Here is a 142,955-nt window from a genome sequence, read left to right on the forward strand (position 1 = left end):
AGTGCAGTCATGGGTCAGCAGAGTGAAGAGGAGGGGGCTCAGCACACATCCCTGCGGGGCCCCCGTGTTTAAAATGATGGTGCTGGATGTATTACTGCCGACCCGTACTGCTTGAGGTCTTCCGGTGAGGAAATCCAACAGCCAGTTGCACAGAGAGGTGTTAAGCCCCAACTGGACCAGTTTTTGAGTGAGCTGTTGGGGGATTATAGTGTTGAATGCTGAACTGAAATCTATGAACAGCATTCGAACATATGAGTCTTTTTTGTCCAGGTGTGTGAGTGCTGAGTGGAGTGCAGTGGAGATAGCATCATCGGTTGAGCGGTTGGGCCGATACGCAAACTGGAAGGGATCCAGGGAGGGGGGCAGGACAGTCTTGATGTGTTGCATGACTAGTCGTTCGAAGCACTTCATCAGGATGGGAGTAAGTGCAACAGGACGGTAGTCATTAAAGCAGGAGGGAGATGACTTTTTTGGAACCGGAATGATTGTGGTGGCTTTAAAACATGTGGGGACGACAGCCTGGATAAGTGATATATTGGATAAGTGATATATTGAAGATGTCTGTGAAGACATCAGTGAGTTCCACTGTGTGTGAATGGTATGGTAACTGTACCGTATCAGACAGGGGCGATTCTAGGATCAGAGCTTTGAGGGTGCTGAGCACCCAGAGAGCTGCCCAGCCAGGCAAGATAAACTTTACTCGTCACGATGAGACTTCTTCCCTGTCTCTGTCAGTCCCTGCATCCTTAAATGTCTCCAGTTGTCCCGAGTTTCCTCTGACTGTCTCTTTGGTGCATTTAAACCCCTGTTCCTCCCTGTCCTCATCGTCTGTTGTCTTCATCTCCATTATCAGTCATCATAATTTTACCAGTTCTGTGCAAGTCTGCAAATTTCTTTATTAAATCATAAGATTCTTAAACTCATCAAGTCTCTCTGTGCCTGGGTCCTCGTCACAAAACATGACATCATTGTTTTGTACATTTTAACACAATTTAATCCCCATATTTGTGAAAGAAAAGCAAAACACTTTTTTTTAAAGTCTGTAACAAAACCATCAAATCAGATAAAGGTTATTTAAATGCTGCAAACGAAGAATGGATTGGAATAATAATAAAAAAAATACATATCCTAACCTTAATTACTGGGGGAAAATGATGAATGATGCTCACAGTGAGTAACAAGTAAACTGAGTGCATTTTTTGGACAGAGATTCACTTTTAATGTGTATGTATAATACAATACAGATATATAAAAATACACTCCAAAAATTGAGTCCTTGAAATGTACAAAATATTGATGAAAAAATTATAAAAATGGAGGCAACTTTGCCTATGGTACAATGTATACAATGTATGAAAAGATCTTTACTGCAGATACTTCTACGGCTCTGCAGATTTTTTCTTTTAATTTAACCTATGTGCCTCACCTTGAGGTTGGCAAATCTGTCTATCACTTTTTGGTGGTCAACTCTCTCAAGCAGTTTAACAGTTTGTTTTGAATGTCACTGTTCCCTGTCTGTTTTCTTACCTGTTTCTTCCTGACCTTGTACTTTCTCCTCACGCTCCCCTCTTTCCTCTCTCCCTCTTTGGACTGACAATCATACACAAATAGATTGTATTCAATTAGATGAAAAAATTACATTAACATTAAAAAAATTATTATTATTAAGAACACTAATAAAAAAAAAGTCCCCTCTCAGTGTACTTTCAACCAAATGGCAAATAACCAAACTACATGTACATCTAATAAAAGATATAAATATTGAAACACTGATCCAACATTATCCTTTATTGACGGATCATTTAATCTTACAAGTTTACCTGAATGTGGCTCCTGGGTTTAATATTGGCACATGCACATATGACAAAATAACCAGCTTCTCTCATTCCACTTCAAACAGGACAGTGGCAACAACAGCAGGCTACGGACAATTTTCAGTTTTAGATTTTAAATAGGCTAAATTTCAATGGGAGCAACAGGACGGTCAAATGTCGCTGATTTTACTACAGAGTAGGATGGATTGTAGGGTAGCAAACATCGTTGGAAAACACGTTTCCAACACTGCAGGTTGCCTGGGTGTAATGTTTTTCAGTTAAAAAGAAACATGGCCTAACTCCTACCTAACTATATAAAGAGTAAGTGAAGGTTAAATGCAGCTAATATGTCCTGTTTTAAGCCAGCACTCACACCTCCGCTCCGCTGCGTGTCAGCCACCATCACTCTGGCAGCAACGGTGCTAGAGCCAGAGTAGGGGAGAGGCGAGCTGGAACAAACCATTTTGGGAGGGGGGGTATCTATACTTTTGTTGTTAAAATGTTACGTCTCAACCAAGTACTGAATGCTTTTTATATTTTTAGTAGTGTGGCACACAAACAGCAAATATTTTCCAAAAAAGTAAGAAATCTTTGGGGGTGCTTTGATCCATTTTTGGGGGTGCTTCAAAAAATGGGCTAAAATCGCCCCTGGTATCAGATCGCAACACCCTACAACAGATAGTGAGAGCAGCTGAGAAGATCATTGGAGCCTCTCTTTCCTCCATCACAGACACTTATAGAACCCGCTCCATCCGCAAAGCCAACAGCATTGTGGAGGACCCACACACACTCTCCACCCTGCTGCCTTCTGGAAAGAGGTACCGGAGCATCCGGTACCTCACTGCCAAACTACGGAACAGTTCTTCCCCCAAGCCGTCAGACTCCTGAACACCCAGTGACTGGAATGACAAAAAACACACACACACACACACACACACACACACACACACACACACACACACACACACACACACCTTCAGACACCAGGTTACTATTTGCACATTTTGCACATTTCCATTGCACTGTCTTGTGTTGTCTTGTGTCTGTATCGTCCTGTTCTGTCTAGAGTTACACTGTCTTGTTTTTTTGCATTTTTTGCACGTTGCACTTCAAGCAGTCCTGTGTTCGTCTGTTATATGTCATGTGTAGCACCAGAGTGTCGGAGGAACGCTGTTTCATTTCACAGGGTGTAGGTCTGTGGTGGCTGTAGCTCAGGCGGTAGAGCAGGTCATCTGCTGATCACAAGATTGGTGGTTCGATTCCTGGTTTCCTGGCTTCTTCCTCTAGTCTGCATGCTAAGCATCCTTGGGCAAGATCCTAACACAGGCTTTAGGTTTGAAATTATGCGGCTAAATGGGTTAAATGCAGAGAGGAATTTGCCCACAGGGATCAATAAAGTATGCATTGTTGTTGTTATTATTATTATATAACTTTGATTTTGTCAGTATTTTGTCAGTCTGTTCCATGGTTGCTCGGTCTCCCCTGTCAGCTGTATCCCCTTGTCAAGTCCGCGTCTGTGTGTTGTGTTTCCTGTTTTACTTTATAAGTCTGTCTCATGTCAGTGTCTCTAGTTTGGCTTCCCCTGGTCTGGTTGTGTTTGATTACTCCCAGGTGTGCTCTCCTCCTGTGTCCCATTCCCTTGTTATTCCTCTGTGTATTTTAGCCCTCTGTTTCTCTCAATCAGTGTCGCGTCGTATCCTCACGCTGTGTGTGTTCCCTGCTGTGCGCCTCCTCCCTAGTCTCTTGTCTCCAGGTTTCCTAGTGTTGTATTCCTGTGTATTAATCTCCAGTTTCTAGTTTTGGTTTGTTTTTTGCAAGTTTATCTTTTGAGAATTATGCTACTGCAAAGCAGCCTCTTTAAGTTCATTTCTGCGTTGAGTGTTTTGCATTTGGGTCCTACATGTTGCCTGCCACACAGCGCTATCACGACAGGAGCCACTAATTCACACTCTCGTGGGAGAATGCCAGTTTTTATTGAAGTGAACTGGCAGCATTATGCATATTATATTGATGGTTTTCACGAATGGTCAGACAGTCTGTCACAATAAATTGTGGGATGGCGTTTTCTCCTTCCTTCACAAAGGATGGCCCAGTGTATCCTTCGCTACAGGAAGCAATAAGGAGGCACTGAAGCTCCTTTCCTTTGTATTTGGTGAACTGGAACAGGTCTTATTATGGCCAACACACAGACACTTCCGGGTCATGTCTCAGTGAGGAACCTTCCCAAACAAAATGGACTGTTGGAATCACCAGACTTTCAGCCTTTCCTCAGTTCTAGCTGCAAGATCCCTTGTTGCATGGTTTCCATTAGAGTCTGAGTTTTCTTCATTTTTGACACCAGACTAAGAGTACTAATAGTTTATTTTGTTAAAATATCTTTACATGTCACCTGCACACAGCATATCATGACACCACGTTTCTTTTTCAGGGCCGAATACAATAACCTCAGTTTGATCTGAATTAAGAAGCAGAAAGTTAGCGGCCATCCAGGTCTTTATGTCTTTAAGACATTCCTGCAGTTTAACTAATTGGTGTGTGTTATCTGGCTTCATGGATAGATAGAGCTGGGTGTCATCTGCATAGCAGTAAAAATGTATGCTATGTCTTCTAATGATGCTGCCTAAGGGAAGCATGTATAATGTAAACAGAATTGGTCCTAGCACTGAACCCTGTGGAACTCCATAATTAACCTCAGCGTGTGGAGAGGACTCTGCATTTACATGTACAAATTGGAGTCTATTAGATAGATATGATACAAAACACTGCAGTGCAGTACCTGTAATACCTACAGCATGTTCTCATCGCTCTAATAGGATATTATGGTCGACAGTATTGAACGCTGCACTGAGGTCTAGCAGGACAAGCACAGAGACGAGTCCACTGTCAGAGGCCATAAGAGGATCATTTCTAAGCTGACATGTTCGAGTCAGTTTTTCTGCCATCGATATGGACCTCAGCTCACGTCAGCATGTGTTTCTGTGTAAGAAGTCACAGGATAGAGAATAAATTCTCCAAATAAATCAGAAAGAACAGACTCCACACATCAATGCAACACATTTATTTCACAGAATAACATTATTCCCGTTCACACCTTGCATCACAGTTATGTCAGAAAAACTTCTGATGTCACGATTACCACTGCTATTATTATCCTATTGCTAATGCTAACACATGTAAGCAGAGTTTGCCAACATGAGGGTGGGGCTACAGAGCACGTATCAGTATCAATATTAGGTGGAGCTACAGAGTGCAGTTTGCTTCTGGAGAGAGTCGACATTTAGCTACCGTCAGGTAGGTCTCCACCTGCAACAAAAATGTCATCTTCACCATCATTACATCATTGTCATCATCACAGTGACATCACCATTATCCACTACCTCACCTTGTGCATGTCCTTCTTGAAGCAAGCCAGCAATTCATAAGTTTGTCTCAGCGATTCGTTGCCTCCCAGACTTTGATAATAGTTTCCGTAAGGAGCGTGCTGGAGGGTGTCGGTGTCAGGATAATTCTCTGCTTCATCCTGATTGGCCTGTAGAGTCAGGTGGTTAGTCGCATTGGTACCATGCATGGAGCAATATGTTTGTGCAATTTATCTTCTCACCCTGATCAGCAGCAAGATTCCCGTTTTAAGCTCAGACAGCCTTGGTGAAATCTGGTTCCTCAGAGAGGAACCTCCAGACAGAGAGCGACTGGGAAACTCCCAGGACTCAACCAGTCCATAGGAGATCGACAGCAGCTTCAGGACCTGTGACCCATCAATAAGCAGACAACAGCTTCAGAAGATTATCGCATGGGCAGAGTACCTCTGGTACTGTGTAGTACTGTGTACTGCTGTGCAGTGTTGCGTAGTACTGTGTAGTTTAATGACCGAGCTGCGCTGCGTCTCGTGTTTGTCGATCGGGCTGATGATGTAATCAGAGTTGCAGAAGTCCTGCAGGAAGATTTTGTTGAGCTGACGTTGCTCCTCCGTCTGCAGAGAGCTCTCCTATGACATGTGTAGAATTAAAGAATGGTAACACACAAAAATACACAGGTGCATACAGAAATACACAAAATACACAGGAATACCTGTGTTTTATTGACTGACAGCAAATTTTAATATCGTTTCATAATTCTTAACTGAATATCCTGAGATTATAGCTGACTGTCATTAAAATGTAAAGTGTAAACGTCTGCTGTGTTTTTAGCAGTGACAGTCTACAAAGTGTCTCGGTTCCCTTGACATCAAATGTGAAATGTGTCCATATGTCTGTGTGCATCTAAACTCACTGCACACACTGAATATCCAGAACATTTTGTTGAACGTATTTTGAACCTAGTTTCTGTCCTGTGCATTAGCTTTGATTTAGGTAACATTTGGTCTTTTTCAGAAAGAAGAAAGATTGTTGAGCTGCTGCAGGCTTACAAAGTCCGAGAAGAGTCTCTGGGCGAGCAGGTGCAGGTGCGTGACTCTGTTGACTGCAATGGAGAACAAACGCTGGCTGTCTGTGATCTGCTGAGAGGAGACGCCCAAACACACAACCGACAGCAGGAGGACGACTGACAGACAGACAGACAGACAGACAGACAGTTTCAGACTTTGTTAAACATCATAAAGCAGTGGTCCCTTCTCGTGGGGGAGCCCAGATGTCTTACCTGAGTTCATGGCTGGCATCAGTTCAGGCTCTGTTTGCGGCTCAGATGATTATGATGTGAGTCGGTGGTTCTGATGTTTTCAGCTCAGAGTTTTTGCTTTTATAGTTGAAAACTAGATGTTTAAATTCATCAGGAGAAACGTGACATGAGCAAACACGTGTGTCTAAGTCTAATTAACATTAACACCTCAATCATCATATTGATGCTACATGAAAAACACACCGCTGGTGACTAAAGTGCTCTGACATCCAACATGTTTGTTAACATTTAAAAGGAGATCTAATGTAAAGTTTTCAAAAACTCCAAAATATTTACATCAAATCAAATTTTTCAGGTGAAAAGATTTTATTCGAGCTTTCATCCACAGAGAAGTCACTTTGAACGCACATGCTCACGAATGAGTCGGGACAGAAATGTTCACACCGACAGTTTGACATGTGTTCAGGTTTTCATGGTGACAGACAGTAGTGCTCGCTTTGATGACTCACAATCACCTTTTGTTGACTGAACATTCAGTCATTAAACTGAATTCTGAAATAAAGGTCGACACAATTTAACATTCATGCTTTATCAGTTGGACCTGCAAACACTTTAATGAAACTTACATTAAAGTGCAGCTATTTCATAATTCAAGGTTCCTTCTCCCCATACTTATTCTATTCCTCAGGTGTCATATCACACTGCGCCTAGCCATGGACACATTTACAGGTGAAATCAGTCACGTGTTGGAGAATCAAGTACACTAGAAATAATTAGAATAGAATAGAATAGAATAGAATAGAATAGAATAGAATGCCTTTATTGTCACTATACGGTTGTACAATGAGATACAGAGCATCTCCTACTCAGTGCAAACATGCTGGGGGGGGGGGGCGGGCACAGTTCTGCAGCACAATATACATATGGACAGTATTAACAGAGGGAAAAAAATATATATATAAAATGTACAAATATACAAGCCAGTTTTAAAAAAGTAATATGTAATAAATAAGTGTTGTGTATATACAGTTGGGTTATTGCACATAGAATTTGGTATTGTTATAGTGGTCCATAGAGGAAATGGGAAATGGGAAAAAAAAGAAATTGTGAGGGGGAGGGGGGGGGGGGGGTCTGTGTTATCGGTGCATGTGTGAGTTCAGGGTGGTTATGGCTTTAGGGAAGAAACTGTTTTTGAGTCTGTGGGTTTTTGTGCTGATGCACCTGTAGCGCTTCCCTGAGGGAAGCAGGCTGAACATGTTGAAGCCAGGGTGGGAGCTGTCCTTGATGATGTTCGCTGCTCTGCTGAGGCAGCAGGAGGAATAAATGTCCATCAGGGAGGGGAGAGGGCAGCCGATGATCTTTTGTGCTGTCTTGACCACACTCTGAAGCCTCGCTCTATCCGCCTTAGTGCAGCTGCCGTACCATACCGTGATGCAGTAGGTTAGCAGGCTCTCAATGGACGAGCGGTAGAAGGTCAGCAGCAGGTCGGAGTTCAGCTTGCACTTCCTGAGGACCCTCAGGAAGTGCAGCCGCTGTTGGGCCTTCTTGACGACCGCTGAGATGTTGTCTGTCCAGGAGATGTCAGCAGAGATGAGGACACCAAGGAACCGGAAGGTGTGGACTCTCTCCACACACTCCCCGTTGATGTAAAGGGGGGCTAAGTCAGTGCTGTCTCCCCTGAAGTCAACAATGAGCTCTTTGGTTTTCTTAGTGTTCAGTGCCAGGCTGTTTTCTGAACACCAGGCTGCCAACTTCAGGACTTCCTCTCTGTAGGCTGCCTCGTCTCCCTTTGAGATGAGTCCAACTACCGTGGTGACATCAGCAAACTTGATGATGAGAGTGTTGTTGTGGGTCGAACTGCAGTCATGGGTGTAGAGAGAATACAGGAGGGGGCTCAGCACACAGCCCTGTGGGGAGCCGGTGCTCAGTGTGTGAGTGGAGGAGAGATGAGGGCCGAGTCTTACAGTTTGGGGCCGGTTTGTGAGAAAGTCCTTTATCCAGGCACATGTGAGAGGGGGGAGGCCAAGAGTTACCAGTTTGGTGATGGGGATGTCCGGGATGATTGTATTAAAGGCTGAGCTGTAGTCCACGAAGAGCATTCGGACGTAGCTCTGCCACTGCTGACTCAGCACAGTGTGGAGGGCGATGGCGTCTTCTGTGGATCTGTTTGCACGGTATGCAAACTGGTGGGGGTCGAATTCTGGGGGGAGGTCATCCTTGATGCACTGAAGGACTAGTCTCTCAAAGCATTTCATGATTACCAGCGTGAGGGCCACAGGGCGGTAATCATTCAGGCTGGTGATGGGAGACTTCTTCGGCACTGGGATGATTGTGGCTGATTTTAGACAGGATGGGATGGCTGCCTGATCCAGTGAGAGGTTGATGATTCTGGTGAAGATGAGGGTGAGGTGGTGGACACATGCTCTTAGCACCTCCGTCTGGACCGGCCGCCTTCCTGGGGTTCACTGCTAGGAGCACACGTCTGACATCGTGCTCCGTTACAGTGAGTGGAGCGGTGCAGGAACCAGGTGAGGATGAGGATGGGAGCAGGGGTGAAGCAGATGAGTGCTGCTGTTCACTCTAAAAACTATTGTTTAAGCTCAACAAAAAAAATTAACGCAACAGTTTCCATTACTCTTTCTGAGTTACGATAACTTCTGTTGAAATTATATTGAACCAACAAACATTTTAGCTTTCCCTTATTTTTGTTATTGTAATAGCTTTTAAGAAATGAATTCATTCAACGTTTTTCTTTTAGAAATTTTGTATTTTTATTTTCTAACTGTAGGCATTTCAACACTTTATATTTAAAAAGTGAAAATAAATCAGAAATATAGATTCCACCCCCCCACCAAAAAAATATATAAACAAATTGGCCTTTGATAAATCATTTATACCATGGCTTTATGTATTTAAGACCACAGAAACAAATGTGTTCAACTGGTAAAAAAAAATCCACTTAGAAAACGTGTCTGTGAAGGTTCTCAGTCATCCAGGTCATTGTAGTCAAAGGAGTTTGCAAAGAAACTGGAAACTGTTCACCTCTCATCCGAGTAACTGAAGAAGCTTCTCGGATGAGAGGTGAAACGTCTTCAAGCAACTTAAAGAAGTCCAGACGCTTTTCTTTGCAAACTCCTTTGACCACTTAGTACTCTAACAAAATGTTTTCTACTTACAAGCAAGTGTTCAGTAAATTTTAACTTTCAATTTCTACCAAACTTTACAAGATCTTGCATCTTTCTTTTACACAATGCAGCAAACACCTTTAAGATCAATGTTACACATACAGGATTCAAAACAGTTAACAATTTTTGAAACAGAGTCAACATCTTTAACATAATGCTGGTTCATTTATCAGCACATCTCTCTGAGGATTAAATACAGGACAGGTGTTAAGGACAGTTGTAAAGGTAGTACAACAACTGTCAAGACACAATTTGTTAAATATAATATCAAAAACAACTAGATAGAAAAAAAACTTCCAAATACAAAGCAACACAATCTGAATAAAATCTCTTAGTTCTCTAAAACAAGTGACATCTTTAGAAAATACTGTTCTTGGGACTTATTACTGTTGCGCTGGCTCTCAGTCCATCAAGGTCAAGGAACAGCTTCTGAAAACTTCAAAAGTATATTTCAGATCCATGCAACAATTCAGACTGAGAGCATATATTATGCCCATGAATAACACGCAGCACCTTGGGAAATCCTGGTCCTCCAGGATTTTTGTTCCCTCCACCACAATGGTTGCAGTCTTATGGTCAGATCCAGGGGTGTACCGGTCACCAATGATGAAAATTTTCATCACCTGCCTTCCAAGGTGGGCCTTAAATTCTTTGGTGTCCTTGTAAAGCAAATTTAAAAAATAGGTTAGTGGATTATAAATTATACTTTTATACTTACTGAATCTTAATGAATTCAGATGATCAGTGGAATACACACACACACACACACACACACACACACACACACACACAAAATGCTGAATTACTTACACCAAACTCCATGAAAAGATCCTCTTCCTTCTCTCCAAGGTATGTGATAAGGCAGCAGATGGCTACTTCTCTGAGTATTTCAGTTGTATTGTGCTATTTAAGAAAAAGCAGATAGTATAAACTACATGGGTGACAGCCAACAAAGTGCATTTCAAAGCTACCTAAAGTCTAAATAGTTGACATACCTCAAGAACAATGTCCTTCATTTGCCTGATTCTCACTCCTTTAGCTCCTCCCCTTGATAAAACAACACCCATCAGTTTTGGGGTGCAATGGTCAAATGTAGCCATAAAGGTAGATTCAAGGCTTACAGTGGTTATTTTCTTGAACTCCTCCTTTATCTGTAGACCACACAAACAGAGTAATTGAATCTTACAGAGTATTAGCTATATTGCATTGTGATGGACCGAGCAGTGAAGGAAACTTAGGCACAGGTTAAAGTCCAAAAAAATGATTTTTTATTTAACCCAAAAACATAATTGGTTAAATCATGCAAAAAGAATCAAAATCTTGAGTCCATAAAAGAGGTCAAAATAACAGAACTCTACTCAAAGTTGACAACATTACTGATAACAAACAAACTGACCTAACTAACGAGACAAAGGGGAAACTTAAATAGTGGCTGATCAGCCCACAAAAAACACGAGAAGGGGTAAAACACACAAAACCTAACTAAACCTAACATAATAAATTCCAATTCCCCCCCATGGTCCCGAGTTATGGCATGAACCAATTTGCAGTCTTCCTTTAAAGCTCGCTCCGCCCCTTTTCCACCTCTTGGCACCTTAATCAAGGGACTGGAACAGCTGCCACTAAGGTAACTCAGAAAACAAAAGATACATAACAGTGTAAACTAAAATGTGCGCACTTATTTTAGAATGCAGTGTTATGTGGATATGTGAATTAATTCTAAACCAAAACCAGTTATTTATTGTCCTGTAAATTAATTCCTATATTTAAAGAAAGACAAATGTGAATGCAATGTTACTTATAAGCCTCTACACTAACATGGTGGGTATTACCACTGTGTGGCTGTAAGTGCAGCTATCACATGCATTAATGAATGCTCTAATACATTAGTTAAAGAGGATAGATGTGATCTAAGGCTACCCCAAGTTTTGAGGGAACAAAAACAATCTTGGTGAAGACAAGGGAGACATTCCCCACCATAACCATGGTGTAATCTGTAATGTTTCAGCAACCCTGTATTTGTAGAGGTTTCAAATTTACACATTGTTCACTCCCAGCCCATTTTGTAAAAAATGTGTCCCAACTTAACAAAGCACTAATGACCCTAGATTATCACACTATCTATATACTAACTGCTTACATAAAGTCTTAATGTTAAGTAGATTCACGTAGCCTATGCCAGAATGATGCTGTCAGAATCACATTAACAATATTTCACACAACCTGATGTGTTTAAAAAAAGAAATAAAGATAGCTACAGCTCTTAAGATCAAGAACAATACTTACTTTAAGCTGTATCACAATAGTAACCAAAATCATTTACAATGTAATATTATGTATAGGTCATGCAAGTTTTATAAAGACATAAAATAGGTGAGCCAGACAGAAAAAAGAAGCCTCTAGGTTATCCCTCTGACAAAACTATTCAGAGCTTAAAGGCTTCTAATTGTGGTCAAAAGAAAAACAAAATCAGCCTGTGATCGAAATTAGATTGCATTATGTAGCAAAACTTTAACCATGCTTTTCCTAGCCACAGCAGCACTCTCTAGCTGAAAACTTTTGTCAAATGAAACTTTATAAGTCTTATCCACTCCTGTGCTAAAGTTTAGAATGGCTAGCATCAGCTACACGTGGTATTGCAAAATATTTCCTGAACTGTATGAGCGTGACATCGTACACAAATCCACTACAAGTGACAAGCACAAATACTTTGCTTTGGTACAACTGCTATTTGTAAATGAAATGTTACTTACCTTGAAATGTCTTTTACATAAGCTTGCAAGTCCACCATGCAACGCACCATCTTAATATGTGAATTTGCCCGGGCAAGTTAAGTGGGTAGAGGAAAGGGAACTTGAAATCAGAAGTTACAGTGGAGAAAAAATAAGTAATCTATTCAATTTATTTAAGTAATTATGACTTGAATTTTTTTTTGAACCCACTAACATTGGGATTTAATTTCAGATTACATACAAAATTAATTTAATGTAATTATCAACATTATTAATTCAACACAACCCCAAAAAATTAAGTTTGCAACTTGGAAGGTCTATCTTAATCAATAAATTAGAATTTTTATCTTGCAGTCATGGATTTAATCAAGTGGTGGTAAAAGGCCTGATGAATTACTTTTTAGAGTGTTGTGGTGTTTCGAAGCGGGCGAAGAAGCTGTTTATTTCCTCTGCCAGCTGCACACTCAGGTTTTCTGTTTTCGCAGTGCTGCCTCTGTGGTTGATGATGTCTTGCATTCCCTGCCACACCTCCTGTGTGTTGTTGCTGGACAGGTGGGACTCGATGTTTCTTTTGTGGTCTGACTTGGCTTTTTTAATTCCCCTTTTCAGGTCAGCTCGAGCAGCCTTGTACAGAGCTCTGTCACCTGACCTGAAGGCGGCATCGCGGGCTTTGAGGAGTGAGCGGACCTCGCTGGTCATCCAGGGATTTTGGTTTGGGAAAACCCGAATGCTTTTGTTCACAGTCACACTTGCAGTACAGAACTTGAAGTAGTCCAGTACTGATCCTGTGAAAGTTTCTAGGTCCTGCTGTAAAATCTAATATTGTGTTTAATTAAAAATATTAAGTAGGCTGAAGTTAATATTTATCAATTTGTTATTAGAACTCGATTTAAATAAGTTACCAGTACTTTTTATGCAAAAACGCTGATAAACTCAATTTATTTGAGTTGTCTTAACTTAGAAAAACTAAGTAAGCTGGAAGTTTTGCTTCTCAGTGCGGAAGGATGAAAGATGTGTTTTGAAAATGCCACGTGACTACCGTCCTCCTCCCTCTCGGATCAGTCCGCATGTTCATGGTGTCAGCATTTTTTATGGAATATGTTGAGCAAACCTGGAGAAGCGTCAGCTCAAGATATTAATGTTGTCATTGCTGTGGATCTTTACCTGATACACTGACTTGGTGAATAAATGTTTACTCTCATTCAAACTGATTTTGTGGCTTCTCTTAGTTTAGCACCAGGTTTATAATCTTGCTAGTTAGTTAGTGTTAGCCTAGCGTTGCTGCTGCCGTTGTTCTAATGTTAGTTAAAAATTAACACCACAGCCTTAAACACCTTACATAAAACTATGTCTGTGAAATTTTCTGTTGATTGAAATAAAAAAGAGAGATAAGAACCCAGACAAAATTCTTCGGGAGGTGCAGCCGTTAATGTGGAATGGAGTGGGGTGTGGTGTGGGGGGTATTTTCAATCCATAGCCACAACTAACTAACTATTTATATCATGTTTAACCTGAGTAGCAAAAGACTGCTACTCAGGTTAAACCCTGGGGGTTGAAAACGATACACCAGCAGTTAGCTGCGCTCGCCGGCTCTATTGAGCCTTGACCTCCCGGTCAGCTATCGCAGTGGTGAATAACAGAGCTCTCCGAAAACGTGGAAGCACTTTTGCAAATATGTGATATTTTGATAAATTAAGTAGATATTTGAGCATTACACAGGTACATTCTCGCCTGAAAATATCTTAAAAGGTTATTTTGTGACCCAGAAAGGGTAGTCTGGGGAAAAGGAGGATTGCATTTGTCGCCGCGGTTGTCAGAGCCTGTGCGTACTTGTAAGCGCGGCAATGGTGGAGGAGCACGGCTAAAAAACTTTTAAATATTACTTTTTCTGGGTCACAAAATAAACGTTTAAGATATTTTCAGGCGAGAATGTAGCTGTGTAAAGTTCAAATATCTGCTCGATTTATCAAGACATCACATATTTGCAAAAATGCTCCAACGTTTTCGGAGACGTCTATTTTTTTAATGCTTTGTGGCAGCTTTTGAACATCTGGGGCATCTATTAATGTCAAATCTAGCTTTTCTTTAACAACATAAGCAAACTGCTTTTATATTTAACCACTTTTCTGTTTTATTACATTTTAAATAATAATAATAATGTAAATGCCGGCAAAGCCACTTTACTTTGCGCTTTTATTTTGAAGAGTACCTTAGCACTTCCTCTTTTATTGTGTCAGACTTCCTGTTCTGTTCTCAGTGAAACGACACAAACACGTTGCTTCAGACTGGCAAAGAGATATGCATGGAGGAGGTTGGCTAGCTGGTTCAGCATGATTAGCACCCTTGGAAGCAGAAAGAGGTTGGTTTAATGATTGCGAATGATTGTTTATGTATCTAAGAGACAGAAAGGTTGTTGTTAATTCATTTTATTAAATGCTGTAACATAAATTGTGTAAAAGCGATTGATTTATGTCAATGTCATGATTTGAGTTATCAAAATAATTTTCTATATAGTAAAATGTGAACATTTCTGCACTTTCTACTTGAATGTTATAATGGTATTTGTTTGTGCATCGTTATAGTTTTCACGGTGCCATATTGTCAGTGGTTTAAAGAGGAGAGAATAAAGTTGCATCAGTCGAAGCTCTCTGCGTTATGAGTGGTAATTCCAAGTGGGCAGCTACAGTGAAAACTCCTTGACTGCCAGAGACCTGCCATCCCTGCAGAGAACCTGACACCATTTCATCAGAGATCCAGCTACCAACCTGTTACCAGCCAGCTGATTCTGCTCGCATCCACAAAGTGCACTCGCAAGGTTAGAAAGAACAGCACACTAAAGCTCAGGACTCCAGATACTGAAAGAGACATTGACTACCAAGAAGAAACACGGGACTGCTTACACACATGCACAAGCTTAATGCATAACTAGAAACTCTTTAAATAATATTATGAAGCCAAAAATAATTCATGGACTTCCAACACATAATATTCCTGAATCTGGTTAATGTTTCTTGGAGAGCGAAATGTGGTTTTTTTTGTGGAATAATAATTCACAGGATGTCTGTTTATGAAAAGGTTTAAAGGGTGAAGCTCATTAGCTAATTTATGAACATTTGTTGTTGCTGTCTTACACTAAACATACCTTTGAATGTCCATAATAAGTAAATGTTTGACACAGCGTTACTCTGTGGTACAGATTAACTACAGCTTAAAAGTATAGTCAGACAGTAAGGCAATCAAAGCTACAATCGACTTAAGGCAGCTACGGAAACAAAATGTCACTACCAGAAGAGCAAACGGACAACCCCACAAGCGCACCATGCGAATCCAGCTCACCAGAAGAAGAAACAGGCAACCCTACAAACGCACCATGCAAATCTAGCTCACGTGAGAGAAAATTAACAGAGAAAGGCCTAGAGATGCAAAACCAGGATATCAGAAAACGTGAAAAATCATTCAACAGGACTTATGACTCTTGGAAGCTCGTAGCAAGGGAAACTAGAACAAAACTAAAATCCCTCTGCTCAGCAGAAGACCTCAATAAACTGCAGCAAAACATTGAAGCAAAGCACGACGCTGTAAGTTCACAGTATGAACCTATCCTGCGTAACAGTAACACCACACCTGACATTGTCAACAAAATGGACGCCTGTGTTACGCTAACAAAGGAGGTATGTAACCTCATAAGTGACCGTCTAAAGACTGTTCATGAGGAATATAATAACCATCTTGAGAAAGAAGGAGTAAGAGAGGTGTTAAGCAAGAACGAATATGGGTCTGTTTTTGGCGACAGCATAACGGAAACTGCAAGCTCTATAGAGTTGTCAGAGCAATTGAGCCATCACTCTGGCTCATACTGTACCTGCAGCAGTAGAGTAGATGCAGAAGCAGAGCTTGCTGCCAAGCTGGAGCAATCAAAGGCTATGGAAGAAATTCGAGCACAGCAAGCACATCTTCACAAGTTAGAAAGTGAATGGAAACTCAAAGAGGCAAAAATGTTGTCAGAAATTAAACTAAAAGAGGTGGAAATGCAACAACAGTTGGAACAAGAAAGAGCAAAACTACAGCAGTTACAAGCAGACAAAGAAGTTGCTATAGCAACAGCTCGCGTGAAGGCGTACAACAGCCTTGAAGGATTTGAGAACCACAACGGGGAAATTGACAGTAAAATTAGCTCTGCTTGCTACAGAAGGCAAATTGAACCTCAACTGAATCCAAACGCCGCATCATTCCAACCTCACCAAGCAATTCCAGAAATGACAATGACCCAGGAGTCTGTCAGCTTAGCACAAGCAATCGCTAGCTCATTAAGTATGAATCGCTTGCCAGTCCCTGAGCCTGCCACATTCAGTGGGGACCCTTTGCAGTTTACCGATTGGAAGATGTCATTCATGAATCTGATTGACCGAAAACCCCTTCCAGCAAGCGAGAAGATGTTTTATCTGAAAAATTATCTTGCAGGCGAAGCACGCAAAGCGGTAGAAGGTTTCTTTTACCAAGATTCAGAAAATGCATACAAGGGAGCATGGAAGGTTTTAGATGACAGATATGGGAACCCATTCATTATACAGAAAGCATTTCGTGATAAACTCATGAGATGGCCAAGAATCAGCGCAAATGACCCACTAGCGCTACGAGAGTTTGCCGATTTCCTCAAAGGATGCTCTGAAGCAATCCCACACGTCAAAGGACTAGCTATCCTAAACGATTGTGAAGAAAATCACAAATTGCTCAAAAAACTGCCAGAATGGATCGTGCGCAAGTGGAGTCGAATTGTTGTAGATGAACTTGACGAATCTGGCACCTATCCAAATCTTGCATGCTTCACAGACTTCCTGAGTAGAGAAGCACGGATAGCTTGCAACCCGATAGCTTCTCCACTGTTGATGAATTTCAAACCTGTAGATGATCGAATCCCAAAGAGAGCCAAAGTCTTCAACACAAACATGCAACCAAAGAGTTCCGCTCAAGAGAAACAAGACATAAACATTAGTAAACCAAAATCACCTTGTTCTGTTTGTAAAAATGAAACTCATGGAATCTCAAAGTGTCCCATCTTCGCAGCTAAGAGTGTTGAAGATAAAAAGGCATTCATCCATGAAAACCGGCTTTGCTTTGGATGTTTAAGAAAAGGTCATATCACCAAAGATTGCAAAAGGCGACACACGTGCAACATTTGTGAACGTCGTCATCCAACCTGCCTGCATGAAAACAGGAAGCAAAATCCTGCAGAAGCAGTAACAAATAGTTCCGCTCCCATGGAAGAACCTGCAAGCCAGGAAACACACAAGGTCATGTCTCATACATCAACACAACGTGTTTCAGCCACCTCAAGTATTGTCCCAGTCTTTGTGTCTTCTGTACAAGAACCACAGAGAGAAATACTCACCTATGCATTGCTAGACACACAAAGTGACTCAACATTTGTCTTGGACGACATACTTGATAAGCTGAATGTGGATGTCCAACCAGTAAGACTGAAACTCAGTACCATGACAGCTATTGACACAGTCATCTCGAGTAAGAGTGTTCATGGTTTACAAGTTAGAGGACTCCACTCTGAGAGTTGTATCCAACTACAACAGGCTTATAGCCGCGACTTTATCCCAGTGGACAAGTCGTACATCCCAACGAAGGAAACAGCATTACTGTGGCCTCATCTCAGAAGCTTGGCGGAAAAGTTGCCGCCTCTCCAAGATTGTGATGTAGGGCTCCTGATTGGATATGACTGTCCATCTGCGCTGGCTCCTCTTGAAGTCATCATAGGTGACAAGCATGAACCCTTCGCACAAAGGTCAGAACTAGGATGGAGTATAATTGGCTCATCAAACCCCCACCTAGACAGACAAGGAAACCAGAGCTTTGTGCATCGGCTCACAGTAAAAGAGTTGCCTGTTCCATCAGCGGCAGATGTTCTAAAAGCCCTGGAATCAGATTTTGCTGAGAGAACCTATGAGAACAAATATGTGTCCCAAGAAGATGTCCATTTCATACAGTTCCTCAGTAATCACATCACACAAAGGGAAGACGGACATTACGAAATGCCTCTCCCTTTCAAAGGCAACAGCCCACCCAACCTGCCAAACAACAAGAGGTTAGCCACAGTGCGTCTACAGTGTCTCAAGAAAAAACTAAAGGCTAACAAACAATACCACGATCAGTACCGAACATTCATGGAAGAAACCATCAACAGGGGTGATGCAGAGCCTGCTCCTACAGCATCTCAGGGGCAGACCGAGTGGTACCTGCCACATCATGGAATCTATCACCCCAGGAAGCCGGACAAGCTAAGAGTTGTTTTTGATTGTTCGGCCAAATCTCATGGTGTCTCTCTTAATGATACCCTATTAACTGGACCTGATCTCATCAACCCTCTGGTTGGGGTGCTTTGTAGATTTCGGAAAGAAGCCGTGGCCGTAATCTGTGACATTGAAAGAATGTTCTATCAATTCGCTGTCACCCCTGAATCCAGAAACTATCTGAAATTCCTCTGGTGGAAAGAAGGTGATTTGGAGAAAGAACCTCAGGAGTACAGAATGGCAGTTCATCTGTTTGGAGCTGCATCATCTCCAGGATGCGCCAATTTTGGTTTAAAGCATCTTGCACGACAACATCAAACCGATTATCCTCTAGCATCAGCCTTTGTGTTTAATTAATTTGGTTTTGGTTGTGTGTAATTTGGTTGTATGGGGTCTACATTGACCTGTGTTGTAAGTTATAATGATTGCACAGCCATTAAGGATCAAATCTGCTTCTAAAAATATGTCTGTTTTTTCTCCCTCTGCTTGCTTCTTACTGTCTTTGAGGCTCGGGACCAGCACTCCTGCTGTTGGACAGAAAGACATCAGTAAGTGTTTTGGTTTTCCAATATATTAGCAACTGTCAGTGATATTTATATTAATCAGGCTGAACTTTAATCATACTTTAGATCAGCCTGTTTTACATATTGTTTTATTTGTGTTTTGGTTTGGGGAAGTTGTTTCTTTACTGATCTTTTCCTGTCTTCTGTTATTAGACTTGAGATATGACTGCACTATGCTGTTGCTGGTGACCACAGTTAATTCTACAAGGCATGCTGTGTAAGTAAACAAACAACAACAGTTTGGTCTGCATTTCTTGAAAGATCACATCCCCCAAACTTAGTTTAGAGGGTCTACATTGTATATAGTGAAGTCTGCAAGTTTTCTAACAGCAACATTTGTTTTGTTCCCAAATCAAAATTTGCAAATCATTAGAATGAAAGTTATTGGCCATGTTTGCATAGCCCTTTTTAAAATGATGCTTTCATGACATTATTGTGTGTTGGGTGGTGGTCAGGGCTATCCAGACTGACAAGTGGGACATTGAATGTCACCTCTCCGGTGGGGAGGGAGCCTGAGATCGTCTAAATTGGAGTCTGTTCTATACCAAATGCACAAAAAATGTTTTAAGAAAGCAATTAAGTTCATGTTCCAAAAAATATGATTGTTTGCTTGCAGGACAGGAGGAGAGATGAGTCTTCCGTCACAGGTGGTGTGGTCAGTGAAGATGGTCGCCTGCAGGTTCAAGGTCATTGCATCTCCAACCCACATCCACTGCCACTGTACTTAAGGGAAGTTAAAGACTTTCTTCTGCACTTACATTTGGATCACCTCAATCAATGACAGTCATTCAGGCAGTGATGCCTGGACTGGAAACAAGCCGTCCTTAAAATATTACAACATTCCAGCTCCTGTGTTGGAATGAAAAACGTGTTGTTTAAATTAGAGACTGCACTTGTGACAGAATAATAAATATATTTTATTCTGATTTTCTAAGTAATGTAAGTACAAAACAAACTTGTGGTAGACCTAAACTTATTTTCAGAATAATTAAATCTGAGACTTTGTTTCATTGTAAGATTATAACAGTGATGGCAATATAATTGTTTGTCGTTCAGCAGAACAGTGTCCAGTATGTTGGCTGTTATACTTTTTTGAATTTGAAAATAAAAGTTGGGCTGATTTTAACATCATTACAAAAAGTGTCGTTAATTATTTTTAATCATATTCAGGTTACCACAAATTGTTTTTTCATTTAGTTGAATTTGAAATGTTTGTCAGTAGGTAAACAATTAGTATTGTACAGTCAGAAATATCAAGTTATTCTTAATAGTGCATACTTGCAATGAATAATTTGTCCTAACAGTCATCTTAAGTAAGCTTTACTCAGTTTTTTTGAGACAACAAGTTTGCATAGTTTTTTTGAGTTCTGGGAACTAATGAGGCTGTACAGTGTACTCAAAATGAGTAAGTTGCCCTAACTTAATCATCTTAAGTAAAACTTTACTCAATTTTTTTGAGGCAACGAGTTTGCATAGTTTTTTTGAGTTCTGTGAACTAATTAGATTTTACAGTGTGGTGTTCAAATTAAAACCAGAAAGTAAAACTTATGTGTGCTACGTTCAATCCATAGTTCCTGCTGATACTGATAAGCTTTTGTTATGTCCTGGACTAAAGTCTAAAGTCAGCAGTGTTACCCTTACAGCATTGTGATTTTGTTTAGTTAATGAGGATGACTCATTGGCAGACACCCCTCAGATGCCATTGTGATCATGAACGACTCTGTGATGAAGAATTTAGAATAGAATAGAATAGAATAATCCTTTAATTGTCCCACAAGGGGAAATTTGGTTTTAACAGCAGCCAGAAAGACACATATACAAACAAACAGTACACAGGACACAGAACAGAAACATACACAATTTTTCTTACATATTTACATTAAGGACAATGGTTACTATAAACAGAGTACTGTACAGTTATTAAATTAAATATAAATAACTACAGATAAGAGGCAAACCAGGTTGTAGTGCAAATCGGTTGATTAACTTATTGCAGTTACAGCACAGATGTAAACATCTATGATTGTTGGGAGCAGTTCTGATTGTACAGTCTGACAGCTGCAGGGAGGAAGGACCTGCGGAAACGCTCCTTCATGCATCGAGGATGCAGCAGTCTGTCACTGAAGGAGCTCTGCAGTTCAGCAACTTTTACATGCATGGGGTGGGCGACTCTGTCCATCAGAGATGTTATTATGGCCAGAGTCCTTCTGTCTCCCACCACCTGCACTGGGTCCAGGGTGCATCCCAGAACAGAGCTGGCCTTCCTGATGAGTTTATCCAACCTCTTCCTCTCAGCTGCCGATAAACTGCTGCTCCAACATACCACACTGTAAAAAATGACAGATGCCACCACAGAGTCATAGAAGGTCTTTAAAAGCGCTCCCTGTACTCCAAATGACCTCAGCCGCCTCAGCAGGTAGAGTCTGCTCTGACCCTTCCTGTAAAGAGCATCAGTGTTGTGGCTCCAGTCCAGTTTATTATTCAGGTGAACACCCAGGTACCTATAAGAGTCCACTATCTCAATGTCCACTCCCTGGATGTTCACCAGTGTCAGTGTGGTGGGTCTGCGTCTCCGGAAGTCCACCACCAACTCCTTGGTTTTCCCGGCGTTGATCAGCAGGTGGTTCTGCTGACACCAGTCTACAAAGTCCAGAGTCCACTGTCTGTACTCTGAGTCGTCCTCACCTGTGATGAGGCCGACTATGGCAGAGTCGTCAGAGAACTTCTGTAGGAGGCAGCGTGGGGAGTTGATGGAGAAGTCTGCAGTGGTGATTATGATATCAAATCTGAAAGTTCTAAAGATTTTTCAAACTAGCACAGCGACATCAGCAAGTATCAGCCTGCATCGAGGGTGAAGCACTGAAAACTTCGTATAGCACGATTCTGTCATGGTCCTGAGTCTGACCGTGACAGATTCTGTCTCCATACGGCCTGTGTCTGCTCCCATCATCTCAAAAAAAGAATAAAGAATAAAAAATCTGCACCAGATAGTAAAACAGTTACATGTAGACGATAAATTCGCTCTCTCGGGTGTGGGTTTCTGTCTGATCTGTGGCTTTCCTGCTCTTGTTTCCTCCTCCCTTGGCATGCCATCTACAGTGGCTTGCAAAAGTATTCGGCCCCCTTGAACTTTTCCACATTTTGTCACATTACAGCCACAAACATGAATCAATTTTATTGGAATTCCACGTGAAAGACCGATATAAAGTGGTGTACACGTGAGAAGTGGAACGAAAATCATACATGACTCCAAACATTTTTTACAAATAAATAACTGCAAAGTGGGGTGTGCGTAAGTATTCAGCCCCCTTTGGTCTGAGTGCAGTCAGTTCCCCATAGACATTGCCTGATGAGTGCTAATGACTAAATAGAGTGCACCTGTGTGTAATCTAATGTCAGTACAAATACAGCTGCTCTGTGACGGCCTCAGAGGTTGTCTAAGAGAATATTGGGAGCAACAACACCATGAAATCCAAAGAACACACCAGACAGGTCAGGGATAAAGTTATTGAGAAATTTAAAGCAGGCTTAGGCTACAAAAAGATTTCCCAAGCCTTGAACATCCCACGGAGCACTGTTCAAGCCATCATCCAGAAATGGAAGGAGTATGGCACAACTGTAAACCTACCAAGACAAGGCCGTCCACCTAAACTCACAGGCCGAACAAGGAGAGCGCTGATCAGAAATGCAGCCAAGAGGCCCATGGTGACTCTGGACGAGCTGCAGAGATCTACAGCTCAGGTGGGGGAATCTGTCCATAGGACAACTATTAGTTGTGCACTGCACAAAGTTGGCCTTTATGGAAGAGTGGCAAGAAGAAAGCCATTGTTAACAGAAAACCATAAGAAGTCCCATTTCCAGTTTGCCACAAGCCATGTGGGGGACACAGCAAACATGTGGAAGAAGGTGCTCTGGTCAGAAGAGACCAAAATGGAACTTTTTGGCCAAAATACAAAACGCTATGTGTGGCGGAAAACTAACACTGTCAGGGTCCTGGGTCTGAGCGACCCAGGGACCCTGAGCAGTTTTGGACTAATATTATAATATATGTATTTTGTATTGCTGTCCCTCGTTCTCCCTGCATATGTGTGTGTGTGTGGGTGTGGCCCTGGCAGGTGATTGGCCACAGCTGAAGACCATGTCACACCTGCAGCTGATCAGGCCTCGTCGGAGGAGCTACTTGAGAGTGTGGTGGAGCTCTCTCCGACGCTGGATCATTGCGTGGCTTCACGTTAGTCTCTCGACCAGTTCTTAGTTTGAGTCTCCTGCATTATTGTGTGTCTGACAGCTGCCTCTCTCTTATGTCCCCAGGAGTAGCGAGAGACGAGAGGGCAGCGAGCACGGGGTGCTCATAACGGAGAAGCGGAGACAGGAGCACTAACACTGGGAAGAGGACACGTCACGGGAGTCGGGAGAGCACGGGATTTATTGTCATGTTTTTCCATCAATGTAAATAAACGCACTGCTTGTACTAAGAGCACCGCGCCTGGGTCCTCCATTCCCCATATCCCCACAGTCTGCCATGTCAAACCGTGACAAACACTGCACATCACTCTGAACACACCATCCCCACTGTCAAATATGGTGGAGGCAGCATCATGCTCTGGGGGTGCTTCTCTTCAGCAGGGACAGGGAAGCTGGTCAGAGTTGATGGGAAGATGGATGCAGCCAAATACAGGGCAATCTTGGAAGAAAACCTCTTGGAGTCTGCAAAAGACTTGAGACTGGGGCGGAGGTTCACCTTCCAGCAAGACAACAACCCTAAACATAAAGCCAGGGCAACAATGGAATGGTTTAAAACAAAACATATCCATGTGTTAGAATGGCCCAGTCAAAGTCCAGATCTAAATCCAATCCAGAATCTGTGGCAAGATCTGAAAACTGCTGTTCACAAACGCTGTCCATCTAATCTGACTGAGCTGGAGCTGTTTTGCAAAGAATGGGCAAGGATTTCAGTCTGTAGGTGTGCAAAGCTGGTAGAGACATACCCTAAAAGACTGGCAGCTGTAATTGCAGCAAAAGGTGGTTCTACAAAGCATTGACTCAGGGGGCTGAATAATTACGCACACCCCACTTTTCAGTTATTTATTTGTAAAAAAGTTTGGAATCATGTATGATTTTCGTTCCACTTCTCAAGTGTACACCACTTTGTATTGGTCTTTCACGTGGAATTCCAATCAAATTGATTCATGTTTGTGGCTGTAATGTGACAAAATGTGGAAAAGTTCAAGGGGGCTGAATACTTTTGCAAGCCACTGTTTAATCCAGTTTGAGATCCTTCCCAGAAGCCTTAACGCCCACTCACATCCTGGGCCATTTGACCCCAGTAAGTCACATGACAGGCTAGGTCTCACAAACTTGGCTGATAGTGACCCACACCTGTTTTCACATCTTGGCTCCTGTGATTAGATAGATGATCAATAGTGGGTCAGCGACCCCTTAACGACTCTCCCAATGGGGCTAAAAAAATCTGTGAGTCTCCACCAGTTGGTGTTTGAACTGAAGAAGCTTCTCAGATGAAACATCTCCAAGAACCTTAAAGAAGTTCAGCCACTTTTCTTTCCAAGCTCCTTTGATAACCATGACCTGGATGACTGAGAACCTTCACAGACAGCTTCCTAGGACATTCAAAAGTAGATTGGGAGCCAGATATGCTGCAATAGGTTTAGGTGTCTGCAGGTTTCCCATTCTTCTTCTGCACCCAGCTTTTTCACTCCTGATGTGTTTAATCTAGACTTGTAGTCAAGACCGCCTAAACCAAGACCAAGACAATACCAAGACCAGAAGGTATCGAGACCAAGACAGACTGTTTTTCACATAATGATATTATCCTATATCCTCGCATGTGATTGGCCACAATATGGAGGGATTGGAGCATAGCTGAGCCACTGTGTGAGAGCTGAGCAGCGAAAGGAAATTAAGTGAGGTGCCGGCTCTCGCTCAATGGGAGTCGACTCTTCTGATTCACTACAAAGCACTCTCTAAGTACGGCTCTTAGAGCTGATGCTTTGGCTCATGACACATTATTGAACGTTACGTTGTGTGTCATGGATACTGTTGACTCCAAATCTCCCGACCACTATGTCAATCTGAGACCGCAAGACCGAGACAGCGAGACCAAGACAAGACCAAACCATGTAAAAGTGGTCTCGAGACCAAGACCGGTCTTGAGACATCCAACTCTAGTTTAATCATCAGTTATTAATACTCTCTGGCTCTCTTCCACAGCGTGTCTTTGTCCTTTCTTCCTCCTGTGCTTTTGTTCAGCAGCTGCATTGATGGTGGAAGATGATTTGACTTCCAGTGACTGGATATAAAAAGACGTAGAAAGGAGAAAATTTTGTGCAAATACTGTCTTTATATGAAATGTGCTTGAAGTTGTAAAAAGTCTTTCTTTACACTGGGAACCATGTGTGTACTGTGGTAAGAAACTCAGTGCTAGGTCACATTAGACATAATTCAGTTCAGTTCAGCTTTATTTACACAGCGCCAAATCACAACAGCAGTAGCCTCAAGGCGCTTTATATTGTAAGGTAGACCCTACAATAAAGTCAGAGCTCCGCTGAGCCAATCATTCCTTCAACATTAACTATTAATAACTTCATGAACTTCTTCACAAAAAACATTTTAACCATTAGAGAAAAAATTATTCATAATCATCTCACAGATGTAACATTAGCTACAGCTACTTTCAGTACCATTCATATTCATTTAGAGTCTTTTTCTCCAGTACAATGAATTACTGCAGTCCGTTTTTGAATCGCTACCTTATCATGGTGGAGGGGTTGGTGGGGCTGTGTTGTCGGGGGGCTTTTGCCCCAGCGTAGGGTCTCCCATGGCAAATAGGTCCTTCGTGGGACCAGTCACAGAGCCAATCAAACAGTTAACCCTGGTTACTGGGGTTACCGGGGCCCACCCTGGAGCCAGGTCTGGGGAGGGCAAGCGTCTGGTGGTTGGGCCTTAGTCCATGAGCCCCCGCAGGGCCCAGTTTTTCAGCATCACTCTGAGAGAGGATGTTTCTAACCTGCATATTTAATATTCGCATTGAAGGATATCCTGTTAAAAATGACTCCGATTTGTTCATGTAAAAGAAAAACAAAGAAAAACAAAACAAAACAATGAATGTTTGTGGGATTCATTTGGAAAAATAAGACAGGCTTTATTTATCTGTTGCACTTTTGATGCCGGGGGATACAAAATGTCCAAACTTCTTGTTTTAATATTGAGCTGGTCCTTTTTGTTTGATTATCTAACAGACGATGTTCCTGGACTCACACCGAGTCTGATGGTCCAAAACAGAAAAAATGATCAGATAAAATATTTAAAGATCCCAGCCCTCTGTGTCTATGAGGAAGCTAGTGTTTCAGATCTTTTTCTGTTGGTGCTCTCTTTAGGTTTCAGCACAGGGATAGGTTTTTAGTTTGTCAAATGCTGCATGTAAACTTCCTCTAAAGAAAAGACTGAAGATCTTTATTTTCCTTGAAGAACTGAGGCAGAACTTTAACCTGAACAGAAAACACTTTTAAAGTTTCTCAGGTCAGCCATTTACTGAATCATCATTAAAAAACATGAATGATGATTTTTTTTCTTTTTCTAGAAAAAAAATAATGAATGAAAATGCAACCCCTGTTTTGACTTTTAGATAAATCAATAAACGGACATTTGTTCAGCTGCTGGAAAGAGTGAAACAGCACAGAAACTAATAAATAGCTGACCTGAATAGTTATGTTATTACATGTACTGAGAACAAGATGTACCCGAGTGAAAAACACGGTCAGATGTTTGTAAATGTATTCACAGCGGTCGGCAATCACACAGGAAACTGAATTTATTCAACACTGCATGAAAGTGAGAAATCCAAGAGAAACTGGTCTGAGCCAGTGCGGGGACGTGTTTTCTCATTAATGATGTTTTTTATGGTGATCATCTGTTATTTAAAAAAAATCCCCATAAAGTTTCAATAACGTTTCTTCAAAAATCACCAAACTCTTTGATGTAAGTCTCTGTCTGGTGAGGAAGAGTTCATCCGAAGAGTTGACAGCAGCTCAGATTAGAGCCAACAACAGCAAAACCAGCCGAATATCAGCTGCAGGAGGTGACCAAGGGGAAGGACTCGCGCCTCTGTCCTTGATCGCCTTTCCTGCTTGTCAAACGAGATGAAGGCTGCTTCTTACTGTGATTTTGATGTAGCTGCAAAACATCTGAAAGCTGGACTACAAACAGATCATCTTACATACCTTACCCAATCTGTTGTATAAATTTACTGGTTCTTATATAGCGCTTTTCTACTCTCTCTGAGCACTCAAAGCGCTGCATACAACTAATTCATTCACACCCATTCACACAAACACTTCTTCTAAGCTCTTAAGTGCTCTATCTAACATTCATACACATTCACCATCCTATGGATGCATCAGAGAGCAACATGGGGTTAGTATCTTGCCCAAGGATATTTGACATGCAGACTGGGAACGAACCACTGACCTTCTGGTTAGTGGCTGACCTGCTCTGCTACCTGAGCTACAGCCACCCATGTGTCTGCTGGATGAGTAAAACCTGTCAGTTCATTAGATAATAACTGAAAATAAAGAGGAGAAAACAGCCTGTAAAGGAAGTCTTTTTCAAATGAGATTCTCTCCCTGTTGCAGAGATGATCCGGAGTAACTCCTCCTTCATTTGGGATTTCTGTGACTGCCGTCAGATTCATCCATGATCGTCCTAAAGGCCGAAACACACCTGACAGAGCTCCTGCAAACCGAGCTGAGAGCAACACTTTATTAAAACTCTTCATTTTTATTTAGAAATATTTTTCTTTTACAGGCCCGTCTTCAGATTTCAGTCAGTAGTTTATTAATGAACATTAACACCCCCAATTGTAATGGTGTTGGTTTATTGGGCTGGGACAGAAAGCAGTTCATGATTATTAACGATCTGTGTGTGTGTGTTATAAAACTGTGTCACTGTGTGACCTTCCTGCAGCTTCAATATTTAAACTGTCAGGAAATAAACTCATTCATCTTAATTAGCATCTTGTCTCCATGGTGATAGGGACGCAGTGAATCTGTAAGTGGCCTTGAGACCAGGGACCAGGTGTGCACTGGATTCATTCTGTAATCAGTCAGAAGATTATAATATCACACAATGCATTTTATTAACCACTGAACTGGTTGCTCATTCCTTTATTTAGAAGGGGCTGTAGCAGAGAAAGTCCAGCAGGGGGCGACAGATTAGAAACTTATTCTATCAACACTTTACTGCATGATTAAAATAGATTCGAAGTCATTATCGGGAAATGCAAACAGACTGACCTTAAATCGGTTTAATTAACAGTAAGTTGAAGACCCCACCCCTGGGCGATGTTTTAAAGGTTTAGACTGGGTTCAAGTTCAGGGTCAAGGTCCTCGTGTGTGTGTGTGTGTGTGTGTGTGTGTGTGTGTGTGTGTGAGAGATCCTTGGTCAGCTGTTGCTCTTCTTGTCTTCCTCTTTGAACTTTGGCCGTTTAGACTCAACAGCAGCTGTCACCTCTGAGCCAGACAGGAAGAGAAATCTGAAGGTGTGAATACTTAGCGTCCAGGTGGAAGTGCAGTTGCGAATTGGATAACTTTATTGATATGTACAGACATAAATGTCATGACAACACTTACAGAAGCTTTGTTTTACAGCAGGTCACAACTATCCTCCATCCAACTGACCACTCAGATGGCTGAGACTCATCCACCACATGAGGCAAAAGTTTCTTAACAACAAGAAGACAGTTTAACAAAGTTCACCTGCAAGTGAAGTCTGTAAAAAACAACAGAAATGTAATTTGAGAGGAGACCAAGGTTTTAGGACCACTGAAACTCACCAGTCCATAAAAAGAGAAAAAAGAAATTACTTCTCTTTATCTCAGGTGACTAAACACTCTTTCCTCTTCGTTTCCTTTCCAGGTACATGGACATGTTTTATTAAAAAGTTGTGCAGCAGTCTTTGAGGGGTGTTTGCTTTTATGTCATTAGTGTGTCAGAAATGTTCACCAATCAGGAGCAGTATCAGCACACAGCAAACAAGCTGCCTCAGCCAGTAAAACAAAACTTCCTGTTTTATCAGCTCTGCAGAAGCTTTGGTTTTGCATAAAGAAAGCACCTGCAGCTGCATTCAACAAATCGGAAGTATTAAGAACTGGGAATACAAACAACTTGTAGGTTGAGTCTTTTGTTTATGAAATGTTAATTAAATAGGTAAACATGTGGTTACATTTTAACTAGTTTAACCAGAACTTCTTCACCTGCTAACATGCTGTGTTCTCATTGGCTGTCAGCTCTTAGGTTCAGGTTTGTAGCACATGCCTGTTATGAGTTAATGAGTACTGTCTCGGGCAGTTTCAGAAACAATCTCAAACACATCCATCATTACATTGATCGGTCGATCGATGTGACACAGAAACAATCAATAATCAGGGTCACCTGCAAAGTTTGACGTCACACGGGGCATTAACCACGGTGGTAAACTCTGAACACACCGGAAAAACAGAGTCTCTGCTGAGTTTGCAGAAAGAATGCCAGCTGCAGCTTCCACAGGTAAGAGGAGAAACTGGAGGAACAGGTGAGCTGTCACACGACAGATTCCCTAAGGTTCTCATCTTGAACAAACTCGTGAGTTCTGCACGGCGGGGTGGCACGCAGAACAAACTCACTCTGAAGCTCTATCCGGGTAGGATGAACCTGACCTGAAGCCGTCTGCTCGTGGCTGCCGCTGTACGGCTGACTCAGTCCTTTAGAAAGAGTTGCTTCTGTTTGTGGTATCTTGTCCTGTCGTCCGTCCAGCTTCTCTCCGTATTTGTAGGATGCCCGTTTGACCTTGCCCCGCAGAAGAAGGTGCTTCCTGTATGCTCTCTGGATCACTGTCGCTGCTAAATCTTCCTGTTTCCTCCGCAGGGTACTGCTGATTGGTTCATATGACTCCTGTATGTCATAATAATCACAGCATCAGTGACAAATAATATTTCTGACAAGCTGTCAAAAATGTTTTTTACCAATTGACTCTTTTTCTTCATTAATTGAATATGAACAGATAAAAATGCTGCTCTATTACAAAAACACTGAGCTCAATCTGCAGCATGTTCACCGACACATGAAAAGCCCACGAATCATCTTCTAAATATGTCTCTTCATTTCCCATCAGGACAGAAATGTGTTGTGGCCATTTTTGCTGAATTCTTGTGAATCATAATTTTTATCCATTATAACATACTTAAGCTAGTTTGCTATTAAAATCTGTAATTAAATGCTTAATTTTGGAAAAGTTGTTTGGACCCTCGCATTAACTCAGAGCACACTGTGGTGGAAATGTTTTCCTTGTTTGTCAAATGTCAGCTGGTAAGATGGGAACGTTTTTAAAATGATTTTTTGACCACTCTGTGAACTTGTGGAATTAGATTAACTTTTGTTTTTAAGTTGTAAGAAATGATTTGGTTCATAATTTTGCAAGAAATAAACAGCATATATTTTTCTAAGAGTCACGTTGGAAGTGCATTGTGAAACAAACCACCTGATGCCACCTACGGCCTTTTCTTGGATTATTTTGTTTTGAACCTTAAAAGGCCGTGACACAGAGATTAATCATCTTAACCTCATCAGACACCAATCCTAACTCTAACTCTGGTTGCCAGAATATGTAAGTGTAAGTTTTGATTTTACGAGATTGTGTCTCTGGGTCTTTGGTCTGGCCAAAGAACATACTCATTCTGACTGACACATCAAACATACTTTTTTTGCAATTTTTTCTTTTCTCAAAAGATATCTCCACAGATTCATTTGTCACCTGTTTGTATTTACGTATAGAGAGCTTTGTGTGACTGTTAGACATCTCAACATGAAATAGAAATTTAGACAAGCTAAGCATGAAGCTAAACAGGTCTCAGATGTAATAGCAGCTTCTACACAAATTCAAAGTAGTACTGAAAGGAAACCAATTGCTGGTACTCAAATATGTCCATGCGCAAACTCTCCCAAGAACTGTAAATGACACTGGTAAAGACTTTATCATAGAATAGAACAGAACCTTGGATGGGTTGTTGGCTGTGAACTTGTCTTCCATGTTGCCTTTTAGAGCGTCCATGGCCCCGGAATCACCCAAAACCTATAAATGTAATATAATATAGTATAATATAATAAAGATCCAATATAATAAGCTGTAAATGTGAGCAGGTGAGGTTACCTGTGCAGTGAGCGCAAGCAGTATGTCCAGACAGTGCAGCTTTTCTCCGGGTACCAAAGGCAGGTCCATTTGGATCAGGGTGGCAGCGTTGGGTTTGGGAATCCTCAGAGGATCCTGTAGAGCATCGCAGAAGTCTGACAGCTCACTGAGGAACACATTAGAGTCCACAGAACTTAATTCTTACAGGTCTTTAGAGAACACCACATCTCAGATTAGAGCCAGGCTAAAACACAGGTGGACTCACCTGTAATGTATGAACTGTGAGGCGTCAGGGTCAAACTTCTCCCAGGTTTCATAAAACATCTCAAAGTCATCTTCACAAAGTGGGTCGCTGCTCTCCTCTGTGGCTACATTGAAGTTCTCCAGGATGATGGCAATGTACATGTTGACCACCACCAAAAAGGACATGATGATGTAGGTGGTGAAGAAAACGATGCCTACTGCTGGGCTGCCGCAGTTCCCTCTGACTGTCGTTCCTGGGTTTTCAAAGTCTGGGTCGCAGTCTGGGGGTGTGTTCATGATGGGATTTAGCAGACCATCCCATCCTGCTGAAGTGGTGATCATGAAGAGGCAGATCATGCTGTTTCCAAAGTTCTCAAAGTTAAATATGTCGTCAATCATCGCTTCCTTCTTCACATAGGCAAAGTTAGACATACCGAAGATGGAGAAGATAAACATGATGAGGAAGAGAAGGAGGCCAATGTTGAAGAGAGCAGGAAGGGACATCATCAAGGCAAAGAGCAGCGTCCGGATCCCTTTGGCTCCACGAATAAGACGAAGGATTCGGCCAATACGAGCCAATCGGATCACACGAAAGAGCGTAGGTGATACAAAGTACTTTTCTATTATGTCAGCAAGGAGAAGGCCTAAAGGAAGGAAGGAAGGAAAAGAAGAAAGAAGGCGGAAAGGGAAAAGAAAGTATGAGATTTTTCTATTAATGTATGGATGAAAAAAAGAAAATATTAAATATAGTCTGTTTCCTCAAACATGGATTCACCTGCAATGGAAAGTATAACCACCACAAAATCAAAGATGTTCCAGCCGACAGCAAAGTAGTGCTGCCGCAGAGCGATGATCTTTAGACTGCACTCTGTGGAGAAGATGATGATGAAAACAAGGTTGACCCAGTAAAGGATGATTTCTTTCTCCTTGCTCTGCTCATCTGTTTCCACCATCATAGTCACCATGTTGAGGCAGATCAACACCATGATGAGAACGTCAAAAAAACGTTGGGTCACCAGGTCAAAGACCAGACCCTGAAACTTATTCTGGACACAAAAAATAAAGGAACCATTTAAATCTTGCTCCATCACAAACGTTTAAATCCTGTTTTCTGCTCACAGGAAGTAATCAAACTGACCTCAGGCCGTGGGATAGGTTTCTGAGGTTTCTTAGAGCCCAGTTTCTTCATGGCGTTGTAATACTTCTTCTGCTCCTCTGTCATGAAAATATCACCTCCTCCCAAGTAAAGAAAAAACAACACACAGTCAGCTGGCAAATAAAAATCCAGTAATAAATGACTGATGTCAGTGAGTAAAAACCTATCTTAGCTTTCTGCTGGTTGAAGTTGTCTATAATGACTCCGATGAAAAGGTTGAGGGTGAAGAATGAGCCAAAGATGATAAAGCAGACGAAGTACAGGTATATGTACAGGTTGTCCTCATACATTGGCTGGGACTCCACCTACACTCGCAAGATTGTAACCATGGTAACCAAGATAAAGGTTAGGATGAGAATGAAGACTGTTGACTGATGTTATTCTCTGGGGACACTATTTCAGGGGTTAGGGTGTTGCCATCAGTGTTGGGAAGGTCACTTTTGAAATGTATTCTACAACAGATTACAGAACACATGCCCCAAAATGTATTTTGTAACGTATTCCGTTCTGTTACTCAATGAGAGTAACATATTCTGAACACTTTGGATTACTTAATATATTATCATGCTTTTTACAACATGAATGTACTATTGCTGTGTCATTTACTACTATTACTGAAGGTTACTCGCCATACCAATACCAACTAGATGTTTAACTCTTAATATAAATGAGTAACAGTAGGGTGGACATTAGGTAAGGCTGCACTTTTTGCAGCGATCTCGTATAGAAAACTATTCCGCACGTATATAAAACAGGTCCGCGGCTCCGTACCATTGTAAAGGGACCTCTGGCTAATACGCCGGGTTCGTGTCGGGCTCTAAGCCGAACACTAGCTTTACTTTGTTGTCTGGGCGAGAGACAGAGAGAGGCGTTGAAAGGCTGCTCCAACTGAACGTATTGTTTCGGAGGACAACACGAACACAGTGTACAGTCGAGTCTTAATAGCTTACTTACAACTGGGCTACACTGCCCATGAGGCAACATTCTTTAGGGCTATGCCTGTAACACTCTGCCTATTGCCTTCATATTAAATCATTTTTTGAACGATAATTTTTAAAAATAATTCTTCATGTCATTATGCATTAAGTAGGCGTGACATGAGCCGCAAGATTGAGACACAGGCATTAGAGCCCCTTAATGTTTTGTTTGGGTTTCCATCGGCGTGGAATTACCAAAATTAGAGAGGGCACAGCCTAACATATGAAACAGGAAAAGACCGCCGTGTAATCCATTTATTTCAACAAAGTAACTGTAACGGAAGCTGTAACTGTAACTGTAACAAAGTAACAGAATACAGTTACTCACATTTTGTATTTTAAATACGTAACGCCGGTACATGTATTCCATTACTCCCAAACACTGGTTGCCATTAGATATCTGATTTCCTTTCCTGTCTAATGGGCATTGTTTAGGAATCCAACAAAACAAAATAAGCTAAATTGTTGTGATGGCTTAAATGTTTTTCTTAGCTTTACCCGACTAACCAAAATTGCGCAGAAACACAGAAACCTTCTGACATGAAAAATTCTTGTCCGTTTCCATCAGACTTCATTTTCAAATACAGAAATCTGCTCACAAGTAGGAGAACTGTGCATCGGTATCAGCACAGTCCCACTAACAGTTTCAGTACAACTGACCTGTCTGGAGTCTACTGCTGCATACATGATATCCATCCAGCCTTTAAATGTGGCCTGAAAGACAAAAGTCCGGAACATCAGTTTCAGCGGTTCATCTACTGCAAGAATCAGCAGGTAAAAACCCACAAAACTTCATGACAGCAATATCTGATCAGTGAGGTCAGTACAATTATTCTGTATTGATCTATTGGGTTATTTCTCAGTGAATTCACAGGTGTTCAGACTAACCACTTGGAGCAGAGACAGGTAGCCCATTCCCACATTGTCGTAGTTGATCTTCAGGTTCTTCCAGCGGACCTCAGTGAAGTTTTCCTGAATCAAAGCCAAACACTGGGTCTTGTTGTCAACCTTGTCGGGGAGAAACAACTCCTCCGATGTCTCATTGAAGCAGTAATAAAACTTTCCTGCAAACAGGTTCACGCCCATGATGCTGAAAATCAGCCAGAAAATCAGACACACTAGGAGGACGTTGAAGATTGATGGGACTGCTCCAACCAGAGCATTAACCACCACCTGCAGTGAGAAAGCAACCAGTCAAACACAAATTTACTAGCACCCTGAGACCCTCTTGACAGGGTTGTAGACATGTGCTAGCCCCACCTTCATCCCCTCAAAGCGGGAGAGGGCCCTCAGGGGCCTCAGAGCTCTTAGGGTCCGCAAGGACTTGATGGCTCCCAGCTCAGAGTATCCCAGGATATTTGCTGTCAGCGACACCAGAGACACCTGAAAGACAAATGACACCGGTGGTGAAGTCAGAGTACAAATATCCTCCTAAAGTAGACTGTAACGCCACAGGGTGTGAGGACCCCAGAATAAACACTTTGTTCCTATTTAAAACAAGCTGTGCATGAACAGAAGTCTGTATGAAATTTTCAGATTTATTAGCAGTTTAGACATGAACCTGGAGGAATGGAAACCTGTCCTTATTACTGTGGTGGAGTCTCCCTAATGAAGCTTATGCACAAGTTCAATAGGGAAAATCTGTAGTCACATATCTGTCTGTTTTCCCAGTGTTGCGGCTAGTCTAGGCTTCCATTGACTTTCCCACGCTGTCCAGCTGATTTTGACATCACTGCTCTAGTGATGTCAAATCACTGACATCACTGACATCATTGACATCACTGCTCTAGTCCAGTCATCTTTTGTCCGACCTTCTTCTTGCTGTGGGTACTATAAATCTCACTGTGCACCTGTAGTTCTCCATTCCAGACCCCTTGATACAACCCTCTTCCTCCCCATCACCACCTCTCATGACTCAGCCACCGTTCAAGTCTCCATCTTCATTTCCACCACCAGCATCAAGATTCTGAGGGGTCCAGCCCTAATCCCTATCGCCACTGGGATTCTGTTCTGCTGTGATGGGCCATTGTAGTCTAACCACCAAATACCTCAAACTGAATTCTGAACATCAATAAATTATGTTCAAATCCTTCTAATGATCTCTCCTTATTGAACTACATGCAAGTGTCTGGGGAGACACCGGGGAGCCCACAGACATCCATGTTTGTGTCTGTAGAAACCCTTGTTGTGTTTAAAATATGTGGAGGTAAGGCAGACGTGTAACAGTGTGCAGGTCTGATCCGGGGTGAAGCTGGTTCTGTTGTAGTCGAATGAACAGATATTTACTGCAGAGCATCAAGATGTTAAAAGCTAAATAAAATATTTTATTCTTATGTGTCGTCACAGCAACACAAAACCTTTTAATCAACAGTGACAGACAGTTTATTTTTTGATCATTCTGCAACATCGGGTTAAAACAATAAATTGTCAGATGTTTTGCTACTAAAACAAAAATGTGCAATGAGGTTTCCATATCAGGTACATTTGTCAATAACTCTTGGTGTCTGCATCATCAGCCCAACTACCCCTGATGCTGACAGCAGTAAGCCCTCCCTGTCACCCCTGTTCCCAGAGGTAGTAATGCTGCTAAATGAAGCAACACAGAATGGTCATAAAACTGTCCCTATAATAAAGGCTGTGTGGCAGGGGGGGGGCTCCGCTTCAGTGGAGGGGTGGTGCCGCGGGCTCAAGGGGCAGTGCCAGGAAAGCTAAGGTCCAGGTGGCGGAAATTAGCCTGATGAACTCTTTTCCTTTTTTTAGTGACATCGGGGACCGGCAGGCGAATATGAAGTGCTGAGACAGCTGGGAAGCTGTCTGAACAGGAAGCATTGTGTGTTTAACATAACCTGTGAAAAAACGATTGAACAGTCACTGAACGCTGTGTGGGTCAAACAGGCAGACTGTTGTCTAAGGAGCTTGGAAAGAACAGGCAGACTGTTGTTGATCCAGTGAAATTTAAGTAGACTTTTTAACCTCCTGTGTTCACATTCCTGTTTATAGAAATTAGTGCACATTTAATGAGATGCAAAGTATGTATAAGTATACAATAATTTAAAACAAGCAAACAAAAACAATCTAATTTTTATCTGGGATGTTTCATAATGTCTCTCAGTTGTATCAAAGAAAAACAAAAGATAAACATCAGCAGCATCTTTGTTAATCATCCATTCTGTTCTTACATCTACAATGAGGAAGTCAAGCCAGCACCAGGCGTTGGTGAAGTAGGTCTTGAATCCATACGCGACCCACTTGAGAACCATCTCCACCACGAACACATAGGTGAACACCTGATCCGCATACTCCAGGATCGTCTTTATGACCCGACGCTGCTCCATATAGATATCTTCAAAAGCCTGTTTTCAAATCAGCTTTAGTCACCACATGGAAAGGAGTTCACTGTGTAGTGCATCCGCTTGTAGAGTGATATTTATTAAAACAAACCAACACAGGCATTTTCAACAAGATTAAACTGCTTTCTACACTTGATAGACACAGTTTATACTGCTTTGGTTTATTCCTCTGATAATTTTACCAAACTCATTTGCTAAAATACAAAAAAAGTGGCTCAACAGTAAAGGACTTGATTCTTTTTGTCTTAAACTCTGAGTTATTTTTTAAAAGGCCTCCATTCTGATCACACCAAAGAGCTCGCAGGTCACTTTGGATTGTAATTTGCAGGTATTTTCAGGTAGTTCCAGGTATTCCAGGTAAAGGTATTTTCAAGATTAAGATGGTATTTGTCTGCAGTTTCAGACATCAGCAAACTGATGGTGATGGCACCATCAGAGCACTTGTTAAAAACACTAAGAGTTTTTCATGTCACTCACTCAGGCATTCACACCTGACCTCTCAGTTAACCTGTCACTTAAATTCTGAGTTTATTTAAAGCCTAATCATCTCAAATGAAAAGGAGAAAGGAAGTGCAAAATAATCATTTTCTGAACAAGTTCCAGTTACACATTTTATATAGTGAAAAAATAAAGTTGAACCTTACCCATTTTTGTACACTGCTCATACAGGGAGTGCAGAATTATTAGGCAAATTGTATTTTTGAGGAATAATTTTATTATTGAACAACAACCATGTTCTCAATGAACCCAAAAAACACATTAATATCAAAGCTGAATGTTTTTGGAAGTAGTTTTTAGTTTTAGCTATTTTAGGGGGATATCTGTGTGTGCAGGTGACTATTACTGTGCATAATTATTAGGCAACTTAACAAAAAACAAATATATACCCATTTCAATTATTTATTTTTACCAGTGAAACCAATATAACATCTCCACATTCACATATATACATTTCTGACATTCAAAAACAAAACAAAAACAAATCAGTGACCAATATAGCCACCTTTCTTTGCAAGGACACTCAAAAGCCTGCCATCCATGGATTCTGTCAGTGTTTTGATCTGTTCACCATCAACATTGCGTGCAGCAGCAACCACAGCCTCCCAGACACTGTTCAGAGAGGTGTACTGTTTTCCCTCCTTGTAAATCTCACATTTGATGATGGACCACAGGTTCTCAATGGGGTTCGGATCAGGTGAACAAGGAGGCCATGTCATTAGTTTTTCTTCTTTTATACCCTTTCTTGCCAGCCACGCTGTGGAGTACTTGGACACGTGTGATGGAGCATTGTCCTGAATGAAAATCATGTTTTTCTTGAAGGATGCAGACTTCTTCCTGTACCACTGCTTGAAGAAGGTGTCTTCCAGAAACTGGCAGTAGGACTGGGAGTTGAGCTTGACTCCATCCTCAACCCGAAAAGGCCCCACAAGCTCATCTTTGATGATACCAGCCCAAACCAGTACTCCACCTCCACCTTGCTGGCGTCTGAGTTGGACTGGAGCTCTCTGCCCTTTACCAATCCAGCCACGGGCCCATCCATCTGGCCCATCAAGACTCACTCTCATTTCATCAGTCCATAAAACCTTAGAAAAATCAGTCTTGAGATATTTCTTGGCCCAGTCTTGACGTTTCAGCTTGTGTGTCTTGTTCAGTGGTGGTCGTCTTTCAGCCTTTCTTACCTTGGCCATGTCTCTGAGTATTGCACACCTTGTGCTTTTGGGCACTCCAGTGACGTTGCAGCTCTGAAATATGGCCTAACTGGTGGCAAGTGGCATCTTGGCAGCTGCACGCTTGACTTTTCTCAGTTCATGGGCAGTTATTTTGCGCCTTGGTTTTTCCACACGCTTCTTGCGACCCTGTTGACTATTTTGAATGAAACGCTTGATTGTTCGATGATCACGCTTCAGAAGCTTTGCAATTTTAAGACTGCTGCATCCCTCTGCAAGATATCTCACTATTTTTGACTTTTCTGAGCCTGTCAAGTCCTTCTTTTGACCCATTTTGCCAAAGGAAAGGAAGTTGCCTAATAATTATGCACACCTGATATAGGGTGTTGATGTCAATAGACCACACCCCTTCTCATTACAGAGATGCACATCACCTAATATGCTTAATTGGTAGTAGGCTTTCGAGCCTATACAGCTTGGAGTAAGACAACATGGATGAAGAGGATGATGTGGACAAAATACTCATTTGCCTAATAATTCTGCACTCCCTGTAAAAATTAAAGGACCGCTGTAAAAAACACATTTGTCCTCAGTTGGAAAAAAAAGTCACGCTGGACATCTGTACCGATAAGAGCTGCGTAATGTGTTAGGAGTGAAAGGATGCCACAATGTTTGATAGAAATTAAAATTATCAACCTACAGCAGGCGTGGCCAACTCCAGGCCTCTAGGGGCTGGTGTCCTGCAGGGTTTAGATCTCACCCTGGGTCAACACACCTGAATCAAATGATCAGTTCATTACCAGGCCTCTGGAGAACTTCAGGACATGCTGAGGAGGTCATTTAACCATTTGAATCAGCTGTGTTCGATCAAGGACACATCTAAAACCTGCAGGACACCGGCCCCCTAACCCTGGAGTTGCCCACCCCAGACCTACAGACAACATCCTGAAAATCTAACTCAGGGGTGGGCAATCTCAGTCCACGAGGGCTGGTGTCCCTGCAGGTTTTAGATCTCACTTTGGGTCAACACACCTGAATCACATGATTAGTTCATTACCAGGCCTCTGGAGAACTTCAGGACATGTTGAGGAGCTAATTTAGCCATTTAAATCAGCTGTGTTGGTTCGAGGACACATCTAAAACCTGCAGGGACACCGGCCCTCGTGGACTGAGATTGCCCACCCCAGACTGTCCAGGAGCATCATCATCTTATTAGAAAAAGGCTCTTGTCAGCCATGCATACAACACAAACTACAGAGTGCCATTGTTGGTTGCTGCAATGGAATTTCAGCAAAATAGACCAGCCTGCTGCATCCTTTTTCCAGTTAGATCAGGTGCAACCTGGCGGCGTTGGATGGATTGAAACATAACGTCCCAGTTGTGTTCTATCACATTTAGGTCAGGCAAGCATGTGGGCCAGTCAATTGTTGATCCTCTAGTGCTCCAGTAACAGCAATTTCAACAACACCAAAGCAGCTTGAAACTGAGCTTAATAAAAGTTTGACTTGATGCTGAATGCTGATTAAAAGGTGTTCCTTTAACTTGTCATGTGTTCATGAAGGGGTATTAGTTATATCTCACCTGTAAAACCTGAAGCAGACATATTAGTAGCCGACATGTGCTTGCCCACACTGTCTCCAAAGGTTAGTAATCACTGCACAAATACGAACCAGTCATTTCTGACCTGCTCAGTCACATGATCAAAACAAACCAATCAGCATTGAGAAAACTGAGCAGCAATAAGAATTATGAGGATTATTAAAACAAAAATATTACAAACAGAACAAAACATAAAAAACTCAGAAGAAGAAATGAAGGTTTTACCAGAGCACCGCTGCTCAGCAGGATCATGAATATGATGAATGTCTCAAAGTAGTTGTTCTCTACCATAGTGAAACAAGTTCTCCTGAAATTAAACCAGACTTTCCCGCGGCCCTGGGAAGTGTCTATGTCCAGGAGTGGACAGCCATTGTAAAACTCTGAAATATCAATTAAGAAACAAATGCAGTGTTTAAATAGGCCAATGAAATCCCAGCACACATTTAACTTTGCAGTCAGTCCACAAGGAACGCTTCACCTTATAATCACAATCGCTAATGTGTCTCTATGAGTGCATGCATGCACCTACTGTCGCTGCAGCAGTCCACAGGCGTGTTTGTTTCATCATCTTCCTCCTTTGGGACTTCAGGACGAAAATCTGCAGTACTGCAGACCGATGACATGTCGCCCTGAACAAAAAGAGCACAGTTAAACTTTGATAAAGACAACACTAATACATAATTACTAAAACTAATCCAACACTAATGACATTAATACAGGAGCAGAGCCTAAATTATCTGTGTTTACCTATACTAGCTACTGCATCATGCTGCTGTGAAAAAAAGGTCCATAGAATAGAAAGGAACAGTAACAGGGATTACTTGTGAGTACTTCTCTTCTCTATCCAGGTCATCTTCCTCTTCCTCTTCCTCTTCATTTTCAGGTATGTCAAAGTAGGACTCGGCCTCGGCTATTGGGACCCGCAGGGAGGCAATGTTATGGTAGTTACTGGTCAGATTGCCATGATTAAAGCTAGAGGCTTTGTCACGGGGCTCTGGCTCATCTGAAGTCACAAAGGTCAAAGGTAATACCTCCTTCATCGTTGTGTCGTCTTCCTCACAACTGACTGGTAAAGGAAATGGATATTAAATCCAATAAATTAAAGCTTTTGTTCTTTACACAAAACACTAATAAACAATAGACATCTGAAACATGTCTTGTACCACTGGACTGGTCTTGGCTGACTTGTTTCTTATTTCTCACTAAAGCCCAGATGTGTTCCAGGATCCAGAACTTGGTCCAGGCCACAGCCCGGTTAATCCGGTTTATGGCGATTTGTAAATTGTTTTCTCCTTCATCTTCTGGAGCTGCTAGATTATCACCACTGAAAGAACTCAGCAACAAGGCCAGGAACAGATTCAGGACCTGCAACAAAAGGGAAAAGCTTTAGAAGCAGATCCAGGGCCTAAAATAAGAAGAAACTAGTTTAGGAACACATTCAGAATGAAAAAATAACAGTTTTATCAGTGAATGCAAGACAGGCACTGCTTGCCCAGTAAAACCTATAATTCGATATCAATTAAACCAAAACATAAAAGCAAAGTCTCTCCTCACATCCTTCGATTTACTGACATCTTATGGGTGCATTTAGCTATCATCTCTGGAAGCAGATTTAAATCTACTTGGCCTGGGCCTGGCAAGCCTGTGGAGCTCCAAATGCAGCTTCAATGAAGTTGGACTCTGGCAGTGTCTGATGCAAAAAACTTGAGTGTGGTGAGAGCATGGAACAGCACTTTTGCACGGCCTCAAAGCAATGCTGGCAAGCTAACGAACAACTCATATTTGCACAACCAGTCTTTATGTGTTTTTGTGAATTTGGAGAAGGCATTTGACCTGTGACGGTGACCAGGACAAAAATGGCATTGTTCCTCCTGAACCCAAAATTCAACAAATGAACAGACTCACTCTCCAGTATCCTGACATCGACTGTCCCAGGGGGGTTGAGGAGTGTGGTCCCCTGGTAGTTGGAGCACACCCTCTTTTCCCCCTTGTCACAAATGGGAATGACCACAAGTCTGCCAGTTCAGAGGCACTGCCCCAGGACTCTACTCAACATTGCAAAGGCGTGTCAACCAAGACAGCCCCACAACATCCAGAGCCTTAAAGAACTTAGGGCAAATCTTGTCCACCTCAGGGGCAAAGCCACTGACCAGTTGTGTGAGTCATCAGATGGTTTATCAGAGTCGCTTTGAGGCCATCCAAAAGTGCTGTTCAATGGCCTCACCAAACTCGTCCCACGCCCAAGTTTTTGCATCAGCCACTGCCAGAGCCCAACTCGTTTAGCCTGCCACCACTTGCCAGCTGCCTCTGGAGTCCCACAGGCTAACCAAGCCCAATAAGACACCTCCTCGTAGCTCCTTGCAGTAGCCACAGCAATGGTGTGGAGGTGTGGAACATGGTCTAATGGAACTCAATGTCCCCAACTTCCATTAGAATGCCTTAAAAACTCTGCCAGAGGTGGGAGTTGAAGAGCTTTTGGATTTGGGCCTCTGTCAGACGTTCCTAGTGCACCCTCATGTTTGGGTACACCAGGTTTGTTCAGCATCTCACCACCAGTGCACCAATATGCACCAATCTGCATACCAAATATCCTTGGGCAAGATACTAACCTCAGGTTAATGTCTGGTGCATCAATGCATGTGAATGTTAGATAGAAAGAGCATGGAAAAACTGCTGTGAATGGGTGATGAGGCTTGTGTTAAAACAAAAATTCTGGGTTTATTGTCTTTGCTTGCCTTTCTGTAAATGTCACCACATACCTTTGACTTTCAAAACCTGAAACAATAAGAAACAGATTTAGGAAAAAGTACTTTCTAGTCAGATACTCACCACCAGGTTTCCTATAACCAGGACCATCATGAAGACAATCAGACACATGGTCTGACCCGACACTTCCATACAGTCCCACATGGTCTCGATCCACTCACCGCACAGGACCCTGAAGATGATGAGAAAGGAGTGGAAGAAGTCGTACATATGCCAGCGAGGAAGCTCACAGTCCTCTGCAATGCGACAGACGCAGTCCTTATAGTTCTTCCCAAACAGCTGCATGCCGACGACAGCAAAGATGAAGACAATGATGGCAAGAACCAGAGTCAGGTTCCCAAGAGCCCCCACCGAGTTCCCGATGATCTTTATCAGCATGTTCAGGGTTGGCCAGGACTTGGCCAGCTTAAATACTCGCATCTGGAAAGGTGAAGAGGCATGTGAGATAAGGGTGAGAAGACAGACTAACACTAATATCATTTTTCATTCACTTTCTGAGTAAGTGATGATGGTAATGACAATGATGATGATGCACTGACCAGTCGGAATGAGCGTAACACCGATAGGCCCTCAACGTTAGCTAATCCCAGTTCAACCAGACTCATGGTGACAATGATGCTGTCAAAGATGTTCCAGCCCACCTACAGCCATGACAAAAAGTTGGAAAATGTTACTATAGAAACAGCTGTAAGTCATCAGTAAACAAAGACAAAGTCTAACCTGGAAGTAGTAATACGGGTCCATGGCCAGAAGCTTAAGGACCATTTCAGCTGTAAAGATACCTGTGAAGACCTGAGGGTTCAGAGGTGAGGGGTCAGACATCCAAACATGTTAAGATCTTTACTGTGTTTAACACAGTGTAACATTCATGTGAGCTGAATGCATTTAATCAGGATCACATTGTGTGACTCTTTATCACTGACCAGATTCCCAACACTCAGCAGCTCCTCAAACTCCTCTGTCATTGGATAATGCTCCATAGCCATGAAGACAGTGTTGAGGACGATGCAGATGGTGATGGTGAGGTCCACAAACGGATCCATGACAATGATGAAGAGCCACTGCTTGAGCCATCGCCAACAGCCACAACAGTTCCACTTCAGGAAGATGTCAGCGAACACATACCAACATGGAGGACACGGCCTCTGGTCATCCTCAAATTCTGAAAGTCACAGCTGATTGGTGAAGCATGAGCTTTATCGAGATTTTCTCTAAAGGTCCTCACGTGCACATATCACATACAAATGTCATCAACCCTTTAAATGGGATTTATGCAGTGTTCATTGTAAGACAAAGACCTTCACAGAGGTTAGAAGTTCAGTGAAGGCTTTCTGTTTGTGTTATGCTTTTGCTCTGCGTACTGAGAGAAGCCAGAGGTCAAAGGTCAAGCGAGATTGTTTATAATTTTAGACTGAATTTCTATCTCCAGGTAAGGAAGGATAATTTTCATCTTGATCTTGTCCTTGCAGTAGCTATTACTCATTACCGCTGTGGTTTAAGTCTCTCCTATGGAGTCTTTGTTCATTTCACCTTCTGCTGCATAGCAGTAGCTCAAAGTGAAGTTCAACCTTTGGTTTAACATGTTTCTGCTGTTTGTGGGAAATACATGAAAGCTGCAATTGATTTGAGCTCATTAATGTGCCTGTAAACATTTTAGCCCAAATGTATTTGAAAGTAGCTGAACAACGACTATAAACATTTATGAATATGGAGATGATGCTATTTGGACACTGTAGGTTGGTATTTTCAGCTGCAGCAGCTGTGATTTGGGACAGATGGATGATTGAACCCTCATGTTTATCTGGGTTTATACTAACTTGGGACTCACTGAGGATGGATTTTGTGCCTCCTTTCAGTTTCAAGCCAAAGATCTTTCACGTATAAGGCCAGGTGTTAACCACTACACCACAGAGCCACTGAACATTGTTAGTATAGCATAGAGATTTTACCAGAGACTTCAGCATGCTTTCAAAAATGCTGTTACACAGAGACCATTCAAATTAACACGACCAGCTGTGTTTTTCCTGCAAGGTGCTCAATGTCTGCCTCTGAACAGTTTGATCTGGTTGGTCATAATGACAGGATGTCCCACATGCTCTGTGTTAGAGGTAATATGACACAGGTGTGTGTACCTTCCATGGCATTGTGCTCTAGCTTGTGGCTGTTTAAATCTGTAGATGAATTTTTCTTCTGCACTGTTGGGTCTTCATTTTCTAACAGCTCTGCCTTTCTGGCTGCCTGCTGTAATAAAACAAAGATTCAGCTGTGTTTAAATGATTCTGTGCAAGTTTTCATGCCTCTGATCAGACCTCCTCTTCTCTCCTCTTCAGCGCCTCCAGGATCTGAGCGTACTCCTCCTCCTTCTGTTTGGCTTCAGCGATGGTGGCTTGATTCTGCTCAGCATACGCCATGGCGACAACAGCCAGGATGAGGTTAATGAGGTAAAATGAGCCGAGGAAGATGACGACCACAAAGAAGATCATGTAGGTTTTACCGGCGGCTCGCAACGTCTGCATAGAAACAAAAGAAGGACAGGTGGGTGGAACCGCTGTATGTGCTTTGGCCGTGGTTTGTCTCATAATATATAAGATGTATGACACTGTTGCCCTGTTTATGTTCTCATTTAATTCTGCACTTATTTATTTTGTGTATGTCTTTGTGCTGACGTCACACAGGTGTATTTGTTCTCTTTGTGTTGGAGATTATGTATCGGAATTTCAGGAGCAGGACCACACCTCCAAACACGCTCCTTCCGGCTGTCATCTATATAGGTTCCCCCAGTTCTGCAAGCTGATCATTCTCGTTTACGTGCCCGACCCGCCCTCCTTGTTCTCTATTCTTTAACTTCTTCGCTTCTATTTAGTACAAACCTAAAATGAGGACGTGGGCCCAGCTAGTGAAATGTTTACATCTGCAGTCATGCTGTTTCCAGCTGTCAAATATTTCAAATGCCACACAAATATTTTTCATCCTAAATTCTGAGAAAGTTAGAAACCGAATGAAAAGTAACATGGAAATGCATCATGGGAAGTCAGGAAAAAGACTGTATCTCAAAAATGAATGTAATGTCCAAAAGCCATCCCTCAGTTCTCCATATGTTTCTTCCAAGGAGCCAGAGTGTCTTGTAATTTTAAAAATGCTCTTGACCAATAGTTTTCCACCTTTCTTCAAGCTCTTTCAAAGTTCTTCTTTGGACATTGGATGCTTTTTCATCCATTTTCAGTCCAGTCCTTGTCCCTGACCATTTTCAAATGAATGGGTTTTTTGTGTGTATTGAGCCTCTGAACTCTGACCTATAAATCAATAAAGCATAAAACGCTCTTTACTCAAGGGACAAACCAATGTTGCGGAAAACAGGGTGAAAGGCCTGAAGTATGCCAAATTACACAAGAACTGAAATGAAAATCAGTCGCGACAGGTCTGATGGAGCATCGTAATATTTTAAATCATTGTCAGTAGAGTAGTGAACGGTCAGAAGTTTCCGTCCACTCATCATGAGCATGAATCTCATAGTATTTTAGGGCTTTTGATGGTATCGGTGAGTGCAGTGAAGGATTGTATGTCACACATCATGAATCACTTTAAAAAACAAGAATTGGATGCAGAGGTTTGTGTACATACAGGCTTACACACACACACACACACACACACACACATTTGATTTGATTGTATTTGATGGTTTGGGCCCCAGGAAGACTAGCAACCACTGTTGTGGAAGCTAATGGGGTTCCTTATAAATAAACAAACAAACAATAAACACACACACAGACACATTATATTGATAAAGAGCAGATTTCTCCCATACTGGCTTCACTTCATTGGCTCCCTGTTAAATTCATTATGAATTCAAAATCCTGCTCCTCGCATACAAGGCCTTAAACAACCAGGCCCCATCTTATCTTAAAGGCCATAACACCATCCTAATAGAGCATTTTGCTGTTAGAGTGCTCTCTAATATTGTAGGGTGTCGATTTTCAAGCAACTTGAGATAATCGGTGTGAATTGCTTCTATCCAAACATCAGGTTTCATTAGGAAAGAGTTTAGTGAACTCAAAAGCCAGTTAACTAGTAGGTTTACTTTCTCGCAGAGACCAAATGGCTCCTGCTTTGATTGGAAAGAATGTAGCTTTTTCTACATGGATGATGTATCCATTTTTACAGTTTGTGGAAACAGCCTATAGTGGACCAGTGAGTTACTTACCAGCTGGAACAGATTTTCCCAGAAGTCCTGAGTCATGAGTCTGAAAAGAGCCAGGAACGCCCAACCGAAAGTGTCGTAGCTGGTGTAGCCATAGTTTGGGTTTCTCCCTGCCTTCATACAGACGTAACCATCCGGACAGACCCTGGACACATTGTCGTCATCATCTGTGCTCATCTTAACATTACTATTATTGCCATTTACTATTATTTGTATCAATATGTTGACATACCCAGCATCAGAGCTGTTTCCACACAGCAGAGCATCAGCATGACCGGGATAGTAGTAATGGTTCTCTGTGACAGACAGACTGGGGTTACAGCTATGTTCTTCAGAGAACCTTAATCCTAACCCTTAAAGTATTCCTACCTGGGTTGTTGATGTACTTGTAGAAGTCAAAGTCACTGCTTCCTGTGTTGTTGCTGTAAGTGTCATTGCCATAGAAACTGGTGTTAAGATTACTGTCTGACGTGTGGTTGCTAAGAAATGGTGGCGGCATCAGGACACATTTTTGCCTCAGGTTTCCCATGAAAAGCTGAAGACCAATCAGAGCGAAGACACTGAGGCAGAAAACTGTCAGAATCATGACATCAGCAAGCTTCTTCACTGATTGGATGAGAGCTCCAACAATTGTTTTCAGACCTGCGGATTGGATGGGTTAGATTAGGGTTAGGGTTAGGTTAAAGTCTAATCACAAACATCAAAGTCATTCCTACAGGGAGACTAAAATCGCTGCAGTTTGTTTGGTGGTTAAACACGTTTTTTGTTTTTTACAAAATCCAGTCATACACACACAAGCACACACACTGACCAGGGATGACGGTAATCGTTTTAAGAGCTCGAAGAACTCGGAATGTCCTCAATGCCGAGACATTTCCCAAATCCACAAATTCCGTCAAATATCTGGAATAGACACATCATCAACAGCTTCAGCTCTTATCATCGTCACTATTTTCACAATTTTTTTCACCTCTGTAATCATTGTAATCATCATCACTTGCATCATCTTCCTTTAATTACTGAACATTGTTTGAAATTTAACTATGAAGATGGAATATAAATAGCTTCCATCTAAAATAAAATATTTTGCTTTTACAGTTAAAGCTGCTTCTGAGGCTTCTTTATTTCATTTTACCAAATAAAATGAAATAAAATTACATCTTAATAAAAAAGCATCGTTTACAAAGCCAGTTATTTTATGAACCGTATGCTGTCTGATTAATACATCAAGTGTATGATTGATTATTACGCCATGCTGATGACCATGAAGTCCAGCCAATTCCATGGGTCTCTGAGGAAGGTGAAGTCTCCGATGCAGAATCCTCGAGACAAAACTTTGATAGATGCCTCAAATGTGTAGATGCCTGTGAACACATATCTGTTCAACAAGGAAACAGAGAAAATAAAAGACATAAAACTCATATCAGCAGGGTATTATAGCAGCCAACCAAAATCCCCAACTGGACTTAACATTGGATTTCTGACCATTACACGGGATATGTCTGTGTAGGTATCGGTCATCCAGGTCATGGTGGAGTTTGGAAAGAAAGCAACTGGACTCCTTAAGTTTTGTGAGGACATTTCACCTCTCATCACCTCACCATCTCACTCAGCTTATCAGGTTGGCTTGTATAGCAGGTACTAGTGATATTGTGTACATGATGGAAGCATCACGTCACCCACTTGTTTTCTTACTCTCATGTCTCCATCACTCTGGAACAAGGTAAACCTGTACTCATCAGATCAAGTGACCTTCAGCAACCAGCCCTTGTGCTTTGTTGCAAACTAAGAGTTGCCTTCACATATATGTGTGCTCTTACTTTCACAATTAAACAGGATTTCCTCTGCTGAAGTTTGACAACATGATCAGGACTTTTTTCCAATGACATTTCATGGAGGAAAATGAGAGTTTACATATATTCTTCCAGCAGATATCAGGTTGCAGAGTGAAACGAGGAAAGTAAAGGAGAGCTGTGACACTTAATTATGACTTAAATCAAACAAACTTTGATTCAGTTAGCTTAATGTTTAATTATTGTTTTCATGTGTCGTGTGACTTCAACATGGTACCATAACCACGTGCCTGGGGCGAACTAAGTAACCAAATGACCAAAGCTGCTGAGACAAAGAATCGCTGCTGGAATACAAGTCAAAAGAGGGAACGTGGGTATTCCAAGGGTTTTTTCCAAAACAACTGCGGGAAATGTTTTCCAAAACATGTCATGTCACTATGTCACGTGGTGTCATAGAGACATCTGCAGAGACCCACCCACGATTATACTCCAGGGTCATCTCTACAGACGGCCACAAAACATAAAAACCCCCACAATAACCTGAAACGTGATGTCACTATAGAGTGTGTGTATTTATGTAGACCAGGGGTCAGCAATCCTGGGCACGCGTGCCAGCTGTGACACGCAAAGGGTTAACTGATGGCACGACCATAGCTGGACTGGCTATCGGGCATATCGGGCATTTGGTGATTTTTTGTTTTTATGGGACGATGGGTTTTTTTGTTTTGTTTTGTTTTGTTTGTTTGTTTGTGTCACCATCCTGGGTCTTACGACCCAGTGTTTTGAGTTTAGTTTATTTGGATGTTTATATGATTAAGCTCATTAGTTTTTCTAGCTCTTTGTTATTAGATTCCCCTTGTGTCTTCCAACCCCTGTTAAGTCTCCCCTGCCCTTCATGTGTTTCATGTCTGTGTCTTACGTTGTCAAGTTCTGGTCTTCATGTCTGCGTCTCATTATGTTTCCTGTTTTATTTTGAAGAGATCTTGTGTTCCTGTGTTCATCGTGTTTAGTTTTACTCTTCCACTGTGAGGTCGTTATGTTCATGTGTGTCAGCTGTTCCCCATGTGTTTCCACTTCTCTCATTAGCCTCCTGTGTGTATTTAGTCTGTGTCTTCTCATTGAGTCTTTGTCGGTTCGTCTGTGTTGTTCCCATACCGTGTCCTGCATTCAGGTTTTCATATATCCTCATCATCATTGCCATGTTTGGAGTTTTGTTTGTTTTTCTGTTTGCCAGGGTTTTTCGTAGTTTGTGCTTCCTTTCTAGTTTACCCAGTTTAGGTTATTTCTTAGTTTGCATTGTTTTTGCCCTTTTATTTTGTACTGTTCTGTCTGCCTTAATAAACGGCTCATCATCAGTTAAGTTTGAGTTTTAGAATGTCTGCACCTAGGTCCACTCTTCACACTCCACGCAGTTTGCCGAGGCAAACTGCGACTGTTTGTTTGTTTGTTTGTAACGGTATAAGGGCTACAGGCTAAGCTAAAGCTAACACCACATCGGCTGCCTTTACCCAGTATTTTCCTCGCCAATGTCCGTTCTCTGGCAAACAAAATGGATGAGATACGGCTCTCCATCACTAACAACAGACGAATTATGGACTCAAATGTCATGTTTTTCACTGAAACATGGTTGAACAACAGCTGCTATCGAGTTAGCAGGACGCCACACATACCGAGCCGACAGGCTAGCAGATGACTCTGGCAAGACCAGAGGTGGAGGTTTGTGCATTTATATTAACAATGCTTGGTGCATGAACTCCACTACTACTGAGAGTCACTGCTCACCTAATGCGGAGTTTTTAATGGTCAAATGCAGACCTTATTATCTCCCCAGAGAGCTCACTTCGATCATACTCACTGCAGTATATATCCCCCCCGACGCTAATGCTAGGTTGGCCATGAAAGAACTTTCTGCAGCCATTAACAAACACCAGAATAAACACCCCGAGGCTGCTTTTATTGTTGCTGGTGACTTCAACCACACCAACTTAAAGACAGTTCTCCCCAGATTCCACCAACATGTCTCCTGCCACACCAGAGGAGACAAGACTTTAGACCATGTTTATTCCAACTTGGCTGGAGCCTACAAAGCAACACCCCTCCCCCACATTGGACAATCGGACCATCTCTCCCTGTTCCTCACACCTAGGTATTCACCACTCATCCAACGTGTGAAACCTGCTGTGAGGACAATTAAAGTGTGGCCAGAGGGGACAGACGCAGTGCTCCAGGACAGATTTAAAAACACAGACTGGAATATGTTCACCAACACAGACCTGGACCAGTACGCCTCATCTGTACTGGATTACATCTCTGAAACCACAGACAGTGTCACCACCCAGAAACGGATCACCATGTACCCCAACCAGAAGCCTTGGATGAACCGGGATGTTCGTTTCCTCCTGAAGGCCCGCAACACACGCCTACAGTACAGCCAGGGCTAATCTAAAGAAGGGCATCAAAAAAGCCAAACACCATTACAAAAAGAAGGTAGAAGAACACTTCTCCAACTCCAACCCCCGACGCATGTGGCAAGGACTCCAGACCATTACAGACTACAGGACCACCAAACCCTCCCCCACATCCTCTGATGCCTCCTTCCTCAACGAGCTCAACAACTTTTATGCTCGTTTTGAGCGAGGGAACCCCACAACCACAACCATAACAGACATGACGCCAGACCACCAACCTCTGACTCTCTCCCCCACCGATGTAGGAGCGGTGCTGAGCAGGATCAATGTCCACAAGGCTGCAGGTCCTGATGGTATCCCCGGGCGTGTTCTCAGAGCATGTTCTGGGGAGCTTGCAGGAGTGCTCACAGACATATTCAATCTGTCCTTGGCCCACGCTGTGGTACCAGCCTGCTTCAAATCCACCTCCATCGTCCCGATACCCAAAAACTCCAACCCATCTAGCCTCAATGACTACCGCCCAGTAGCACTCACCCCCATCATCACTAAGTGCTTAGAGCAGCTGGTCTTAGCACACTTCAAATCCTGTCTCCCCCCCACCAATTTGCATACCGCCAGAACAGGAGCACAGAGGATGCAGTCTCCATCGCACTGCACTCTGTCCTCTCACACCTGGACAACAACAACACCTACGCCAGAATGCTGTTTATAGACTTCAGTTCAGCATTCAATACAATCCACCCCTCACAACTCATCAGGAAACTGACAGACCTGGGCATCAGTTCCCTCATCTGCAAATGGTTACTGGACTTCCTGACCAACCGCCCCCAGCATGTCCGGCTGGATAACCGCTGCTCATCTACAATCACAATGAACACCGGTGTACCACAAGGCTGTGTGATGAGCCCTTTCCTCTACTCCCTCTTCACCCACGACTGCAGACCTGCTGATGGTTCCAACACCATTATTAAGTTTGCAGATGACACCACGGTGATTGGCCTCATCAGCGACAACAATGAGACAGCCTACAGGGAGGAGGTGGATCGTCTGGCTGAGTGGTGCGACACAAACAACCTGCTGCTTAACACTGAGAAGACTAAGGAGCTCATCGTGGACTACAGGAGGAATGCTGACCCACATCCACCCATCCACATTAAGGGGACGGCTGTGGAGCTTGTGAGCAGCTTCATCATCATCATCATCATCATTTATTTATATAGCACTTTAAAAACACACCTGGTAGACCAAAGTGCTGTACAATACTAATATGCACATTGTAATAAAAAAAATAAAAAAAATAAAAAATAAAAGATTAAAAAAAAAAAAAAATCAGTTACCCACAGAGTTAAAAGCCAAGGAATAAAAATAGGTTTTTAATAAAGACTTAAAAACTGGCACTGATGTAGCCTGTCTAATATGGAGAGGAAGGTTATTCCAAAGCATCGGCGCTGCAACAGAGAACGCTCTGTCTCCTCTAAGTTTCCGCCGTGACTTTGGGACAGAAAGCAGCGACTGCTCAGCTGACCGAAGGGAACGAGTGGGGACGTGGGGCTTCAACAAGTCAGCCAAATAAACAGGTGCCAGACCATTTAGAGATTTAAAAACCAATAAAAGGACTTTAAAACGGATCCTAAATTCAATTGGAAGCCAGTGTAGAGAGGCCAATATCGGAGTGATGTGATCAAATTTTCTTCTGCCAGTTAAAAATCGTGCCGCAGCATTTTGCACTAATTGCAAGCGTGACAAAGTGCCCTGCCCAACCCCTATTAAAAGAGAATTACAATAATCTAAACGTGAGGTAATAAAGGCATGAATAACACTTTCCAAGTCACGCTTGGAAAGAAAGGGCTTAACCTTTGATAAACATCTGAGGTGATAAAATGCTGATTTTACCACCCCGTTTACATGGTCATCAAAGGTAAGTGCAGAATCAATTTTAACTCCGAGATTTGTGATCAAACTCTTTAGTTGGGAAGTTAAAGCTGCAAGATCAACATCCGGAGTATGTGAAGAATGATTTGGGCCAAATAAAATTGCTTCTGTCTTCCGATCATTAAAATTTAAAAAGTTTTTTGCCATCCATGATTTGACATCAGTAAGGCAGTCAAGCAGAGGTCGAGTTGGGAGACTATCAGAAAGACTAAAGGGTAAGTAGAGCTGGCAGTCATCTGCGTATAGATGGAATGGCACTCCATGTTTCCGGAAAATCGCGCCAAGAGGCAAAAGGTACAATGAAAACAATAACGGCCCAAGAATAGATCCCTGTGGCACACCCCAAAGCAGAGGGGCCACAGAGGATGAAGCCGACCCCAACTTAACACAAAAGGTCCTATTTAAGAGATAGGACTTTAACCACAAAAGAGCCAAACCAGAAGTCTGTGAAGGTTCTCAGTCATCCAGGTCATCGTAGTCAAAGGAGTTTGCAAAGAAAAGCGTCTGGACTTCTTTGAGTTGCTTGAAGACGTTTCACCTCTCATCCGAGAAGCTTCTTCAGTTCTAAGGTCAAATGGCCGAGAGTCCCAGATTTAAACCCAGTGGGAGTATCCCCCCAAGGAGGGACAAAGGACCCCCTGGTGATCCTCTAATCACATGCGCCCAGGTGTGAAAGCGGGTGTGGGACCTAATCAGCCAGGGTTTCGGGTGAGCCCATTGTGAAACCTGGCCCCACCTTGTCATGTGAATTCCTGAGGTCAGATGGCCCAGGATGTGAGTGGGCCATCTGACCTCAGGAATTCATTAGGTCCCACACCCGCTTTCACACCTGGGCGCATGTGATTAGAGGATCACCAGGGGGTCCTTTGTCCCTCCTTGGGGGGATACTCCCACTGGGTTTAAATCTGGGACTCTCGGCCATTTGACCTTAGAACTGAAGAAGCTTCTCGGATGAGAGGTGAAACGTCTTCAAGCAACTCAAAGAAGTCCAGACGCTTTTCTTTGCAAACTCCTTTGACAGCCAAACCAGAAATTCCCACACAGTGCTGTAAGCGGGAGATCAACAAATCACGATCCACTGTGTCAAATGCAGCGGTCATGTCCAACAAGACCAGCACTGCATATTTACCATGGTCTGTGGCTATCAGGATGTCATTCATAACTTTTACGAGGGCTGTCTCCGTACTGTGAAATGGCTTAAAGCCGGACTGAAAGATTTCTGACAAATTAGAGTCATTCAAGTAGTCCATCAACTGAGTATAAACAATCCTTTCCAGAATCTTACTAAGAAAGGGAAGCTTAGAGATGGGTCTAAAATTGGATATGACTGAACTGTCTAAGCCCGGTTTCTTAAGTAAAGGATGTATGACTGCATGCTTAAATTCCCTAGGTACTTGACCAGACAAAAGACTAGTATTAATAATGTTCAGAATGTGTGGTCCAATGATAGGAAATACCTTTTTAAGAAAACGGGGAGGAACAACGTCATTAGGAGAGCCACACGGTTTAGCTTTCAACACAAGTTTCTCTAAGTCAGATAAAACAATTGGTAGAAAAGCAGAGAACAGACTTGAGCAAGAACCATGCATGGCTGGGTCAGCAGTAGGTAGAGTCGGAGGTCTCAAACTAGCAACCTTGTCCACAAAATAATTAAGAAACTTATTGCACATAACCGCAGAAGAGTGCAAAAGAATATTGCCTTCCGGATTAATTACAGAATTTATAGTGTTATATAAAACACGAGGGTTATGCGAGCTGGCAGCAATAAGTTGAGAAAAATAGGAGTGCTTGGCAGCCTTTACTGCTCTCTGATAGACTTTCCAGCTAGTCTTAAGAGCTTCCATAGAGACACACAGCCTATCTTTTTTCCACCGTCTTTCACATCTTCTACATTCTTTTCTAGTGGCTCTGGTAAAATCAGTTAGCCAAGGACTAGCCTTTGGCTTGCATTGTCTGAATATAAAAGGAGCGACAACGTTGAGGACAGATTTACAAGCAGAATCCAAATACGAAACTAATCCATCTGAGGTGGACAAGTCAGGAGGATAAGAAATAGATTGGTCAAACAATATGGAAAACCGCTCGGCGGTATCTGAGCCAAAAGCACGATAACATCGAGCAGGTACAGCCTGTTTAACAACAGGATTAAAAGGAACAATATCACATAAAATAGGCATATGGTCAGAGAACACCGCATCTTCGACGAGTACGTTATGGACAGATAAACCATGTGATAAAACCAAGTCCAGTGTGTGACCACGTTCTTGAGTGGCACCTTTAACAGACTGAACAAAATTAAAAGAGTTCACTAAGTCCAGAAAGTCCTTAGCCAGGGGCTTCCCCGGGCAGCAGACGTGTATATTAAAATCACCAAGTAAAAGGATCTGGTCATACCGCGATGCACAGTCAGCAAGAAACTCTGCGAACTCGGATAAAAAGTCCTTATTATATTTTGGGGGCCGATAAACAATCGCACACAACAGCGAAGACGAGTGGCCCAGTTCGCACAAACAGAGTTCAAAACTGGTGTGGCGTGTCGATGGGGATAGCTGCTTAAAGTCAAGATGTGCCTTAAAAACAACAGCTACCCCTCTCCGCGACCAGAAACTCTCGGAACACTAAAGAAGGCACAGCCAGCTGGCAGTAATTCAGAGAAGGCACTTAACTCACCGGGTGGAATCCAAGTTTCAGTCAAGCAGAGAAAATCCAGCGCACGGGAAGAGAAAAATTCCTTCAAAATAAATGTCTTATTTGCCACCGATCTGGCGTTAATTAAACCCAACCTGAGAGGAATAGGCTTGGGAGCTTCCGAGGCGGTAACAACCAGATCCACAGGTCGGAGGTTTTTTCGGTCCACTCCACGCCAACGCAGATGTCAGAGAGGAGAGGGTTTTGCAGAACCCTTCCCAAGAGATCCCACAACAGGAACCAAGCAGGAGTCCACCGGGTCCAAAGCACGCAACGGCACCAAGAGTTGCGGGCAGGATCGACAAATTGAGCGAAGCTCATGAGGAAAACAAGAAATCCTGAGTCTCAGTTTGACAAGGCGACCTCCACGGTTACCCCGTCTCCTGCGTCGCTTCCGCACATCCAGTGGCAAAGGTAAGGAACGCCAGTGAGGTGGTGTTACTTCCAAATCGGGAGGCAGAAAGCCTTGGTTGTCATTTCCAAACCGAGCTAAAGCTTGGGTAGATAAGCCTATTTCCAATAATGTCTGGCGATCATAAAACAATGTAGGGCTAACATGTTGCACAAAATTGACTAAAAACAATAAAATAAAACAAATAGAAGAGAGCGACAGACGGCATGCCAAACACACAGGCGCCATCTTGAGTCATACCATACTTGAGTCATAGCTTCAAGTTCCTGGGAGTCCACATCTCCGAGGATCTCATCTGGACGACCAACTGCTCCAAGCTGGTCAAGAAGGCTCACCAGCGCCTCTTCTTCTTGAGGACTCTGAGGAAGAACCACCTGTCCTCAGACATCCTGGTGAACTTCTATTGCTGCACCATCGAGAGCATCCTGACCAACTGTATAACAGTCTGGTACGGGAACTGCTCCGCCTCGGACCGGAAGGCGTTGCAGAGGGTCGTGAAAACTGCCCAGCGCATCGCCGGAGCACCACTTCCTGCCATAAAGGACATCTACAGGAAGCGGTGTCTGAAAAGGGCTGGGAAAATCATCAAAGACCCCAGTCACCCATCACATAGACTCTTCACCCTCCTGCCCTCTGGGAGGCGCTACAGGAGCCTCCGGACTAAGACCACCAGGTACCGGAACAGCTTCTTCCCCACTGCTGTCAGACTCCTGAACTCTGCCTCCTGACATCTGACCGACGTTAAACTCATGGACTGAACATACACACACCCACAACCACTAGCTGTCACGGTCCTGGGTCGGTGACCCAGTGTTTTGAGTTTCTTGTGTCTCTGAGTTTTGTATTATGATCTTAGTTCCCTTTGTTCCCCTAGTTTATTCTTTAGTCTAGTGTCTTAGTTTGGCTTTCTTGTATTCTCTTTAGTTCTCTGAGTATTTAATAACTGCCCTCTGTGTCTCCTTGTTCTGTGTTTCTTAGTTGCTCTGTCTCCCCTAGTCTAGTTTGCATCTGCTACTTCCTGTTTTACTTTGAAGGTCCATGTCTCTTGTGAGTGTATTCTACTTTGCTCCCTCGTCTCGTCAGTTCTGATTTTTCCCAGCTGTGCTCCCCTTCTGTGTCTCATTCCCCTCGTTACTTCCCAGTGTATTTTAGCCCTGTGTTTCCCTGTGTCAGTGTCGCGTTCTCCCTCATGACTGTGTGCCCCTCCGTGTGTTTCCTCGTAAGTCAGTTACCTTAGTACTTCCCAGTTTAGTTTCATGTTATTTTGTATCGCTATTATCTACTGTCAGCAATAAAGCTGTATTTTGAGTTCAGTCCTGTTTTCCTGTGAGTTTGCGTTTGGGTCCACTTCCTGCCTGCCACACAGCCGGTCCATGACAGAAGAACGCGACCACGAAATGGACCCAGCAGGCTCCGCCCGCGAGGAAGACCTTCTCCGTGTACAGAGTCTGGTGAGGCGAATAACCCACGCCTCGGACTCACGGACAATTTCCGTCGGACTTAAGGCCATAAGGGCAATCGTCGAGGGAAACCCTTTCCTTCGCAAGCTCTCCTGCTACGAGGGCTTTATTGATGAACTGAGCCGAGCCAAGGAGGCGTTACAAGCTCGTGAGCTGGCAGACCGCGTCTGTTCCCGGGATTCCACGCCACAGCGACAGCAAACGGAGATCTCCGTCAGACAGCCGCCGCCGCAGCAGCAAGCAAAGCTCGCTGCGACGGTATCGCAGCGAACGGGGCTCTCTTCAGCCCTGCTGCAGTCGCAGCATCGGACCGTCACTCCCCTCACGTCTGGTTCCGACCACCCCTCACCTGCCTCATGCCTGGCAGGAATGTGGTCGGAGGATGAGGGGCCAGTCACCGTGGCTCCGACACCTTCAGTTTTTTCTGCCACTCCCGTTTCTAAGAGGAAACGGCGTTCACGCCGCCGTCGCTCCTGTACAGCCAAGCAGGCTGCACCCGTGGGAGAGAGTGACTGTGCTTCACACACTCCGCCCAAGCTTTCTGATTCCGGACTCCATGACTTATCCCCCACTGTGAGTAGCACTGTTTGGCCCTCCGTGCCTATTGTGCAGCCTACCTCGGACAATTCTGCCGTTTTGTGTTTGGACTCTAAAGACACTATTCAGCGAGGCACCTCCGTGTCAGATAATTCACCAGTTGCTCTCACTAGTAATCTTCGTGTTTCTGAGCCCTCAGATTTTTGTAATGCTCGCAGTGTCTCCTCTGAGTTAGCTAGTATGAATGTTTCACCTGTAGAGTTAGCTGAACCTAAGACTGTTATCCTACATCAGACTCACCTACATACTGCTACCAGCATTGTAGCCCCGCAGAACTGTTTTAATCAGCCTGTATGTTCTGAGGTTTCCCAGTCTGAGCTCAGCCACACACCACCACCACCATCAGCTCTAGATATAACAGTGTATGCTGTGGAGCACAAACCATCCGAGACTGAGTGTTCTATAGCTGATGCTCCTTCAAATGACTGTTTCATGTTCCAGCCCGTTTTGTCTTTAGACATTTCTGATATTTCTCAGCCAACTTCTCAACCAGCCACTGCTCTCTCAGCTCCTCAAAGAGTTACTGTGAATGAGGCCTGTGTTGCTGAGCAAGCCAATTTACCGTGTACTCCTAGCGTTCTGCCTGAGCCAGGTGACACAGAGACTATTAGCCATTCCTCTGCTATGAAAAGTTTAATCTTTAAACCAGCTCTTGTATCTGTGACTCCCAGTGTTGCTCCGTCAGTTTCTCAGGCTCTGGTTTTTCCTGTGCCACAACTCGAAAGTGCTAACTCGGACACTACCTGTGTAACCTCGCCTTCTCCTGTGCCTGCTAAGCATGAGACTGTTTCTGTTTTTCCTTGTGGACTCCTTGAAACTGTGTATTCCATGCCTGTTAAGGTTAAGAGCCGTAAGGTTTTGTCTGCTATACATACACTGGCAAAAGAATTTGGTTTGAGCACTGCAGAGCTGGTTGCACAGGTTAACTTTTCTGTTCCCCGGTCATGTCAGTTTAACTCTGTGCGCCATGCTTTTCGGCCAAGTTTCATGGACTCTGTGTGTACTACGTCTCGAGCTACATCCTGTACAACTGTGTGTAGAGTTGCTTCACACCCAGGTTATCCAGACACTACTTGTGTGAATTCCCCAGTACCTGTGACTGCTCCTAAACTCACTCTTCCTAAGACTGCTAATTATGACATGGACAACTTAAGTACAGCAGAGTTGCTTGAACCAGCCCACCATAAGTCGCGGTTTGCTGAAACTGTGTTCGGCACCATCAACCTAGTTTACCCTGTGTCAGGTGCTGTTCCTGTGCTTCGCTCTCCACCTCCGGTTCCTGTACCCAGGGCAGCACGGGCCCAGCTTCCCCTTGCACCCATATCAGTTCCTCGGGTGAGGGTGGCTGAGGTCCAGCTGGTCCCTGCATCTGTCTCCAGCTTGGCAGAGGCTCCATTCATCCCGGCACCCGTACCTGCTCATCGGGTGGGGTTGATGGACACCCAGCCATTGCCTGCACCTGTTCCGGCTCCCCGGGTGAGGTCAGCTGTGACCCTGCCGACTCCTGCACCCGTCTCAGTTCCTCGGGTGGGAGCAGCAGAGGTCCAGCTAGCTCCTGCACCTACGCCGGCCCCCAGGGTTAAGGCTGCAAGAGCCCAGTTCGTCCCTGCACCCGTATCTGTTCCTCGGGTGGGGATGGCTGGTGTTCGGCCAGGCCCTGCACCCGTTCCTGTTCCCCGGAGGAGAGCAGCCAAGAGTCAGACACCTGCTCAGTCACCGGTTCAACTACCTGCTGTTCCACCAACATTACAGCCATTGTCACAACCACCACTACAACTCGTACAACTCGCACTTTTGTCCATAGCGCAGTCATTATCTCAGTTATTAGCCCAGTTTCCTGTTCTGTCACCAGTTCAGTTGTTAGCTCAGTCACCAGCCCTGTTAAAAGCTCAGCAGCCCATTCAGTCACCACCAACCTCAACTGGAAGCCTTTGTGTGCTTACTCAGCCAGCTGAGGACTGCGTGGTGCTGACACATCTTGGACAGACTGTTTGCCCCGCACAGCCCCAGCCGTTGCATCCCAAGCCGACTGCGTGCCCTGTGCAGCTACAGTTAGCGTCCGCTGAGCCAGAGGTCTCCACACCTGCTGGCTCTGCATCTCTTCTCGCTGGCGGTTCAGGAGAACCGCTCCAGCCATCCTTCGTCTCCGCTGGGGGTTCAGGAGAACCGCTCCAGCCATCCTTCGTCTCCGCTGAGGGTTCAGGAGAACCGCTCCAGCCATCCCTCGTCTCCGCTGGGGGTTCAGGAGAACCGCTCCAGCCATCCCTCGTCTCCGCTGGGGGTTCAGGAGAACCGCTCCAGCCATCCCTCGTCTCCGCTGGGGGTTCAGGAGAACCGCTCCAGCCATCCCTCGTTTCCGCTGGGGTTCAGGAGAGCCCGGCCAGCACTTCCTCGTCTCCGCTGGCGGCTCTGGTGAGCCCGGCCAGCACTTCGTCTCCGCTGGCGGCTCTGGTGAGCCCGGCCAGCACTTCGTCTCCGCTGGCGGCTCTGGTGAGCCCGGCCAGCACTTCCTCGTCTCCGCTGGCGGCTCTGGTGAGCCCCGCCAGCACTTCCTCGTCTCCGCTGGCGGCTCTGGTGAGCCCGGCCAGCACTTCCTCGTCTCCGCTGGCGGCTCTGGTGAGACCGGCCAGCATCTCCTCGTCTCCGCTGGCGGGTCCAAGTCACCTCCGCCTGGTCCAGCTCCGGCTTCTGCTCCTGCTCCGCCTACGCCGTCGTCTGGTCCAGCTTCAGCTTCTGCTCCGCCCGGTCCTGCCTTGCCTGGTCCGGCCTCAGCTTCACCTGGTCCAGTAACAGCTTCAGCCTTACCCGCGCCGCCTGCGGCCTCCGAGCCTTCGTCCTCGCCGCCTGCGGCCTCCGAGCCTTCGTCCTCGCGCCTGCGGCCTCAGCATCTGTCCCGTCCTCGCCTGGTCCTGCAGTGGCAACTCTGCTGTCAGCGCCAGCTCGACCTACGCCTCCTCGCCTTTGTTGGCCGCTTTCCAGGCCTCTGAGTCGGCGTCATGGCCGTCGAGGGCGGCCCCCTGAACTGTTTGCCCGTCACCGCCATTGCCGTGCGCACGGTCGGCCACCTGAACTGCTTCCCCCTTGGCTCCTGTACTGTCGGGACCAGGGTCGGCCCCCTGAACTATGTTTCTGGACTCCATTCCCTGCAACCCATGGTTGTTTTTGGCCCGCCTGTTTTGTTTTGGATGCTTTCCAGGGCCCCTGTGCTTTTCGTGGACATTTTGTGTTGGACTCGTTTCTGTGTTCCTGTGCTGGACGTTTTGGTTTTGTTCCGAGCCCTCCGTCCTGGGCCCCCTCCGCCCGCCCTGGTCGGGTTGTTTTGTGTTTGGGGCGTTTTTTGTTTGTCCTGTTGGGCTGTCTGGGGCCAGCCCTTAAGGGGGGGGTACTGTCACGGTCCTGGGTCGGTGACCCAGTGTTTTGAGTTTCTTGTGTCTCTGAGTTTTGTATTATGATCTTAGTTCCCTTTGTTCCCCTAGTTTATTCTTTAGTCTAGTGTCTTAGTTTGGCTTTCTTGTATTCTCTTTAGTTCTCTGAGTATTTAATAACTGCCCTCTGTGTCTCCTTGTTCTGTGTTTCTTAGTTGCTCTGTCTCCCCTAGTCTAGTTTGCATCTGCTACTTCCTGTTTTACTTTGAAGGTCCATGTCTCTTGTGAGTGTATTCTACTTTGCTCCCTCGTCTCGTCAGTTCTGATTTTTCCCAGCTGTGCTCCCCTTCTGTGTCTCATTCCCCTCGTTACTTCCCAGTGTATTTTAGCCCTGTGTTTCCCTGTGTCAGTGTCGCGTTCTCCCTCATGACTGTGTGCCCCTCCGTGTGTTTCCTCGTAAGTCAGTTACCTTAGTACTTCCCAGTTTAGTTTCATGTTATTTTGTATCGCTATTATCTACTGTCAGCAATAAAGCTGTATTTTGAGTTCAGTCCTGTTTTCCTGTGAGTTTGCGTTTGGGTCCACTTCCTGCCTGCCATACAGCCGGTCCATGACACTAGCACTTTACCACTACTGTATAGTTCTGTGTAAATAATCATTCTGTACATACGATAATTTTTAATCCTTCAACTGTTTATAACTTACATAGTTCACATTTCTGTATAACTGTATATCTCAGATTTCTGTATAGTTTTTATTTCATATTTATATCCCGTCATAGCCTGTACATAGCTTGTACTCACTACAGCCTGTACATACTTATAGTTATAGAATATTCATAACATACTTCACACTGTGTACATTATAACATACCATAATAGACCCATTTCTGTAATATACTTACACATCTCTATTATTGCTAATATATATTGTAATATATCTATATCACGGCTAAAGCACTTTCTGGATGGATGCAAACTGCATTTCGTTGCCCTGTACCTGTGCATGTGCAATGACAATAAAGTTGAATTCTATTCTATTCTATTCTATTCTATAAACAATGAAAGGTGGTGGATTGGCCAGATGCTGGCCGATGTGTAAAATGTAAAAATATCTCAGTTGTTTGGTGGTGGCAATGGTGGAGCTTCCACTGAGGCCAGCAGGTGGATTAGGGAAAGGGGAGGCAGGAGGAGGAGAGACCCGAGGCGGCCGACGATCTGAGTGTCAGGTGAACTGAGCTTCAGGTAAGAAGTTATGAACTGCAGTCTATCTGGGTCAGATATAAACCAACAAACCCCTAACCCTTCTATACAGCTGGGTGGGTGCTATGACGTTACTGATAGTGAACTTTATTTAATTCATAGGTTAGTTAGTAGTTGCCAACCGTCCTGTAAAAAATGGAATCGTCCCGTATTCAGAGAAAATATTACGCGTTTCGCATTGAGCTGCAAAGGAACACAGTTTGTCCCGGACTTCAGCTAGAATGAAAAAAGACACAAAGCTGGAGTTATTCTGCGTCTTTATGCGGTCAGCTGCCTCTTCTTCTCCATTCTCTCTCCCTCCCTCTCCTATTGATACTTCAATCATGAAACTGATCAATGATCAGCTGATCGGCTTTTCTCTCATGTTTGTTTATCGCCCACTTTGCGCCAGAAACAAGAAACCAGCGGATATTGCACTAAACAACAGCAGCACGTTTAAGCTTGATCAGCTGTTGTTAAAATTTATTTAATAATATCTAATATCAGCTGATGTTTGCTGGAGCCACAGCTGTAAAAGCTGCTGGTCATGATATCGGTTTGGATATCTGGCAGCTGATTGAACTGAAAACCTTGACTCTGTGGGGGTCAAAGTTTGCAGAACTACGAACGCAGCTGGAATCCATAGCTTTGCGTGTTCATGGAGCTTGCATTTTCACCTGCTGGACATCACTACCTGACAAGTTTAACTGTCTTCAGAACATTGCAGAGGCATTACTGACAGTATTTGGTTCTACATATCTGTGTCAGCAGATTTTCTCTCACATGAAGAGTGTCCTCAGGTAGCCGTCTGAATGCTGGACACTTTGAGACCTGTGTCTCTGAGTGGGAGACCAGAGATCACATTAACAAACATGCCATATTGGCCCAGTTTATTTTTCTTATCATTGTTGTGAGGAGACCATAAATAGCATTTGCATTTTCTGTTGTACAGTTCATTTGCTGTTATGGATAAAAAGTGTTTCAAAATAGCTGATAACTATTCGCTGATAGCTGCCAACATCTGCAAACAAATATAATTCTATAAAGTTGTTCTATATAGTGTGTAACTGTTAATATAGAGCGTTATTAAATTTATTGCTAATGCAATTATATGGCACATTGACTTCTGAGGAAATTTTAGATGGCACTCGCCATCAGAAAGGTTGCCGACCCCTGGTGTGTGCGTGCGTGCGTGCGTGCGGACTTACTCGACTGTCTTGCTCCATGCTGGTGGGTCACTCATCGTCATAAACACACAGTTGGTCAGAATCGTTACCATAATGAACAGACTGAATAAAGTTGTATTTGTAAGAAAAATTTTTTTTATCCTGTTGTCATAAAGGCATACTGTGACATTATGCAGGTAGGGTGTAAACTATCATAAAGGATATGAATGAATGAGGACCTTGATGGCTAAGATCCTCAGTGGGTTGAATGGACTCAGCAGGTAACAGGCGGGCTCAGCATTAAACCTGTAGATCACGTTTCCTTTACTGAGCACAATGAATGTCTGCAGAGAGACAGACAGTTAAGACAGAGGTGACAGGCATACTGGTGGTATGGTGTTTCTCACCATCAGTATTAAATGATAACATGTAGACTGATTGGGTAAGGTCCCATGCAACCTCAAATATCCTTGAGAGGATAAAGAACTGGTCTATTGTTTTAACCATGACAATCATGGCAAAAACTGCTCCTCCTGAATCCAGTGTCCTAGTAACAAATGAACTCTCGTCTCTGGTACCCTGACATAGACCTTTCCAGGAAAACTCAAGAGTGTGACCCTCTATAGGTGGAGCACCCACCCTCCAGTTCTCTTTCATAATGATGGGGACCACCACCCCAGTCTGCCAATCCAGAGGAACCATCCCGGATCTCCACATTGTGTTGCAGGTGTGTCAACTAGGAATGCCCTACAACACTGGTTCTCAAACTTTTCACAATGAGTACCACCTCATAAAATATATGGCTCTTGAAGTACCACCCTTATGACCGACATTAAAGTACAGTAGTATAGGCCTATTAAACACCACACACAGTTTACACAGACAATTTTCTTATATGAATGTTATTTATTTTAACTGTCATAAACAGGATGTGACGAGTGATAATATTAACAACTGTACTGCATTAAAACATTGACACCAGGTGGAATATCCAATCTTTAAGTGATGACGTATGAACAAACTACTCTGCATTTATTAAGGCTGTTGTGTTTTTAATATGTTTTCTTTGTATCTTGTTTTATTTAATCCGAAACAGTCAGTGATCACTGTCAGCCTCTCTCGATTTTTATCATCACTCTTCATTTTGAAGCTCAGTTTTTAAAACCTTACAATGTAACTACAGCCCAGCCCATGTAGCAGTATATTAATGACTAACCTTCTATCGCAGTTGTTCTCCTGACTGAAGTTTGGTCCATTAATATCCTGCCATGTGATTACATTTGTTCCTAACCATCAGGAACCCTCTTTGAGTAGAAAAAAAGTTAGCGTTCATCCTCCAACTTGAGTAACCCTACAAACGTCACTGCTGTTTAGTTTTCTGTCTTCATTTATGTTGGCAGGGAGAGCAGGGCTGTACATTTTAATTTTTGCTGTGGCGGTTAAGCTGCCAGATTTTTGGCTTCATGACCCTCCTTTGTGGTTCGTGCACGTCGAAGCTCAGTTTGCTCTTCGTGGCATTTCGGCCGACGACACAAAATACCATCATGTGGTGGCCTTGTTGGATCCGCTGTCCACCTGCCATGTGATGACCCTCCTCCGGGATCCCCCCACCGAAGGGAAATACACCGCTCTGAAGTTGCTGCTGCCGCGGCGCTACTCCCTTTCCGATGCAGAGCGGCGGAGAAACTCCTCTCTCTCTGCGCCTGGGTGATGGTACTGCACTCGAGCTCATGGAGAGCAAGCTGTACTTGCTAGGAACTCTTCACTCACGTCTTCCTCCGACAGTTGCCGATGTGAACTGGCCTCGCCAACTCCCTGCTGCTGACTGCGAAGGTTTACCTCTCACTTGCAGAAGAAGCGGATTGCATTCTCCTGGCTACCAGGAGCTTCGGCATCCAGGCAATAGTCCCTGACTCACCGACGCCCCATCTCCCACGCCCGCATCTCCCACGCCCCACCGATTGTCCCGGGGGCCTCCGACTCATCGATGGTGGCTAGGAACGCGGCACCGCAGAAAAGGGCTGTGTTTTTACCATTAGCATGACTGCCCTACAACATCCAGGGCCTTTAGAAACTCATGGTGAACCTAATCCACCCTAGGAGCCAGGCCTCCAAGGGACTGCTTAACTGCGTCAGTGTCTCACCCCTAGTAATAGGCTAACTAAGCCCAATTCCTTCTCAGACTGTTCTCAGACTCTGCTATCTCTACAAAAGCTATGCCAGTAGGATTCAGGATGCCCTCAAAGTATTCCTTTCTATGACCAACTCAGTTGAAGTAACAACCCACCCCTGCTATAAACAGTGTAATTTGAGCACCTCTTTCCCCTTGTGAGATTTTGCTTCAGCCTGAGTTCTCCTTGGCCTGTCGGTACCTGTCAACTGCCTGTGGAGTCCCACAGGATAACCAAGCCCAATGGCTCAGTGGCTCCATTCCCCTCTGGTGTCCACAATGTTAATTGGGGATTACCATCATGAGAGGTATCAACCACTTTGAAGCTGCAACTCCTTGCAGCAGCCTAATCAATGAAGGTGTAGAACATTTCCAGCACACCCCCATGATATGTTTGGGTGTGCCAGGTTTGTCTGGCATCCTCCCATGCTACCTGATCCAACTCACCACCAATTGGTGATCAGTTGACAGTTCAGCTCCTCTCTTCTCCTGAGTGCTCAGAACATATGGCCGCGGATATGATAATACAATTACAGAACTGTGTTGTACACTTATGGACATCCTTATGTTCAAACATATATTTCTTTAAACAAAACCACCTTCTTTGACTGGTAAAAAGGATCCAACTCCTCCAGTGGGGTGTTGAGAAACTCAGGAGGTGGGTCTCCATATATAAGGGGAAGAGGTTTTCCGGCCTCCAGGTCACTGGCTGGTTTAGGAAGATCTTCCTCTGCAATCTGTGACACACCCAGAGTATGGATTATATGTTTTCAGAGTACTGATTACTTGTCCTTAGCTGAAAAGTACATTATATACCTCAATGTTGTTCTCCTTTCTTATCTGACATTCCTTTTCTTCAGCGTCATGTCGCCGTTGGATTTCCTCCAGTGATGCTGGTGTGAATCTTTTGAAAATCTCTGAACCAATAGGGGGCAAAAGAGGTGCCATGTTGGCATCATGCAGAATCTCCTGAACTTCCCTAGTTGCCTAGAAACTGTCACCTGTAGGAAAAGAAAATGCAGGGGGTTTAATACACAAGCCCTTCGTTTGACAGGAGCACCATGATGTCACAGTAAAACCACAACTAACTAAAACCGAAATAAGTCAAACAAGAACCACAAGAAAAATGTGACTGTGAATAAAGCGTGAATAATTATGAGAATCAATCAGAAAGTTCACTGGTAATCTTAAATGACGTGACTATTAAAAGTACGTTCTACCTTCCTGGTGCGTTTCAATGTTGTTCACAACGATGGCCTCAACACTTTCTCTGATATTTTAAAGTCTCTACCTTGGGCTGGAGCTTCCTGCTGTCATGTGGTGGTCATAAGTAAAGCTGAATCAAAACTACAATATTCAATCAGAATGCAGTATCTCACTACACTTGAGCTTACATGTTTTCAGTGTTGCTGGTGTTGACCCCACCCTTGTGTTACTATGGCACCAGCAGCTGTTGGGAGTCATCAATTTAACCCTTGGGTGTAAAATTACAGTGAGTACGATGACCTGGCTCATTCCAAAACACACACACACACACACACACACACACACACACACACACACACACACACTTCATTCCTTTCAGTGTTTCTACATGATTTTCTTTCATACCCTCTTCACCTCTCACTGAACCCCAACATTGTTTTTTTATTTTAGCTGGATATAAACTCATCCACCGTGACTCCAACATGTAGCATGTTACAAAAACTCCTTTCAGTGAGTATAATCATCATTATTGATCACACTGATGATTGACTACATTTTACATTAGACTCAGCAGAGAAACTGCATGTCTCCCAGCTCGTCTGTCAGCTCAGTGACTCTGCTGGTTCCCACAAATATTAGACTACAGGAAGCTTAATAGAGACGCTCACACACACTTTGAGGTAATACTGAAATCTTTGGACTGATTCAAACACTACGTAACACCTGTGTTAAAATGCTGTTTCATCGCATGTAACAATAACAGATTTAAAATAAATGTAACAACTTTCACTAACATCAATCAGAACAAACACATTTAACGCTTAGTTAACATTCAGCTCAAAACATTGACTCTCTTAAAAGTGCCACTGCTGTGGAAACACAAAACACACACACACATTCATCAACATGCGTGACAACATGTGACTGAACACACATATAAACGCATAAAAGCACAACAGTTAAAACGTAACCACAGAAAATCTGATGATGGCACAAAACCAGGCTTACAGTGAGAGCTGCTGTAGCTGCGTCCTCTGATTTAACCTGAAGTGTGTGTGTGCATTTATATGTCTTTGTTTATCAATGTGTGCGTGTGTATGTGTGTTTGTTTGTGTGTCCATCAGTGACATGTCATTCAGCCTCTTGCTCTGGTGATAGCTGGCGCCACACACAGACTGACAGACAGTAATGTTTTGATTCACCACAAGATGGCATCAGAGACCACTTTACATTCACAGAGACCATTTTAAGCTCCTCCCAAATAACCCATTATCGCTAATAGTAATAAACATCATTAATATTAGATTAAATCTGACATCTGTCCAGACCTTCGGGTTTATTCAATCACATAACCTTCAGATGCGTTGTTATTCTTTAGTTCCTGTCCTGTTATTAGATTTAGCTGTGTGTGTTCCCAGGCGTCTCTCCTGGGCCATAATCAGCTCTTGTATTTATTCCCTCAGTTTGCCTTAGTCCATTGTCACATCATCTTGTTTCCTGCTTATCGTGCCTCTGTGTCTGTGTTTTTATGGCTTGTTGGTTTTCTGTCCATAAAAGATTATGTCACTGGATGCGTGCCTAACTAAGAGCTCTTCATTAAACCTGACATCCAGAGAAGTTCTTAAGGCCCCACACTGTTTGATCGTGTTGTGGTCCTAATGGTGGCAGTGAAACCTCACTGTTAATGCATTAGGCCGGAGTTCACAGCAGTATGAGGACTTGATTCGTGACGTCTAACACGGATCAAAAAAGTCTGTTTATATGCAGATGACACTCTGACTTTGTGTTCACATCCACAACAAGCAGTTTTCCAATACAAATTTTCAGCCTGTGAATCCAGAATATTTCATAAACGTCCCTGGAAAATATTCAGCTGCAGAAGAGGAAAAAGGAGACTTCATCAAGCTGACTGAGCTTCTAAAAGGCTTTCCTTTGTCCACAATCGAATCCTGTTAATCTGAAAAACTTTTTTTTACACTGTTAAGGAAGGAAAGGAAAGGCTGAGTGACACAGAACAAAATACATAAATCAGCTCACACTAACACTATCAGAGGGCGCACACACACAGATGCATTAAAAGCAGAAGGAGTTTTCTCTATCGATGTGACACAACATCATCACACCCTGCTGGAACAACAACACAGATAACTGTATGTGTGAGTGTGTGTGTGTAACCATAGCCTGCAGAATGCTGGTGGACATGCTCAGTAACGTTTGGTATTTCCTGTCTCTCTCTTGGCCCTGTTGGTCTTTGAGCAGGAAGTGAATGACAGACAGCAGCTGCAGACGCCTCCTACAGGCAGGGGGCGCTGTTCCACATTTCATTTTAAAGAAACATTTATTCAGTTATTTGGGAACTTAAATGAACACCATAACAACCTGTTTCCCAAAGAACAGTCTAAGGGGTGTGTGTGTCTTTAAGTCTTTGTAAATCAGTGAGAAATATTTAAACTATATCGACTTTAAACAGCACAGCGTGTGACCACAGAGCGCCAATATGGAAACAGCTGACTGTCATGTGTCTAATGCAGGGCCTTCTGTCATTCAGTCTGAATTTACCACAATTTACAGCAATAATAACAAATACACACACACACACACACACACACACACACACTGAGGGTTTCCGTACTGAGCTCGTCTTCAGATCACCTTCTGTTGGGTGCTCACCTCACTCTTTCTCCTGATCCAAAACCCGAAACAAAGTGCTCAGTGACCATGTGACAGAAACAAAGACTGCAGTCATGTCCTGAGACTTCGAGCTACCTGAACAATCTCCCTGTGAGAGACAGGTGGGAGCTCCGATATGTGAGCGAGCTGCCTTCTGTTGGAATGGAATCATTTCAGTGTCTCACTCACCGCTTTTCTATTGCACAGAGTGATAAGACTGTGTGAAAATTAGAATAGGTGAGCGGCAGCATTTTGCTGTGTTTATACTCTGGTTGTGTCCTGTGTGCATGCATGAGTACAAAGCTAACCTACGACTGAGATTGCACAACAACGTTGACTTTCCCTTCAGAGTTTCTGACTCTTACGTCTGTAATGTGGCTTGCTTTGTGCAGAACCGTCGCTCACTGTTTACCACAGCTGTTTGAAGTATTTATATTATTAGTAACTTTTTGTCTTTCTGTGTGTGATGATTGGATGGCGTGAACCTAAAGATCTGAACAGCAAAGCTCTGCAGTCGTCTACTTAAATGGATTCAGCATGTGCAGACAAAGTGCTGATGGCTGTGTTTGAACTGTTTTACGTGACCCAGGCTGGTTTGTGTTTTGTTGTAGACAAATTTGTCTCGTCTGAATATTGTCAGTGTTAAATTTTGCTGTGTGAGTTTCTCTGATTGAGACGTTCCCAAGTTCACTGACAGCAAGTTCAGATTCTCCAGTTTCTCTCTGAAATCTCTGCGGACAAGAACTGAGCTGCAGAGCCGAGCAGCTGACAGACACCAGCACACACACACACACACACACACACACACACACACGTGTTTTAGTCTGTACGGATTCTGTGAGGATCACATTGCAAATCAGATGCCAAGAAACTTGTAACTATAAATCCTCCAACCTTCTGCCATCACGCACGTATGCATGTGTGCATGTGTGGGTGTTTCATTAAGTCATGCTTCTCTTCAACTCTAAAAACTACATGAAATAAAAACAGATTAGAAAGTAACACAACAAAGAGGCAGGTAAAAATGAACGGCAAAATACTCAAATAAGGAATACAAAACAGGACGCCTCTGTATTTTCTCCTGGAGCTCAGGCTCTGGAAGACAAAGAGGTTCTTATCAGTTTTGTTCCACTCATGGAGGATTGTATGTATCCTCCTCTCCTGCCTCTAAATGCAACCTGCTGTGTCCTGCACTAAACTAGTCAGAGTGAACATATCAGGTTCTGTGAGATTAGACAACTAAAGAAAAACTCAAACATATGTTAGGAGAAATGTGCAAAAATAAGTTTATTACAGGAAAATCACCTCATGATATTTACCGAGCAAAGCCACTGACAGATGAGAAACCATGAAATCAGTTGTTTTCCTTAATATTATACATGTATCTATTTAACTGTAAAGTGCTGTGTCATTCATTAGTTAACCTGGCATGCAATTTTTAATAATGCCAATACACAAGGTGTCACCGAAATTTAACACAATTAAAACAACATGTTATTTAATGGATGTCTAAAAAATATGTTTATTTTCAGTTTTATTATTTCTTGACATTTTTTGCTTCTAAGACCAACGTCTACTGATCCTAGGCGACAGAAAAGAGAGACCTCGATCAGGATTTACACTAAAGAAAACAAGTTTAACTCTAGAAGACATTTCTGAAACTAAGATTTTATCACTTAATGTTATTATTGGTGGCTTTAACTGATACATTTGATATGATGTTAGCTGGTTTTCCCACTCTATCACACTGATGGTTTAAAGACCTTGATGATTAAAAGGCTGCCATCTCCTGGTTAGTGTAACGTTAGCCCCGTTTTTGTTGTAGTTTAGTCTGTGTCATTCACTCAGAAACACTCAGTTGTCTTTTATGTACTCAGCTTGTGAAGAATATGCCATGATTAGTCAGCCTGAATGTATTCAATGATTATCTGTTTAAAATGACAACAAACAACTTTTTAGTTGTCATCGTAAGGTCGTGCATGTGGCACTATGTGGGGCAGTTTCGAGGGTAAGCTGCAGGATTTTGGAATCCTGTTTTTGGTGAATTCTGTTGCCTTAAAGTATGATACGATGGAATTATCAGTTATTTAAATAGCTAACATTAACTTGTTGGATGATTCATGCTTACCGAAGGTGACTAATGCTACTTTATTTGAGGCTGGATAAAGGTAAACTTACAGTTGTACTAAAGTTACTACTACTGTGAAACACACAGGTGAACTTGGTACCAGTTTCACTTGTACAGTTTTTTTTTCTGTAAATGAAACAGACTCTTTCTGGAATTAGTTATCCTTATGCTAACATTTAGCATCAGCATTAGATAAAGTTTATTCGTCTACATTTTTCTGCTCACTGGCACTGCCTGGTGGTGAACCCTGTTTAACACACTGTGACACATTTATCTGGTTAAACCATTGACTGTAGAAAACATGGACGACGCGACCCCGCCTCCTACCATTGTGCAAAAATGAAGCCAAAATACCCCGCTTGTGGAGGCTGCCATCTTGCAAATTTGGAGCCAGAGTCTGCGCAGTAGTGACTTGAGGTGGAGCGACTGTGTAACGCTCCCGCCCACACACCCGCTGGACGTCACCGCAAACACGCCCCCCTACACTTTTTACGTAGCCCGGCTGCTCGAGTTTTTTTTGCTGGTTTACCGCGACTGACGACTCGTTTAATTAAGGTAAATACAACCATGTCACTGTTATAAAAAAGACACACAGCTTATCATCTTATAGTTCTAAAATCACTCTGTTGTTAATTCGTTAGTTAGATTAGCCGCTAGCATACGCACTGTGTTGGAGGCTTGTTGCTAGCTAGTTAGCGATGCTACACACCTGCTACTCTTGATAGTCTTCAACACTTATGTTTTTTTTAATCCATTTTTAGACAGCGATGAGATCAGCTGCACACTCTACAGAGGCCCAGAGTTACTGTTAATATCAAAAATATAATGCTGTCCTTTGAGATTTTAACATAAGACTGAGTGTAATGGATCTAAAACTGTTTAAATCTTCAGAGCCCTCTACATCCTGGTAACATGGAGACTTTAAAAACATCAGCAGAACGTTTCAGTAGTGTAGTCTAATTTGTTCTTTTCATTTAATAATAGTCCATATTGTATCAACAGCTACATTCACCCTGGAGAGAAACTAGTGAGGGAGACCATCAGGACCAAGCTGGGTTTCCTGGGTCCAGAGGTTTGGAGAAACTTCTTCCCTTTCTTTCATCACAGATGTCCTGTGCCAGAAGTTCTGTTGACCCACTGTAAGAGGCATCATTTAAGAAACACCAGGAAGACTGAAGCTCATCGCATTGATCAAGCAGGACTCATGATCTTCACCAGCAGCTCCCTCACAGGGAAATCTTCAGCACTCCTCCGTAGGCCCGATCCAGGAGATGGATAAACCCAGCATTTCATGAACACTGTGATGGAGACCTTTGGTTTGTGTAATGTTATAAATACTCAAGATACTCCCCAGAGGCTCCGGACTTTTACATGAAGATATTATATTCAGTCCTGTAGAAAGTTATATATTTAAAAATATATGATCCTCTCTGGTTACTCTGGTATGAATAACTCTGAATCACTTTATGGTAAATAACACACTATGTGTAAAAAAACTGTGAAAAAATTCCAGATGACAAGTTTGTAGTTCAACATACAAGTGACGACCTTTGACCTTCATCAAGTTTTATTTAATTGTGTTAGAGAAAATTTCATATGCTCTTCATGCAGCTGAGTACATCAAGTGTTTAAAACGGAAGCTGTGCAGGTCTGAGATCAGCAGCTTTGTGAAACACCAAACTGAGGTCCTGTTAATACTGATGTATAGTGACACAGTTACATGAGTGATTAATCCTTTTGTTTTTTTGTCTTTAACTTTATCAATAAAGCTGCAGCTTTCACTATAGTACGTGTGGTACTTTAACCTTTGCACTGTTTTCATCAGTTCATTTTACAGTTAACATGTGAACATGTTGGATGATCTGTCTGCTGTCACTGGGTGGTGCTGAGGTCTGAATCTGAGGGCAGCTCCTGTAATCACAAAGAGAACAGAACCATCAAACTCGGATATAAATTTTATCCCTCAAAATTGAAATAAAGCTGATTCTTCTGTCCTCACACACTCAGGATCTGAAGTTCTTCTCTTACATTTTTTCAGTATTACAGTACACTACAGTACTTTAATCCATATTTCCTGATTAATGAGGAGTTACTGAAATACAAGCTTTTTAAAAAAAATGTTACTGTCTTTACAGATGTAGCAAGAGACTGAAAACATGCTGTTGTTTGCACATATTTAATATTCAGCTCTGCACAGGAGCTGAAGCAGGGTGCAGCCTGTTGCTTTTACAGTATAATACTTGTAATAAAAGTACAGTAACAGTAATTAGTGACTGAGCAGCCCGGGGCGTTTCTCTTGATTTCTTTAGTAAATTCATTCACCTGCACAGCTAAACGAACCCTGACAGCCGAGTGCTCATCTTAACTAGCTAGGTCTCAGGACTGAGCTAAGGACGGTAGTTACGGATTAGCTTACAAACACGTTTAACTTACCGAAAAAGTGCAGCGGGGCCTCGGGTCCTTCTGTCGGGTAGTCCAGTTTTCTGAAGAACACCTCAGGCTGTCAGGTTAAAACACTCGGTCGTGTTTTCGTAGCGTAAACGCTGGGCGTCCTCTCAGAGCCTACGCTCTATCTGCTATTCGCGAACAGAGATACGCAAGTTTCTCCGTGACTGCAGCTGTCAGTCAAAGCTGTTATGATGACGTTTCACCCCAATTTAACATCACCGCGGTAGGAATTAGAATCAAACTTATGGGAAAGGAGACCCCTTGGACATCAATCAGCATGATGAGAACTATTGATAACAAAAGAAAGAATCTTTGGAAAAAAATTATCTAAGGAGAATTAATTTATTTTAGTCTGACCCCAGTCCCATCCGCTAACATGGAGGAGGCGGGGTTTATGACCTATACTGCAGCCAGACACCAGGGGGCGATAGAGACGTTTTGGCTTCATTTTTGGGGAGCTGTGGCGTCGTCCATGTTTTCTACAGTCATTGGGTTAAACATGTACAAGATATGAAAGACTGACAAGAAGACGAATTGTACTCATTATGGAAATAACATCATTAACCACAGATATGTTCATGTAGCTAATCCTGACTGTAACTGAACATGCCTGACATCTACTCAGGCAAGTTCAAGTGATGTGTTCACTGTCGTATCTATGAGCAACTGAACTCTCCACACTCTCAAAAGTAATTTAGAGGCTTAGTAAATATCACTATAAATATAAGTTAGATGAGCCTGATAAAATTTAGTAATTATTTGAGTTTGATAAGTTGAAATAAATGTCTAAAATGTTAACGTATGTGTTTGTGTTAAATTAAGGTATTTATTTACATTTATCTCAGACAAAAAATTCAGTATGTGGTTCACAGAATACCTTCTTTGCATGTACTTAATATTTTTGTTTAAAATTGAATCAAAATATTTGAGAAATAGGTATCTATACTCATCAGTATCTTGTATTAAAATCCTTAATTAGTCAAATCAATATTATTTATTGTCAACAACTACAACTGAAAAGTGTAAGTAAAACACGATAACGTAATTGAGTACCATGAGCCTTTTACATTGTTTTGTTCATTTTGTTTTTGAAATACTGTGAGCTTTTGCTCTTCTGGTTTGCAATTTATCCTTCAAGTATGTAAGGCTTTGAGCTAAAAGGGAAAAGGCTCTTGTCTTTTTAGTGCTTGTTTATTTCGAGTTATTGCCATGTTTATGAAAATTAAATTTTCATTTGGAAATGAATGTGGTCATTTTTCATACATGTATTATGAAACAGCTCATCTTGTAATTGGAAGGTTGCCGGTTCGAGCCCCGGCACCGACAGTCTCGGTCGCCTACTGGTTGCCTACCACCTACTGGTGGTGGTCAGAGGGCCCGGTGGCGCCAGTGTCTGGCAGCCTCGCCTCTGTCAGTGCGCCCCAGGGCAGCTGTGACTGCAATGTAGCTTACCATCACCAGTGTGTGAATGACTGAATGTAGTGTGAAGCACTTTGGGGTCCATAGGGACTAAGTAAAGTGCTATGCAAATACAGGCCATTTACCATATTTAATGTTAAGTACAATTTTGACTACATTCAGTTTACAATATTAAGTAAATGGAACAAAATTTTGGATTAACTGACCATCTATATTTCAGTTGCATTGACCAAGCATGTCAGTATTATTTACTCAATTTTTTCATGTTTGTGTAACAACTACAATTATTCATTTCAACTTAATATGTTTAAGCTTTAGTTATTCAATTGACCAAGTACAGGGAGTGCAGAATTATTAGGCAAGTTGTATTTTTGAGGAATAATTTTATTATTGAACAACAACCATGTTCTCAATGAACCCAAAAAGCTCATTAATATCAAAGCTGAATGTTTTTGGAAGTAGTTTTTAGTTTGTTTTTAGTTTTAGCTATTTTAGGGGGATATCTGTGTGTGCAGGTGACTATTACTGTGCATAATTATTAGGCAACTTAACAAAAAACAAATATATACCCATTTCAATTATTTATTTTTACCAGTGAAACCAATATAACATCTCCACATTCACAAATATACATTTCTGACATTCAAAAACAAAACAAAAACAAATCAGCGACCAATATAGCCACCTTTCTTTGCAAGGACACTCAAAAGCCTGCCATCCATGGATTCTGTCAGTGTTTTGATCTGTTCACCATCAACATTGCGTGCAGCAGCAACCACGGCCTCCCAGACACTGTTCAGAGAGGTGTACTGTTTTCCCTCCTTGTAAATCTCACATTTGATGATGGACCACAGGTTCTCAATGGGGTTCAGATCAGGTGAACAAGGAGGCCATGTCATTAGTTTTTCTTCTTTTATACCCTTTCTTGGCAGCCACGCTGTGGAGTACTTGGACGCGTGTGACGGAGCATTGTCCTACATGAAAATCATGTTTTTCTTGAAGGATGCAGACTTCTTCCTGTACCACTGCTTGAAGAAGGTGTCTTCCAGAAACTGGCAGTAGGACTGGGAGTTGAGCTTGACTCCATCCTCAACCCGAAAAGGCCCCACAAGCTCATCTTTGATGATACCAGCCGAAACCAGTACTCCACCTCCACCTTGCTGGCGTCTGAGTGGGACTGGAGCTCTCTGCCCTTTACCAATCCAGCCACGGGCCCATCCATCTGGCCCATCAAGACTCACTCTCATTTCATCAGTCCATAAAACCTTAGAAAAATCAGTCTTGAGATATTTCTTGGCCCAGTCTTGACGTTTCAGCTTGTGTGTCTTGTTCAGTGGTGGTCGTCTTTCAGCCTTTCTTACCTTGGCCATGTCTCTGAGTATTGCACACCTTGTGCTTTTGGGCACTCCAGTGACGTTGCAGCTCTGAAATATGGCCTAACTGGTGGCAAGTGGCATCTTGGCAGCTGCACGCTTGACTTTTCTCAGTTCATGGGCAGTTATTTTGCGCCTTGGTTTTTCCACACGCTTCTTGCGACCCTGTTGACTATTTTGAATGAAACGCTTGATTGTTCGATGATCACGCTTCAGAAGCTTTGCAATTTTAAGACTGCTGCATCCCTCTGCAAGATATCTCACTATTTTTGACTTTTCTGAGCCTGTCAAGTCCTTCTTTTGACCCATTTTGCCAAAGGAAAGGAAGTTGCCTAATAATTATGCACACCTGATATAGGGTGTTGATGTCATTAGACCACACCCCTTCTCATTACAGAGATGCACATCACCTAATATGCTTAATTGGTAGTAGGCTTTCGAGCCTATACAGCTTGGAGTAAGACAACATGCATGAAGAGGATGATGTGGACAAAATACTCATTTGCCTAATAATTCTGCATTCCCTGTATATTCACATACAAGGTCTTAAATAATCAGGCCCCATCTTATCTTAATGACCTTGTAGTACCATATCACCCTATTAGAGCACTTCGCTCTCACACTGCAGGCCTACTTGCTGTTCCTAGAGTATTTAAAAGTAGAGTGGGAGGCAGAGCCTTCAGTTTTCAGACCCCTCTTCTGTGAAACCAGCTTCCAGTTTGGACTCGGGAGACAGACACTATCTCTACTTTCAAGATTAGGCTTCAAACTTTCCTTTTTGCTAAAGCATATAGTTAGGGCTGGACCAGGTGACCCTGAATCCTCCCTTAGTTATGCTGCAATAGACGTAGGCTGCCGGGGATTCCCATGATGCATTGAGTTTTTCCTTTCCAGTCACCTTTCCCACTCACTATGTGTTAATAGACCTCTCTGCATTGAATCATATCTGTTATTAATCTCTGTCTCTCTTCCACAGCATGTCTTTCATCCTGTTTTCCTTCTTTCACCCCAACCGGTCGCAGCAGATGGCCCCGCCCCTCGCTGAGCCTGGTTCTGCCGGAGGTTTCTTCCTGTTAAAAGGGAGTTTTTCCTTCCCACTGTCGCCAAAGTGCTTGCTCATAGGGGGTCATATGATTGTTGGGTTTTTCTCTGTATTTATTATTGTGCTATCTACTGTACAATATAAAGCGCCTTGAGGCGACTTTTGTTGTGATTTGGCGCTATATAAATAAAACTGAATTGAATTGAATATTGAACAGATTTGACTGGTTTCCAATCTACTCAATATTTTTAAGTGTAAAAGTGTTGCCTCAAAAATCTTAAGTAAATGTCAATTTTAGTTTTTAGAGTGCATGTGTGAAGAGTCCAAGCGTGTAAAGGTGCAGAGGCTGACATAGGTTATATTTGTACCCATCAGGCACGGAAGCTTTATCTTCCCAATCTCTGGCTGCAGTCCTTATTTCATATCAATGTCATTAATATGTAGGCTGAATTTTTACATCAGGTTTTCAAATGACCCTGGTGATGTTACTCCTCCCACATTTACGAAGAAGATCTTTGCACCCTCTGCTTGATCAAGAAAAAGGTAGAAAAAAGCTGAAGTGAATCATGCAACAATGTTTGTTATTAAACTACTGTTAATAACTGACAACCCACTGGAGGAGAAAAAGACATTCCAGTACTTCTAATACAACGAAGAACCAAAAACTAACAGCACCTTGTCAAAGTCATTCAACGCAAAATCGAGACATGAAACATGATGAACAAAGCTGAAAGTGCTACTGTCACATCTACTGAGGCAGACGGAGATGAGAGATTGTGGTCTCAAATGCAGATGGAGACAGAGACGGAGAAGGCTTTAACAAAACACTGCACAACTACAACACAAAAACCTGAACTGCAAAACCTGGAACCTGGGAAACTTTAGGGAGGTAAGCAGATGAGCCGACAACAGGTAAAGGAAGACAAAGGACTAAACACACAGAGGATAAAAAGAGGATGGGAACCAGGAGGGAAACACAGCTGGGACAAATCAGACACACGAAACAGCGAGGAAGCAAAGACCTGACGAGCAACTTCCAAAATACAGTGGCTTGCAAAAGTATTCAGCCCCCTTGAACTTTTCCACATTTTGTCACATTACAGCCACAAACATGAATCAATTTGATTGGAATTTCACGTGAAAGACCAATACAAAGTGGTGTACACGTGAAAAGTGGAACGAAAATCATATATGATTCCAAACATTTTTTTACAAATAAATAACTGCAAAGTGGGGTGTGCGTAAGTATTTATCCCCCTTTGGTCTGAGTGCAGTCAGTTGCCCATAGACATTGCCTGATGAGTGCTAATGACTAAATAGAGTGCACCTGTGTGTAATCTAATGTCAGTACAAATACAGCTGCTCTGCGACGGCCTCAGAGGTTGTCTAAGAGAATATTGGGAGCAACAACACCATGAAGTCAAGGGTTAGGGTTAGCACAGCAAACATGTGGAAGAAGGTGCTCTGGTCAGATGAGACCAAAATGGAACTTTTTGGCCAAAATGCAAAACGCTATGTGTAGCGGAAAACTAACACTGCACATCACTCTGAACACACCATCCCCACTGTCACATATGGTGGTGGCAGCATCATGCTATCATGCTGCTTCTCTTCAGCAGGAACAGGGAAGCTGGTCAGAGTTGATGGGAAGATGGATGGAGCCAAATACAGGGCCATCTTGGAAGAAAACCTCTTGGAGTCTGCAAAAGACTTGAGACTGGGGGGAAGGTTCACCTTCCAGCAGGACAACGACCCTAAACATAAAGCCAGGGCAACAATGGAATGGTTTAAAACAAAACATATCCATGTGTTAGAATGGCCCAGTCAAAGTCCAGATCTAAATCCAATCCAGAATCTGTGGCAAGATCTGAAAACTGCTGTTCACAAACGCTGTCCATCTAATCTGACTGAGCTGGAGCTGTTTTGCAAAGAAGAATGGGCAAGGATTTCAGTCTGTAGGTGTGCAAAGCTGGTAGAGACATACCCTAAAAGACTGGCAGCTGTAATTGCAGCAAAAGGTGGTTCTACAAAGCATTGACTCAGGGGGCTGAATAATTACGCACACCCCACTTTGCAGTTATTTATTTGTAAAAAATGTTTGGAATCATGTATGATTTTCGTTCCACTTCTCACATGTACACCACTTTATATTGGTCTTTCACGTGGAATTCCAATCAAATTGATTCATATTTGTGGCTGTAATGTGACAAAATGTGGAAAAGTTCAATGGGGCCGAATACTTTTGCAAGCCACTGTAAAACAGGAAACACGAGACACACGCTGAGACACGGACTTGCCATAGGGACTGGGAAAGAACAGGCATGAGAACATACCTCACTGGGCGAGACACAAGCAACACAGGGAGACTAACTAAATCCAAGAACATTCAAAGCAAGACACACAAACACTGGGTTCCTTTTACCCATGACCATGCAACGCGTTCTCATCCCAACACGTAACATACCGACATGCGACAAATCGCCGGTATGCTACGCGTTCGCAGGCATGAGATCCAGATGGAATTAAACTATACATGTAAATGTCTTTTACATATTGATCATGAAGCCCTTTGGAAAACACATCTGACAGGGTTATGTGTTGGGAATGAGAATACTCTGGAGCATGACAGGCTCTTCTTTAGGCTGTCGTGGGTTTTCCTGGGGACCTAAATCTGGATTACACTTGGATAAATCTGTTGCATTCTTATTTACAAAGCCTGGGGCATTTATTGTTCAAAAGAATGTCGTGGTAGCAGACGAAACTCAAAAATTCCAAATCTGTCAGCAGGGATTTGGGCTTGTTGTGTCTACAATCATGCAGCAGATGTGATGAAATCTTTGGGACCTAATGTGAACATGTCACTCAGTGGGAGACAAAAGGAAGAATCTGTTTGGGCGTCACATGATGATGATTTATCATCTCAGGCAGCCAATCCAGGTTCTCTAGCTTTTCACTAAAAGGATTTTAATTTTCACCAATCACGAACATGGATGGCTGTAGAGTTAAGAACAATCTGTACTCCCAGACAAATCCAACTAAATGACAACATACCAGCATGGTGAGCAGGTTTATGAAATTGCAGAGTAGCATACACAACCGAGCAGCTCAGTAACTGATAGTCTCTCATATTCATACTCAACCAATAAAAACAAAGACCTCAAAACCTCTGGCAATGTGAGCTCTGAGAGAGCTTAAGTAATGGAGAGATCTGATTGGTCAATAAATGGTGGTTTTACATGTAGGATCTCTTGTCTTCAGCATAAGTGCCTGCTGACTTAACCTACCCAACACGGGCAGCAGCATAATTTATGTATAGAGTACAGGCCTGTGAGGTGAGGTTAGAAGCTGCTAGCACACGTGATTAAGCTGTCACACCTGTCGGTTCTGAAGCAAAGCACGTTTTAGCAACCGGATATGTGATCTTCAATTTAAATGAAATGTTTCCTGGTCAGAAGCTGCCACCTCATCTTATAGCAAACATAGCATCCTGATCTGACACTAATAGTGCTAATGTGACCAGCTCAACGCCATTTCCTGTGGCAGACTCTTAACCTTTTGGTGTGACCCTCCTCTGTTAGTGCTCAGCTTGGCTGCAACCACACAGAGCTATATTAGAAAGCAGCAGTAGTTGGTCCCAGCAGTTGTTAATATCTGATCCCTGATCAGCTTCTTCACTACAGTCAGCTGGCCTATAAATAATGTCTGCTGGCTTACCTTAAACTCTAAACCCAGTCAGTGCTCCGTCTTATAAAACCCAACCCTCTTTACAACTATTAAAGTCTGAGTCGCATTTAGCGTGGATAATGTAGCATAGTAATGCTAACCTCCATAATCACAAGGTGCTGCTGCAGTGTGAAACTCACTGATACACGAGATCAACGACACCATCTGCCAGAAAGATGTTAAAGAAGCAGCTCTGGTTTCTCAGACTTACACATTGGGCAGTAAATAAGAAGGTCCAGAAAAAAATCAGACTCCACGGTCTCTGCGTCAGACACTTCAGACGCTCCTGCTTGTTTAAACTGTGAACTAATGTCATCTTACGCTATCATTCCCTCAAGCATCTTTCTTGACACGTCATAAAACCATGGCAACAAGACAAATTTATTTTACCTTTTTATATTTCTAGCAGCAAAAGCATGAAGTGAAACAATCAGAGTTCATCCTCATAACTCGATCTTACAGACACTCAGGTAGCAAACACGCCAAACCTGCAAGCACAGCCCACTCAGCTGAACATTCCTGTGAGGCTTTAACACAAGTTTCAAGTAGAGAGGCTGGTCACTATAGAGGGAATTCAAAAGTCCAAACCTGCCTGGAAAGATTAAATGACTGATTCTCTGTGTTTTTGGTTTGTTTTTTTAACCACCATCTTTGCAAAAAAGAAGAGCAGTTTGATTAAAGTGAGTCTACTTTTGATTTACTTTGATATTTTGTTTCATTTAAGCTAAAAAGTGTCTGATGATGTGCAGATATGATGACAGAGGGTATCAGGTTAACAGCAACGCAACAGGTGTAAGACACACACACACACACACACACACACACACACACACTGTGTACTGAGAAGCAGGACAATAAGGAGGATCGGTTGTTTCAAAGTGAAAACTAAAGCATGAAATGTTGTTCTTACATTTAAATCAGAATCCAAAGCACTTTGAATCTTTGGTGAAAATTGTAACTTTAGACATTTTTAGGAAAAGTTATTCAGACTATCAGATGAAAATGTCTCTTTAATTATTACAAAAAACTGCTCCATAAACAAACGAAAGGTCAACAGAACCTATAAAATATAAAATATATAAAATCTATAAAATCTTATGTTTCACTTCACGTCTGAAAGCATAAAGTTCAGCCTCACCTGCTTCTGCTGTTTCTTCCACAATAAATCCAGTAAACATCGGTCACAGCACCATGCTGCCTGTCCGTATCTCTCTCTCTGTCTCACGTCTTCTGGCCTTGCCTTACTCTACGTCTCTTACTGAAACTTGAGAGGTCAGGTAGTGTGTCAGCACACACTCACACACACAAAGCCACATGTTCATCAGTTCCCATCAGAACTTTAGAAATTCCTTTCTGACAACATAAAATTATCAACCCCTCATTTAAAATAATAAAAGAGACATTTAGTAAGATCAACAGATTAATTGGTCAAAAATAGATTTGTTTTTAAAGCTGCATGATATATGGCATGTATTCCCATTTGAGACATGACAACCGAGGAGCTTAAATCTAAAATGTCTCTTGAAAGCAGAATCTCACCAAGGATAAGTTAGATTCAACGTAGTGCTAAGTTTTTATCACAACAGTCATAAAAAGGTTTTATGCAGCCATGAGAGGAATTGAAAGTCCTGCAGCAGCACAGAGTCTGGGTCACGTGATCACAAACTCATTTTAAATACATGCATAGAAATAAATGAAACTGTCCATACACTCAAAAAAATGAATGAGGTGGATTGTTCAGTGTATATTAATTGTTTATTTTCATTTTACTTAAAATATATTTTTTTGTTAAGTTAACATATGTTTTTCTAATCAAGTCTACGTAATTGTGTCTATTATTCACTGTACATAATACTAATGTGTTACTTGATGGCATAACATTTAAGTTAAGTCAATTAGGATCAATATACTTTGTATATCCACTAGGTGGCAGTAATGCAAAAACAGTTGTAATGAAACCGCGAAGAACAACAATGTTTCACGGCTTGGGCCTGCTCATTCGCAAGACTTCAAATTTAACTTAAAAACGTTGTTTTGGCGCCAAGCTGCTGTTTCTTTGAGAGGTAAGACCACTTTTTTCTTTGACTATGTTTTGTAGTATCTACATGTCGAGCATGGTTATATTTTGCGTTTGTCTTATAAGACATGTTATATCGTTTGCGTGCGCTTGTTCTACAGTGCGTGAATGGGTGAATGACTGAATGTAGTGTAAAGCGCTTTGGGGTCCTTAGGGACTGAGTAAAGCGCTATACAAATGCAGGCCATACATTAGTTTTACTGGGTCCTGGACATGCTTATTTTGTGGACTGTGTAAGAAACATTTTTATTGTTTTTGGTTTTTTTAAGGGATTAGCTACAGGGGTTCATGGGGTTATTTTTTCATTTACTTTCTTGGGATTCCTTTACTGTAATCCGAGAGTCATAAATATCGAATAGGATAGCAAGGATAGCATAAAGTGACATTTAAAATCCAAAAAGTCGAGGGCGAAAGCCACTGTGACACCATTGTTATGCTCTATCAGTAATTTGTATTATGTAAAAATGGTCTGTAAATACAGCATGTTTCCTAGCGGAGTTATACACATCAGCATAGTTATAAATTACAGTTTGTTAAATCACACACTTACTTTTTTAAATAAAATTATTCACAACATATGAGTGGGAAGACAATGGAAGTCGACAGACCTGGTGATAATTGCTTCTATAGAAAGTTAGAACATGGCAGTGTCAATCTCTTGCTTTTCTTCTGAGTAGTATTTTATTTAGTTGTAATACAATCAATAATTTGCTTCTTGAAATTAAGTAATGAATTTCTTGTTTTACTGTATAAATTTCAGATCCTGCCTTTACCTGATGTGGTGTATGTGGTACTGCTGAGCTTGTATGTGGTATGTGAACTGTTATACTTTTAAAAACAAAACTGTTTTATAAGTTAATTTTTCTTTAGTGACCCATCCCATGCCCCTGTTATTTCTTCTCCAGATCTGAACCATTGTAAAGGTTGCAGTTCAAGGGCCTGAGGTATGAAATTCTTTTCAGATCAGCTGTGATCAATATTTTTTGGAACTTGATAAATAACAATAAAAGCTGTGATGGCTCCATTAGCATTTTGTATAAATGTTTGTGTTAAAATTATAGCTTTAATGAGGTCTTTCTACATTAGTTAGGGTTAGGGGTTAGGATGAAAGTTTGGGCCCCTCCTCCAATTGGAGGCGGGCGGTGCACGGGCCATCCCTCGGTAAGGTGCCTGGACCCCGGATTGTCCACGGCGTCTGCCATAACGCACCAGGGTCCAGTCTGAAGTCCATCCAACCATGGTGAGTTGGATGGAGGCGTGTGCTTTTTAATTGGTTTTCCTACCAAAATTTAAATTAAATTTTTGACTTAAATTTGTAAGTTTTAACTTAAATTTTAAAGAAATAAGGGTTAGGGGGGTTAGGGTTAGGGATGTGGAATTGAGTCCGGTCCCTGAAGGGTCCAGACGGTGCTCTGTCCATCCCTCTGCCTCTGCCGCTTGTCCCCTGCTGGACACGTCTACGGGAAGGCAGCCGCCCTCTCCCGTGACGCACCACCGTCCAGCCCTCCGAGTCCATCCGGGACCCCATGTCTTGAATTTTTAATTTTTTGTTTTCTGTGTCTCTTGATGTCGCCTTTGTTATCTTTATTTAATAATTGTTTTGCTGTGCTATTTATGTCAGTTAGATATGAAAATGTGTATATGAATTTACAATCACAAACAAAGGCGAGAAAAAAGAAAAAACGTAAATGAAATTTGTGTTTTTAAATAAAAATAAAAAATAAATGAAATTAATAAAGTTTTTTAATTTTTAATAAGTGAAAATCAATGAATTACTGTGCCCACTGCCGCGACGTTTCGACCCAAGATAGGTCTTCCTCAGGCTGGGGCACAATGAATTTTAAGCTGGGAATGCACAGAGAGAGAGATGTTGTCTCTTCAACGGTCAGCTCCCAAATGAGCTCCTCTCTGCTGTGCAGCCTTTTATAGGCTTGGTTTCGTGTACGTGAGTTTTTGAATTTTGGATTTGGCAATGTGTTTTCAAATGTCTGTGATGGTTTTAGACTACAGTGAATGTGTGTTTTTTAACCTTTGTAATGAAATTGTATTTTATGAAATGTATTTTGTAAATTATGTCAATTTTTAAGAATTTTATGTTTTTGAAGTGATGTATATAAGATTTAGAAATTTGTAGTTGTATGTTTTAATCCAATTAGGTTTTTATGAATTTTTTAGGTTTTGCAGAGAAATATATTTATAATTTTAAACTTGAATGAGTATGTTTAGTCACCGAATTATGTTTTTATGATTTTGGGGTTTGTATATTTAAGCAATATTGTGTTTTTAAGGGTTTTAATAAAGTGTGTGATTTTAATGACTGTTGTTGTGTTTTAACTGTAAATTATGAAGTGATTAAAGGGGTCATAAATCAAATGTCATGTTTTTAATGGTTTTAATAAAGTTTTGATCCCCAATATGTCCCAATTCCCCATTTGTTGTTTGTTGTACATAATTTGTGATATGTAATAATACATTGTTGTTTATTGTAATCAAATATTTATTTATTTATTTATGTATTTAGAGGAATTAACCCCCCAAAAAATGGTTAGGATGAGAGTTTGGGCCCCTCCTCCAATTGGAGGCGGGCGGTGCACGGGCCATCCCTCGGTAAGGCGCCTGGACCCCGGATTGTCCACGGCGTCTGCCATAACACACCAGGGTCCAGTCTGAAGTCCATCCAACCATGGTGAGTTAGGGATTAGGAATTTGAGCTTTCGTTATTCCATATCTATGGTTAAAGTGCACTGGCAAACAGAGGTCCGTAGGTCTCCACCCCATTACTCCTGCATCCTCTGTACTATATGACTTTTGTTCTCTACCATATCTCTTAGTGGGTCTTTTAGTTGACTTTATTTCATTATATATTAGAAATATAAACACATTATATACTTCTTTTACCCCCGTTTCATCTGAAAAAAGAGGGGGGGAAAAAAAGAAATCTATTTTTTTATATTTAAATCCTATACCATCTCCCCTTCCTACAGAAAATCAGTTTACAGTGCTCTTATATACAGTGTGATTGTTAAGCAAATCATGCCTAGGGGGGAGGCAGTGACTAAATAGATTCCACAAACTATGTACATTCATATAATATGATTTATATTTCAACTATGCTTGTTATTAATCATCAAATTATTTACGATGATCTTACTGCTGTTTTTAATATCTATTTTCCCACAGGTGGCAAAATTATCGTCCTCTATTTAGAGGTCATGACCTTTAAAACCAGAATTCCTGTCATCTCAGGAGATATTATGGTTCAGGTTCTTATACTAAGGTAAGTTGAAATGGTTTTTTTTTTTTTTTTTTTTTTTTTTGGGAGAAACAGACCAATTTACAAGACCATTGCAATGTTATGTATATAAGTTGACCCCCAGAGGCATACAGTAAAATTAAATTAGTGCTAATCATTTAAAAATCGATCACATCTCTGCAGTGTGAATCACTTTATTCTCATAGGAAGAAAAAGACATCAGACAGCCTATCAATATCACACTATTATCTCCAATTTAAACCATAAGGAAATCTGCTGTTCAGTCTCCCAATCCACAACTCTTCATGTCTCCTCCTTTGTCCCTCCATCCGTGTTGCACAGGATTGTATCCCCAGGATGCCCAGGGAGTTCAACGGGTGTATGTGGAAATGTTGGACCAAGGGAGTGTGTAATCTGCTTTCCCCAATGCTGTATAGGTGTTGTTTTAACCTCTCTACGAGAGTCTGGCCGGTTTCCCCAACATATATCAGAGAACACTGTTTACAGACAATGCAATACACTATGTTTTTGCTGGTAGGCCTAAATCTTTCCAAGATTGGCGCTCCAGCACCACCGTGTGGGTTAAATAGGTATTGCCTCGGATTTAAAAAATACTGTTCTAAGCTCCGTTTCCTCCCCTGCCAGTGGCCCCCGAGTTTTGTTCGGACCAGCATATCTCTCAAATTTTTATTTTTCCGGTTAGCTGTTATCACCCTACAGTTATGAAAAGGCTCTATGTCGGTTAAGAGACTATTGAAATTCATTTTAAAGGTGCTATTTAAAGGTAAGTATGAAATAGAGTACATTGTAATCAGAGGCAAAATTTCCTTTTCCTCCTCCCCCCCAGCCCGTCCCTGTTCAGTTACCCGGGGCGGTGTCAATCCTTCTACTCTGGATCTTAACTCCATTAGAGTCTTTCTCTTGGTGGCTCTCAGAAATCTATCCGAGTATCCTCTCCTTCTGAGGCTTTGGAACAGGACAGTGATGGATTTTTGGAGGTCTGTTTCGCGAGAGGAGATTCTGTAAAACCTGATAATTTGTGACTTTACAATTCCCCTAAATGTATGTTTAGGATGGTAACTCGCCTTATGGAGAAGTGCGTGGGTGTCAGTTCGTTTAAAATACACTCTGGAACCCGCTGGCATTAGGAACAGACTGAGACACCAGGCGCATCGCGCACCACTGCCCAGTATCCTACTGGCCAACGTACAATCCATGGAGAACAAACTCGATGACCTAAGAGCAAGAGTCACCTTCCAACGTGACATGAGGGACTGCAACATTCTGTGCTTCACGGAGACATGGCTGACCCCCACCGTGCCGGACCAGGCCGTAACTCCGTCGGATTCATTCTTTGTGCTCCGTGCGGACAGAACGGCAGAGTCGAACAAAACCAAAGGTGGAGGAGTGTGCTTCATGGTAAACAGAAAGTGGTGTGATGCCAGGAGCATTTCTACTCTTTCCAGCAGCTGCTCGCCACATCTGGAATTCCTGAGCATTAAGTGCCGCCCTTTCTATCTGCCCCGTGAGTTCACCTCGGTCATCGCCACGGCAGTCTACATCCCACCCCAAGCGGACACAGGTATGGCTTTGTCCGAAGTACATGATGTGCTGAGTTCGCTTCAAAACAAAGATCCGGGCGCAGCCCTCATTGTAGCAGGAGACTTTAATAAAGCGAACCTCAGACAAGTCATGCCAAACTTTTACCAGCATGTCTCGTGTCCGACGAGGGGGGACCGAATTTTGGATCACTGCTACACACCATACAAGCAGGGCTACAAAGCCGTCTCACACCCGGCTTTTGGGAAGTCTGACCACAACGCCATCTTCCTCATCCCCCAGTATAAACAAAACATACGGAGGGAAGAAGTAATCACAAGGGAGGTGAAACGGTGGTCTGCCCAATCAGAAGCTACGCTACAGGACGCACTCGACGACGTCGACTGGGACGTGTTCAGAGCATGCGCAGTCAACATCAACGAGTTTACGGAAGTAGCAGTAAGCTTCGTCAACATGCTAGCGGAGGAGATTATCCCCACTGCGAGAGTCACCACATTCCCTAACCAGAAACCGTGGATGGACAGATCGATCCGCGCTGCAGTAAACGCCAGGACCGCCACCTACAACGCGGGTCTCGCCACTGGCGATATGAGCGCCTACAAAGCGCCATCATACGGCGTGCGGCGCGCGGTGAGAGATGCCAAACGCCGGTACCGGGAGCGTGTGGAGACCCGCTTCCACCAGGGGGACACACGGAGTATGTGGCACGGACTACGCACAATTACGGACTACAAACCCAGGGACACTGCGCCGATCAACGCCGACTCTGCATTCACCAATGAGCTGAACCAGTTCTACGCCCGTTTCGAGGTTAGCCAGGCGGCTAATGCCATCTACCGCTGGACTACCGAGGACAATGATGTCATCAACAAGAGACCGGTGACCAGCTTCGCGGAGCATGACGTCCGAGCGGCATTGAGGAGAGTGAACACAAGGAAAGCGGCGGGGCCAGACGGCATCACCGGCCGTCTGCTGCGCTGCTGTGCTGACCAGCTAGCAGGTGTGTTCACTTACATCTTCAACGAGTCCCTGGCGAAGTCTGTGGTCCCCACATGCTTCAAAAGATCCACCATCATCCCGGTGCCCAAGAACAGCAAACCCTCATCCCTGAACGATTACCGGCCAGTTGCGCTGACCTCGGTAGTCATGAAGGTGTTTGAGAGGCTGCTGAAGAACATCATCTCCTCCTCCATCCCAGACTCCACAGATCCGCTCCAGTTCGCCTACCGACCCAACAGATCCACTGAAGACGCCATCGCCCATGTCCTGCACACCACCCTCAGCCACGTGGACAAGAAACAGGGTAACTATGTGAGAATGCTGTTTGTTGATTACAGTTCAGCGTTTAACACAATAGTGCCCAGCAGACTGTTCACAAAGCTGAGGGACCTGGGACTCAACAGCCGTCTGTGTGCATGGGTGTTGGACTTCCTCACCGGCAGAACTCAGGTGGTGAGGGTGGGTGGGTGTGTCTCCGACAGCATCACCATCAACACAGGAGCACCACAGGGGTGTGTCCTCTGGCCACTGCTCTACTCCCTCTACACTTCGGACTGTGTGGCCACCCACGGCTCCAACACCATTGTGAAGTTTGCTGACGACACAGTGGTGTTGGGTGCCATCTCCAACAGCGATGAGGCGGCCTACATGGACGAAGTGAAGAATTTGGCATCATGGTGCCAGGACAACCACCTCCAGCTGAACGTCAGCAAGACCAAGGAGCTGGTGGTGGACTTCAGAAGGAGTCAGCACAGAGACTACAAACCCATTTTCATCAATGGAGCTCCAGTGGAGAGGGTGCAGTCCTTCAAATATCTTGGTGTCCACATCTCCTCAGACCTGACATGGGCTACCCACATTCAGGTCCAGACCAAGAAGGCTAGGCAGCGCCTGTATCACCTCCGACAACTAAGGAAGTTCAGGGTCTCTCCAAAGATCCTCAGGATCTTCTATACAGGCGCTGTGGAGAGTATCCTCACACAGAACATGACAGCGTGGTTCGGGAACAGCTGTGTGAAGGACCAAAAAGCTCTCCAGAGAGTGATCCGTACAGCAGAACGCTGCTGCAGGATTGCTCTCCCCCCACTTCAGGACACCTACACCAGGAGATGCCGGACTAGAGCAACGCAGATACTGAAGGACCCGTCCCATCCTGGCAACAAACTGTTCCAACTTCTACAATCTGGTAGAAGGTTCCGCATCATCCGGGCATGGACAGAGAGACTCAAGAAGAGCTTTTATCCTCAAGCCATCCGGGCCCTAAACCAACACCCCCCCCCCCCCCCCCCCCCACACACACACACGCCATCTCACATCATCTATAATTGACTGAGACTCTCCTCCAGACACTCAAATTCCTTTAACTTCCTTTAACTTTAAATATGTTTATATTGTCCATTCTGTAAAATAGTCAGATGTCTATTCATATTAATGTACAGAATTCACCTGCTGCTGCTTCTACTGCACATTCACCCAATGTATATACTATACATATATATATATTTATAATGTTATCCCTCTACCCCCCCCCCCCCCCATGTTTTTGCACATGTCGAGGATCGTGTCAGGATACATTTCACTGTGTGTTATACTTGTATAACTATGCATGTGACAAATAAAGAACCTTGAACCTTGAACCTGGTAAGTATCCTCTTCTGTTGTTCATCTACCTGTTCAAAAAAACCTGTTGTGTCTAAAAAGTTCACTTCATTCAAGTCCAATGTGTATTTTACCTTAATCGATGCATGGTGGCTATTTAAAACGTTAATAAAGTTTCCAAATTCTTCCCTACTGTGGGTCCAGGCCCCTATGATGTCATCCAGAAACCTGAGGTAAAAACTTGGTTTATGACGGCATTTTTCGAGAGCACCTGCTTCCCACTCGCTCATGTAGAGGTTAGTGTAGGAAGGGGCATACCTGTGCCCCATCGCTGTGCCCTCTACCTGTAAGTACCGACTGCCGTTAAACTCAAAGTCGTTACATCTCAGACAGAGCTCCAGGAGTTGTAATATTTCTTCGTCCGGTCTCTGGGCATCCGGGTTCCTTCTAAAGACATTTTGCACCGTATTTAAACCTAAATCTGTGTTGATATTTGTATACAGGCTCTCGATGTCAATGGTGAACAACAAAGCGTTGCTGGGTAGCACTCTATCTCTAACTACCTCCAAAAAGTGATAAGTATCCTTTAAATAGCTCGGATGTTTAGTGGAGAGGGGGCCTAGGAAATAATCTATGTACATAGATACATTATAGGTAACACTGCTGCAGTCCGATACTATGGGTCTACCTGATGGCACCAGATGTGGTACTGGCCAACTCTCTGGTTCTTTGTGGATTTTGGGGAGCAAGTAGAATTGCCTCTCCCGGGGGGAGGTTGGCCCAAACAAAAAATCCCGCTGTTTCGCAGTAATGTATTTTTTGTAATATAACCGATTGATAATATTATGGATTTGATTCTGGGATGTTTTTTGTAAACTCTCCCGTATGGGCTTGTAATACTTTGTATTTGCAAGCTGTCTATGCGCCTCCCACACATATTGCTGTTTGTCCATGATGACAATTTTGCTCCCTTTGTCAGCAGGTTTAATGACAATGTTTCTGTTTTTCTGCAGCTCCCTAATTATTTCTCTCTCCTCCTCGGCTTGTACCCTCCCCCCCTGCACTCTCGGAAGAAATTGGTGAAAAGCTTGGATATCTGACCTTATGAGTTCCCGTACTTCACCACCAATCTGGGGTTAGGGTAGGGTAGGGGAATTGATTCCTCCTACGAGGGTAGAAGGAAGGTGCACGGGCCATCCCACGGGAGAACCCCCGATCCCTGTCCGGGTTGTCATGGAAGAGACGCTGGCGTCTTCTTCCGTAGCGAACTACCTGCCACTCATCCGCCATGACGAGTGGTTTTTAATTATTTAATTTTTTAAAAAGTAAATGAAATGAAAAAAATGTTTTTAAACAACTAAAAGAGAGCCCAAAGGCTTAAAAATCCCTTAAAATAAAATACCGTAAATTCGGTTCCAAACAACTAAAAGAGAGCCCGAAGGCTTAAAAATTCCTTAAAAGAAAAACCGTGTGTTCGGTTGTTTGGTATAAACAAAAATAAAAAATTCAGCAAACAACTAAAAGAGAGCACAGGGGCTTAAAAATCCCTAAAAACAAAAAACCGTGTTTTGCGGTTTAAAAAATCAAACGTGCCTCTGGCAACGTTTCGACCTTAAAAGGTCTTCCTCAGGCCTGTGAGGCACGAAAGAAAATAAAACAAACCAAAATCCAAGCGCTCAAAACAATGGCTGGCTGCTGGAGATGTGCACTGTTCGGCTGTCAAGAGCAGAATGAGCTCTCTGTCCTGCCTGCACTCCTTTTATACCCTCTGGTCTGTATTGTGTTTTATATTGTCCAATTTAAAATTGATGTTTCGTGTTCCTGTTTTCTTCCAAAAAATTAGGGTTTTAACATATTTAACATGAATTAAAAAAATAATTATGAGATTTATTATATGTATGTATGTATTTATTCACCAAAATAGTTTCATGTTTAGTTATTTATTTTATATAACATGAATTGAAAAAAGTATTTATTATCGTTATTATATTTATTTATTAATTCAGAAAAGGTTTTTAAACTATTTATTTATTTATTCCAAATTAGGGGTTAAACATAAAGCCAGTTTCGGGTGTTAGGGGAAGGGGAAAAGGTTAAGGATGTGGAATTGAGTCCGGTCCCTGAAGGGTCCAGACGGTGCTCTGTCCATCCCTCCGCCTCTGCCGCTTGTCCCCTGCTGGACACGTCTACGGGAAGGCAGCCGGCCTCTCCCGTGACGCACCACCGTCCAGCCCTCCGAGTCCATCCGGGACCCCATGTTCTGAATTTTTAATTTTGTGTGTTTCTTGATGTCGCCTTTGTTATCTTTATTTAATAATTGTTTTGATGTGCTATTTATTTCAGTTAGATATGTAAAATATGTGTATATGAATTTACAATCACAAACAAAGGCGAGAAAAAAGAAAAAACGTAAATGAAATTTGTGTTTTTAAATAAAAACAAAAAATAAATGAAATCAATAAAGTGTTTTAATTTTTAATAAGTGAAAATCAATGAATTACTGTGCCCACTGCCGCGACGTTTCGACCCAAGATAGGTCTTCCTCAGGCTGGGGCACAATGAATTGTAATCTGGGATAAGCACAGCGAGAGAGATGTTGTCCCTTCGAAGGTCAGCTCCCAAATGAGCTCCTCTCTGCTGTGCAGCCTTTTATAGGCTTGGTTTGGTGTTAGTGAATTTTTGAATTTTAGGTTAGCCAATGTGATTTAAAATGTCTGTGATGGTTTTAGACTACAATGAATGTGTGTTTTTTTACCCTTTGTGATAAATTGTATGAAATGTATTTTATGAAATGTATTTTGTAAATTATGTGAATTTTTAAGGATTATATTTTTTTTGAAGTGATGTATGTAAGATTTAGAAATTTGTATTTGTATGTTTTTAATCCAATTAGGTAGTTATGAATTTTTTAGGGTTAGGGGGTAATAGCCAGTAGTTGACCAGACCAAATGGAAATAACTCGAAAAGTAAGCGTCGTAGAGGGATGGAAGTGGTGTCTAGGGGGGGGTTTTGGGGTCCTCCGGACTCGCTGGTGAAGACCCCATGTCGATAGCAGCAACGGTTGCGGAGTTGTGGCAAATCGGTCCAAAATTGACCAGACCAAAAGGTCAAAGTGGCAGATAGGAGTGTCCGACCGGGCTGATAGCACCACCCCTGTACTCAGCAGGGCCTGCCGCGTCGTTAGACACCCGACATGGCAGGGTTGGGGGTCATGACATGTGACCGACCATTTTTGGTCATGTGACCGAAGGGTGTCATGTGACCTATCGACGGATTCGTAATCGAACCAGGATCCCGAATATCCGATCCGTATCTGTCCTAGCGACGGGTGAGGGCAGATACGGTAGGTGTAACCAGAAAGGCAGTGAGTGCAGGGGGCTGCCTTTCTTGCTTTGTCCCAAATGGGAAAAGCCAACCCTGGTGGTCAGTCAGGGTATGACTGGCTGCTGGCTGCCAGCAGAGGTCACCATTGGGCATGCCCTTCACCATCAGGGTGTTGTGTTGTAGGTTTTTGAGAGGCATGATGGGAAATACATGCAAATTAGGGAAGGGAGCCTACTTCCTGGTTCCCATGATGCTTTGCTGGTGCTAGCTTAGCATCGGGCTAGCTTAGCATTAGCATTTTTGCTAACTTTTCTGACATGTTTTGGGTTAGGGGTTAGGGGTTAGGTTTGGGTAGTAGAGCAGGCCCGGCTGTGCCGGAACCTGAATGCACGGGCCATCGATGGGACTGGTGTCGGTGCCCCCGGTTCAAAAAATTACCCTAAGCGGGTGTAGTGCACTGTGGTGGGCCATCGCGACGTTTCGGCTTATCTTAGCCTTCTTCAGGCTGGCCCACCCGCTTTTGTGTTTTGTTTTGCCACTCTGGGCCTTTTATACTTCTCATTTTCAATTCTGTTTTTCTTAACTTTTTCTGTTTCTTAATTTTTTCTCGTGCTCAGTTTTTTTCTGTTTCAACTCTCCCTTTTTCTCTGTTTCTGTTGTTCTTTATTCTCTCTGTTTTTCTTTATTCTTCCTCTTGTTCTTTATTCTTTCTCTTTGTATTTCTGTTATTCTTTATTCTTTCTGTTTTTCTTTATTCTTTCTGTTGGTCTTTATTCTGTCTCTTTGTTTCTTATATTTCTTTAAATGGCACCCCCTACTGTTTAGACATCCCGTCCTTTGTTCTGTATTTTTCTTTATGGCACCCCCTTCCTGTAAATCCTTTCCTTATGTACTCTGTCTTTTTTCTCTTTTTTCTGAGCTTACTTGTCTTTTTTTCTCTGTTTTTAGGTTTTAGGGTTCCCTTAGGGTTAGGGCTTAGAAGGGTTAGGAGTGAGAAAAAGAACCTGTCCCTCTCAGAGTGGACAGGGTCACAGCAATCGAGTCCCTGTACGCACTCCAGGAGGAACAGAGCGTGCACGGGCCATCGCACCCGACGGTCCGCAGCCCCACATCCCTCTACCTCATAATTGTTCTTTTAATTTCCCAGGTAAGTGTTTCTTTTGCAGGTTTTTTCCTTTCAGGTAAGTATTTTTTTACTTTTTTTACAGGTAAGTATTTCTTTTTTGCAGGTTGTCAGATTTCGTGTCCGTTACTTTGGCTTATTTCCAATAAAGATTTTGAATTCCAATTTGCCTTCTGTGTTTTTTGTTCAAATTTAGTTTTAAGTAATCTCCAATTTGAGTTTTTAATGAAAATCAATAAAACATGAATTAAAATATGAAATAAAATCCCCCAAAATAACAAACTAAAATAACAAAGTAACATAAAGATGAAAAATTAAATGAGTATGCCCCTGTCGCGACGTTTCGAAGATGTTCCTCCTTCCTCAGGCGAGGGCATACTGAAGAGCTGTGTTTGAGCCTCCTATTTATACTCTCCCCTCTGATCCCGCCTCCTTTGGCATTTTTTTTGGCTTTCTTTTAAATTTCTTTTCAGCTTTTTGCTTTTCTCCAATTCTGCCAGACTTTTTGGCTCTCATCTTTCCCTTTTCTTCTTTCTCTCTTCATTTTCAGTCTTTTCCTCTTTTCCCTTTGGCTTTTCCCTTTTCATCATCCTTTTCTTCCCTTCTCTTGACCTCTGCCCTTTACCCTTCCTTTTGGCCTACAGCTATCTCTTTCTCTTCCAATTCTTAGGTTCCAGTAATGCCGACTTGGCTTTTTATAAACTCTCAACCCTTCTTGGGGAGGACTCTACCCTACTTGGGGAGTAAACAATTTAGAAAGGTGATGTGACGTTGGGTTAGGCTTTAGGTTTCAGCTAGGGTTAGGATTACTTGGGTTTCAGAGCTAGTACTGGGTTAAGGTTTAAGATTTGATTCCAAAAATGAAGTAGAAGTGGGATTTTCAAATTGTGAAGTTTTTTAGGGCCAGATTAGATCAGGGGGTAAGAAAAATAGGGCTAAATTCCAATTAGGGTTAGATTAATTTTAGATAAGCAAATTGGTTAGGGTTAGGGTTATAATTTGGGTAGGGCATAGATGCTAGATTTAGCTTAACTAGGAGTGAGACCCAAAGACCAACCGGATCGAGGCGCTGGCTGGTTAGGAGTGAGAAAAAGAAGGGTTAGGGGAAGGGGACTGAGCCTGCCACCTCTGTGGGGCAGGAAATGCACGGGCCATCCCTCCCGAAGGAAACCCACCCTGCTGGTTGTCACGATTACGGGAAAGCTTCCGCCTTTTCCCGTATCGGACGACGGTCCAACCTGCTGAGGCCATCCGGTCCTCAGTCTTTGGCAATTGGTGTTGTTTTTTTTGTGTTGTGTTTTATTTTTTGTGTATTCTTTAATGTGGGTTCGCCTTTGTTATCTAAATAATTATAACTCTTATTCGAGCTTTTATGTGGCGAGATACTAATGTACAAAATGAAAAGAAAAAAAAGGAAAAAAATTAAAGAAAAATTGAAACAAAAGTTTTATTTACCTAATTACAAAGAATAGTGTGCCGTACGCGCAACGTTTCGACCCCTCACGGGTCTTCTTCAGGCGCCTGGCACACAAAAAAGCTGGTGAAAAAATGTGGCTGTAATGCACAATGCTGTGGCTGGTAAGAGATGTTCACTCCTCAAGCTCCAAATCCGAATGAGCTCCTGGCTGACTCCACCTCCCTTTATACCCTTCCGTCTGTGTGTGTGTTTTTATATGTTTTGTCAATCCCTTTCCAATTCTGCTTCTGTGAAATGTGTATTAACTTTCTACATGCCAATCCTTTTTAAACCATTACCCTTAAATATGAATTGTAAACATTTTACCATACCCTGTTTTTAATATTTAATCTTTTTAACTGTGATTGTTTTTTGGGAAATAAAATCATGAAATTACACTTTTTTTTAATACTTTAACACACCACCTGTCTTTTTACTATTGTGATGTTCCTACCCTCTCCCATGAAATCGGTTTTACAGAATGTTGTTTTAAATACACTGTTTTTTAACGTTTTACGTGATTCCACGGTTTTTTAATCAAAATCTCATTATTTATCAATTAAAAATAGATTTGAATCGATTTTTGTGATGTAAAGAATGTCCATGCCCAATTGTAATTAACTGTAAATATTAGGATAAGGGTTTTTGTATAATGGCCCCCAGGTTAAGATTAGGGTTAGGAGGGGGGAAGGGATATGGTTAGGGTTAGGGGTTTGGATGGGGGTCAGGTTAAGATTAGGGTTAGGATGGAATAGGGGTATGGTTATGGTTAGGGATTGGATGGGGATAGGGTTATAATAATGACTCCAATTAGTGTGGGTTAGGTATAAGGGTTTTCGGGGGGTTGAGACACCTGTCTCGTAAACTTTGAAGCTTCATAACTTTTGATAGGAAGGTGGTAGAGACATGGGACCGTGCTCTACCCCCCGGTCTAACGGGTCTGGCTTTCTGCTGGTGGTGTCAGATTTGCGGTAGGAGCTTCCGGTCGGGAGATACGCCCACTTTTTGACTTCCGGTGGTCTGTATCTCGGGAACGGAAGGTCGTAGAGAGATGCAACCACCTCAGGGACGCTCAGAAGGGTCGAATTATGGCAGGCGGAATTTGGTTTCAAGTCTCTACGACCTTCCGTTCCGGAGATATGTGGCGGTGAAGTATCCCCATTGAAATGAATGGGCTGAGAATTTGACAAAGTGTCAAGGGCCAAATGCATCTCCCAGAAAGTGTTTAGGAGCACGTTTCAGAGCATTTGGAGTGGTTTGGTATAGGTTTCTGAGGATGAAATTTTTGAAGGTAAGTATGCATCGAACCGGGATCCCGAATATCCGATCCGTATCTGTCCTAGCGACGGGTGAGGGCAGATACGGTAGGTGTAACCAGAAAGGCAGTGAGTGCAGGGGGCTGCCTTTCTTGCTTTGTCCCAAATGGGAAAAGCCAACCCTGGTGGTCAGTCAGGGTATGACTGGTTGCTGGCTGCCAGCAGAGGTCACCATTGGACATGCCCTTCACTATCACGGTGTTGTGTTGTAGGTTTTTGAGAGGCATGATGGGAAATATATGCAAATTAGGGAAGGGAGCCTACTTCCTGGTTCCCATGATGCTTTGCTGTTGCTAGCTTAGCATTGGGCTAGCTTAGCATTAGCATTTTTGCTAACTTTTCTGACATGTTTTGTCAAGTCAAAGGAAGTGACTTCCACTTGTTTCCCCTAGTGTTTGGTGATGTTTTCTTAGGTTTTCCCACTTGTTTCCCCTAGTGTTATGGTTAGGGTTTGGCACTTGTTTCCCCTAGTGTTATGGTCAGGGTTTGACACTTGGGTTAGGGTGGGTAGGGTTAGGGTTAGGGGGTTAGGGTAGGGGAAGGGGACTGAGCCTGCCACCTCTGTGAGGCAGGAAATGCACGGGCCATCCCTCCCGAAGGAAACCCACCCTGCTGGTTGTCACGATTACGGGAAGGCTTCCGCCTTTTCCCGTATCGGACGACGGTCCAACCTGCTGAGGCCATCCGGTCCTCAGTCTTCGGTTAATTTTTTGTTTGTGTTGTTCTGTTTTAGTTTTTGTGATTTGGGTTCGCCTTTGTTATATAAGTAATTATAACTCTTATTTGAGCTTCTATGAGGCGAGAAATAAATGTAGATAAAGAAAGAAAAAAAGAGAAAAAAACAAAAGAAATTAAAGCAAAAGTTTTATTTAATTAATAAAGTCAAAAAGGTAGTGTGCCGTACGCGCAACGTTTCGACCCCTCAAGGGTCTTCTTCAGGCGCCTGGCACACAAAAAAAACTGGTGAGAAAATGTGGCTGTAATGCACAATGCTGTGGCTGGTAAGAGATGTTCACTCTTCAAGCTCCAAATCCGAATGAGCTCCTGGCTGACTCCACCTCCCTTTATACCCTTCCGTCTGTGTGTGTTTTTTTTAGAAAATGTTTTGTCAATCCCTTTCCAATTCTGCTTCTGTGAAATGTGTATTAACCTTCTATATGCCAATCCTTTTGACACCATTACCCTTAAATATGAATTGTAAACATTTTACCATACCCTGTTTTTAATATTTAATCTTTTTAACTGTAATTGTTTTTTGGGAAATAAAATCATGAAATTACACTTTTTTTTAATACTTTAACACACCACCTGTCTTTTTAATATTGTGATGTTCCTACCCTATCCCATGAAATCGGTTTTACAGAATGTTGTTTTAAATACACTGTTTTTTAACGTTTTACGTGATTCCACGGTTTTTAATCAAAATCTCATTATTTATCAATTAAAAATAGATTTGAATCGATTTTTGTGATGTAAAGAATGTCCATGCCCAATTGTAATTAACTGTAAATATTAGGATAAGGGTTTTTGTATAATGGCCCCCCGGTTAAGATTAGGATTAGGAGGGGGGAGGGGATATGGTTAGGGTTAGGGGTGTGGATGGGGGTCAGGTTAAGATTAGGGTTAGGATGGGACAGGGGTATGGTTATGGTTAGGGATTGGATGGGGATAGGGTTATAATAATGACTCCAATTAGTGTGGTTAGGGTTAGGATTATACCACCGGTTGGGGTTCCAACCTTGGTGGGAATACGACCGGGGTTGGGGTCAGCCTGAGAAGTTGGGTTAGGGGTTAGGGTTAGGGTTAGGTTAGGGGGTAATAGCCAGTAGTTGACCAGACCAAATGGAAATAACTCGAAAAGTAAGCGTCGTAGAGGGATGGAAGTGGTGTCTAGGGGGGGGTTTTGGGGTCCTCCGGACTCGCTGGTGAAGACCCCATGTCGATAGCAGCAACGGTTGCGGAGTTGTGGCAAATCGGTCCAAAATTGACCAGACCAAAAGGTCAAAGTGTCAGATAGGAGTGTCCGACCGGGCTGATAGCACCACCCCTGTACTCAGCAGGGCCTGCCGCGTCGTTAGACACCCGACATGGCAGGGTTGGGGGTCATGACATGTGACCGACCATTTTTGGTCATGTGACCGAAGTGTGCCGAGTTACCCATTGACGGATGCGTAATCCAACCCCGAGTCCGAAGGTGTGAGCCTGGCCGTTCTGTGACTGTTCTGCGTCGAGATCAGGTTGCAAGAGTGTCGGTCTGTGTGTCAGGTTCCGTCCGAAAGTCAAAGTCTGTGTTCCGAGTGTCATCAGGCGAGTTTGTGGGGCCGATCAGACGAGGCGGGAGGGCGCTTGAGAGCGTTCTGTGCAAGTGTGTACAGGCAAGTTCTGTGGTGTGTCAGCACACCTTCACGGACCTTAGGCTAAGTGAAAAGGCCATGTCAGGGTGTCAAATGTTGAAAACCCTAAGCCTATGGACTCTAGTGTGTGATGCCCTAGTGTGTGATGCCCTAGTGTGTGATACCCTAGTGTGTGGGACCCTGTTCCACTGACCTTAGGTTCAGTGAAAACCACATGTCAGGGTGTAAAATGTTAAAAAAGTAGTTTTAAAGATATCATAGTTATTGTCAAAAATTAAAATATATATATTAAAAAAACCTGTCATAATATTCTTGTTAAACAGTAGTCATCTATGTAAAAACATCAATTTAAATTCTTATTGTGAAGAACCTTTTGGAAAAAGAAGTAAACTTCAAAATCTATTTCTACATTGTGAAACTCTGCCTATAAAAGGCCAACACTTCTCAGTTCACTCATTTCGGACTTAACATTCAGACAATCAACACCTCTCTTCATTCGGGATTTGTCTTCTTTCGACCTCAAGGTAAGTCCAGTAATTTTTGGTTTGTATGTCATTGTGTGTGTGTGCACTTACCTGCTGTTTGTGTGTGTTACCTGATTTTATTTTGTGTACTTACCCAATTTTTTTCTTTTTACCTACCAGATTCCACTAGCCATGGAGGATGTTGCTAGGGAGAACATGGATGGTTTGGCCAGAGCATTCTTGAGTTCCTCCAGTGTTTCAGATTTCCTTACTGACCCAGAGATTCTCATTCCTCTGCAGGCTAGTACCGTTGAGAATGCTGCTGATCAACTAGATCTTGAGTTCGATTTTGATGGCATCGTAATCGAACTGAAATGGCTGGAAAGGTTGAAGCTGTTGTTTTCAAAGTTCAACCTTTCTCTCTACCGAATCCCACAACTTCGTAATTCTTGGCATTTAATCAAGAAACATTTGGATCTAACCAAGGTTTCCAGGCAAGGCCTCCAAGTGCTACACAATGTTCGAGGCATCGATCTCATTGAGCTGGACGAAGGTTTTAAATTGCATGTTGTTGCAATTCCCAGATCACTTGTTAGGGTGGACAAAGCCTGTCAGTCTGCGGGATATTTTCTCACAGAAACCATTGAACTCATCAATGGTATGATGGTCAACTTTGTGGAGAGTCTTAGAACCCTACCAGTTGGAGATCTTGATCGACCCTCTGTACAGAAGACAGTTCTGCACAACAAAGGGTACATGAATGTCCTACCTCAGGATCAAGAGTTCGTCCTTTGCACTATTGATCAGTCCAAGGATTTGTTGCTTGAACATCCGACATTGGATTTGCATTTTTTGGTGTACAAGTTTGGCCAAAAGTCATGTGAACCACTCACTTTATCCAAAATCACAGATTACCAGAACATCGTTCGGTGTTCTCTTCATGTCGCGTGCAATGTGATTCTAGATGACACCAACACCCAAGTTTTTTGGTCTAGAGTTGGTATACAGTCGTTGGTTGGGCCAAGAGCAACACTTTTCACCGCCATGTCCATGCACGAGTGTGCAAACTTTCAGACAGAGCTGGATCAACATGAGCTGGATGTTTCTCCAGTTTTGGCTAAAATTGCCAGACTGCCGTTTGTTACTTTTTGGCAGTTTTACGTGGGCAGTCCTCACACCCACTATCAATCAACTTTCCGACACCCAGTAAGTGGGTTGATAGTCAATTGTGGGCTGAGCCACCCCAACTACCAGAAAGCTCTTCACACCCGTGCGGAGGATTACTACGTCCACATGCGGGACCTTGCCATCAAGTCCAAATGCTACTACCCCTTGCGCATTGAGATGGTCCAGGGGCTGGATGAAGAGGATTTAGGAGTACTGAAGGAACCCATTCGTCCTCACACTTTCTTCCGGATTCCTAACATCCAAAGGTTATTGGAGGACGGGGGTTAGGGTTAGGGTTAGGGTTAGGGGGTTAGGGTTAGGGGGTTAGGGGTTAGGGTTAGGGGGTTAGGGTTAGGGTTAGGGTTAGGGTTAGGGGGGGGGTTAGGGGTTAGGGGTTAGGGGGTTAGGGTAGGGTTAGGGGGTTAGGGTTAGGTTTGGGAAATAGAGCAGGCCCGGCTGTGCCGGAACCTGAATGCACGGGCCATCGATGGGACTGGTGTCGGTGCCCCAGTTCAAAAAATTACCCTAAGCGGGTGTAGTGCACTGTGGTGGGCCATCGCGACGTTTCGGCTTATCTTAGCCTTCTTCAGGCTGGCCCACCCGCTTTGTGTTCTGTTTTTGCCACTCTGGGCCTTTTATACTTTTTTCATTTCTGTTTTTCTTAACTTTTTCTGTTTCTTAGTTTTTTCTTGTGCTCAGTTTTTTCTGCTTTAACTCTCCCTTTTTCTATCTGTTCTGTTGTTCTTTATTCTCTCTGTTTTTCTTTGTTCTTACTGTTGTTCTTTATTCTTTCTCTTTGTATTTCTGTTGTTCTTTATTCTTTCTATTTTTCTGTTCTTTCTGTTCTTTATTCTTTCTCTTTGTTTCTTATATTTCTGTAAATGGCACCCCCTACTGTTTAGACCTCCCGTCCTTTGTTCTGTATTTTCTTTTATGGCACCCCCTTCCTGTAAATCCTTTCCTTATGTACTCTGTCTTTTTTCTGAGCTTTCTGTCTTTGTTTTCTCTCTTTTAGGTTTAGGGTTCCCTTAGGGTTAGGGCTTAGAAGGGGAGGGGGGAGGGGGCAAAGAGGTTAGGGTTAGGAAAGGTAGTGGGTGGGGGCTCCCATAGTTAGGGAGAGAGGCAATGGGCAGGGGCACCACCAATCCCATGAGGCGCTGGCTGGATAGGTTTGGGAAATAGAGCAGGCCCGGCTGTGCCGGAACCTGAATGCACGGGCCATCGATGGGACTGGTGTCGGTGCCCCCAGTTCAAAAAATTACCCTAAGCGGGTGTAGTGCACTGTGGTGGGCCATCGCGACGTTTCGGCTTATCTTAGCCTTCTTCAGGCTGGCCCACCCGCTTTGTGTTCTGTTTTTGCCACTCTGGGCCTTTTATACTTTTTTTCATTTCTGTTTTCTTAACTTTTTCTGTTTCTTAGTTTTTCTTGTGCTCAGTTTTTTCTGCTTTAACTCTCCCTTTTTCTATCTGTTCTGTTGTTCTTTATTCTCTCTGTTTTCTTTGTTCTTACTGTTGTTCTTTATTCTTTCTCTTTGTATTTCTGTTGTTCTTTATTCTTTCTATTTTTCTGTTCTTTCTGTTCTTTATTCTTTCTCTTTGTTTCTTATATTTCTGTAAATGGCACCCCCTACTGTTTAGACATCCCGTCCTTTGTTCTGTATTTTTCTTTTATGGCACCCCCTTCCTGTAAATCCTTTCCTTATGTACTCTGTCTTTTTTCTGAGCTTTCTTGTCTTTGTTTTCTCTCTTTTTAGGTTTAGGGTTCCCTTAGGGTTAGGGCTTAGAAGGGGAGGGGGGAGGGGGGCAAAGAGGTTAGGGTTAGGAAAAGGTAGTGGGTGGGGGGCTCCCCATAGTTAGGGAGAGAGGCAATGGGCAGGGGCACCACCAATCCCATGAGGCGCTGGCTGGATAGGTTTGGGAAATAGAGCAGGCCCGGCTGTGCCGGAACCTGAATGCACGGGCCATCGATGGGACTGGTGTCGGTGCCCCCAGTTCAAAAAATTACCCTAAGCGGGTGTAGTGCACTGTGGTGGGCCATCGCGACGTTTCGGCTTATCTTAGCCTTCTTCAGGCTGGCCCACCCGCTTTGTGTTCTGTTTTTGCCACTCTGGGCCTTTTATACTTTTTTTCATTTCTGTTTTTCTTAACTTTTTCTGTTTCTTAGTTTTTTCTTGTGCTCAGTTTTTTCTGCTTTAACTCTCCCTTTTTCTATCTGTTCTGTTGTTCTTTATTCTCTCTGTTTTTCTTTGTTCTTACTGTTGTTCTTTATTCTTTCTCTTTGTATTTCTGTTGTTCTTTATTCTTTCTATTTTTCTGTTCTTTCTGTTCTTTATTCTTTCTCTTTGTTTCTTATATTTCTGTAAATGGCACCCCTACTGTTTAGACATCCCGTCCTTTGTTCTGTATTTTTCTTTTATGGCACCCCTTCCTGTAAATCCTTTCCTTATGTACTCTGTCTTTTTTCTGAGCTTTCTTGTCTTTGTTTTCTCTCTTTTTAGGTTTAGGGTTCCCTTAGGGTTAGGGCTTAGAAGGGGAGGGGGGAGGGGGGCAAAGAGGTTAGGGTTAGGAAAGGTAGTGGGTGGGGGGCTCCCCATAGTTAGGGAGAGAGGCAATGGGCAGGGGCACCACCAATCCCATGAGGCGCTGGCTGGATAGGTTTGGGAAATAGAGCAGGCCCGGCTGTGCCGGAACCTGAATGCACGGGCCATCGATGGGACTGGTGTCGGTGCCCCAGTTCAAAAAATTACCCTAAGCGGGTGTAGTGCACTGTGGTGGGCCATCGCGACGTTTCGGCTTATCTTAGCCTTCTTCAGGCTGGCCCACCCGCTTTGTGTTCTGTTTTTGCCACTCTGGGCCTTTTATACTTTTTTCATTTCTGTTTTTCTTAACTTTTCTGTTTCTTAGTTTTTTCTTGTGCTCAGTTTTTTCTGCTTTAACTCTCCCTTTTCTATCTGTTCTGTTGTTCTTTATTCTCTCTGTTTTCTTTGTTCTTACTGTTGTTCTTTATTCTTTCTCTTTGTATTTCTGTTGTTCTTTATTCTTTCTATTTTTCTGTTCTTTCTGTTCTTTATTCTTTCTCTTTGTTTCTTATATTTCTGTAAATGGCACCCCCTACTGTTTAGACATCCCGTCCTTTGTTCTGTATTTTTCTTTTATGGCACCCCCTTCCTGTAAATCCTTTCCTTATGTACTCTGTCTTTTTTCTGAGCTTTCTTGTCTTTGTTTTCTCTCTTTTAGGTTTAGGGTTCCCTTAGGGTTAGGGCTTAGAAGGGGAGGGGGAGGGGGGCAAAGAGGTTAGGGTTAGGAAAAGGTAGTGGGTGGGGGCTCCCCATAGTTAGGGAGAGAGGCAATGGGCAGGGGCACCACCAATCCCATGAGGCGCTGGCTGGATAGGTTTGGGAAATAGAGCAGGCCCGGCTGTGCCGGAACCTGAATGCACGGGCCATCGATGGGACTGGTGTCGGTGCCCCCAGTTCAAAAAATTACCCTAAGCGGGTGTAGTGCACTGTGGTGGGCCATCGCGACGTTTCGGCTTATCTTAGCCTTCTTCAGGCTGGCCCACCCGCTTTGTGTTCTGTTTTTGCCACTCTGGGCCTTTTATACTTTTTTCATTTCTGTTTTCTTAACTTTTTCTGTTTCTTAGTTTTTTCTTGTGCTCAGTTTTTTCTGCTTTAACTCTCCCTTTTCTATCTGTTCTGTTGTTCTTTATTCTCTCTGTTTTCTTTGTTCTTACTGTTGTTCTTTATTCTTTCTCTTTGTATTTCTGTTGTTCTTTATTCTTTCTATTTTCTGTTCTTTCTGTTCTTTATTCTTTCTCTTTGTTTCTTATATTTCTGTAAATGGCACCCCCTACTGTTTAGACATCCCGTCCTTTGTTCTGTATTTTTCTTTTATGGCACCCCCTTCCTGTAAATCCTTTCCTTATGTACTCTGTCTTTTTTCTGAGCTTTCTTGTCTTTGTTTTCTCTCTTTTAGGTTTAGGGTTCCCTTAGGGTTAGGGCTTAGAAGGGGAGGGGGGAGGGGGGCAAAGAGGTTAGGGTTAGGAAAAGGTAGTGGGTGGGGGGCTCCCATAGTTAGGGAGAGAGGCAATGGGCAGGGGCACCACCAATCCCATGAGGCGCTGGCTGGATAGGTTTGGGAAATAGAGCAGGCCCGGCTGTGCCGGAACCTGAATGCACGGGCCATCGATGGACTGGTGTCGGTGCCCCCAGTTCAAAAAATTACCCTAAGCGGGTGTAGTGCACTGTGGTGGGCCATCGCGACGTTTCGGCTTATCTTAGCCTTCTTCAGGCTGGCCCACCCGCTTTGTGTTCTGTTTTTGCCACTCTGGGCCTTTTATACTTTTTTTCATTTCTGTTTTTCTTAACTTTTTCTGTTTCTTAGTTTTTTCTTGTGCTCAGTTTTTTCTGCTTTAACTCTCCCTTTTTCTATCTGTTCTGTTGTTCTTTATTCTCTCTGTTTTTCTTTGTTCTTACTGTTGTTCTTTATTCTTTCTCTTTGTATTTCTGTTGTTCTTTATTCTTTCTATTTTCTGTTCTTTCTGTTCTTTATTCTTTCTCTTGTTTCTTATATTTCTGTAAATGGCACCCCCTACTGTTTAGACATCCCGTCCTTTGTTCTGTATTTTCTTTTATGGCACCCCCTTCCTGTAATCCTTTCCTTATGTACTCTGTCTTTTTCTGAGCTTTCTTGTCTTTGTTTCTCTCTTTTAGGTTTAGGGTTCCCTTAGGGTTAGGGCTTAGAAGGGAGGGGGGAGGGGGGCAAAGAGGTTAGGGTTAGGAAAAGGTAGTGGGTGGGGGGCTCCCCATAGTTAGGGAGAGAGGCAATGGGCAGGGGCACCACCAATCCCATGAGGCGCTGGCTGGATAGGTTTGGGAAATAGAGCAGGCCCGGCTGTGCCGGAACCTGAATGCACGGGCCATCGATGGGACTGGTGTCGGTGCCCCCAGTTCAAAAAATTACCCTAAGCGGGTGTAGTGCACTGTGGTGGGCCATCGCGACGTTTCGGCTTATCTTAGCCTTCTTCAGGCTGGCCCACCCGCTTTGTGTTCTGTTTTTGCCACTCTGGCCTTTTATACTTTTTTTCATTTCTGTTTTTCTTAACTTTTTCTGTTTCTTAGTTTTTTCTTGTGCTCAGTTTTTTCTGCTTTAACTCTCCCTTTTCTATCTGTTCTGTTGTTCTTTATTCTCTCTGTTTTTCTTTGTTCTTACTGTTGTTCTTTATTCTTTCTCTTTGTATTTCTGTTGTTCTTTATTCTTTCTATTTTTCTGTTCTTTCTGTTCTTTATTCTTTCTCTTTGTTTCTTATATTTCTGTAAATGGCACCCCCTACTGTTTAGACATCCCGTCCTTTGTTCTGTATTTTTCTTTTATGGCACCCCCTTCCTGTAAATCCTTTCCTTATGTACTCTGTCTTTTTTCTGAGCTTTCTTGTCTTTGTTTCTCTCTTTTTAGGTTTAGGGTTCCTTAGGGTTAGGGCTTAGAAGGGAGGGGGGAGGGGGGCAAAGAGGTTAGGGTTAGGAAAAGGTAGTGGGTGGGGGCTCCCCATAGTTAGGGAGAGAGGCAATGGGCAGGGGCACCACCAATCCCATGAGCGCTGGCTGGATAGGTTTGGGAAATAGAGCAGGCCCGGCTGTGCCGGAACCTGAATGCACGGGCCATCGATGGGACTGGTGTCGGTGCCCCCAGTTCAAAAAATTACCCTAAGCGGGTGTAGTGCACTGTGGTGGGCCATCGCGACGTTTCGGCTTATCTTAGCCTTCTTCAGGCTGGCCCACCCGCTTGTGTTCTGTTTTTGCCACTCTGGGCCTTTTATACTTTTTTCATTTCTGTTTTTCTTAACTTTTCTGTTTCTTAGTTTTTTCTTGTGCTCAGTTTTTTCTGCTTTAACTCTCCCTTTTCTATCTGTTCTGTTGTTCTTTATCTCTCTGTTTTTCTTTGTTCTTACTGTTGTTCTTTATTCTTTCTCTTTGTATTTCTGTTGTTCTTTATTCTTTCTATTTTTCTGTTCTTTCTGTTCTTTATTCTTTCTCTTTGTTTCTTATATTTCTGTAAATGGCACCCCCTACTGTTTAGACATCCCGTCCTTTGTTCTGTATTTTTCTTTTATGGCACCCCCTCCTGTAAATCTTTCCTTATGTACTCTGTCTTTTTTCTGAGCTTTCTTGTCTTTGTTTTCTCTCTTTTTAGGTTTAGGGTTCCCTTAGGGTTAGGGCTTAGAAGGGGAGGGGGGAGGGGGCAAAGAGGTTAGGGTTAGGAAAAGGTAGTGGGTGGGGGCTCCCCATAGTTAGGGAGAGAGGCAATGGGCAGGGGCACCACCAATCCCATGAGGCGCTGGCTGGATAGGTTTGGGAAATAGAGCAGGCCCGGCTGTGCCGGAACCTGAATGCACGGGCCATCGATGGGACTGGTGTCGGTGCCCCCAGTTCAAAAAATTACCCTAAGCGGGTGTAGTGCACTGTGGTGGGCCATCGCGACGTTTCGGCTTATCTTAGCCTTCTTCAGGCTGGCCCACCCGCTTGTGTTCTGTTTTTGCCACTCTGGGCCTTTTATACTTTTTTCATTTCTGTTTTTCTTAACTTTTCTGTTTCTTAGTTTTTTCTTGTGCTCAGTTTTTTCTGCTTTAACTCTCCCTTTTCTATCTGTTCTGTTGTTCTTTATTCTCTCTGTTTTCTTTGTTCTTACTGTTGTTCTTTATTCTTTCTCTTGTATTTCTGTTGTTCTTTATTCTTCTATTTTTCTGTTCTTTCTGTTCTTATTCTTTCTCTTTGTTTCTTATATTTCTGTAAATGGCACCCCCTACTGTTTAGACATCCCGTCCTTTGTTCTGTATTTTTCTTTATGGCACCCCTTCCTGTAATCCTTTCCTTATGTACTCTGTCTTTTTCTGAGCTTTCTTGTCTTTGTTTTCTCTCTTTTTAGGTTTAGGGTTCCCTTAGGGTTAGGGCTTAGAAGGGGAGGGGGAGGGGGCAAAGAGGTTAGGGTTAGGAAAAGGTAGTGGGTGGGGGGCTCCCATAGTTAGGGAGAGAGGCAATGGGCAGGGGCACCACCAATCCCATGAGGCGCTGGCTGGATAGGTTTGGGAAATAGAGCAGGCCCGGCTGTGCCGGAACCTGAATGCACGGGCCATCGATGGGACTGGTGTCGGTGCCCCAGTTCAAAAAATTACCCTAAGCGGGTGTAGTGCACTGTGGTGGGCCATCGCGACGTTTCGGCTTATCTTAGCCTTCTTCAGGCTGGCCCACCCGCTTTGTGTTCTGTTTTGCCACTCTGGGCCTTTTATACTTTTTTTCATTTCTGTTTTTCTTAACTTTTTCTGTTCTTAGTTTTTTCTTGTGCTCAGTTTTTCTGCTTTAACTCTCCCTTTTTCTATCTGTTCTGTTGTTCTTATTCTCTCTGTTTTCTTTGTCTTACTGTTGTTCTTTATTCTTTCTCTTGTATTTCTGTTGTTCTTTATTCTTTCTATTTTCTGTTCTTTCTGTTCTTTATTCTTCTCTTTGTTTCTTATATTTCTGTAAATGGCACCCCCTACTGTTTAGACATCCCGTCCTTTGTTCTGTATTTTTCTTTTATGGCACCCATTCCTGTAATCCTTTCCTTATGTACTCTGTCTTTTTCTGAGCTTTCTTGTCTTTGTTTTCTCTCTTTTAGGTTTAGGGTTCCCTTAGGGTTAGGGCTTAGAAGGGGAGGGGGAGGGGGGCAAAGAGGTTAGGGTTAGGAAAAGGTAGTGGGTGGGGGCTCCCCATAGTTAGGGAGAGAGGCAATGGGCAGGGGCACCACCAATCCCATGAGGCGCTGGCTGGATAGGTTTGGGAAATAGAGCAGGCCCGGCTGTGCCGGAACCTGAATGCACGGGCCATCGATGGGACTGGTGTCGGTGCCCCAGTTCAAAAAATTACCCTAAGCGGGTGTAGTGCACTGTGGTGGGCCATCGCGACGTTTCGGCTATCTTAGCCTTCTTCAGGCTGGCCCACCCGCTTTGTGTTCTGTTTTGCCACTCTGGGCCTTTATACTTTTTTCATTCTGTTTTTCTTACTTTTTCTGTTCTTAGTTTTTCTTGTGCTCAGTTTTTCTGCTTTAACTCTCCTTTTTCTATCTGTTCTGTTGTTCTTATTCTCTCTGTTTTCTTTGTTCTTACTGTTGTTCTTATTCTTTCTCTTGTATTCTGTTGTTCTTTATCTTTCTATTTTTCTGTTCTTCTGTTCTTTATTCTTCTCTTTGTTCTTATATTCTGTAAATGGCACCCCTACTGTTTAGACATCCGTCCTTTGTTCTGTATTTTTCTTTTATGGCACCCCTTCCTGTAAATCCTTTCCTTATGTACTCTGTCTTTTTCTGAGCTTTCTTGTCTTTGTTTCTCTCTTTTAGGTTAGGGTTCCTTAGGGTTAGGGCTTAGAAGGGGAGGGGGAGGGGGGCAAAGAGGTTAGGGTTAGGAAAAGGTAGTGGGTGGGGGCTCCCCATAGTTAGGGAGAGAGGCAATGGGCAGGGGCACCACCAATCCCATGAGGCGCTGGCTGGATAGGTTTGGGAAATAGAGCAGGCCCGGCTGTGCCGGAACCTGAATGCACGGGCCATCGATGGGACTGGTGTCGGTGCCCCCAGTTCAAAAATTACCCTAAGCGGGTGTAGTGCACTGTGGTGGCCATCGCGACGTTTCGGCTTATCTTAGCCTTCTTCAGGCTGGCCCACCCGCTTTGTGTTCTGTTTTTGCCACTCTGGCCTTTTATACTTTTTTTCATTTCTGTTTTCTTAACTTTTTCTGTTTCTTAGTTTTTCTTGTGCTCAGTTTTTTCTGCTTTAACTCTCCCTTTTTCTATCTGTTCTGTTGTTCTTTATTCTCTCTGTTTTCTTTGTTCTTACTGTTGTTCTTTATTCTTTCTCTTTGTATTCTGTTGTTCTTTATTCTTTCTATTTTCTGTTCTTTCTGTTCTTTATTCTTTCTCTTTGTTTCTTATATTTCTGTAAATGGCACCCCCTACTGTTTAGACATCCCGTCCTTTGTTCTGTATTTTCTTTTATGGCACCCCCTTCCTGTAAATCCTTTCCTTATGTACTCTGTCTTTTTCTGAGCTTTCTTGTCTTTGTTTCTCTCTTTTAGGTTTAGGGTTCCCTTAGGGTTAGGGCTTAGAAGGGGAGGGGGGAGGGGGCAAAGAGGTTAGGGTTAGAAAAGGTAGTGGGTGGGGGGCTCCCCATAGTTAGGAGAGAGGCAATGGGCAGGGGCACCACCAATCCCATGAGGCGCTGGCTGGATAGGTTTGGGAAATAGAGCAGGCCCGGCTGTGCCGGAACCTGAATGCACGGGCCATCGATGGGACTGGTGTCGGTGCCCCCAGTTCAAAAATTACCCTAAGCGGGTGTAGTGCACTGTGGTGGGCCATCGCGACGTTCGGCTTATCTTAGCCTTCTTCAGGCTGGCCCACCGCTTTGTGTTCTGTTTTTGCCACTCTGGGCCTTTTATACTTTTTTCATTTCTGTTTTCTTAACTTTTCTGTTTCTTAGTTTTTCTTGTGCTCAGTTTTTCTGCTTTAACTCTCCCTTTTTCTATCTGTTCTGTTGTTCTTTATTCTCTCTGTTTTTCTTTGTTCTTACTGTTGTTCTTATTCTTTCTCTTTGTATTTCTGTTGTTCTTTATTCTTTCTATTTTCTGTTCTTTCTGTTCTTTATTCTTTCTCTTTGTTTCTTATATTTCTGTAAATGGCACCCCTACTGTTTAGACATCCCGTCCTTGTTCTGTATTTTTCTTTATGGCACCCCCTTCCTGTAAATCCTTTCCTTATGTACTCTGTCTTTTTCTGAGCTTTCTTGTCTTTGTTTTCTCTCTTTTAGGTTTAGGGTTCCCTTAGGGTTAGGGCTTAGAAGGGGAGGGGGAGGGGGGCAAAGAGGTTAGGGTTAGGAAAAGGTAGTGGGTGGGGGGCTCCCCATAGTTAGGGAGAGAGGCAATGGGCAGGGGCACCACCAATCCCATGAGGCGCTGGCTGGATAGGTTTGGGAAATAGAGCAGGCCCGGCTGTGCCGAACCTGAATGCACGGGCCATCGATGGGACTGGTGTCGGTGCCCCCAGTTCAAAAATTACCCTAAGCGGGTGTAGTGCACTGTGGTGGGCCATCGCGACGTTTCGGCTTATCTTAGCCTTCTTCAGGCTGGCCCACCCGCTTTGTGTTCTGTTTTGCCACTCTGGGCCTTTTATACTTTTTTTCATTTCTGTTTTTCTTAACTTTTTCTGTTTCTTAGTTTTTTCTTGTGCTCAGTTTTTTCTGCTTTAACTCTCCCTTTTTCTATCTGTTCTGTTGTTCTTTATTCTCTCTGTTTTTCTTTGTTCTTACTGTTGTTCTTTATTCTTTCTCTTTGTATTTCTGTTGTTCTTTATTCTTTCTATTTTTCTGTTCTTTCTGTTCTTTATTCTTTCTCTTTGTTTCTTATATTTCTGTAAATGGCACCCCCTACTGTTTAGACATCCGTCCTTTGTTCTGTATTTTCTTTTATGGCACCCCCTTCCTGTAAATCCTTTCCTTATGTACTCTGTCTTTTTTCTGAGCTTTCTTGTCTTTGTTTTCTCTCTTTTTAGGTTTAGGGTTCCCTTAGGGTTAGGGCTTAGAAGGGGAGGGGGGAGGGGGGCAAAGAGGTTAGGGTTAGGAAAAGGTAGTGGGTGGGGGGCTCCCCATAGTTAGGGAGAGAGGCAATGGGCAGGGGCACCACCAATCCCATGAGGCGCTGGCTGGATAGGTTTGGGAAATAGAGCAGGCCCGGCTGTGCCGGAACCTGAATGCACGGGCCATCGATGGGACTGGTGTCGGTGCCCCAGTTCAAAAAATTACCCTAAGCGGGTGTAGTGCACTGTGGTGGGCCATCGCGACGTTTCGGCTTATCTTAGCCTTCTTCAGGCTGGCCCACCCGCTTTGTGTTCTGTTTTTGCCACTCTGGGCCTTTTATACTTTTTTTCATTTCTGTTTTTCTTAACTTTTCTGTTTCTTAGTTTTTTCTTGTGCTCAGTTTTTCTGCTTTAACTCTCCCTTTTTCTATCTGTTCTGTTGTTCTTTATTCTCTCTGTTTTTCTTTGTTCTTACTGTTGTTCTTTATTCTTTCTCTTTGTATTTCTGTTGTTCTTTATTCTTTCTATTTTTCTGTTCTTTCTGTTCTTTATTCTTTCTCTTTGTTTCTTATATTTCTGTAAATGGCACCCCCTACTGTTTAGACATCCCGTCCTTTGTTCTGTATTTTTCTTTTATGGCACCCCTTCCTGTAAATCCTTTCCTTATGTACTCTGTCTTTTTCTGAGCTTTCTTGTCTTTGTTTTCTCTCTTTTTAGGTTTAGGGTTCCCTTAGGGTTAGGCTTAGAAGGGGAGGGGGGAGGGGGGCAAAGAGGTTAGGGTTAGGAAAAGGTAGTGGGTGGGGGCTCCCCATAGTTAGGGAGAGAGGCAATGGGCAGGGGCACCACCAATCCCATGAGGCGCTGGCTGGATAGGTTTGGGAAATAGAGCAGGCCGGCTGTGCCGGAACCTGAATGCACGGGCCATCGATGGGACTGGTGTCGGTGCCCCAGTTCAAAAAATTACCCTAAGCGGGTGTAGTGCACTGTGGTGGGCCATCGCGACGTTTCGGCTTATCTTAGCCTTCTTCAGGCTGGCCCACCCGCTTTGTGTTCTGTTTTTGCCACTCTGGGCCTTTTATACTTTTTTCATTTCTGTTTTTCTTAACTTTTTCTGTTTCTTAGTTTTTTCTTGTGCTCAGTTTTTCTGCTTTAACTCTCCCTTTTTCTATCTGTTCTGTTGTTCTTTATTCTCTCTGTTTTTCTTTGTTCTTACTGTTGTTCTTTATTCTTTCTCTTTGTATTTCTGTTGTTCTTTATTCTTTCTATTTTTCTGTTCTTTCTGTTCTTTATTCTTTCTCTTTGTTTCTTATATTTCTGTAAATGGCACCCCCTACTGTTTAGACATCCCGTCCTTTGTTCTGTATTTTTCTTTATGGCACCCCCTTCCTGTAAATCCTTTCCTTATGTACTCTGTCTTTTTCTGAGCTTTCTTGTCTTTGTTTTCTCTCTTTTTAGGTTTAGGGTTCCCTTAGGGTTAGGGCTTAGAAGGGGAGGGGGAGGGGGCAAAGAGTTAGGGTTAGGAAAAGGTAGTGGGTGGGGGGCTCCCCATAGTTAGGGAGAGAGGCAATGGGCAGGGGCACCACCAATCCCATGAGGCGCTGGCTGGATAGGTTTGGGAATAGAGCAGGCCCGGCTGTGCCGGAACCTGAATGCACGGGCCATCGATGGGACTGGTGTCGGTGCCCCAGTTCAAAAAATTACCCTAAGCGGGTGTAGTGCACTGTGGTGGGCCATCGCGACGTTTCGGCTTATCTTAGCCTTCTTCAGGCTGGCCCACCCGCTTTGTGTTCTGTTTTTGCCACTCTGGGCCTTTTATACTTTTTTCATTTCTGTTTTTCTTAACTTTTTCTGTTTCTTAGTTTTTTCTTGTGCTCAGTTTTTTCTGCTTTAACTCTCCCTTTTTCTATCTGTTCTGTTGTTCTTTATTCTCTCTGTTTTTCTTTGTTCTTACTGTTGTTCTTTATTCTTTCTCTTTGTATTTCTGTTGTTCTTTATTCTTTCTATTTTTCTGTTCTTTCTGTTCTTTATTCTTTCTCTTGTTTCTTATATTTCTGTAAATGGCACCCCCTACTGTTTAGACATCCCGTCCTTTGTTCTGTATTTTCTTTTATGGCACCCCCTTCCTGTAAATCCTTTCCTTATGTACTCTGTCTTTTTTCTGAGCTTTCTTGTCTTTGTTTTCTCTCTTTTTAGGTTTAGGGTTCCCTTAGGGTTAGGGCTTAGAAGGGGAGGGGGGAGGGGGGCAAAGAGGTTAGGGTTAGGAAAAGGTAGTGGGTGGGGGCTCCCCATAGTTAGGGAGAGAGGCAATGGGCAGGGGCACCACCAATCCCATGAGGCGCTGGCTGGATAGGTTTGGGAAATAGAGCAGGCCCGGCTGTGCCGGAACCTGAATGCACGGGCCATCGATGGGACTGGTGTCGGTGCCCCAGTTCAAAAAATTACCCTAAGCGGGTGTAGTGCACTGTGGTGGGCCATCGCGACGTTTCGGCTTATCTTAGCCTTCTTCAGGCTGGCCCACCCGCTTTGTGTTCTGTTTTTGCCACTCTGGGCCTTTTATACTTTTTTTCATTTCTGTTTTTCTAACTTTTTCTGTTTCTTAGTTTTTTCTTGTGCTCAGTTTTTTCTGCTTTAACTCTCCCTTTTCTATCTGTTCTGTTGTTCTTATTCTCTCTGTTTTTCTTGTTCTTACTGTTGTTCTTTATTCTTTCTCTTTGTATTTCTGTTGTTCTTTATTCTTTCTATTTTTCTGTTCTTTCTGTTCTTTATTCTTTCTCTTTGTTTCTTATATTTCTGTAAATGGCACCCCCTACTGTTTAGACATCCCGTCCTTTGTTCTGTATTTTCTTTTATGGCACCCCTTCCTGTAATCCTTTCCTTATGTACTCTGTCTTTTTCTGAGCTTTCTTGTCTTTGTTTTCTCTCTTTTAGGTTTAGGGTTCCCTTAGGGTTAGGGCTTAGAAGGGGAGGGGGGAGGGGGGCAAAGAGGTTAGGGTTAGGAAAAGGTAGTGGGTGGGGGCTCCCCATAGTTAGGGAGAGAGGCAATGGGCAGGGGCACCACCAATCCCATGAGGCGCTGGCTGGATAGGTTTGGGAAATAGAGCAGGCCCGGCTGTGCCGGAACCTGAATGCACGGGCCATCGATGGGACTGGTGTCGGTGCCCCCAGTTCAAAAATTACCCTAAGCGGGTGTAGTGCACTGTGGTGGGCCATCGCGACGTTTCGGCTTATCTTAGCCTTCTTCAGGCTGGCCCACCCGCTTTGTGTTCTGTTTTTGCCACTCTGGGCCTTTTATACTTTTTTTCATTTCTGTTTTTCTTAACTTTTTCTGTTTCTTAGTTTTTTCTTGTGCTCAGTTTTTTCTGCTTTAACTCTCCCTTTTTCTATCTGTTCTGTTGTTCTTTATTCTCTCTGTTTTTCTTTGTTCTTACTGTTGTTCTTTATTCTTTCTCTTTGTATTTCTGTTGTTCTTTATTCTTTCTATTTTTCTGTTCTTTCTGTTCTTTATTCTTTCTCTTGTTTCTTATATTTCTGTAAATGGCACCCCCTACTGTTTAGACATCCCGTCCTTTGTTCTGTATTTTTCTTTTATGGCACCCCCTTCCTGTAAATCCTTTCCTTATGTACTCTGTCTTTTTCTGAGCTTTCTTGTCTTTGTTTTCTCTCTTTTTAGGTTTAGGGTTCCTTAGGGTTAGGGCTTAGAAGGGGAGGGGGGAGGGGGGCAAAGAGGTTAGGTTAGGAAAAGGTAGTGGTGGGGGGCTCCCCATAGTTAGGGAGAGAGGCAATGGGCAGGGGCACCACCAATCCCATGAGGCGCTGGCTGGATAGGTTTGGGAAATAGAGCAGGCCCGGCTGTGCCGGAACCTGAATGCACGGGCCATCGATGGGACTGGTGTCGGTGCCCCCAGTTCAAAAAATTACCCTAAGCGGGTGTAGTGCACTGTGGTGGGCCATCGCGACGTTTCGGCTTATCTTAGCCTTCTTCAGGCTGGCCCACCCGCTTTGTGTTCTGTTTTTGCCACTCTGGGCCTTTTATACTTTTTTCATTTCTGTTTTTCTTAACTTTTTCTGTTTCTTAGTTTTTTCTTGTGCTCAGTTTTTTCTGCTTTAACTCTCCCTTTTTCTATCTGTTCTGTTGTTCTTTATTCTCTCTGTTTTTCTTTGTTCTTACTGTTGTTCTTTATTCTTTCTCTTTGTATTTCTGTTGTTCTTTATTCTTTCTATTTTTCTGTTCTTTCTGTTCTTTATTCTTTCTCTTTGTTTCTTATATTTCTGTAAATGGCACCCCCTACTGTTTAGACATCCCGTCCTTTGTTCTGTATTTTTCTTTTATGGCACCCCCTTCCTGTAAATCCTTTCCTTATGTACTCTGTCTTTTTTCTGAGCTTTCTTGTCTTTGTTTTCTCTCTTTTTAGGTTTAGGGTTCCCTTAGGGTTAGGGCTTAGAAGGGGAGGGGGGAGGGGGGCAAAGAGGTTAGGGTTAGGAAAAGGTAGTGGGTGGGGGGCTCCCCATAGTTAGGGAGAGAGGCAATGGGCAGGGGCACCACCAATCCCATGAGGCGCTGGCTGGATAGGTTTGGGAAATAGAGCAGGCCCGGCTGTGCCGGAACCTGAATGCACGGGCCATCGATGGGACTGGTGTCGGTGCCCCCAGTTCAAAAAATTACCCTAAGCGGGTGTAGTGCACTGTGGTGGGCCATCGCGACGTTTCGGCTTATCTTAGCCTTCTTCAGGCTGGCCCACCCGCTTTGTGTTCTGTTTTTGCCACTCTGGGCCTTTTATACTTTTTTCATTTCTGTTTTTCTTAACTTTTTCTGTTTCTTAGTTTTTTCTTGTGCTCAGTTTTTTCTGCTTTAACTCTCCCTTTTTCTATCTGTTCTGTTGTTCTTTATTCTCTCTGTTTTTCTTTGTTCTTACTGTTGTTCTTTATTCTTTCTCTTTGTATTTCTGTTGTTCTTTATTCTTTCTATTTTTCTGTTCTTTCTGTTCTTTATTCTTTCTCTTTGTTTCTTATATTTCTGTAAATGGCACCCCCTACTGTTTAGACATCCCGTCCTTTGTTCTGTATTTTTCTTTTATGGCACCCCCTTCCTGTAAATCCTTTCCTTATGTACTCTGTCTTTTTTCTGAGCTTTCTTGTCTTTGTTTTCTCTCTTTTAGGTTTAGGGTTCCCTTAGGGTTAGGGCTTAGAAGGGGAGGGGGGAGGGGGGCAAAGAGGTTAGGGTTAGGAAAAGGTAGTGGGTGGGGGGCTCCCCATAGTTAGGGAGAGAGGCAATGGGCAGGGGCACCACCAATCCCATGAGGCGCTGGCTGGATAGGTTTGGGAAATAGAGCAGGCCCGGCTGTGCCGGAACCTGAATGCACGGGCCATCGATGGGACTGGTGTCGGTGCCCCCAGTTCAAAAAATTACCCTAAGCGGGTGTAGTGCACTGTGGTGGGCCATCGCGACGTTTCGGCTTATCTTAGCCTTCTTCAGGCTGGCCCACCCGCTTTGTGTTCTGTTTTTGCCACTCTGGGCCTTTTATACTTTTTTTCATTTCTGTTTTTCTTAACTTTTTCTGTTTCTTAGTTTTTTCTTGTGCTCAGTTTTTTCTGCTTTAACTCTCCCTTTTTCTATCTGTTCTGTTGTTCTTTATTCTCTCTGTTTTTCTTTGTTCTTACTGTTGTTCTTTATTCTTTCTCTTTGTATTTCTGTTGTTCTTTATTCTTTCTATTTTTCTGTTCTTTCTGTTCTTTATTCTTTCTCTTTGTTTCTTATATTTCTGTAAATGGCACCCCCTACTGTTTAGACATCCCGTCCTTTGTTCTGTATTTTTCTTTATGGCACCCCCTTCCTGTAAATCCTTTCCTTATGTACTCTGTCTTTTTTCTGAGCTTTCTTGTCTTTGTTTTCTCTCTTTTAGGTTTAGGGTTCCCTTAGGGTTAGGGCTTAGAAGGGGAGGGGGAGGGGGGCAAAGAGGTTAGGGTTAGGAAAAGGTAGTGGGTGGGGGCTCCCCATAGTTAGGGAGAGAGGCAATGGGCAGGGGCACCACCAATCCCATGAGGCGCTGGCTGGATAGGTTTGGGAAATAGAGCAGGCCCGGCTGTGCCGGAACCTGAATGCACGGGCCATCGATGGGACTGGTGTCGGTGCCCCCAGTTCAAAAAATTACCCTAAGCGGGTGTAGTGCACTGTGGTGGGCCATCGCGACGTTTCGGCTTATCTTAGCCTTCTTCAGGCTGGCCCACCCGCTTTGTGTTCTGTTTTGCCACTCTGGGCCTTTTATACTTTTTTTCATTTCTGTTTTTCTTAACTTTTTCTGTTTCTTAGTTTTTCTTGTGCTCAGTTTTTTCTGCTTTAACTCTCCCTTTTTCTATCTGTTCTGTTGTTCTTTATTCTCTCTGTTTTTCTTTGTTCTTACTGTTGTTCTTTATTCTTTCTCTTTGTATTTCTGTTGTTCTTTATTCTTTCTATTTTTCTGTTCTTTCTGTTCTTTATTCTTTCTCTTTGTTTCTTATATTTCTGTAAATGGCACCCCCTACTGTTTAGACATCCCGTCCTTTGTTCTGTATTTTTCTTTTATGGCACCCCCTTCCTGTAAATCCTTTCCTTATGTACTCTGTCTTTTTTCTGAGCTTTCTTGTCTTTGTTTTCTCTCTTTTTAGGTTTAGGGTTCCCTTAGGGTTAGGGCTTAGAAGGGGAGGGGGAGGGGGGCAAAGAGGTTAGGGTTAGGAAAAGGTAGTGGGTGGGGGGCTCCCCATAGTTAGGGAGAGAGGCAATGGGCAGGGGCACCACCAATCCCATGAGGCGCTGGCTGGATAGGTTTGGGAAATAGAGCAGGCCCGGCTGTGCCGGAACCTGAATGCACGGGCCATCGATGGGACTGGTGTCGGTGCCCCCAGTTCAAAAAATTACCCTAAGCGGGTGTAGTGCACTGTGGTGGGCCATCGCGACGTTTCGGCTTATCTTAGCCTTCTTCAGGCTGGCCCACCCGCTTTGTGTTCTGTTTTTGCCACTCTGGGCCTTTTATACTTTTTTTCATTTCTGTTTTTCTTAACTTTTTCTGTTTCTTAGTTTTTTCTTGTGCTCAGTTTTTTCTGCTTTAACTCTCCCTTTTCTATCTGTTCTGTTGTTCTTTATTCTCTCTGTTTTTCTTTGTTCTTACTGTTGTTCTTTATTCTTTCTCTTTGTATTTCTGTTGTTCTTTATTCTTTCTATTTTTCTGTTCTTTCTGTTCTTTATTCTTTCTCTTTGTTTCTTATATTTCTGTAAATGGCACCCCCTACTGTTTAGACATCCCGTCCTTTGTTCTGTATTTTTCTTTTATGGCACCCCCTTCCTGTAAATCCTTTCCTTATGTACTCTGTCTTTTTTCTGAGCTTTCTTGTCTTTGTTTTCTCTCTTTTTAGGTTTAGGGTTCCCTTAGGGTTAGGGCTTAGAAGGGGAGGGGGGAGGGGGGCAAAGAGGTTAGGGTTAGGAAAAGGTAGTGGGTGGGGGGCTCCCCATAGTTAGGGAGAGAGGCAATGGGCAGGGCACCACCAATCCCATGAGGCGCTGGCTGGATAGGTTTGGGAAATAGAGCAGGCCCGGCTGTGCCGGAACCTGAATGCACGGGCCATCGATGGGACTGGTGTCGGTGCCCCCAGTTCAAAAAATTACCCTAAGCGGGTGTAGTGCACTGTGGTGGGCCATCGCGACGTTTCGGCTTATCTTAGCCTTCTTCAGGCTGGCCCACCCGCTTTGTGTTCTGTTTTTGCCACTCTGGGCCTTTATACTTTTTTTCATTTCTGTTTTTCTTAACTTTTTCTGTTTCTTAGTTTTTTCTTGTGCTCAGTTTTTCTGCTTTAACTCTCCCTTTTTCTATCTGTTCTGTTGTTCTTTATTCTCTCTGTTTTTCTTTGTTCTTACTGTTGTTCTTTATTCTTTCTCTTTGTATTTCTGTTGTTCTTTATTCTTTCTATTTTTCTGTTCTTTCTGTTCTTTATTCTTTCTCTTTGTTTCTTATATTTCTGTAAATGGCACCCCTACTGTTTAGACATCCCGTCCTTTGTTCTGTATTTTTCTTTTATGGCACCCCCTTCCTGTAAATCCTTTCCTTATGTACTCTGTCTTTTTTCTGAGCTTTCTTGTCTTTGTTTTCTCTCTTTTTAGGTTTAGGGTTCCCTTAGGGTTAGGGCTTAGAAGGGGAGGGGGGAGGGGGGCAAAGAGGTTAGGGTTAGGAAAAGGTAGTGGGTGGGGGCTCCCCATAGTTAGGGAGAGAGGCAATGGGCAGGGGCACCACCAATCCCATGAGGCGCTGGCTGGATAGGTTTGGGAAATAGAGCAGGCCCGGCTGTGCCGGAACCTGAATGCACGGGCCATCGATGGGACTGGTGTCGGTGCCCCCAGTTCAAAAAATTACCCTAAGCGGGTGTAGTGCACTGTGGTGGGCCATCGCGACGTTTCGGCTTATCTTAGCCTTCTTCAGGCTGGCCCACCCGCTTTGTGTTCTGTTTTTGCCACTCTGGGCCTTTTATACTTTTTTTCATTTCTGTTTTTCTTAACTTTTTCTGTTTCTTAGTTTTTTCTTGTGCTCAGTTTTTTCTGCTTTAACTCTCCCTTTTTCTATCTGTTCTGTTGTTCTTTATTCTCTCTGTTTTTCTTTGTTCTTACTGTTGTTCTTTATTCTTTCTCTTTGTATTTCTGTTGTTCTTTATTCTTTCTATTTTTCTGTTCTTTCTGTTCTTTATTCTTTCTCTTTGTTTCTTATATTTCTGTAAATGGCACCCCCTACTGTTTAGACATCCCGTCCTTTGTTCTGTATTTTTCTTTTATGGCACCCCCTTCCTGTAATCCTTTCTATTTTTCTTATGTACTCTGTCTTTTTTCTGAGCTTTCTTGTCTTTGTTTTCTCTCTTTTTAGGTTTAGGGTTCCCTTAGGGTTAGGGCTTAGAAGGGGAGGGGGAGGGGGCAAAGAGGTTAGGGTTAGGAAAAGGTAGTGGGTGGGGGCTCCCCATAGTTAGGGAGAGAGGCAATGGGCAGGGGCACCACCAATCCCATGAGGCGCTGGCTGGATAGGTTTGGGAAATAGAGCAGGCCCGGCTGTGCCGGAACCTGAATGCACGGGCCATCGATGGGACTGGTGTCGGTGCCCCCAGTTCAAAAAATTACCCTAAGCGGGTGTAGTGCACTGTGGTGGGCCATCGCGACGTTTCGGCTTATCTTAGCCTTCTTCAGGCTGGCCCACCCGCTTTGTGTTCTGTTTTTGCCACTCTGGGCCTTTTATACTTTTTTTCATTTCTGTTTTTCTTAACTTTTTCTGTTTCTTAGTTTTTCTTGTGCTCAGTTTTTCTGCTTTAACTCTCCCTTTTTCTATCTGTTCTGTTGTTCTTTATTCTCTCTGTTTTTCTTTGTTCTTACTGTTGTTCTTTATTCTTTCTCTTTGTATTTCTGTTGTTCTTTATTCTTTCTATTTTCTGTTCTTTCTGTTCTTTATTCTTTCTCTTTGTTTCTTATATTTCTGTAAATGGCACCCCCTACTGTTTAGACATCCCGTCCTTTGTTCTGTATTTTTCTTTTATGGCACCCCCTTCCTGTAAATCCTTTCCTTATGTACTCTGTCTTTTTCTGAGCTTTCTTGTCTTTGTTTTCTCTCTTTTTAGGTTTAGGGTTCCCTTAGGGTTAGGGCTTAGAAGGGGAGGGGGAGGGGGCAAAGAGGTTAGGGTTAGGAAAAGGTAGTGGGTGGGGGGCTCCCATAGTTAGGGAGAGAGGCAATGGGCAGGGGCACCACCAATCCCATGAGGCGCTGGCTGGATAGGTTTGGGAAATAGAGCAGGCCCGGCTGTGCCGGAACCTGAATGCACGGGCCATCGATGGGACTGGTGTCGGTGCCCCAGTTCAAAAATTACCCTAAGCGGGTGTAGTGCACTGTGGTGGGCCATCGCGACGTTTCGGCTTATCTTAGCCTTCTTCAGGCTGGCCCACCCGCTTTGTGTTCTGTTTTTGCCACTCTGGGCCTTTTATACTTTTTTTCATTTCTGTTTTTCTTAACTTTTTCTGTTTCTTAGTTTTTTCTTGTGCTCAGTTTTTTCTGCTTTAACTCTCCCTTTTTCTATCTGTTCTGTTGTTCTTTATTCTCTCTGTTTTTCTTTGTTCTTACTGTTGTTCTTTATTCTTTCTCTTTGTATTTCTGTTGTTCTTTATTCTTTCTATTTTTCTGTTCTTTCTGTTCTTTATTCTTTCTCTTTGTTTCTTATATTTCTGTAAATGGCACCCCCTACTGTTTAGACATCCCGTCCTTTGTTCTGTATTTTTCTTTTATGGCACCCCCTTCCTGTAAATCCTTTCCTTATGTACTCTGTCTTTTTTCTGAGCTTTCTTGTCTTTGTTTTCTCTCTTTTTAGGTTTAGGGTTCCCTTAGGGTTAGGGCTTAGAAGGGGAGGGGGAGGGGGGCAAAGAGGTTAGGGTTAGGAAAAGGTAGTGGGTGGGGGGCTCCCATAGTTAGGGAGAGAGGCAATGGGCAGGGGCACCACCAATCCCATGAGGCGCTGGCTGGATAGGTTTGGGAAATAGAGCAGGCCCGGCTGTGCCGGAACCTGAATGCACGGGCCATCGATGGGACTGGTGTCGGTGCCCCCAGTTCAAAAAATTACCCTAAGCGGGTGTAGTGCACTGTGGTGGGCCATCGCGACGTTTCGGCTTATCTTAGCCTTCTTCAGGCTGGCCCACCCGCTTTGTGTTCTGTTTTTGCCACTCTGGGCCTTTTATACTTTTTTTCATTTCTGTTTTTCTTAACTTTTTCTGTTTCTTAGTTTTTTCTTGTGCTCAGTTTTTTCTGCTTTAACTCTCCCTTTTTCTATCTGTTCTGTTGTTCTTTATTCTCTCTGTTTTTCTTTGTTCTTACTGTTGTTCTTTATTCTTTCTCTTTGTATTTCTGTTGTTCTTTATTCTTTCTATTTTCTGTTCTTTCTGTTCTTTATTCTTTCTCTTTGTTTCTTATATTTCTGTAAATGGCACCCCTACTGTTTAGACATCCCGTCCTTTGTTCTGTATTTTTCTTTTATGGCACCCCCTTCCTGTAAATCCTTTCCTTATGTACTCTGTCTTTTTTCTGAGCTTTCTTGTCTTTGTTTCTCTCTTTTTAGGTTTAGGGTTCCCTTAGGGTTAGGGCTTAGAAGGGGAGGGGGAGGGGGCAAAGAGGTTAGGGTTAGGAAAAGGTAGTGGGTGGGGGGCTCCCCATAGTTAGGGAGAGAGGCAATGGGCAGGGGCACCACCAATCCCATGAGGCGCTGGCTGGATAGGTTTGGGAAATAGAGCAGGCCCGGCTGTGCCGGAACCTGAATGCACGGGCCATCGATGGGACTGGTGTCGGTGCCCCCAGTTCAAAAAATTACCCTAAGCGGGTGTAGTGCACTGTGGTGGGCCATCGCGACGTTTCGGCTTATCTTAGCCTTCTTCAGGCTGGCCCACCCGCTTTGTGTTCTGTTTTTGCCACTCTGGGCCTTTTATACTTTTTTTCATTTCTGTTTTTCTTAACTTTTTCTGTTTCTTAGTTTTTTCTTGTGCTCAGTTTTTTCTGCTTTAACTCTCCCTTTTTCTATCTGTTCTGTTGTTCTTTATTCTCTCTGTTTTTCTTTGTTCTTACTGTTGTTCTTTATTCTTTCTCTTTGTATTTCTGTTGTTCTTTATTCTTTCTATTTTTCTGTTCTTTCTGTTCTTTATTCTTTCTCTTTGTTTCTTATATTTCTGTAAATGGCACCCCCTACTGTTTAGACATCCCGTCCTTTGTTCTGTATTTTTCTTTTATGGCACCCCCTTCCTGTAAATCCTTTCCTTATGTACTCTGTCTTTTTTCTGAGCTTTCTTGTCTTTGTTTTCTCTCTTTTTAGGTTTAGGGTTCCCTTAGGGTTAGGGCTTAGAAGGGGAGGGGGAGGGGGGCAAAGAGGTTAGGGTTAGGAAAAGGTAGTGGGTGGGGGGCTCCCCATAGTTAGGGAGAGAGGCAATGGGCAGGGGCACCACCAATCCCATGAGGCGCTGGCTGGATAGGTTTGGGAAATAGAGCAGGCCCGGCTGTGCCGGAACCTGAATGCACGGGCCATCGATGGGACTGGTGTCGGTGCCCCCAGTTCAAAAAATTACCCTAAGCGGGTGTAGTGCACTGTGGTGGGCCATCGCGACGTTTCGGCTTATCTTAGCCTTCTTCAGGCTGGCCACCCGCTTTGTGTTCTGTTTTTGCCACTCTGGGCCTTTTATACTTTTTTTCATTTCTGTTTTTCTTAACTTTTTCTGTTTCTTAGTTTTTTCTTGTGCTCAGTTTTTTCTGCTTTAACTCTCCCTTTTTCTATCTGTTCTGTTGTTCTTTATTCTCTCTGTTTTTCTTTGTTCTTACTGTTGTTCTTTATTCTTTCTCTTTGTATTTCTGTTGTTCTTTATTCTTTCTATTTTTCTGTTCTTTCTGTTCTTTATTCTTTCTCTTTGTTTCTTATATTTCTGTAAATGGCACCCCCTACTGTTTAGACATCCCGTCCTTTGTTCTGTATTTTTCTTTTATGGCACCCCCTTCCTGTAAATCCTTTCCTTATGTACTCTGTCTTTTTTCTGAGCTTTCTTGTCTTTGTTTTCTCTCTTTTTAGGTTTAGGGTTCCCTTAGGGTTAGGGCTTAGAAGGGGAGGGGGGAGGGGGCAAAGAGGTTAGGGTTAGGAAAAGGTAGTGGGTGGGGGGCTCCCCATAGTTAGGGAGAGAGGCAATGGGCAGGGGCACCACCAATCCCATGAGGCGCTGGCTGGATAGGTTTGGGAAATAGAGCAGGCCCGGCTGTGCCGGAACCTGAATGCACGGGCCATCGATGGGACTGGTGTCGGTGCCCCAGTTCAAAAATTACCCTAAGCGGGTGTAGTGCACTGTGGTGGGCCATCGCGACGTTTCGGCTTATCTTAGCCTTCTTCAGGCTGGCCCACCCGCTTTGTGTTCTGTTTTTGCCACTCTGGGCCTTTTATACTTTTTTTCATTTCTGTTTTTCTTAACTTTTTCTGTTTCTTAGTTTTTTCTTGTGCTCAGTTTTTTCTGCTTTAACTCTCCCTTTTTCTATCTGTTCTGTTGTTCTTTATTCTCTCTGTTTTTCTTTGTTCTTACTGTTGTTCTTTATTCTTTCTCTTTGTATTTCTGTTGTTCTTTATTCTTTCTATTTTTCTGTTCTTTCTGTTCTTTATTCTTTCTCTTTGTTTCTTATATTTCTGTAAATGGCACCCCCTACTGTTTAGACATCCCGTCCTTTGTTCTGTATTTTTCTTTTATGGCACCCCCTTCCTGTAAATCCTTTCCTTATGTACTCTGTCTTTTTTCTGAGCTTTCTTGTCTTTGTTTTCTCTCTTTTTAGGTTTAGGGTTCCCTTAGGGTTAGGGCTTAGAAGGGGAGGGGGGAGGGGGGCAAAGAGGTTAGGGTTAGGAAAAGGTAGTGGGTGGGGGGCTCCCCATAGTTAGGGAGAGAGGCAATGGGCAGGGGCACCACCAATCCCATGAGGCGCTGGCTGGATAGGTTTGGGAAATAGAGCAGGCCCGGCTGTGCCGGAACCTGAATGCACGGGCCATCGATGGGACTGGTGTCGGTGCCCCCAGTTCAAAAAATTACCCTAAGCGGGTGTAGTGCACTGTGGTGGGCCATCGCGACGTTTCGGCTTATCTTAGCCTTCTTCAGGCTGGCCCACCCGCTTTGTGTTCTGTTTTTGCCACTCTGGGCCTTTTATACTTTTTTTCATTTCTGTTTTTCTTAACTTTTTCTGTTTCTTAGTTTTTTCTTGTGCTCAGTTTTTTCTGCTTTAACTCTCCCTTTTTCTATCTGTTCTGTTGTTCTTTATTCTCTCTGTTTTTCTTTGTTCTTACTGTTGTTCTTTATTCTTTCTCTTTGTATTTCTGTTGTTCTTTATTCTTTCTATTTTTCTGTTCTTTCTGTTCTTTATTCTTTCTCTTTGTTTCTTATATTTCTGTAAATGGCACCCCCTACTGTTTAGACATCCCGTCCTTTGTTCTGTATTTTCTTTTATGGCACCCCCTTCCTGTAAATCCTTTCCTTATGTACTCTGTCTTTTTTCTGAGCTTTCTTGTCTTTGTTTTCTCTCTTTTTAGGTTTAGGGTTCCCTTAGGGTTAGGGCTTAGAAGGGGAGGGGGGAGGGGGGCAAAGAGGTTAGGGTTAGGAAAAGGTAGTGGGTGGGGGGCTCCCCATAGTTAGGGAGAGAGGCAATGGGCAGGGGCACCACCAATCCCATGAGGCGCTGGCTGGATAGGTTTGGGAAATAGAGCAGGCCCGGCTGTGCCGGAACCTGAATGCACGGGCCATCGATGGGACTGGTGTCGGTGCCCCCAGTTCAAAAATTACCCTAAGCGGGTGTAGTGCACTGTGGTGGGCCATCGCGACGTTTCGGCTTATCTTAGCCTTCTTCAGGCTGGCCCACCCGCTTTGTGTTCTGTTTTTGCCACTCTGGGCCTTTTATACTTTTTTCATTTCTGTTTTTCTTAACTTTTTCTGTTTCTTAGTTTTTTCTTGTGCTCAGTTTTTTCTGCTTTAACTCTCCCTTTTTCTATCTGTTCTGTTGTTCTTTATTCTCTCTGTTTTTCTTTGTTCTTACTGTTGTTCTTTATTCTTTCTCTTTGTATTTCTGTTGTTCTTTATTCTTTCTATTTTTCTGTTCTTTCTGTTCTTTATTCTTTCTCTTTGTTTCTTATATTTCTGTAAATGGCACCCCCTACTGTTTAGACATCCCGTCCTTTGTTCTGTATTTTTCTTTTATGGCACCCCCTTCCTGTAAATCCTTTCCTTATGTACTCTGTCTTTTTTCTGAGCTTTCTTGTCTTTGTTTTCTCTCTTTTTAGGTTTAGGGTTCCCTTAGGGTTAGGGCTTAGAAGGGGAGGGGGAGGGGGGCAAAGAGGTTAGGGTTAGGAAAAGGTAGTGGGTGGGGGCTCCCCATAGTTAGGGAGAGAGGCAATGGGCAGGGGCACCACCAATCCCATGAGGCGCTGGCTGGATAGGTTTGGGAAATAGAGCAGGCCCGGCTGTGCCGGAACCTGAATGCACGGGCCATCGATGGGACTGGTGTCGGTGCCCCCAGTTCAAAAAATTACCCTAAGCGGGTGTAGTGCACTGTGGTGGGCCATCGCGACGTTTCGGCTTATCTTAGCCTTCTTCAGGCTGGCCCACCCGCTTTGTGTTCTGTTTTTGCCACTCTGGGCCTTTTATACTTTTTTTCATTTCTGTTTTTCTTAACTTTTTCTGTTTCTTAGTTTTTTCTTGTGCTCAGTTTTTTCTGCTTTAACTCTCCCTTTTTCTATCTGTTCTGTTGTTCTTTATTCTCTCTGTTTTTCTTTGTTCTTACTGTTGTTCTTTATTCTTTCTCTTTGTATTTCTGTTGTTCTTTATTCTTTCTATTTTTCTGTTCTTTCTGTTCTTTATTCTTTCTCTTTGTTTCTTATATTTCTGTAAATGGCACCCCCTACTGTTTAGACATCCCGTCCTTTGTTCTGTATTTTTCTTTTATGGCACCCCTTCCTGTAAATCCTTTCCTTATGTACTCTGTCTTTTTTCTGAGCTTTCTTGTCTTTGTTTTCTCTCTTTTTAGGTTTAGGGTTCCCTTAGGGTTAGGGCTTAGAAGGGGAGGGGGAGGGGGGCAAAGAGGTTAGGGTTAGGAAAAGGTAGTGGGTGGGGGGCTCCCCATAGTTAGGGAGAGAGGCAATGGGCAGGGGCACCACCAATCCCATGAGGCGCTGGCTGGATAGGTTTGGGAAATAGAGCAGGCCCGGCTGTGCCGGAACCTGAATGCACGGGCCATCGATGGGACTGGTGTCGGTGCCCCCAGTTCAAAAAATTACCCTAAGCGGGTGTAGTGCACTGTGGTGGGCCATCGCGACGTTTCGGCTTATCTTAGCCTTCTTCAGGCTGGCCCACCCGCTTTGTGTTCTGTTTTTGCCACTCTGGGCCTTTTATACTTTTTTTCATTTCTGTTTTTCTTAACTTTTTCTGTTTCTTAGTTTTTTCTTGTGCTCAGTTTTTTCTGCTTTAACTCTCCCTTTTTCTATCTGTTCTGTTGTTCTTTATTCTCTCTGTTTTTCTTTGTTCTTACTGTTGTTCTTTATTCTTTCTCTTTGTATTTCTGTTGTTCTTTATTCTTTCTATTTTTCTGTTCTTTCTGTTCTTTATTCTTTCTCTTTGTTTCTTATATTTCTGTAAATGGCACCCCCTACTGTTTAGACATCCCGTCCTTTGTTCTGTATTTTTCTTTTATGGCACCCCCTTCCTGTAAATCCTTTCCTTATGTACTCTGTCTTTTTTCTGAGCTTTCTTGTCTTTGTTTTCTCTCTTTTTAGGTTTAGGGTTCCCTTAGGGTTAGGGCTTAGAAGGGGAGGGGGAGGGGGGCAAAGAGGTTAGGGTTAGGAAAAGGTAGTGGGTGGGGGGCTCCCCATAGTTAGGGAGAGAGGCAATGGGCAGGGGCACCACCAATCCCATGAGGCGCTGGCTGGATAGGTTTGGGAAATAGAGCAGGCCCGGCTGTGCCGGAACCTGAATGCACGGGCCATCGATGGGACTGGTGTCGGTGCCCCCAGTTCAAAAAATTACCCTAAGCGGGTGTAGTGCACTGTGGTGGGCCATCGCGACGTTTCGGCTTATCTTAGCCTTCTTCAGGCTGGCCCACCCGCTTTGTGTTCTGTTTTTGCCACTCTGGGCCTTTTATACTTTTTTTCATTTCTGTTTTTCTTAACTTTTTCTGTTTCTTAGTTTTTTCTTGTGCTCAGTTTTTTCTGCTTTAACTCTCCCTTTTCTATCTGTTCTGTTGTTCTTTATTCTCTCTGTTTTTCTTTGTTCTTACTGTTGTTCTTTATTCTTTCTCTTTGTATTTCTGTTGTTCTTTATTCTTTCTATTTTTCTGTTCTTTCTGTTCTTTATTCTTTCTCTTTGTTTCTTATATTTCTGTAAATGGCACCCCCTACTGTTTAGACATCCCGTCCTTTGTTCTGTATTTTTCTTTTATGGCACCCCCTTCCTGTAAATCCTTTCCTTATGTACTCTGTCTTTTTTCTGAGCTTTCTTGTCTTTGTTTTCTCTCTTTTTAGGTTTAGGGTTCCCTTAGGGTTAGGGCTTAGAAGGGGAGGGGGGAGGGGGGCAAAGAGGTTAGGGTTAGGAAAAGGTAGTGGGTGGGGGGCTCCCCATAGTTAGGGAGAGAGGCAATGGGCAGGGGCACCACCAATCCCATGAGGCGCTGGCTGGATAGGTTTGGGAAATAGAGCAGGCCCGGCTGTGCCGGAACCTGAATGCACGGGCCATCGATGGGACTGGTGTCGGTGCCCCCAGTTCAAAAAATTACCCTAAGCGGGTGTAGTGCACTGTGGTGGGCCATCGCGACGTTTCGGCTTATCTTAGCCTTCTTCAGGCTGGCCCACCCGCTTTGTGTTCTGTTTTTGCCACTCTGGGCCTTTTATACTTTTTTTCATTTCTGTTTTTCTTAACTTTTTCTGTTTCTTAGTTTTTTCTTGTGCTCAGTTTTTTCTGCTTTAACTCTCCCTTTTCTATCTGTTCTGTTGTTCTTTATTCTCTCTGTTTTTCTTTGTTCTTACTGTTGTTCTTTATTCTTTCTCTTTGTATTTCTGTTGTTCTTTATTCTTTCTATTTTCTGTTCTTTCTGTTCTTTATTCTTTCTCTTTGTTTCTTATATTTCTGTAAATGGCACCCCCTACTGTTTAGACATCCCGTCCTTTGTTCTGTATTTTTCTTTTATGGCACCCCCTTCCTGTAAATCCTTTCCTTATGTACTCTGTCTTTTTTCTGAGCTTTCTTGTCTTTGTTTTCTCTCTTTTTAGGTTTAGGGTTCCCTTAGGGTTAGGGCTTAGAAGGGGAGGGGGGAGGGGGGCAAAGAGGTTAGGGTTAGGAAAGGTAGTGGGTGGGGGCTCCCCATAGTTAGGGAGAGAGGCAATGGGCAGGGGCACCACCAATCCCATGAGGCGCTGGCTGGATAGGTTTGGGAAATAGAGCAGGCCCGGCTGTGCCGGAACCTGAATGCACGGGCCATCGATGGGACTGGTGTCGGTGCCCCCAGTTCAAAAAATTACCCTAAGCGGGTGTAGTGCACTGTGGTGGGCCATCGCGACGTTTCGGCTTATCTTAGCCTTCTTCAGGCTGGCCCACCCGCTTTGTGTTCTGTTTTTGCCACTCTGGGCCTTTTATACTTTTTTTCATTTCTGTTTTTCTTAACTTTTTCTGTTTCTTAGTTTTTTCTTGTGCTCAGTTTTTTCTGCTTTAACTCTCCCTTTTTCTATCTGTTCTGTTGTTCTTTATTCTCTCTGTTTTTCTTTGTTCTTACTGTTGTTCTTTATTCTTTCTCTTTGTATTTCTGTTGTTCTTTATTCTTTCTATTTTTCTGTTCTTTCTGTTCTTTATTCTTTCTCTTTGTTTCTTATATTTCTGTAAATGGCACCCCCTACTGTTTAGACATCCCGTCCTTTGTTCTGTATTTTTCTTTTATGGCACCCCCTTCCTGTAAATCCTTTCCTTATGTACTCTGTCTTTTTTCTGAGCTTTCTTGTCTTTGTTTTCTCTCTTTTTAGGTTTAGGGTTCCCTTAGGGTTAGGGCTTAGAAGGGGAGGGGGGAGGGGGGCAAAGAGGTTAGGGTTAGGAAAAGGTAGTGGGTGGGGGCTCCCCATAGTTAGGGAGAGAGGCAATGGGCAGGGGCACCACCAATCCCATGAGGCGCTGGCTGGATAGGTTTGGGAAATAGAGCAGGCCCGGCTGTGCCGGAACCTGAATGCACGGGCCATCGATGGGACTGGTGTCGGTGCCCCCAGTTCAAAAAATTACCCTAAGCGGGTGTAGTGCACTGTGGTGGGCCATCGCGACGTTTCGGCTTATCTTAGCCTTCTTCAGGCTGGCCCACCCGCTTTGTGTTCTGTTTTTGCCACTCTGGGCCTTTATACTTTTTTTCATTTCTGTTTTTCTTAACTTTTTCTGTTTCTTAGTTTTTTCTTGTGCTCAGTTTTTCTGCTTTAACTCTCCCTTTTTCTATCTGTTCTGTTGTTCTTTATTCTCTCTGTTTTTCTTTGTTCTTACTGTTGTTCTTTATTCTTTCTCTTTGTATTTCTGTTGTTCTTTATTCTTTCTATTTTTCTGTTCTTTCTGTTCTTTATTCTTTCTCTTTGTTTCTTATATTTCTGTAAATGGCACCCCCTACTGTTTAGACATCCCGTCCTTTGTTCTGTATTTTCTTTTATGGCACCCCCTTCCTGTAAATCCTTTCCTTATGTACTCTGTCTTTTTTCTGAGCTTTCTTGTCTTTGTTTTCTCTCTTTTTAGGTTTAGGGTTCCCTTAGGGTTAGGGCTTAGAAGGGGAGGGGGGAGGGGGCAAAGAGGTTAGGGTTAGGAAAAGGTAGTGGGTGGGGGGCTCCCCATAGTTAGGGAGAGAGGCAATGGGCAGGGGCACCACCAATCCCATGAGGCGCTGGCTGGATAGGTTTGGGAAATAGAGCAGGCCCGGCTGTGCCGGAACCTGAATGCACGGGCCATCGATGGGACTGGTGTCGGTGCCCCCAGTTCAAAAAATTACCCTAAGCGGGTGTAGTGCACTGTGGTGGGCCATCGCGACGTTTCGGCTTATCTTAGCCTTCTTCAGGCTGGCCCACCCGCTTTGTGTTCTGTTTTGCCACTCTGGGCCTTTTATACTTTTTTCATTTCTGTTTTTCTTAACTTTTTCTGTTTCTTAGTTTTTTCTTGTGCTCAGTTTTTTCTGCTTTAACTCTCCCTTTTTCTATCTGTTCTGTTGTTCTTTATTCTCTCTGTTTTCTTTGTTCTTACTGTTGTTCTTTATTCTTTCTCTTTGTATTTCTGTTGTTCTTTATTCTTTCTATTTTTCTGTTCTTTCTGTTCTTTATTCTTTCTCTTTGTTTCTTATATTTCTGTAAATGGCACCCCCTACTGTTTAGACATCCCGTCCTTTGTTCTGTATTTTTCTTTTATGGCACCCCCTTCCTGTAAATCCTTTCCTTATGTACTCTGTCTTTTTTCTGAGCTTTCTTGTCTTTGTTTTCTCTCTTTTTAGGTTTAGGGTTCCCTTAGGGTTAGGGCTTAGAAGGGAGGGGGAGGGGGCAAAGAGGTTAGGGTTAGGAAAAGGTAGTGGGTGGGGGCTCCCCATAGTTAGGGAGAGAGGCAATGGGCAGGGGCACCACCAATCCCATGAGGCGCTGGCTGGATAGGTTTGGGAAATAGAGCAGGCCCGGCTGTGCCGGAACCTGAATGCACGGGCCATCGATGGGACTGGTGTCGGTGCCCCAGTTCAAAAAATTACCCTAAGCGGGTGTAGTGCACTGTGGTGGGCCATCGCGACGTTTCGGCTTATCTTAGCCTTCTTCAGGCTGGCCCACCCGCTTTGTGTTCTGTTTTTGCCACTCTGGGCCTTTTATACTTTTTTTCATTTCTGTTTTTCTTAACTTTTTCTGTTTCTTAGTTTTTCTTGTGCTCAGTTTTTTCTGCTTTAACTCTCCCTTTTTCTATCTGTTCTGTTGTTCTTTATTCTCTCTGTTTTTCTTTGTTCTTACTGTTGTTCTTATTCTTCTCTTTGTATTTCTGTTGTTCTTTATTCTTTCTATTTTTCTGTTCTTTCTGTTCTTTATTCTTTCTCTTGTTTCTTATATTTCTGTAAATGGCACCCCCTACTGTTTAGACATCCCGTCCTTTGTTCTGTATTTTCTTTTATGGCACCCCCTTCCTGTAAATCCTTTCCTTATGTACTCTGTCTTTTTTCTGAGCTTTCTTGTCTTTGTTTTCTCTCTTTTTAGGTTTAGGGTTCCCTTAGGGTTAGGGCTTAGAAGGGGAGGGGGAGGGGGCAAAGAGGTTAGGGTTAGGAAAAGGTAGTGGGTGGGGGGCTCCCCATAGTTAGGGAGAGAGGCAATGGGCAGGGGCACCACCAATCCCATGAGGCGCTGGCTGGATAGGTTTGGGAAATAGAGCAGGCCCGGCTGTGCCGGAACCTGAATGCACGGGCCATCGATGGGACTGGTGTCGGTGCCCCCAGTTCAAAAAATTACCCTAAGCGGGTGTAGTGCACTGTGGTGGGCCATCGCGACGTTTCGGCTTATCTTAGCCTTCTTCAGGCTGGCCCACCCGCTTTGTGTTCTGTTTTTGCCACTCTGGGCCTTTTATACTTTTTTTCATTTCTGTTTTTCTTAACTTTTTCTGTTTCTTAGTTTTTCTTGTGCTCAGTTTTTTCTGCTTTAACTCTCCTTTTTCTATCTGTTCTGTTGTTCTTTATTCTCTCTGTTTTTCTTTGTTCTTACTGTTGTTCTTTATTCTTTCTCTTTGTATTTCTGTTGTTCTTTATTCTTTCTATTTTTCTGTTCTTTCTGTTCTTTATTCTTTCTCTTGTTTCTTAATTTCTGTAAATGGCACCCCCTACTGTTTAGACATCCCGTCCTTTGTTCTGTATTTTTCTTTTATGGCACCCCCTTCCTGTAAATCCTTTCCTTATGTACTCTGTCTTTTTTCTGAGCTTTCTTGTCTTTGTTTTCTCTCTTTTTAGGTTAGGGTTCCCTTAGGTTAGGGCTTAGAAGGGGAGGGGGAGGGGGCAAAGAGTTAGGGTTAGGAAAAGGTAGTGGGTGGGGGGCTCCCCATAGTTAGGGAGAGAGGCAATGGGCAGGGGCACCACCAATCCATGAGGCGCTGGCTGGATAGGTTTGGGAAATAGAGCAGGCCCGGCTGTGCCGGAACCTGAATGCACGGGCCATCGATGGACTGGTGTCGGTGCCCCCAGTTCAAAAAATTACCCTAAGCGGGTGTAGTGCACTGTGGTGGGCCATCGCGACGTTTCGGCTTATCTTAGCCTTCTTCAGGCTGGCCCACCCGCTTTGTGTTCTGTTTTGCCACTCTGGCCTTTTATACTTTTTTTCATTTCTGTTTTTCTTAACTTTTTCTGTTTCTTAGTTTTTTCTTGTGCTCAGTTTTTTCTGCTTTAACTCTCCCTTTTTCTATCTGTTCTGTTGTTCTTTATTCTCTCTGTTTTCTTTGTTCTTACTGTTGTTCTTTATTCTTTCTCTTTGTATTTCTGTTGTTCTTTATTCTTTCTATTTTTCTGTTCTTTCTGTTCTTTATTCTTTCTCTTTGTTTCTTATATTTCTGTAAATGGCACCCCCTACTGTTTAGACATCCCGTCCTTTGTTCTGTATTTTCTTTTATGGCACCCCCTTCCTGTAAATCCTTTCCTTATGTACTCTGTCTTTTTCTGAGCTTTCTTGTCTTTGTTTTCTCTCTTTTTAGGTTTAGGGTTCCCTTAGGGTTAGGGCTTAGAAGGGGAGGGGGGAGGGGGCAAAGAGGTTAGGGTTAGGAAAAGGTAGTGGGTGGGGGCTCCCATAGTTAGGGAGAGAGGCAATGGGCAGGGCACCACCAATCCCATGAGGCGCTGGCTGGATAGGTTTGGGAAATAGAGCAGGCCCGGCTGTGCCGGAACCTGAATGCACGGGCCATCGATGGACTGGTGTCGGTGCCCCCAGTTCAAAAAATTACCCTAAGCGGGTGTAGTGCACTGTGGTGGGCCATCGCGACGTTTCGGCTTATCTTAGCCTTCTTCAGGCTGGCCCACCCGCTTGTGTTCTGTTTTGCCACTCTGGGCCTTTTATACTTTTTTCATTTCTGTTTTCTTAACTTTTCTGTTCTTAGTTTTTCTGTGCTCAGTTTTTCTGCTTTAACTCTCCTTTTTCTATCTGTTCTGTTGTTCTTTATTCTCTCTGTTTTCTTGTTCTTACTGTTGTTCTTTATTCTTTCTCTTTGTATTCTGTTGTTCTTTATTCTTTCTATTTTTCTGTTCTTTCTGTTCTTTATTCTTTCTCTTTGTTTCTTATATTTCTGTAAATGGCACCCCTACTGTTTAGACATCCCGTCCTTTGTTCTGTATTTTCTTTTATGGCACCCCCTTCCTGTAAATCCTTTCCTTATGTACTCTGTCTTTTTTCTGAGCTTCTTGTCTTTGTTTTCTCTCTTTTAGGTTTAGGGTTCCCTTAGGGTTAGGGCTTAGAAGGGAGGGGGGAGGGGGCAAAGAGGTTAGGGTTAGGAAAAGGTAGTGGGTGGGGGCTCCCCATAGTTAGGAGAGAGGCAATGGGCAGGGGCACCACCAATCCCATGAGGCGCTGGCTGGATAGGTTTGGGAAATAGAGCAGGCCGGCTGTGCCGGAACCTGAATGCACGGGCCATCGATGGACTGGTTCGGTGCCCCCAGTTCAAAAAATTACCCTAAGCGGGTGTAGTGCACTGTGGTGGGCCATCGCGACGTTTCGGCTTATCTTAGCCTTCTTCAGGCTGGCCCACCCGCTTTGTGTTCTTTTTGCCACTCTGGGCCTTTTATACTTTTTTTCATTTCTGTTTTCTAACTTTTTCTGTTTCTTAGTTTTTCTTGTGCTCAGTTTTTTCTGCTTTAACTCTCCCTTTTTCTATCTGTTGTTCTTATTCTCTCTGTTTTTCTTTGTTCTACTGTTGTTCTTTATTCTTTCTCTTGTATTTTGTTCTTATTCTTTCTATTTTCTGTTTTTCTGTTCTTATTCTTTCTCTTTGTTTCTTATATTTCTGTAAATGGCACCCCTACTGTTTAGACATCCCGTCCTTTGTTCTGTATTTTTCTTTTATGGCACCCCTTCCTGTAAATCCTTTCCTTATGTACTCTGTCTTTTTTCTGACTTCTTGTCTTTGTTTTCTCTTTTTAGGTTTAGGGTTCCCTTAGGTTAGGGCTTAGAAGGGGAGGGAGGGGGGCAAAGAGTTAGGGTTAGGAAAGGTAGTGGGTGGGGGCTCCCATAGTTAGGGAGAGAGGCAATGGCAGGGGCACCACCAATCCCATGAGGCGCTGGCTGGATAGTTGGGAAAAGAGCAGGCCCGGCTGTGCGGAACCTGATGCACGGGCCATCGATGGGACTGGTGTCGGTGCCCCAGTTCAAAAAAATTACCCTAAGCGGGTGTAGTGCACTGTGGGGCCATCGCGACGTTCGGCTTATCTTAGCCTCTTCAGGCTGGCCCACCCGCTTTGTGTTCTGTTTTTGCCACTCTGGGCCTTTATACTTTTTTTATTCTGTTTCTAACTTTTTCTGTTTTAGTTTTTGTGCTCAGTTTTTCTGCTTAACTCTCCTTTCTATCTGTTCTGTTGTTCTTATTCTCTTGTTTTTCTTTTTACGTTTTCTTTATTCTTTCCTTTGTATTTCGTTGTTCTTTATTCTTCTAGTTTCTGTTCTTCTGTCTTTATCTTTCTCTTTGTTCTTATATTCTGTAAATGGCACCCCCTACTGTTTAACATCCCGTCCTTTGTCTGTATTTTTCTTTTAGGCACCCCTTCCTGTAAATCCTTTCCTATGTACTCTGTCTTTTTCTGAGCTTCTGTCTTGTTTTCTCTCTTTTAGGTTTAGGGTTCCCTTAGTTAGGGCTTAGAAGGGGGGAGGGGGGCAAAGAGGTTAGGGTTAGGAAAAGGTAGTGGGTGGGGGGCTCCCCATAGTTAGGGAGAGAGGCAATGGGCAGGGCACCACCAATCCCATGAGGCGCTGGCTGGATAGGTTGGGAAATAGAGCAGGCCCGGCTGTGCCGGAACCTGAATGCACGGGCCATCGATGGGACTGGTGTCGGTGCCCCCAGTTCAAAAAATTACCCTAAGCGGGTGTAGTGCACTGTGGTGGGCCATCGCGACGTTTCGGCTTATCTTAGCCTTCTTCAGGCTGGCCCACCCGCTTTGTGTTCGTTTTGCCACCTGGCCTTTTAACTTTTTCATTCTGTTTTCTAACTTTTCTGTTCTTATTTTTCTTGTGCTCAGTTTTTCTGCTTAACTCCCTTTTCTATCTGTTCTGTTGTTCTTTATCTCTCTTTTCTTTGTCTACGTTTTCTTATTCTTCTCTATTCTGTTTCTTTTTCTTTATTTCTGTTCTTTCTGTCTTTATTCTTTCTCTTGTTCTTATATTTCTGTAAATGGCACCCCCTACTGTTAGACATCCGTCCTTGTTCTGTATTTTCTTTATGGCACCCCTTCCTTAAATCCTTTCTTATGTACTCTGTCTTTTTTCTGAGCTTCTGTCTTGTTTTCTCTCTTTTAGGTTTAGGGTTCCCTTAGGGTTAGGCTTAGAAGGAGGGGAGGGGGGGCAAAGAGGTTAGGGTTAGGAAAAGGTAGTGGGTGGGGCTCCCATAGTTAGGAGAGAGGCAATGGGCAGGGGCACCACCAATCCCATGAGGCGCTGGCTGGATAGTTGGGAAATAGAGCAGGCCCGGCTGTGCCGGAACCTGAATGCACGGGCCATCGATGGGACTGGTGTCGGTGCCCCAGTTCAAAAAATTACCCTAAGCGGGTGTAGTGCACTGTGGTGGGCCATCGCGACGTTTCGGCTTATCTTAGCCTTCTTCAGGCTGGCCACCCGCTTTGTGTTCTGTTTTTGCCACTCTGGGCCTTTTATACTTTTTCATTTCTGTTTTTCTTAACTTTTCTGTTTCTTAGTTTTTTCTTGTGCTCAGTTTTTTCTGCTTTAACTCTCCCTTTTTCTATCTGTTCTGTTGTTCTTTATTCTCTCTGTTTTCTTTGTTCTTACTGTTGTTCTTTATTCTTTCTCTTTGTATTTCTGTTGTTCTTTATTCTTTCTATTTTTCTGTTCTTTCTGTTCTTTATTCTTTCTCTTTGTTTCTTATATTTCTGTAAATGGCACCCCTACTGTTTAGACATCCCGTCCTTTGTTCTGTATTTTCTTTTATGGCACCCCCTTCCTGTAAATCCTTTCCTTATGTACTCTGTCTTTTTCTGAGCTTTCTTGTCTTTGTTTTCTCTCTTTTTAGGTTTAGGGTTCCCTTAGGGTTAGGGCTTAGAAGGGGAGGGGAGGGGGCAAAGAGGTTAGGGTTAGGAAAAGGTAGTGGGTGGGGGCTCCCCATAGTTAGGGAGAGAGGCAATGGGCAGGGGCACCACCAATCCCATGAGGCGCTGGCTGGATAGGTTTGGGAAATAGAGCAGGCCGGCTGTGCCGGAACCTGAATGCACGGGCCATCGATGGGACTGGTGTCGGTGCCCCAGTTCAAAAAATTACCCTAAGCGGGTGTAGTGCACTGTGGTGGGCCATCGCGACGTTTCGGCTTATCTTAGCCTTCTTCAGGCTGGCCCACCCGCTTTGTGTTCTGTTTTGCCACTCTGGGCCTTTTATACTTTTTTTCATTTCTGTTTTCTTAACTTTTTCTGTTTCTTAGTTTTTTCTGTGCTCATTTTTTCTGCTTTAACTCTCCCTTTTCTATCTGTTCTGTTGTTCTTTATTCTCTCTGTTTCTTTCTTACTGTTGTTCTTTATTCTTTCTCTTTGTATTTCTGTTGTTCTTTATTCTTTCTATTTTTCTGTTCTTTCTGTTCTTTATTCTTTCTCTTTGTTTCTTATATTTCTGTAAATGGCACCCCCTACTGTTTAGACATCCCGTCCTTTGTTCTGTATTTTCTTTTATGGCACCCCCTTCCTGTAAATCCTTTCCTTATGTACTCTGTCTTTTTCTGAGCTTTCTTGTCTTTGTTTTCTCTCTTTTTAGGTTTAGGGTTCCCTTAGGGTTAGGCTTAGAAGGGAGGGGGGAGGGGGCAAAGAGGTTAGGGTTAGGAAAAGGTAGTGGGTGGGGGGCTCCCCATAGTTAGGGAGAGAGGCAATGGGCAGGGCACCACCAATCCCATGAGGCGCTGGCTGGATAGGTTTGGGAAATAGAGCAGGCCCGGCTGTGCCGGAACCTGAATGCACGGGCCATCGATGGACTGGTGTCGGTGCCCCAGTTCAAAAAATTACCCTAAGCGGGTGTAGCACTGTGGTGGGCCATCGCGACGTTTCGGCTTATCTTAGCCTTCTTCAGGCTGGCCCACCGCTTTGTGTTCTGTTTTTGCCACTCTGGGCCTTTTATACTTTTTTTCATTTCTGTTTTTCTTAACTTTTCTGTTTCTTAGTTTTTTCTTGTGCTCAGTTTTTCTGCTTTAACTCTCCCTTTTTCTATCTGTTCTGTTTTCTTTATTCTCTCTGTTTTTCTTGTTCTTACTGTTGTTCTTTATTCTTTCTCTTTGTATTTCTGTTGTTCTTTATTCTTTCTATTTTCTGTTCTTTCTGTTCTTTATCTTTCTCTTTGTTTCTTATTTTCTGTAAATGGCACCCCTACTGTTTAGACATCCCGTCCTTTGTTCTGTATTTTTCTTTTATGGCACCCCTTCCTGTAAATCCTTTCATGTACTCTGTCTTTTTCTGAGCTTTCTTGTCTTTGTTTTCTCTTTTTAGGTTTAGGGTTCCCTTAGGGTTAGGGCTTAGAAGGGGAGGGGGAGGGCAAGAGGTAGGGTTAGGGCTCCCCATAGTTAGGGAGAGAGGCAATGGGCAGGGCACCACCAATCCCATGAGGCGCTGGCTGGATAGGTTTGGGAAATAGAGCAGGCCCGGCTGTGCCGGAACCTGAATGCACGGGCCATCGATGGGACTGGTGTCGGTGCCCCAGTTCAAAAATTACCCTAAGCGGGTGTAGTGCACTGTGGTGGGCCATCGCGACGTTTCGGCTTATCTTAGCCTTCTTCAGGCTGGCCCACCCGCTTTGTGTTCTGTTTTGCCACTCTGGGCCTTTTATACTTTTTCATTTCTGTTTTTCTTAACTTTTTCTGTTTCTTAGTTTTTCTTGTGCTCAGTTTTTTCTGCTTTAACTCTCCCTTTTCTATCTGTTCTGTTGTTCTTTATTCTCTCTGTTTTCTTTGTTCTTACGTTGTTCTTTATTCTTTCTCTTTGTATTTCTGTTGTTCTTTATTCTTTCTATTTTTCTGTTCTTTCTGTTCTTTATTCTTTCTCTTTGTTCTTATATTTCTGTAAATGGCACCCCCTACTGTTTAGACATCCCGTCCTTTGTTCTGTATTTTTTTTATGGCACCCCCTTCCTGTAAATCCTTCCTTATGTACTCTGTCTTTTTCTGAGCTTTCTTGTCTTTGTTTTCTCTTTTTAGGTTTAGGGTTCCCTTAGGGTTAGGGCTTAGAAGGGGAGGGGAGGGGGGCAAAGAGGTTAGGGTTAGGAAAAGGTAGTGGGTGGGGGCTCCCATAGTTAGGGAGAGAGGCAATGGCAGGGGCACCACCAATCCCATGAGGCGCTGGCTGGATAGGTTTGGGAAATAGAGCAGGCCCGGCTGTGCCGGAACCGAATGCACGGGCCATCGATGGACTGGTGTCGGTGCCCCCAGTTCAAAAAATTACCCTAAGCGGGTGTAGTGCACTGTGGTGGGCCATCGCGACGTTTCGGCTTATCTTAGCCTTCTTCAGGCTGGCCCACCCGCTTGTGTTCTGTTTTTGCCACTCTGGGCCTTTTATACTTTTTTTCATTTCTGTTTTTCTTAACTTTTTCTGTTTCTTAGTTTTTTCTTGTGCTCAGTTTTTTCTGCTTTAACTCTCCCTTTTTATCTGTTCTGTTGTTCTTTATTCTCTCTGTTTTTCTTTGTTCTTACTGTTGTTCTTTATTCTTTCTCTTTGTATTTCTGTTGTTCTTTATTCTTTCTATTTTTCTGTTCTTTCTGTTCTTTATTTTTTCTTGTTTCTTATTTTCTGTAAATGGCACCCCTACTGTTTAGACATCCCGTCCTTTGTTCTGTATTTTTCTTTTATGGCACCCCTTCCTGTAAATCCTTTCCTTATGTACTCTGTCTTTTTCTGAGCTTTCTTGTCTTTGTTTTCTCTCTTTTTAGGTTTAGGGTTCCCTTAGGGTTAGGGCTTAGAAGGGAGGGGGGAGGGGGCAAAGAGGTTAGGGTTAGGAAAAGGTAGTGGGTGGGGGGCTCCCCATAGTTAGGGAGAGAGGCAATGGGCAGGGGCACCACCAATCCATGAGGCGCTGGCTGGATAGGTTTGGGAAATAGAGCAGGCCCGGCTGTGCCGGAACCTGAATGCACGGGCCATCGATGGGACTGGTGTCGGTGCCCCCAGTTCAAAAAATTACCCTAAGCGGTGTAGTGCACTGTGGTGGGCCATCGCGACGTTTCGGCTTATCTTAGCCTTCTTCAGGCTGGCCCACCCGCTTTGTGTTCTGTTTTTGCCACTCTGGGCCTTTTATACTTTTTCATTTCTGTTTTTCTTAACTTTTTCTGTTTCTTAGTTTTTTCTGTGCTCAGTTTTTCTGCTTTAACTCTCCCTTTTTCT

General features: G+C 43.2%; 3 protein-coding genes across 10 annotated transcripts; 1 reads left to right on the plus strand and 2 right to left on the minus strand.

Moving 5' to 3' along the window:
- Positions 1-4,857: 4,857 nt before the first annotated feature.
- Positions 4,858-6,595, minus strand: gh1 (growth hormone 1). Its single transcript, XM_003442542.5, has 6 exons — positions 6,450-6,595; positions 6,220-6,353; positions 5,683-5,799; positions 5,416-5,559; positions 5,197-5,343; positions 4,858-5,117 (listed from the first exon to the last, which is right to left on the minus strand). Exons 1-6 carry the CDS (start codon positions 6,466-6,468, stop codon positions 5,055-5,057), a joined length of 624 nt encoding a protein of 207 aa, XP_003442590.1. The 5' UTR covers positions 6,469-6,595; the 3' UTR covers positions 4,858-5,054.
- Positions 6,596-14,505: 7,910 nt separating this feature from the next.
- Positions 14,506-19,174, plus strand: LOC106098029 (uncharacterized). The gene is made up of 2 exons (XM_025906527.1): positions 14,506-14,704; positions 14,928-19,174. The coding sequence occupies exon 2, from the start codon at positions 15,621-15,623 to the stop codon at positions 18,999-19,001; it is 3,381 nt and encodes a 1,126-aa protein (XP_025762312.1). The 5' UTR covers positions 14,506-14,704; positions 14,928-15,620; the 3' UTR covers positions 19,002-19,174.
- Positions 19,175-28,371: 9,197 nt separating this feature from the next.
- Positions 28,372-83,864, minus strand: scn4ab (sodium channel, voltage-gated, type IV, alpha, b). Of its 8 annotated transcripts, none has more exons than XM_013269886.3 (31): positions 83,720-83,864; positions 67,389-67,573; positions 67,172-67,309; positions 64,628-64,746; positions 64,445-64,534; positions 48,590-48,718; positions 48,152-48,243; positions 47,710-47,982; positions 47,573-47,636; positions 47,344-47,485; positions 45,452-45,652; positions 45,275-45,380; positions 44,066-44,304; positions 43,863-43,934; positions 43,682-43,783; positions 43,206-43,562; positions 41,540-41,741; positions 41,198-41,442; positions 40,906-41,005; positions 40,602-40,756; positions 36,940-37,113; positions 35,021-35,143; positions 34,649-34,933; positions 34,421-34,474; positions 32,951-33,088; positions 32,766-32,870; positions 32,403-32,673; positions 31,650-32,271; positions 31,406-31,550; positions 31,250-31,327; positions 28,372-30,150 (listed from the first exon to the last, which is right to left on the minus strand). In XM_013269886.3, exons 2-31 carry the CDS (start codon positions 67,518-67,520, stop codon positions 29,800-29,802), a joined length of 5,304 nt encoding a protein of 1,767 aa, XP_013125340.1. In that variant the 5' UTR covers positions 67,521-67,573; positions 83,720-83,864; the 3' UTR covers positions 28,372-29,799. The 8 variants fall into 8 exon arrangements, 7 of the variants coding, with proteins under 7 accessions (XP_013125340.1, XP_013125339.1, XP_025762313.1 ...); XM_013269885.3 differs by having other exon boundaries at positions 45,275-45,383; XM_025906528.1 differs by lacking the exon at positions 83,720-83,864 and adding an exon at positions 67,864-67,882 and having other exon boundaries at positions 45,275-45,383.
- Positions 83,865-142,955: the final 59,091 nt, after the last annotated feature.

Source organism: Oreochromis niloticus, linkage group LG4, assembly GCF_001858045.2.
Source record: "Oreochromis niloticus isolate F11D_XX linkage group LG4, O_niloticus_UMD_NMBU, whole genome shotgun sequence".
Classification (NCBI taxonomy): Eukaryota; Metazoa; Chordata; class Actinopteri; order Cichliformes; family Cichlidae; genus Oreochromis; species Oreochromis niloticus.

Excerpts from the sequence above, each read along its gene's own strand:
- scn4ab (XM_013269885.3), bottom strand. The coding sequence starts at position 67,520 with ATGGCACCTCTTTTGCCCCCTATTGGTTCAGAGATTTTCAAAAGATTC. Across the intron at positions 33,089-34,420 it reads CAGCAGTAGACTCCAGACAG|GTGGAGTCCCAGCCAATGTA; the intron begins GTCAGTTGTACT and ends TTGCGAGTGTAG. Across the intron at positions 31,551-31,649 it reads TCACAGTTCATACATTACAG|TGAGCTGTCAGACTTCTGCG; the intron begins GTGAGTCCACCT and ends TGTGTTCCTCAG.
- LOC106098029 (XM_025906527.1), top strand. The coding sequence starts at position 15,621 with ATGTCACTACCAGAAGAGCAAACGGACAACCCCACAAGCGCACCATGC.
- gh1 (XM_003442542.5), bottom strand. Across the intron at positions 5,800-6,219 it reads AGAGACTCTTCTCGGACTTT|GAGAGCTCTCTGCAGACGGA; the intron begins GTAAGCCTGCAG and ends CACATGTCATAG. Across the intron at positions 5,118-5,196 it reads TCAAGAAGGACATGCACAAG|GTGGAGACCTACCTGACGGT; the intron begins GTGAGGTAGTGG and ends TTTTTGTTGCAG.